The following is a 126863-nucleotide window of genomic DNA, read 5'->3' as shown; positions in this document are numbered from 1 at the left end:
GACCAAATATTACGATTGCACTCCAACCACTACACACGGTATCATAGGGGTTTTGGCAACTTCCAGGCTCTTTTCTCTGGAAGTATGGACTTGCTCCTGATGAAACTTGTACCATCGCATGGGGGGCGGTGAATACAAGTTTCTAACACAAAAAATCAAAGCGATTCGAGAGCACCACATGAGCTCTTCTATTCTAAAGGAGATCACATAAAGACGTTCATTCTATGGGGGACCAAACATGAGGTTTTTAAGCAATAGCAGACCTCACATGAGTAATTCAATTCTATAGGAGTCTTCACACAAGGTCTAAGAATTGATTCTTAGGATATATATATATATATATATATATATATATATATATATATATATATATATATATATATATATCTATAGGAGACCTCTTATGGGGTCTTCTTTTATATAGGAGACCTCAAATGAGGCCATCTTTTCTGTATGAGACCAATAGAGATACACACGAGGTCGTCTTTTCTATAGGAGATCTCACATGAGGTCTTCTATTCTGTAGGAGGCCTCTTATCGAGTCTTCTATCATATAAGAAACCTTACCTGAAGTCTTCTTTTCTACAGGAGGCCTCACATGAGGTCTTCTATTCTACAGGAGACCTCACATAAGGTCTTCTATTCTAAAGGAGGCCTCACATGAGGTCTTCTATTCTATAGGAGTCCCCTTATGGGGTCTTCTCTCATATACCAGACCTCACATGAGGCCATCTTTTCTATATGAGACCTATAGAGATGGGAAAAAGATACACACGACGTCGTCTTTTCTATAGGAGACCCGACATGAATTCTTCTATTCTAGGGGAAACCTCTTATGGGGTCTTCTATCATATAGTAGATCTCACATGAGGTCTTCTATTCTATAGGTGTCCCCTTATGGGGTCTTCTATCATATAGGAGACTTTACATGAAGTGTTCTTTTCTATAAAAGCCGTCTTATGGGGTCTTCTATCTTATAAGATACCTCACATGAGGTCATCTTTTCTATAGGGGACCTGTAGAGATAGGGGAGAAGATACACACGACGTTGTCTTTTCTATAGAAGACCTCACATGAGGTCTTTTATTCTATAGGAGTCCTCAAATGAGGTCTTCTATTCTATATGAGACCTCACATGAGGTCTTCTATTCTATAGGATACCTCCATGAGGTCTTCTATTCTATAGGACACCTCTTATGGGGTCTTCTATCATATACGAGACCACACATGAGGACGTCTTTTCTATAGGAGACCTCACATGAGGTCTTCTATTCTAGTGGAGACCTTTTATAGGGTCTTCTATCTTATAAGAGACCTCAAATGAGGTCATCTTTTCTATAGGAGACCTGTAGAGATATGGGAGAACATGGGAGGTCTTCTATTCTATAGCAGATATCTCATGATGTCTTCTATTCTATAGGATACCTCACATGAGGTCTTCTATTCTATAGGAGACCTCACATGAGGTCTTATATTCTCACATGAGGTTTTCTATTCTACAGGGGACCATCTTCTATTCTATAGCAGACATCTCATGATGTCTTCTATTCTATAGGAGGCCTCACATAAGGTCTTCTATTCTATAGGAGACCTCACATGAAGTCTTCTATTCTATAGCACACATATAGGAGACCTCAAAAGAGGTCTTCTATTCTATAGAAGACTTCACATGAGGTCTTCTATTCTATAGGAGACCTCACATGAGGTCATATTTTCTATAGGAGACCTGTAGAGATTGGGGAGACGATACACACGACGTCATCTTTTCTATAGAAGACCTCATATGAGACCTTCTATTCTATAGAAGACCTCATATGAAGTCATCTTTTCTATAGGAGACTTATTTAGATAAGGGAGAAGATACACACGAGGTCGTCTTTTCCATAGGTGACCTCTTGCGGTGTCTTCTATTCTATAGGAGACCTCTTATGGAGACCTAACATGAGGTCATATTTTCTATAGGAGAATAACATGAGGTCTTCTATTCTATAGGAGACGTATAGAGATAAGCGAGAAGATACACACGAGGTCGTCTTTTCTATAGGAGATCTCACATGAGGTAGTCTTTTCTATAGGAGACCTCACATGAGGTCTTCTATTCTACAGAAAACCTCTTACGGGGTCTTATATCTTATAGGAGACCTCACATGAGATCATGTTTTCTATAGGAGACCTATAGAGATAAGGGAGAAGATACACAAGAGGTCGTCTTTTCAATAGGAGACTTCACATGAGGTCTTCTATTCTATTGGAGACCTCATATAAGGTCTTCTATTTTACAGGAAACCACTTATGGGGTCTTTTATCATATAGGAGACCTCTTATGAGATCTTCTATTTTATAGGAGACCTCATATGAGGCCATATTTTCTATAGGAGACCTATAGAGATAGGGGGGAAGATACACACGAGGTCGTCTTTTCTATAGGAGACCTCACATTAGGTTTTCTATTCTATAAGAGACTTCACATGAAATCTTCTATTCTATTGGAGACATCATATTAGGTCTTCTTTTCCATAGGAGACCTCTTACGGTATCATCTATCATATAGTAGACCTATATAAAATAGAAGACCTCATTTGTTCTATTTTATAGGCTACCTTACATAAGGAATTTGATTCTGAAGGAGCCCTTATATGTGGTCTACTATTCTATAATGGAAGATCCAGGACCCAAATAGAATAAACCGCATTGATTCGCAAATTAAAAAAAATGAATTAAATTAATAAAATTTACATATGCATTTTTTATATCTATGTAGTTATTATATACTACTTCTATTCTATGTTAATATTTTTGTAATATGTTTTGTGTGCATTGTACTTAATCAATATACACAAATAATATATATATCCCATGTATGGTTCATATGATTTATATTTATTTATTATTTTAATTTATATTTGTTCTTTTTCTTCAACATTGTGGCCTTAAGTTATTATCATTGTTTTACTTTCAACTACTTTCCAATCGTTCTATTTCTCGTATTGATTGACATAACCAATTTAACTTGGTTCCAAACTATAACCATTTATGTCAACAATACACAGAAATAATCAATAATATTTCAATTTTAAAACTCACAATGTTGTTTCAATTCAAATGCTAGATTGCGGTTGTGGACAAATGCCGACCACAATAATACAAAATTATATATTATTAAAAATGTTATATATTTTGTTTATAATATTATAGGGGACATTGCATTTATTTACAGCATTTTTAGATCATTTCTGTTACCTCATTACTAAAAAAGTTTCATACATTATTTATTTACAAAAAGTAATTTAAAAGCAATATAATTAATTATTTTCATGGAAAAGATAAAAGTTAGAAAAAATCATTTTCAATGCATACCCAAATTTATTTACCATTGTTTATTTTGTTGTTTTAGTTTTTCTTCTTTTGCCATTGCATTCATATTTACAAAATTTGCAATTAAGCAAAATATAGCAATTACTATTCAAGTGTTAAAATGTGAAATGTATTCTCTGAAATTAATCGAAAAACCCCTTTTATCGAATTCCCATACAGCATCATTACCATGTGTTCATCATCATCAGCACAATACCATATTTCGATTAGTTCGGCATGCATGCATTTGGGGTTATAATATGTATGTGTGAGTTGGGGGCATGTATGTATGTGTTCGTCGTATAGCATTCAAATGTGGCATTTGCTGATGGCATTGATGTGCAAAGGCTTTGTAGTAATGATGCCATATTGTCGGAATTACCTTTACGGCTGGGTACTTACTATTTGAACTACATATGTATGTATAATTGTTGAATCTGGGCATGTATGGGTATGTGTAACCACGTTCACATAACAATTGCCAACTTGCTGTAGTATATAGACAATTCGTTACGCAATTCGTGGTTACAAAACTTTATAATTTATGAAGATGTTCAGGACAATTTACTAAAAGGTACAGTGGTTCATATGATATAAAATGTTTAGTAAAATATTTTTAAATTAAAATTAATTGTTTGACTCTACAAGCTGTGGTCTTACTTTATGTCCCAGCAAAAACTTTCATTAGAAAATTAAGCACTGTGGTTCAGCCCGTGGACAAAGATCGAAAAATTTGTGGCAACAAATTGCGATTGAAATAAATATTCCCTAAACACATTAAATTCTTAATAACTAGTATCCAATTTACCAACGGTCATATGCCAAGTTAAGCCAAAGAATTTGAAATTTGTTAAAAAAGTAAAATACATCCGCAAAGCATCCACAGTTTATGAGTGAAATTATAAAAAACAAGTAAAAAAGTATCAGTCGGCTTTGCCGACAGAAATATACCCTCAGCCTATATGAATCGAAACTTTCATCTACGTACAAAATTTTGTGGCTCGTTTTGGACATTTGAACCTGGCGATAAAAATGTGGATTAGGATTAAATTTCAAAATGTTGCAGAGGAGATACTTGAAGGAATGGACCGACATAGTCCATTATGGAAGTTAATTGGGGGGACATATCTTTTCGATTGATGTAGCGCCCACTAGTCACTTTAGTGTCTCATAGTATAACTTTTGGATCAGTATGCCAGGAAGCATGGACTTGTCCACGGAAAAAATAATCTCGCTGTAAAAAGGACCACAATGGACAGCATCGGTATATATTTTCCAAGGATCTTCGAACAGACCCTAAACTGCACTTAGACATATTATGATGGTAGACATATTACGATGTGTAAAGTATGGACCAAATCGGTCACTCCATTCAAGAGTTATCGGGCACACAATTTTTCCTAACATTTTTGAACTTTTGTGGGGAAGCTACCTAAAGGAGTGGACCGATATGGCATATCATCAAACATGAACTAAGTTTGCGCAAAATATTACGAACGCCACATTCTGGACCGAATCGGCATATCCGTTCGAGAGTTATCTTGCGCTCCAACCACTACACACGGTGTCATGGGGTTTTTTTTGCACCTTTCAGGCTATTTTCTCAGGAAGTATGGACTTGCCCCTAATGAAACTTGTACCGTCGTATGGGGAGAAGTGAATACAAGTTGCTACAGCAAAAATCGAAGTGATTCAAGAGCAGGTCCTAAACCCCACATTTCCCAAATTTTGTGTGGGAGGTACCCCAAGGAGTGGACCGATTGAGCCCATATTGGAACATATCTAAGTCTGGTAGAAATTTCACAATGTGCAAAGTATGAACCAAATCGGTTATTTTCTTTAAGAGTTATCGTGCGCACAAATTTTCCGAACATTTTCGAACTTTTGTGGGGGAGGTAGCGGAAGGAGTGGACCGATATAATCCATCTTCGAACTTAAACTAAGTTCGGAAAAAATATTACGAAAAAAATGCAATATTGCAACTAAATCGGTTGGAAAATTTGTCTAATATCGCCAAAATACGGAAAGTTGGGCGGTACATTTTTATGGGGGCTATACCTAAACGTGGACATATATTGAACATTTTTTATGAGGATGTATTGTGTTCACTCAAAACTCAAAATGCAAAATTTCAACCAAATCGGTTGGAAAATTTGTCTAAATTCGTCACAATTCCAAAAATTGGGCGGTACCTTTATATGGCGGCTACACCTAAATGTGGAAATACACCCACTTACATTTTTTTCTATTTCTTCGCCTCGTTATAAACCTGTTTTTGGCGCTCCTTTCCATACTAGTGGTACCACTGTGTGACGGGTTCATTTAGTACTTTTTGGAAGCCCTAATAATTACAAATGGAAGGAGCCTTTTTTGCTCTTCTTTATTATCCCATAATCTGAGAAATTGCAGCTTGAGGCATAAGACTTAGGGTGTTCCTTGATTGGAAGGATATGAATTAAATCAAGAGTTACAGAAAATCTTCTTAGAGGCAGGGAGTAATTGCCTGAATGCCAATGATCTTTGGATCGACGGAGAAAGTCGAACACGTTGTTGCTGAAAATTGTATTGCGTATCATGAGCTGTGCATTTAAACCACGGAAATTGCCAGAGTGGCACAGTGCTGGCTGAGTAGATATGCAGTTCCACATTTTGCAGCTTGGATTTCCAGCTGTCCTTATCTCCATCAATAGGCCACCCGACTTCATAACCTCTGAACGCCGTACTATCCATAGCCACGAAGAAGCCAATTCTTTGAATACACTTCTGAAGTGTAAATTCCCTCTTGTAAATGCCTGAAATAAGACGAAACTTCCCAGCATAGCGACGGACACACGCAGAGAAAAAATATTGTTGGAACAATCATATTCTAAGAGCAAAATTGTGTATTTTAAAATTCTTAAAACATGTATAGTTGGCGCAACAATATATTTAGTGTCATCATGTTTCCTAATAAAAAATATATGGTTGAAACAACAATATATATTTTCAGATTTTTAAAATACACTATTTTGCTCTTAGAATATGATTGTTCCAACAATATCTCTTCTCTGTGTGTGTAATCGAATGTGCATACTAACTCTAGTGCCTCAGAAAATATGTGTTTTACGTTGTTTGCGATCACTTCCAGCCCAGGAGAAACCACAACTGTTTACCATGTGTGACGTCGCAGATGTTATCTCAGGACCAAAAATCATCCAAAGTCATCCAATGGTAATGCTAAAGCAGCTTGATGAACCAGCAGTCGAGTTATCGTTAGACACCCTTATAGTTCCCGAAAACTGGAAAATGGACAGTGAATCTCATAATAGCCTATTTCTTATTTGCTAACACACAACAAAAATTTGGGAGAAATATGAGCCGAATAACCCATTCCTAAGTTATCGAAACAAGGTATATATAATAGTTCCACAAACATCCCAGATGGGACAAGGCAGACTTCTCTCATATCGATGTGTGCACCCCGATTCACATTATTTCAATGATATGGGACCTACTGTTTATCGCCGAGTCCGAACGGCGTGTCTAAGACACCACTTGGAAATGTCGCTCAGGAAATGTCGCCAACATTACTGAGGAGTATTTTGGCACCGTTTGATGTTGCCTGGCCGGAAATCGAACCCCCCACCTTCAGCGTACAAGGCGGGTGTGCATACCATTGCACCACGGTGGCACCCAAGGTATCTTATGTATTATCGGTAAGTTGAAAAATTATGGGTTATTCCTTAAGAAACAACCTCAGCATTTATTCTGAGGTTTTTCGGATTGATTGGACAAATATAGTCCATATTTGAACCTGATTTATATCTGGTAGATATATTAGGATGTGTAAAGTATGGACCAATTCGGCAACTCCCTTCAAGAGTTATCGTACGAAAAAATTTTCCGAACATTTTTGAACTTTTGTGAGGGAGGTACCTGCAGGAGTGGAGTGGGATATGTTTGAACAAAATATTACGAAGGCCAAATTTTGCACCGAATCGGTAGATCCGTTCGAGAATTATCTTCCGCTCCAACCACTTCACACGTTGTCATGGGGTTTTTTCCAACTTTCAGGCTATATTCTCAGGAAGTATGGACTTGCCCCTGATGAAACTTGTACCGTCGTAGGGGGGGCAGTGAATACAAGTTGCTACAACAACTATTAAAGCAATTCGAGAGTTGGACCTAAATTGAACTTTTCCGAAATTTTGTGTGGGAGGTACCCGAAGCGGTGGACCGGTTGGGTTCATATTGGAACATATCTAAGTCTGGTAGAAATTTCACGATGTTCAAAGTTAATTTCTTCAAGAGTTATCGTGCGATTTCCGAACATTTCCGACATACGAAATCCAAAATTCGGACCGAATCGGTTGATCCGTTCTAGGGTTATCGTGCGCTCCAGCCAGCCAGACGGACGGACATGGCTAAATCAACTCCAAATTGTCTGAAACGGATTTCGTCCAAACATACTTGGGGTCTAAAACCATTATTTCGATGAACACATTTTCCCAATGTAATTTCAAAATTTAAAAAAAGTGTTAAACGGACGAAGCTGGACGGGCATATTTGGACTAAAAAAGACACTCTCGGACATCATTCTGTGAAAACGGAGCTTTGTTTCAAGACGTTTTGCAAAAAATATGTATTTTCCAACATTGGGGAAATATTTTTCGTCTTTAGGAACACGCCACGCCCACACCTTCCAATATTTTGACCTAATTTTTTGCTTTCCTCAGTTTCAATATGTTTACTATCGGATCCCATATAGAAATTAACAATCGGTGGCTGCAATAAATTGGGGTTTTGGGCAGGAAAATAGATTTCTGAACTTCTGTGTGGTGCTGGTTTGGTTAAGAAGGTACACGGTGTGCCTTAACCAAATTTAAATGAAAGGTGCTTACACCTGGAAAGTTTTAACAGATTCTGAGACTACAATGCTAATACATGATAATTATCATGAAACAAAAAAAAAAAAAAAAATAAAATCACCGCAGGGATTTTCAAATAAATCGCGATTTAAATTCACATTTTTAGGGTTTCTTTAGGTTTTCACGATTTTGCTTGGAAACCGCGAGTCCTATGTAAATGGGTCTAAAGAAAATGTTGTAGCTGTGAAAATTCTCCACAAGATTGACCTCCCTGATATTTTCGTAGGTTTTACCGTTTTTAAAAAAATAGAAGTTCAAATTGAGACATTGCACTGACTGTATCGCCCCTTTATAAAACAATATCATGAAGGGTGCGCCTTAACCAACTTTTAATGAAAAACTCTTGAGTATTCTGTGCCCCGTCCACAAGAAGGGAGATAAGACTGTATGATCTAACTACAGGGGCATAAGTCTACTCCCTATTGCCTACAAGATCGTGTCATGGATATTGTGCGAACGACTAAAGCCTATGGTCAACGAGATATTTGGGCCATACCAATGCGGCTTTAGACCTGGCAAGTCCACCATTGACCAGATATTTACCCTGCGGCAAATCCTGAAGAAGACCCAAGAGATGCAGATCGACACCTACCATCTTTTTGTCGATTGTAAATCAGCCTTCGACAGCCCGCTGCGTTCAAAGGTATTCCAAGCCATGTCTGAATTTGGTATCCCCGCAAAGCTCATCCGGCTTTGCAAAATGACTTTAACTGACACGAGGTCATCAGTTAAAATTGGAAAGAATCTCTCCGAAGAGTTTGGTACCAAAAGAGGTTTCAGACAAGGAGACAGCCTTTCGTGTGATATCTTTAACATCCTGCTAGAAAAGGTTATACGAGAGGCAAACGTCAAAAGAAGTGGCACAATCTACACCAATAGTCACATGTTACTTGCTTACGCTGATGATATAGACATCATAGGCCGATCAGTAAAAGAAGTAACTGATACCTTTATGAAGGTCGAAGGAGAATCTGCTAAAGTGGGTCTGGCGGTAAACGGTGAGAAGACCAAGTTGATGGTGTCGACGCGCAATGCGTCCATTGAGCTAGGACCGACTGTGGAAGTTGGTTCCTATAATATTGAGGCAGTAAAAGACTTCGTCTACCTCAGCACCTCCGTAAACACAACAAACGACATCAGTTGTGAAATAAAAAGAAGAATCGTATTGGCAAACAGATGCTACTTTGGTTTAAGTAAGCAGTTTAAAAACAAAGCCACATCTCGTCAAACAAAAATAACGCTCTACAAAACACTGATACTACCCGTGCTGATGTATGGCCCGAAGCCTGGGCACTTGCGCAAGCAGACATGGCAGTGCTTGGTGTGTTTGAGAGAAAAATTCTTCGAAAGATCTACGGACCAATCTGCGTTGACGGTGAATATCGACGTCGCATGAACCACGAGCTGTATCTGCTGTACAACGACATCAATATTGTTAAACGTATCGAGATGCAGCGATTGTGTTGGCTAGGCCATATCATACGAATGAGCGATGATGACCCCGCTAAAAAGGTGTATAAACACGGATCGCTTGGCGGTGCACGCAAAATTGGCAGGCCAAGGAATAGATGGCGCAAACAAGTGGATGATGAGATGAAAAGGCGCGGTATTCCAGAAAGCGAAGCAACAAATAGAGAGAATTGGAGATCTTTTCTTAGTTCGGCCTATAGAACAAATGTTCTGTAATGAGCCAGTTAAGTAAGTAAGTAATGAAAAACGCTTTCACCGGGGACGTTTTTGTGAATTCTGAAACAGCAGAGTTCATAGATGAGAAAATCCCAAAACTAGAAAAAATTGCTGTAGGGATTTTTAAATAAATCGCGGTCAAAATTCACATTTTCCGATGTTTTTTATGTTTTCACGATTCTGCTTGGAAACCGCAAGTCCTATCGGAATGGGACTAAAGAAAATGTTGTAGCTTCGAAAATTCTCTACAAGACTGATTCTTAGGTTTTTTCGTAGGTTTTTCCATTTTTGAGATATAGAGGTTCAGTTCAAATTTTTAGGTTTTTATCTTAAGTCTTCAAGATTTTGCTTGAAAACCGCAAGTCATAATAAAATGAGACTAAAGACAATTTTGTAGCTGTGAAAATTCTCTACAAGATTGGCTGATTTATTTTTTCTTAGGTTGCACCATTTTTGAGATATATACGTTTAAGTTGGGAAATTGCAGTCATAACATTGTCAATCTTGTGGAGAATTTTTAAAGCTACAATATTTTCCTTAGGCCCATTCACATAGGACTCGCAGCTTCGAAACAAAATCGTGAAAACCTAAAGAACCCCCAAAAAAAATGTGAACTTAAATCGCGATTTATTTAAAAATCCCTCTGGCGATTTTTTTTTTTGTTTCTTGGTATTTCTCATCTATGAGCATTGTAGTTTCAGAATCTGCAAAAACTTCGCAGGTGTAAGCTTCTTCCATTTAAAATTAGTTAAGGCGCACAGTGAGTACATGGGTGCGTATACTAGCAATCTGAAATATTATCATTCTCGTAAAGTATACGCACCACATATTGTGCTAATACGTAAGGTATTGTATTTCTTTATTCAAATACTCAGCTATGATAACACGTGTCGCATGCGATTCGTATTTATAAATAATATTTTTTTTTATCAATTTAACCACTGTACCTTGGAATTGCCTGTAGAAATGTTTCCATCGGGAAATGAATGAACAAATTTGTGGGCTTAATTTTAACAACTACTGAACTACACATTTCACTACACTTTTAGGCTGAACGAATGCGTTATGGTGGTTTTGTGGTTTATTCATTTGAGGTGTCTTTGCGTTTGCGAGAGCAGTGCAGCAGTAAACACACACAAAAATGGTTGTTCTTCAAGCTGTTATGGAAATTTACTAACATGTGTATATGTGTGTGATGGTGAAAGGAATAGGTGGCAAAAAAGGAATTTTGATTGCATCTAACTACCATGATCTATGCTGGGTGGCATTAGAAAAGCGGAACAGATAGCTATAGAGTTATGTTACAGCATGCATTAGCTTTGATGTTGGTGGGAATTTTTTGTGTGTTTTTATTTTCTTAGGATGGGGTAGCGTTTCTTTTTTTTGTTTTTGTTTTGGTGTGTGATAGTTTATATATGTATGAGAAGTTTGAGGCTTACCTGCATTGAACCAGATATAGATACACGCTCGCTTAGTATCTCATGCAAATGCCGAGTTCCCATTGTGTTTCGTAGAGTAGTCTGTGCCAATAATCGTGTCGAGTGGTGAGCATTCTCCACGTTCGCTATAGAAACTGTCGCATTCGAAACGCGATAGTAAACCACTGCATCCACCGAGACCGTCACACTATCCTTAGTCAAAACCTACAATATTGCAGTGGAGTAACAACGAGAGGGTGGGTGTGGTGGTGGTGGGGGGTTTGTTTTGGTTGGTTGTGGAAGGCGAGTAAGGCGGTAAGATTGGAAGATATTTGTATTGTTTATTTGGTTAGTTGCCACTTTCAGTATGTACGTCGAGATAGTATGTATGTATATTTGTAGATATTTTTTGTTTTCATTTTCTTTTTTTTGCCTGCATATTTATGCTGCGAACAACTTTACAACTGAACTTCTTCTGCTTCTTCACATCATGTTTTCAAAAGATAGTTAGTTGTTGCTGTTGTTCTCTGGTTGCATACATAAACATACATACACAGACTCACACACACATACAGAAAAAATCTCAACAACCAAAAATATCAAAAAAAGAAAAGGAAAAAAATAACAGGTAAACATAAAAGTAAAGTAAAAATATTTTTGTTTATTTTCTGAGTATCCTGAGTGGGTAGTTAAAAGTTTCGTTTAACGTTTTGTATCGTCAAAAGTCCAGTCGTCATCTGTTCGCCTGATTGTTTACATGGGAATTTTGTTTTGCCATTTTCCCCATACGCACTCAGAGAGCGTTTTATGTTGCAGCACTTCAATGGGAAAAATAACTCTGAAATATGAAATTTAATTTATTTTTCATTTGTTTGGAAAATTGTTCACGGATGGTAGTTGGCTAGCAGCGGAAAGAGAAAAAAGGCTTTTATGTTTTCCCGTTTATTTTGTAAACCATACAAAGTGATTTTTTAGGAAAAAAATTTCTACAATAAAAAAAGCCCCTAGCCAACGTATGGAATGTGTGTTGTTAAAGTGAAACCATTTTAAAAAGTTGCATTGCTGGAAAAGCTGAAAGGTTTTGAATGTTCACTAATTGGGAAGAACTTAAGCATTCTTTGGTGATGTCAATGGTTACGATCAGTTACTTTCTTTATGTGCAATCTATTATATTGTAAATTGGAAGTACATACACATCCTCTTTAACAAAATAAGCGGCCTGGGATCAGCTAATATCACTTGATTTGGCGAAGGCATTCGATGCGGCCACATAGGGTGAATCAATAAGTTCTCCAAGACGAAGTGGAATCTCCGAAACTCTTCCACCTATCCCTCTATGGACTTCAGCAGCCACCGAGAAGGCATAATAATCTTGGTTCGATGTTGGCGTCTGTTCAAATTATGAATTATATATCCGTCAAACTAAGTGACTTCATCGCTAACCTTTTTAGTTTCATCCATTTAAGGAATCTGTAAATACACTATGCAACAAAATGGAGGTAAAAATCTGGAGAAGAGATAAGTCCTTTTGGGGATGGATGTCCTTGGTGAGTATATTAAGAACCCCGAAGGACAGATCCGCCGTGAGTCGAACTTTCGAGTTATGGCGTGATGAATATTTTGCTGGAGACCCTATAAGCCCTCAGGAATTAGCGTTATTTCTTTGTTAGTTGTTGCTTTAGCTTATTTTTGAGATTACATGTCTTCAGTCAAATCGACTGAGGATTATTTTCGTAGAGCACTTCGACCTTCTAACTCGCTTCCTTCAATGTCCTTTTCGTCCTTTATTTGAAGAGCCGCTATAAAAGTGCCAGAAGATGACGTTTTTTAGCTTCGAAATGTTCTGCAAAAATGTCGCTCAGAAAATTTTATGTACGGCTCTCATTGACAACTAATCGGTTTTGTCGCGTTTTCGTGGTCGTTTTGTGTATCCGAGTGCAATGGTATGCACGCCCGCCTTACACTTTGAAGGTCGTGGGTTTGATTCCACGGCCAAGCAACATCAAACAATTTTCAACGGTGGAAAAATACCCCTCAGTAATGTTGGCGACAATTCCTGAGTATTTCAGCCATGTAAAACTTCCCTACAAGTGGTGTCTTAAAACACCCCGTTCGGACTCGGCAATAAACAGTAGGTCCCGTATCATTGAGCTAATATGAACCGGGGTGCACTCATTGATATGAGAGAAGTCCCGCGTGGGATGTTTGTGGAACAATTATATTATTATATATTATATATATTTGTGCATCCGACCAGAAGTGACGTCACATTAAAGAGCTATTCAGATCATTCGAGATTGCCAAAACTATCTGTGGCTCCAGCACTTGGGGTGCAGAAAAATAAACCTTTTTGACCACAAACCCATAAGTCGGTCTGTGGTAAATGATGCACCACAGGTGGGATCTGTTAATGTTATCGAAAGTTAGTCGAAGAAAGTTCAAGCAAGACAAACGGCTGCTGCTGAGAACAGTAACAACATGTCTGCTCATGTCGTCAACTGATCATCTAAAAGAGAAGGTGGCAAAAATAATGCAGTCGATTCTTGGGCGTGACGTAGGGGATGGAAGATACCAAGCAACGGTCCTCACCGGTTTTAACATGGCAAAGCCCAGGATTTATCTTGGTCCCTCTTTCATCTCAAGTGGACACTGACCTCCCCGTGGTGTCACATGGGGAACTGCCTTTAACACCCGTTAAATGTAGTGAGCTAACATGTGCCGCGCGTTCACCCATAAGAACGTTAAAAACTTGGGTTTGGGCGTCGGGTTAGTAACCACCCCCCCCCCCCCCCCCCCTAGAAAAAACAGTCCACTATGAAAAAACGAAAGAAAAGAAAAACAAACCCCTCTAATGTTGACGAAACCCGCAAACGTTTTAAGGACCATGATCTGCGAATCTGCACCTGGAATGTTCGCACTCTTTATAGAGAAGGTGACACACTGTATTATAGCTACCATGACACAAAGCATGAGTTTGGTTACGGATTTGTAGTTAGTCGGAGACTAAAACATCTGGTATCCAGCTTCACTCCAATGAATGAAAGACTTGCTGCAATTCTTTATTTGCGCTCATGCTCCCGCTGAACAAAAGGACGCACAGACCAAAGATATATTTTACGAGCGTATAGAAGAAACATATGACCGTTGCCCTGCCCATGACATAAAAACCATTCTAGGCGATTTTAATGCCAAAATTGGAAAGGAGAATATTTTCGGCCTAACAGTCGGGAAATTCAGTCTCCACAGTGAAACATCTGACAATGGTATGAGGCTGATAGACTTCGCAGCGGCAAAAAACATGCTAGTCAGTAGCATCAGATTTCAAGATCTCGACATCCATAAGGGCACCTGGTTGTCTCCAGATCAAGGAACAAGTAATCAAATTGATCATGTTGTGATAGATGGAAGACATTCATCCAGCGTGTTGGATGTACGATCGTTCCGAGGCGCAAACATTGATTCGGACCACTACCTTGTTGCAGCAAAGGTACGCACCCGCTTCAACGTAGCAAACAAAGTACGAACAGACACAACACGAAAGTTAGACATCGGTAAGCTGCAATCACAACAGATAGCCACAGCATATTCCACTCAACTAGCCCAATTGCTTAATCAAAGCACTCCTCATCCCGATAACATATCAGCGCAATGGCAAAGTATTGCCCACTCCATGCAAACAGCCGCAAAATCCATACTTGGATACCAGAGACCTCCACCAAGGAATTCATGGTATGATCAGGAGTGTCGTGCTGCCACAGAAGAGAAAAATGCGGCATATAGGGCTACTTTACAATCCGTAGCAACGCGTAGCGCACGAGAGAGGTATCGGGAGAAAAGGAGAGAAGAGAAACGTCTTTTCCGCAGAAAAATGAGAGAGAGATGGAAAAGCGGGAGTGTGAAATAATGATATGTACAGGAGCCAGAATGAAGTCCGAAAATTCTACTAAAGAGTCAAGCATCAAACTGATGGCTTTGGTACAGGCACATCCTCCTGTAGATACCAGCAAGGTAATTTGGTAACTGATACAGATAGTGTACTCAGGATATGGAAAGAACATTTTTCAAAATTGTTGGTATCCAATAGCAGCGAAGGCGACGAAGATACCACAGTCCCAATCCCAGAAGATGGTATTGAATGTATACCGCCCAGCCAAGATGAGGTAAGGACAGCAATAAATCGGCTGAAGAATAATAAGGCAGCAGGAGCCGATGGCTTACCAGCCGAGCTGTTCAAAACCGGAGGCGACACGCTGATAAGGTGTATTCATCAGCTAGTTAGCACCATCTGGCAGGAAGAACAAGTACTCGACGATTGGAACCTGAGCATCCTGTGTCGCGTCCATAAGAAAGAAGATAAGACTTTATGCTCCAACTATAGGGGCATAAGTCTTCTCCCTATCGCCTACAAGATAGTGTCAGGGATATTGTGCGAACGACTAACGCCCATGGTCAACGAAATAATTGGACCATACCAATGCGGCTTAAGACCTGGCAAGTCCACCATGGACCAGATATTTACCCTGGGGCAAATCCTGGAGAAGACCCAAGAGATGCAGATCGACACCTACCACCTTTTTGCCGATTATAAAGCAGCCTTCGACAGCCCGCTGCGTTCAAAGGTATTCCAAGCCATGTCTGAATTTGGTATCCCCGCAAAGCTCATCCGGCTTTGCAAAATGACTTTAACTGACACGAGGTCCTCAGTTAAAATAGGAAAGAACCTCTCCGAAGAGTTTGGTACCAAAAAAGGTTTCAGACAAGGAGACAGCCTTTCGTGTGATCTCTTCAACATCCTGCTGGAAAAGGTTATACGAGAGGTAAACGTCAAAAGAAGTGGCACAATCTACACCAATAGTCACATGTTACTTGCTTATGCTGATGATATAGACATCATGGGCCGATCAGTAAAAGAAGTAACTGATACCTTTATAAAGGTCGAAGGAGAATCTGCTAAAGTGTGTCTGGCGGTAAACGGCCAGAAGACCAAGCTGATGGTGTCGACGCGCAATGCGTCCATTGAGATCGGACCAACTGTTGAAGATGGTTCCTATAATTTTGAGGTAGTAAAAGACTTCGTATACCTCTGCACTGCCGTAAACACTACAAACGACATCAGTTGTGAAATAAAAAGAAGAATTGTATTGGCCAACAGATGCTACTTTGATTTAAGTAAGCAGTTTAAAAACAAAGCCACATCTCGTCAAACAAAAATAACGCTCTACAAAACACTGATACTTCCCGTGCTGATGTCTGGCTCCGAAGCCTGGGTACTTGCGCAAGCAGACATGGCAGTGCTTGGTGTGTTTGAGAGAAAAATTCTTCGAAAGATCTATGGACCAATCTGCGTTGACCGTGAATATAAACGTCGTATAATCCACGAGCTGTATCTGCTATACAACGACATAAATATTGTTAAACGTATCGAGATGCAGCGATTGCGTTGGCTAGGCCATATCATAAGATTGAGCGATGATGAACCCGCTAAAAAGGTGTATAAATACGGACCGCTTGGCGGTGCACGCAGAATTGGCAGGCCAAGGAATAGATGACGCAAACAAGTAGATGATGGGATGAAAAGGCGCGGTATTCCAGAGTGCGAAGCAACAAATAGAGAGAAATGGAGATCTTTTCTTAGTTCGGCCTATGGAACAAATGTTCTGTAATGGGCCAGTTAAGTATGTAAGTAAGATTGTTGGGCGTTATCGATATGACTATCCAGGCAAGTAAGGCTAGGTCTTCATGACCCCAATGAAAGAGAGAGGTCCAGAGACTCAAGAGAAAACCTTTATATCCATAAGCTTGTACTGAAAGACTAACTGCTATTTATACAAATGCAGTAGGCATCATAAACTATAGTATGAATAATGAGAATCCATTGCATCTGATGTAATACAACAATAGTCTTATTAGCGAAATTACGTTCAGGATGGTCCAGCTGCCTCAATTCTATCTGGACTAGGGTGATGTAACAAGAACCCCTGCTACAACAATAATTATTGGCTTGAGAGTCCTCAAACTATTGTAAGTAATGCTCACAGGAATCTATTGTTTCTCTATAAAAAGGCGGGTAGGTATTTTAATATTTTGAACTTGCTATTTGTTAAGAGTAATCCTTATATAGGCTCAGGTGAGCCACTGTGGTGCTGTGGTAAGCACCGCCTTGCGCTCAAAAGGTCTGCGATTAAATCCCTAATAGGAAAATAAAAAATTTCGGCGATTTCAAAATACCCCTCAGTGTAGTGCTGGCTTACATTTCTGAGTATGTCCACCTCAAGTGGACATCGATCTCACCCGGTGAGCTGCCTTTAGCCCCCCGCTAAACCCTTCGCAAACGTTTTATGGATCATGAACTGCTTTTGTGCGCCTGGCATGATCGAACTCTTTATAGAGAAGGTGCAGTTTACACACAGGCAGATGAACATCCGAACTGCAAGGTAAATATTACTGCCCTATAGGAAATTGCATGGATTGGGAAAGGTGTCACAACAAAACTTAAGTGTGACGCACTATACGAATGTTATGGTTGCCATTATATAAAACACGTTTTGGCTCCTGATTTGTAGTTAGTCGGAGGTTAAAACATCTGGTCTCCAGTTTCACCTCGGTGGATGAAAGACATACTAAAATTTAGATAAAATCTACATGCTTTAACTCTCTTTCGCAAGAAAAAGAGAAGTCCGAAAATTCTACCAAGAGTGAAACATCAAACTGTTGGCTTTGGTACAAGCACATCCTCCTATAGAGACGAGCAAGATAATAAGATAGTGTGCTCGGATTATGGAAACAGCATTTTTTCAAACTTTTGGTATCCAATACGAACGGAGACGACGAGGTCACCACAGATCCAATTCCGTACTGCCAAGATGAGGTAAAGACATCAATAAAGCGACTGAAGACTGATTAAGCCCATGACTTACCAGATTAGCTGTTCATAACACGAGGCAACAGGCTGATTAGGCGTATACATTAGCTAGTTAGCACCATCTATCAGGAAGAACGTGTACCCGACGTTTGGAATGGGCTTTATCAGAATCTGCTAAAGTGGGAATTTATACCTTTCGTATCTGGAATTTTCGTAGGGAAGCCGCACTTTATGCACTAGATTAGGTACCTGCTAATTACAAGGCCAATATTACTGCCAACAGTAAAAGATGACAGGCTGCTCAAAACCTAAAGCAACAATCTGATAAAGTGACAACTTCTAAAAACTACTTTCTACGAACCTAGTTGAATGGAGAAGGGTATCGTTGTTCATTCTGTTCATTCACGATCCCTAGTTAGAAAGTATTATGGCTATAATTAACAAAAACTTTGACCACAGCACGTCAGTACATTTTTAGAACTTACTTACTTAGCTGGCCCATTACAGAACATTTGTTCCATAGACTTAACTAAGAAAAGATCTCCAAATCTCTTTTTTTTTCGCTTCGCTTTCTGGAATACCGCGCCTTTTCATTTCTTCATCCACTTGTATGCTCCATCGAAGCTTAGGCCTGCCGATTCTGCGTGCACCGCCATGTGGCATGTATTCTTCCCTCTTTCTTATGATATGGCCTAGCCAACGCAATCGTTGCATCTCGATACGTTTATCTATACTGATGTCGTTGTATAGCAGATACAGCTCGTGGTTCATACGACGTCGATATTCACCGTCAACGCAAATCGGCCCGTAGATCTTTCGAAAAATTTTCCTCTCAAACACACTAAGCACTGCCTTATCTGCTTGCGCCAGTACCCACGCTTCGGAGCCATACATTAGCACGGGTAGTATCAGCGTTTTGTAAAGCGTTGTTGTTGTTTGACGAGATGTGCCTTTGTTTTTAAATTGCTTACATAAGCCAAAGTAGCATTTGTTGGCCAATACAATTCTTCTTTTTATTTCACAACTGATGTCGTTTGTTGTGTTTACGGCGGTGCCGAGGTATACGAAGTCTTTTACTACCTCAAAATTATAGGAACCAACGCCAACAGTTGGCCCGATCTCTATGGACGCATTGCGCGTCGACACCATCAACTTGGTCTTTTCGCCATTTACCCCCAGACCCACTTTAGCAGATTCTCCTTCGACCTTTATAAAAGTATCGGTTACTCTTTTACTGATCGTCCCATGATGTCTATATCATCAGCATAAGCAAGTAACGTGTGGCTATTGGTGTAGATTGTGCCACTTTTTTTGACGTTTGCCTCTCGTATAACCTTTTCTAGCAGGATGTTGAAAAGGTCACAAGAAAAGCTGTATCCTTACCTGAACCTCTTTTGGTACAAAACTCTTCGGAGAGGTTCTTTCCTATTTTAACTGAAGATCATGTGTCAGTTAAAGTCATTTTACAAAGCCGAATGAGATTTGTGGGGATACCAAGTTCAGACATGGCTTGGAATACCTTTGAACGTAGCGGGCTGTCGAAGGCTGCTTTATAATCGACAAGAAGGTGGTAGGTGTCGATCTGCATCTCTTGGGTCTTCTCCAGGATTTGCCGAGGGTAAATATCTGGTCAATGGCGGACTTGCCAGGTCTAAAGCCGCGTTGGTATGGCGCAATTATTTCGTTGACCATGGGCTTTAGTCGTTCGCACAATATCCCTGACACTATCTTGTAGGCGATAGGGAGAAGACTTATGCCCCTATGGTTGGAGCATAAAGTCTTTTCTTCTTTCTTATGGACGCGACACAGGATGCTCAGGTTCCAATCGTCGGGTACGCATTCTTCCTGCCAGATGGAGCTAACTAGCTTATGCATACAGCTTATCAGCGTGTCGCCTCCGGTTTTAAACAACTCGGCTGGTAGGCCAGCAGCTCCTGCTTCCTTATTATTCTTCAGCCGGTTTATTGCTGTCTTTACCTCATCTTGGCCGGGTGGTAAACATTCAATACCATCTTCTGGGATTGGATCTGTGGTATCTTCGTCGACTTCGCTACTATTGGATACCAACAGTTTGGAAAAATGCTCTTTCCATATCCTGAGCAAACTATCAGCATCAATTACCAAATTACCTTGCTGGTCCCTACAGGAGGATGTGCCAGTTCCAAAGCAATCAGTTTGATGTTTCACTCTTTGGTAGCATTTTCGGACTTCATTCTGGCTCCTGTACATCTCGATTTTTTCACACTCCCGCTTTTCCATTTCTCAATTTTTCTTGCGGAAAAGACGTTTCTCTTCTCTCCTATTCTCCCGATATCTCTCTCGTGCGCTACGCGTTGCTACTGATTGTAAAGTAGCTCTATATGCCGTATTTTTCTCTTCGGTAGCAGCACGACACTCCTGGTTCCTTGGTGGAGGTCTCTGGTATCCAAGTACTGATTTTGCGGCTGTTTGCATGGAGTGGGCAATGTTTTGCCATTGTCCTGATATGTTATCGGGACGAGGAGTGCTTTGATTAAGCAGTTGGGCCAGTAGAGTGGAATATGCTGAAGCTATATGTTGTGATTGCAGCTTACCGATGTCCAACTTCCGTGTTGTATCTGTTCGCACTTTGTTTGCTACGTTTAATGTGGTACGTACCTTTGCTGCAACAAGGCAGTGGTCCGAGTCTATGTTTGCACCTCGGAACGATCGTACATCCAACATGCTTGATGCATGTCTTCCGTCTATCACAAGGTGATCAAGTTGATTTCTTGTTCTTTGATCTGGCGACAGCCAAGTGCCCTTATGAATATCGAGATGCTTAAATCTGGTACTGCTAACTACCATGCTTCTTGCAGCTGCAAAGTCTATCAGCCTCATACCATTATCAGATGTTTCACTGTGGAGACTGAATTTCCTGACTGTTGGGCCAAAGATATTCTCCACTCCAATTTTGGCATTAAAATCGCATAGTATAATTTTAATGTCATGGGCAGGGCAACGATTATAAGTTTCTTCTAAGCGCTCGTAAAATATATCTTCGGTCTGCTCGTCCTTGTTTTCAATGGGAGCATGAGCGCAAATAAAGCTGATGTTGAAGAATTTTGCTTTTAATCGAATTGCAGCGAGTCTTTCATTCACTGGGGTGAAGCTGGAGACCAGATGTTTTAACCTCCGACCAACTACAAATCCGCAACCAAACTCATGCTTTATGTCATGACAGCTATAATACAGTGCGTAGCCTTAGGTGTTGTTGTGACGCCTTTCCCGTTCCATCGTATTTCCCCTATGGCAGTAATGTCGGCCTTGTACTTTTTAAGTACATCTGCCACCTTCTCTAAAAACAGTGCCAACATTCCTGGTGCAGATTCGCGGGGTTCGTCAACTTTAGAGAGGTTTGTTTTTCTTTTCGTAGGCTGTTTTTTCTAGGGGAGGGTTACTAACCCGACGCCCAAGCCCAAGTTTTTAACGTTCTTATGGGTGAACGCGCGGCACGTGTTAGCTCACTACCTTTAACGGTTGTTAAAGGCAGTTCCCCAGGTGACACCACGGGGTGGTCAGTGTCCACTTGAGATGAAAGAGGGACCATGATAAATCCTGGTATCCTTGGTATCTTCCATCCCCTACGTCTGTTGTCACCGTTTCGAAATCTATCAGCCTCACATCAGTCATATATTTAATTGTGGATGCTGAATTTGTCGTCAATAATATTCTTCCTTTCAATTTGGCAATTAAATCGTCTAGAATAATCTTAATGTTGTGGGCAAGGTGGCACTGGTCGTATGTTTAACTAAGCGTTCGTGATATATATCTTTGGTGTTTCTTGTCTTTGGTTTGGGGCAGGGGACTGATGCGAAACGTAAACTGGGTTAAAAATATTCTCATTGGATGTGACATATAATATTTGCGTCGAAAACGTATTATACATAAGCCAGAAATATAGGTATTTGACAAAAGTAAAATGACAAGGCAAAGGTATTTCAACAATGTTGAAAGAGAGAAGCTTATCCTTTAGTATAATTTAGGAGAGTACTAGGAAAGTCTCTAAGAAGGTCCATGTTTATGGAGACCTGGATGTCATGGATAAATAGAACGCTGACAGGAAATTAACCCGACAGATATATACCTTCAGCCAATGTGAAGCGAAACTTTTACCTCCGGACAGATCGAATGTATTTAAGGTCTCTTCAGAATTTTGTGGTCCTTTTTGGACATTTGAACTTACCGACAACAATGTGAAATAGGAATTAAATGCACTAAGAAAAAATTTTAGGAGATCCAAAATTTTGACCAAATTGGTTGCCCCATTCAAGTGACATTTTTTAAATATTGGGGAGAAGTACCGAAAGTTGTGGACCGGTATTGCCCATGAAACTAAGTTTGGATATAATATGACGAAGACCAAATTGGTTGAACAGTTCGAGGAGTTATCGTGTTCTCCGACCGCCATAGGGTTTTTTACACTTTTCGGGCTGTTTTCCCAAGAAATATGGACATGCCCCTGAAAAAACTTTTACCGTCGTAATGTGGGTAGCGAATGCAAATCGCTTCAACAAAAATCGAAGTGATTCGAGAGCAGGTCTTAAAGTGAACTTATCCGAAATTTTGTGTGAGAGGTACCAGAAGGAGTAGACAAATATAGTCCATATTCGAACCTGATCTATATCTGGTAGATATATTAGGATGTGCAAAGTATGGATCACTCCCTTCAAGAGTTATCGTGCGCACAGTTTTTTCGAATATTTTTGAACTTTTGTGTGGGAGGTACCTGAAGGAGTGGACCGATATAGCCCATCTTCGATTTTAAACTACGTTTTGATAAAATATTACGAAGGCCAAATTTTGGACCGAATCGACAGATCCGTTCGAGAGTTATCTTGCGCTCCAACCACTACACAAGGTGTCATAGGGGCTTTTTGCACCTTTCCGGCCATTTTCTCAAGAAGTATGGACTTGCCCCTGATGAAACTTGTACCGTCGTATGGGGAAGTGAATACAAGCTGTTGCAACAAAAATCAAATCGATTCGGGAGCAGGTCCTAAGCTGAACTTATCCGAAATTTTGTGTGGGAAGTACCCGAAGGAGCGGGTCGATTGAGTCCATATTGGAACTTCATCTAAGTCTGGTAGAAATTTCACGATGTGCAAAGTATGGACCAAATCGGTTACTCACTTCAAGAGTTATCGTGCCCACAAATTTTCCGAACATTTTGGAACTTTTGTGGGGGAGGTACCGGAAGGTGTGGACCGATATAGCTCATCTTCGAACTTAAACTAAGTTTGGACAAAATAGTACGAAATCCAAAATTTGAACCGAATCGGTTCATCCGTTCGAGAGTTATCGTGCCACCAGCCAGACACACAGACGGACGGACACTGCTAAATCAACTCCAAATTGTCTGAAACACATTTCGTCCAAACATACTTGGGGTCTAAAACCAATATTTCGATGAGGCAAATTTTGCCCGTATGAACGTGTATATACCCTTTCTAGCCTAAAGGCTGAGGGTATAAAAAGGGAAAGATTGGACTTACGCTCAGTAGTAAATTTTTATATTTCCAGGCGAGTCTACTCGGTCGAACGGTTCTTCTATCCAAATTGGGTAATATGATTCTATAACATTATAACATTTGTTGTGATTAAGGCAAGTGGCCCACATACCGAGGGAGTAAAGTTTTCAATTAATCGAAAACAAATCGTTTGGGATAATTTCATGGGCTATTATGTCAATGGTTTCAAAGACACATCATTATCGGGGCAAGCGCCTCCAATTCTACCGGGAAAAACAAAGAATGTGTCGTTTCTGTCAGTGTTGATACATTAGAACCACTAAAAAATCCCGTCAATTGATCCTTCTAGTGTCACGATTCATTCGTACATCCTAATATTTTGTTTAGTTGACAAAATCTCTTGTCTTTGAAAATGCTGTGGAAATCACCAAAAAGTCCATATATTCATGATTCTAAATCTTTAGAATGTATCGTTATAAATTTGACATTTTTCTTACCCCATCCTCCACATTTTTGTATTGTTCCAAAAGCAAAGTTATTATGAAGCCAATCCAACCGCTGTTTAATACCTTCAAACTTGAATTTGTATGACAAAGAGCTTAAATACTATACTTCAATATAGATTTGCATAAATCTTGCATGGTTTCCTATGAAAAGTGGAGACTGGGGAGGCAAATATTATGTGACAAAATATATGCAACTGTCTTCTTCTTCTTGTAACAACATTGACTACAATGTGCTTATTGAGATTAACAATGAACAGAAAAATAAAACGCATGAATGTAAGTTGTTGTGAGGAGTTAGTATGGGGGGGAACAATGTTTCAAATACCGTGAATGACATATACAAAATAACATACAATTGCTAATATTTACACATAGACCCATGAATGAGCCAATGTTCACGTCACATTTCCCAGCATCTTTATTTTTCGTTGATAGTCATCATCATTGTTTTTGGTGTCGTCAGCTTAGTCATTGTCGTGTTTAGTGTCGTTTTAGTTTGTATTGTTTTGTTTTGTTGTAAACGTATTTTCTTAAGTTTCCTACTCAGACTTTGAGTGGTGGGAGTTACTTTTCCCCTAGAGAATTTATTGTTTTTGCTTTTGGCATACCTAAAGAAGTAGTCGAAGAAATGATTTGTTTTCTTTGTGTTTTGTATTTTTGGGTGATTTCGGCCAACTGCGCTATAGCGATACGTGGAGGTTGAAACTCAAGTGTTTTTCCAAGTTATAGTGCTTTGGTTGGTTTATCTTGGCTGTTACGTTTGTAAGCCACACAATAAGTCTTAAGTTTATGGGCTTACACTTACACAGCCAGGCAGGCAGCTAGCTAGTTTGTTTTTTTCGGTGATATGGTATCGTGTTAAATGTCATATCCTTAAGGAAGGTTTTTTGTTTGCTACTTTGTGCTTGTATGTGTCAACAACATAACACAGAATTTTTCCTAAGGGAGTTACGACAATGTGTACACCGTCCTAGTTTGGGTGTTAAGCATATGTTTTTTTGCAAACGCTTTTTTGCTAAAGTACATTGAAATTGAATATTCTTAAACTAAGCGGAAAAAAACAACATCAAAGAGAATTTGTAAGTACATTTTTTTGTTTTTGATTAAATAAAGTATACATGTAGTTTATATACGTGTCCTATAACTATATATTAGAGTGCTTACACATTGGGTTCTAAATACAACATCAATCTTTGGTGTTATCTATTTTTCTTTCTATAGTCTCCTTATTTATAAACTATTTTAAGGGTATCTGTGGGCCTGCTCGGTAACTTTTAACAACTACAAAAAAATTTATTTTTTTTAAATAAGCTATAAGTATAGTTGTTAAAAAGTTACAGAATAGGCCCCCTGATTCCAATGCCATTTAATACAAGGGCTGCACGAAAACTATCTGGTCTAGGCAATACCCCGTGTTGCCAGGCGCCAGTTGAACATTTTTGTGGACAGTTTGACAGTTTTTAGCCAATACGTACTCACGATAATTTGTCATACGACCTTGTGTTGTTTACAGTGAATTGAAAAAATCATTAAAAAAATTAAATGCAAATTTGCAATCTTGGATGTATAAATAGGGGCTCCAAATGGCGAAAATTGTCTAGCAACAACAACATCTAATATGCCTGAGGATGTTAGCCTAACCAGCTAACGAAACGATCGTCGCATAGCGGTTGATGTCTGTGTAGGACTTCGCTAGATATCAATTTTTCAATGTAATCTCCTTAGGTCATAAAGCTCGATTAATTAAATTAATTAAAATCACACAAATAATGGCCTTTGCCCCTAAAAAGGCAAAAACTTAAAAATAAAAAATGGAATTTACTTGTGACCAATTTCGTCCCATCATTTTTCACAACTTCCGACGTGGATAACCACGGCAAGAGTGCATCAATCAAATTAAATATTTGTATGTTGATAAAGGGTCATCCTATAGCACTATTGAAAAATGTTTTAATGAATTAAATCGTGACCGACACTATCCAAAAAACGAAGGTCGTGAAGCCTGTCGAAAATCGGCCGTTGTGCCAGAAAAAATTAAGCCGTGCGTGAAGGGATAATGCATGATCGCCATGTTATATACCCAGAGATAGAGGCATCCTTGGGCATTTTTTCCACCAACTAACATTTGATATTGCATGATCACCTGGCCGCAAAAATTTATTTTTCTCATTAGATTAAGCAAAATTGTGCATTGGTGCAAAGAAATTGTGAATAAAAACGATCGTAGTGCTTCAAACGACGTTTGTAAGATCGTCACGGATGACGAATCTTAGATCTATGTTTAGGAGCCCGAAGCAAGACAGCAGTCGAAATCGAGTCAAATCCAACGAATGTTGTTCATGTAGAAAGCACTTCAAAATTAATGGTCGCTTGTTTCTTCGGCAAAACTGACCGAGTGGCGACTATACGGCTTCAGAAATGTAGGGCGGTTATTTCTGAGTGGGACACTACATTTTTTTTGTCAGAAGTCTCCGTAGAAATTCGAAAAACGAACAAGAGAAGACGAATCATTCTGCACCTTGACAGTGCGAACTCTAACACATCGATTCAAACCAGCGCACAATGGTTCGAGAATCGATTTTCCTGAGCGGCAATTTTTAGGCAATTCCTTTTATATTTTTCATTTCCAAGCATTTCCTTAAAAGTTCTAGTCAACTAAAGTTGGAATTTCACTACAATGTAGTACCGGAGGAAAAGTAAAATAGCTCACTTCTTGTAAACGCTACGGTAATAAAAGACAACAATCCTATCATTCTAGCAAAAAGCTTTTCCTTTCTCCAGAAGTTTGTAAAAATTACGTATTTTCTAAAATTGCGAAATAATTGTCGCCTTTGGCGTGCTCCACACCTTCCATTATTTTGACCTATTTTTTTTTGGTTTTCTTAGTTTCAACATGTTTACTATCGAATCCCATATGGAAATTAACAAACTGCGACGACGACGGCTGCGTCGCAGGCACTCTCATAAAACACCAGGAGTTATGCCTTGCCAAACCTACTGAACAAACCACAGTAGATATGCGATTACAAATTCATAGTCCCTGGAGTATTAAGTTTAATATTGTTTTCCATACACCTCTCTATTTATTTATTTATTTATTTACTAATTTATTTATTTATTTATTAACTAATTTATTTATTTACTAATTTATTTATTTATTTATTTATTTATTTATTTATTTATTTATTTATTTATTTATTTATTTATTTATTTATTTATTTATTTATTTACTTATTTATTTATTTACTTATTTATTTATTTATTTATTTATTTATTTATTTATTTATTTATTTATTTATTTATTTATTTATTTATTTATTTATTTATTTATTTATTTATTTATTTATTTATTTATTTATTTATTTACTTATTTATTTATTTACTTATTTATTTATTTATTTATTTATTTATTTATTTATTTATTTATTTATTTATTTATTTATTTATTTATTTATTTATTTATTTATTTATTTATTTATTTATTTATTTATTTATTTATTTATTTATTTATTTATTTATTTATTTATTTATTTATTTATTTATTTATTTATTTATTTATTTATTTATTTATTTATTTATTTATTTATTTATTTATTTATTTATTTATTTATTTATTTATTTATTTTTTACTTAATTATTAATTAATTACCACTTGACTATTTCCAACCTTTGTTGTTTGCACGCACCCCAACTGTGTCATTTCAATACTCCCAACATATTAGTTTTGTTCCCTTACTTTTTTAATGGTAAAAGTTGTAAAAGAGAAAACTGTCAAAATTGCTCTCTAATGAACAGTTTTACTAGAAAAGTAAAGGAACGAAAAAGTGGTAGATCTGCTAGCAAAGTCAAAAAGAAACATACAAATTCAATTTTCTTCTTTTAGTTCACAGTTTTTTTGTTTGTTTTGTCAGCGTTCGACTTTTTTTCTGTTTTTGTTCATTTGTTTCTTCACTGTCAAGTAATCGTCAAAGAAATGTCGAAAAATCAGTTTTACCATTTCTTTCCTGAAGAAATTTGTGTGGTAGCCTGTGGTAGAAGAGAAAGGCATTTTTGCTTTCTCTCCTATCTCACTCTCTTAAAAATTGCTTTACTACTTTTTGGGTTTAAGGAATGCTTTGCAGGTTAAAAATGGTAAAAATGTTAACCTCAGGTAAGTAAGGGAACACAACTATTAAAAACTCTTTTTTAGGAATCTTATGCTTCAACTGTCAATTCCATTGCTGTCAATTCCATTGCTTAAACTGTCAATTCCATTGCTTAAACGTCAGATGAAATGCAATGGATTTCGGATGAGTTTTCATTTGACGTATACACAAAGGAATTGACAGTTGAAATCGAGTGGATTTCGTAAATGTAAACCAAGCATTATATTTTGCTGGATAATTCAAATGAGTTTTTTGAAGACTTAAATTTTTTCTTCAACTGAATATTTAACATTTAACACATATACCATTTTAACACATTATGGGCCCACATTAGGACTACCAACCAAAACAAAGGAATTGTTAACACTATAACTTCAAAACAAATGAGGCATCAAATGAGAGAAAGAAGAAAGTAGAAGGATAGTAGTGTAGAAGAAATAGCGGTAACAGTTTTTCACAGTTTTCCGAAATCAGCCATTTTCGTCGTAACGATGCGGGTCATTTATTTGCTTTTCAACGGATGAGGAGGTTATAAATAATGAGTGACCCATTTACACACACAGAAACGTTAATATTTAAATGTATGCATGTATATACTTGATACATTATAATGCAATTATTTATAAATAAGTATGTGTTTACACCATGTAGTTTTTTTTCTAACAAATCAAATATGTAGGTAGGTATGTACATAGAATACATATGTAATATTGACAAGTTAGTTTGATTGCTTGGTAGGTTGGTTATTTTTTGTTTTTTTTTTGTTTAATAGAAATCATCAACAGCATCATCATCTTCATCATCAATAGTTAACACAAATATATACGTATTAGTATTACAGATGTGAGAATATAGAATTGATTTGATTTTTTTGGTTTAGTTGATTGTGAACATGTTGTTGTAATTTTATACATATGCTAATACATGTGAAAATGTTTTGATTTTGTTTTCATTTGGTTTTTTTTGATACGAAGATTTTTGGGTTATTTTTTGTTGCTTTTTGATAAAAAAAATATGAGAATAAAACAGCCTAAACCACGCAAAACACAGACTGAAGAACTCGACATGTAATTCTTTAATAATAGGAAAAAAATTACATTATTTCAGTTTGCATGTAAATTTGTCATATTTTTCAATTGTTTATAATTATTTGATTATTGTGTAGATAGAATTTTGGAAATAATTAAATAATTTTAAGTGTAAAATTTTGTGTTTGCTTTTTTTATATAAAATTAGGAAAATATAGAAATATTCAAGGCCATTAAAGAGAAAAGGAAAACATTTAAATATAAGCGCAGCATCTAATTAAAGAGAATTGTAAGCAGTGTTAATTGTTTAAAAAAAATAAAATAATTTTAAATTTGTGTTTTAATTGGTGCATATAATTAGGTTTTGTTGTATTAGGAAAGTGTAGACTACATAGTATTTTTAATAGAACATATAAAGAAAATGTCTTAAAAAGAGAGACATAGTTTGGAAGTAGAATGTTGCAAGTTATAAAATTGTGTATTTAAGAAATTTTGTTAGTGTAATTGTTCGGTAGGTGAATTGCTAAAACATTATTTTCATTATAATGAGCACCCCTTAAAAATAAAGTTCTGGGTATGAGTCATTCCATGTAAACTAAAACTATATTTGTAACAAGAAAGCCTAATTATTTCATGTGTTATATCCTATAGAAAACTGACCACTGTACTATGGTCACAAATCCAATTTTTCAACCAGGGACGTAGTCGGAAATGCATCTCGACACTATCTCGACACCGCATACGTTATAGGTTAGACACTTCCTGCAATATCACCTCGGACAACTCCAAGTTTCACTCTACGGGTCTCGGACATCTTGATCCTAATTTCTACGCACGACAGGCGTCCAACCATATAATTTATTATCCAACGTTTCAAACTTGGCCGGAGTGTAATCTGCTCGATAAACTCAAACAGCGTGGAGTGCTTGACAGTCTCAAAGGGTTACTATCACTGTTCTATCGCACGGCTTACTTTGATTGAGTCCTCGACTAATATGTGTGGAGATGGCGTGCAGTGCAGTTGTTGTGCTGCTTGCGGATCCCATATTATTGATTGGCAATCAGACAGTTATTTCTGATGCTGGGGAGGACTAAAGCCTCAAGGGCATTTGCTACGGGCGACAAAAGCGAAATTGATCTGCACGATTCACCTTTGCTGCCATCCTTGCTAGGCTTCGGTAGCTGTATATTTTCCAGACTTCGGGAACGATGCGTGTGGCTAGCGACAGGTTGAGAACTTTATTGAGATACTTGACATTCGGCCGTCCAGCTGTTGCAGTTTAAGCACCGCCGCTACTCGCAACATAGCTTAATTCCTCCGCAACTGATTGATTGATTCATCTTACAAAAGGTTTGTCAGTTCCCATCACCAGTACAGATTTCGACATGGCTCTAACTGCAAATTACTATATCGTGAATTTTATTTTACGAACATTTTGGAAATGTACACTGTTTTGTTTTGTATGGATCTACAAATTGACTTGTAGAGCAGGGCTCTCTAGAGCGGGCAAGGAAACTTTTATAATACCAAAGATTGAAGTCCGACTCTATTTTTTGCTCAATGATTAGGACTTCCTAGCGTAATAAATCTTACATAGCTTTAATAAATCTTAGATTATTAAAGGAAAATATATGTACATGTGTATAAATAAAAACACAAAATTCATCTCTATTGGATCGATGGAATGGGTTCAAATGCTGATGAAAAATCGGATCTATCACGACTTCCTTTGAATTGGTTTAAATGCAGATGAAAAGATCGGATCTTTCACGACTTCCTTTGAATGGGTTCAAATGCTAATGAAAAGATCGGATCTTCCACGACTTCATTTGAACCAATGCAAAAGATCCAGTGAAATCATGGCATCTCATGGAACCACTTCCATAAAATTTTGCTGGGATATGGTGCCATTGGGGACTTTTTTTACAACTTTCGGGCTGTTTTCCCAAGAAATATGGATTTGCCAGTGAAAAAACTTTTACCGTCGTAATTCAGACAGCCATAGCAAGTTGCTTCAACAGAAATCAAAGTTAGTCAAGAGCAGATCTTAAAGTAAACTTATCCGAAATTTTGTGCGGGAGGTACCGGAAGGAGTGGACAAATATAGTCCATCTTAAAACCTGATCCATATCTGGTAGATATATTAGGATGTTTAAAGTATTGATCAAATTGGTCACTCCCATCAAGAGTTATCGTGCGCACAATTTTTCCGAACATTTTTGAGCTTTTGTGAGGGAGGTACCTGAAGGAAATTAAGTTTGCACAAAATATTACGAAGGCCACATTTTGGACCGAATCGGCAGATCCGTTCGAAAGTTATCTTGCGCTCCAACCACTACACACAGTGTCATAGGGTTTTTATAACTTTCAGGCTATTTTCTCAGGAAGTATGGACTTGCCCCTGAAGAAACATATAGCGTCGTATGGGGGGTAATGAATACTAGTTGGTACAACAAAAATCGAAGCGGTTCGAGAGAAGGTCCTAAACTGAACTTTTCCGAAATTTTGTGTGGGAGGTAACCGAAGTAGTGGACCGATTGAGTCCATATTGGAACCTCATCTAAGTCTGGTAGAAATTTCCCGATGTGCAAGTATGGATGAAATCGGTTACTTCCTTTGTAACGTGACAATACTATCACGTACATACATAGTACAACAACACAATACCGGCTACCACCCAATACACTGCATACATACTCTGCACTTCAGCCCAGTAAAGTATTCCATTTTTCATTTCAAAATTTCATAGAACAAGAATCCAGGTTCTGGAACAGTCATAATGTTTCGATTCCATGTAGCCATGAAAAGTAATGTCAAAAAAACTTATCAAAAAAACTTATCATGCCCAAACAGTAAGTTTCTCTATTTCAGGTCTCTATCTTTACACCTCTCTATGTGGTCAAACACCTCAGTCTAAGTATTCCAGTAATGCAAAATTTCTGTATGGTCTCCACAACATATGAAAAGATATGTAAAGAAATTTCCTTTATCTTTTCTGATCGATTTTTTAAACGGAAACAAACTTTGTCCACCGCGAAAAAACAAATAGAAATATTTTTACTGACGACCCATGGTACAATAATTAAGAGGTAGAATACAGTGCCGGCTGTTTTGATTCTCCTGTAATACTAGTGTTAAATTCCAAAAGACATTTCATGGTAGAATAATATAAGGTAACAGCAATACCCAGCTGACTGAGCTGGGCTGTAATGTTAGTGTCAAATTCCATACGACATTTCATGACAGAACTACCAGGTAGTGGTATCACGCCAGCTGATCGAATATGAAAAGTCAAATCCCTTTATAAAAAAATTATTTTTGTTGTAATTTCCCCAACAACATAAAGAAAGTTTTGACATAACATATTCAAAATTTTACGATGCCACTACCTGGGTAATTGTGCCATGCGACATTTTATATATTTACTTCTATGCTCGATGTATATTAGGGATATATATTTTTTCGGGGAAAAAATATCTTTCAGAAAAAAACAATTTCCCATAAAGGCTTTTTCATAACAATGATATGTAACATCCTTCAAGTCCGCTTATAGAGGCTGTACAAGATTTGTTAATATGTGTGGTATTTTGTTAAATTTAAAAAAAATAAAGCCCTAATAAACATGTGCTTTTTTAATTTAAAAAACACAAGTTTGAAAAACCTTCTCCTTTTTCAATGAATTTTTAGCGAACCAAAACATTTTTGCAACAATTCTACTTTCTGCGAGAAATTATCCATTTAGTGGAATGATATGGAAACATTCAAATTGAAAATGTGACAAGTTTGCATTTATGTTTTTCAAAATATTCAATCAAATGTGAAAGATATTAGTTTTTATAGACAATTCCTTGTTTTATTTACATATACTAGTGACGCTAACATTACAAACAAAAACAGATTTCTATGTGGTTCTTGTTGAGTTGTATTTGTTGTAGTATTTACTTTACCTTATTTGTTCTACCATGAAGACATTTTGTATTCTTTTTTCTATTTTTATGTACATTATGGATATATGTACATATATTTTTTGAGAGCAAAATATCGTTCAAAATAAAAATATTTTCCACGAATATCTCCGAAAACAAAACGGGAAGACCTCTCTTATATCAATTGAGGTTTCTTGGAGTCCGACCGAATTGCCTCACATATTATGACACCTCATATGGGGACGTTTCTTCAGAACAATTTCGTGAGGGACTATAGCTACCGCGAAGTTGAAAATATTTGTGTCATTTTTTTTGTTATATGCGCAACTTAAGAGCTTCTCTCTGTAATTTGTCTGACCATATATCAATCCATGTATATTGATCGATTTTGCTCTGGACTACATTTACATCGATGTTTATGTATGCAGCATTAATCAACATATTGTCAATTTAAGATAATGTTTGAAATAAGTGGTTCCATTCAGCACTGACAACACTTAAATTGTTTCGATGCGAAAACTTTTTTCGCGATGGAGAGAAGGTGGCAGAAAATGTGTGTTATATAGTAAATTTAATAAAAACAAGTAAAAAAGTATCAGTCGGCTTTGCCGACAGAGATATACCCTCAGCCTATGTGAATTGGAACTTTCATCTACGGACAGATCGAATGTATTTAGGGTCTTTTCAGAATTTTGTGGTACTTTTTGGACATATAAACTTGCCAACAAAAATGTGGATTAAGATCAAAGTGCAAACGTTTTGGGAAGGAGGGAATGGACCGACATAGAGCATTACGGAAGTACATCTATTTTGAGAATCATATCTTTTCGATAGATATCGCGCAAACTAGTCACTTCAGTGGGTTATCGTACACCTGTTGGACCAGTATGCCAAGAAGCATGGACTCGTCCACGGAAAACATTATATGGCTGCAAACAGGACCACAAAGAACATCATCGGTATAAATTTCCAAACGATCTCCGAACTGACCCTAAACTGCACTTGGACACAAATGTTGAACTTTTGTGGGGGAAGTATCCTAAGGAGAGGACCGATATGGGTCATTTTAGAAGTTAAAGTAAGTTTGGACAAAATATGACGAAGGCCAAAGTTTAGACCAAATCCGTTTATCAGTTCGAGAGTTATTGTGCTCTCCAGTTACTACATATCGTGCCATAGGGGTTTTTTACAACTTTCGGGCTGTTTTCCCAAGAAGAATGGACTTGCCACTGAAAAAACTTTTATCGTCGTTATTGAGACTGCGATTGCAAGTTGCTTCAACAGTAATCAAAGTTAGTCAAGAGCAGGTCTTAAAGTGAACTTATACGAAATTTTGTGTGGGAGGTACCCGAAGGAGTGGACAAATATAGTCCATCTTAAAACCTGATCCATATCTGGTAGATATATAAGGATGTGTAATGTATGGACGTAGGGGATGGATGATACCAAACAACGGTCCTGACCGGGTTTAACATGGCAAAGCCCAGGATTTACCTTGGTCCCTCTTTCATGTCAAGTGGACACTGACCTCTCCGTGGTGTCACCTGGGGAAATGCCTTTAACACCCGTTAAAGGTAGTGAGATAACATGTGCCGCGCGTTCTCCCATAAGAACGTTAAAAACTTGGGCTTGGGCGTCGGGCTAGTAACCCTCCCCTAGAAAAAACAGCATACTATGAAAAAACGAAAGAAAAGAAAAACAACCCCCTCTAAAGTTGACGAAACCCGCAAACGTTTTAAGGATCATGATCTGCGAATCTGCACCTGGAATGTTCGCACTCTCTATAGAGAAGGTGCAGTCTTTGCATTGGCAGACGTACTTGAAAAGTACAAGGCCGTTATTACTGCCATACAGTTAGTCGGAGACTAAAACATGTGGTATCCAGCTTCACTCCAGTGAATGAAAGACTTGCTGCAATTCGAATAAAAGCTAAATTCTTCTTTATTTGCGCTCATGCTCCCACTGAAGAAAAGGACGAACAGACCAAAGATATATTTTACGAACGCTTTGAAGAAACATATGACCGTTGCCCTGCCCATGACATTAAAATCATTCTAGGCGATTTTAATGCCAAAATTGGAAAGGAGAATATCTTTGGCCCAACAGTCGGGAAATTCAGCCTCCACAGTGAAACATCTGACAATGGTATGAGGCTGATAGACTTTGCAGCTGCAAAAAACATGGTAGTTAGCAGTACCAGATTTAATCATCTCGATATTCATAAGGACACCTGGCTATCTCCAGATCAGAAAACAAGAAATCAAATTGATTACGTTGTGATCGATGGAAGACATTCATCGAGCGTGTTGGATGTACGATCGTTCCGAGGCGCAAACATTGATTCGGACCACTACCTTGTTGCAGCAAAGGTACGCACCCGCTTAAACATAGCAAACAAAGTACGAACAGACACAACACGAAAGTTAGACATCGGTAAGCTGCAATCAAAACAGATAGCCACATCATATTCCACTCAACTAGCCCAATTGCTTAATAAAAGCACTCCTCATCCCGGTAACATATCAGCGCAATGGCAAAGCATTGCCCACTCCATGCAAACAGCCGCAAAATCCATACTTGGATACCAGAGATCTCCACCAAGGAATCCATGGTGTGATCAGGAGTGCCGAAGAGAAAAATGCGGCATATAGGGCTACTTTACAATCCGTAGCAACGCGTAGCGCACGAGAGAGATACAGGGAGAAAAGGAGAGAGGAGAAACGTCTTTTCCGCAAGAAAAAGAGAGATGGAAAAGCGGGAGTGTGAAAAACTCGAGATGTACAGGAAGTCCGAAAATTCTACCAAAGAGTCAAGCATCAAACTGATGGCTTTGGTACAGGCACATCCTCCTGTAAAGACCAGCAAGGTAATTTGGTAACTGATACAGATAGTGTACTCAGGATATGGAAAGAACATTTTTCAAAACTGTTGGTATCCAATAGCAGCGAAGACCACGAAGATACCACAGTCCCAATCCCAGAATGTATACCGCCCAGTCAAGACGAGGTAAGGACAGCAATAGATCGGCTGAATAATAATAAGGCAGCAGGAGCCGATGGCTTACCAGCCGAGCTGTTCAAAACCGGGGGCGACACGCTGATAAGGTGTATTCATCAGCTAGTTAGCACCATCTGGCAGGAAGAACGAGTACCCGACGATTGGAACCTGAGTATCCTGTGCCCCGTCCACAAGAAGGGAGATAAGACTGTATGCTCTAACTATAGGGGCATAAGTCTACTCCCTATTGCCTACAAGATCGTGTCAGGGATATTGTGCGAACGACTAAAGCCAATGGTCAACGAGATAATTGGACCATACCAGTGCGGCTTTAGACCTGGCAAGTCCACCATTGACCAGATATTTACCCTGCGGCAAATCCTGGAGAAGACCCAAGAGATGCAGATCGACACCTACCACCTCATTGTCGATTATAAAGCAGCCTTCGACAGCCCGCTGCGTTCAAAGGTATTCCAAGCCATGTCTGAATTTAGTATCCCCGCAAAGCTCATCCGGCTTTGCAAAATGACTTTAACTGACACGAGGTCTTCAGTTAGAATAGGAAAGAACCTCTCCGAAGAGTTTGGTACCAAAAGAGGTTTCAGAAAAGGAAACAGCCTTTCGTGTGATATCTTTAACATCCTGCTGGAAAAGGTTATACCAGAGGCAAACGTCAAAAGAAGTGGCACAATCTACACCAAAAGTCACATGTTACGTGCTTATGCTGATGATATAGTCATCATGGGCCGATTAGTAAAAGAAGTAACTGATACCTTTATAAAGGTCGAAGGAGAATCTGCTAAGGTGGGTCTGGCGGTAAACGGTGAGAAGACCAAGTTGATGGTGTCGACGCGCAATGCGTCCATTGAGATCGGACCAACTGTTGAAGTTGGTTCCTATAATTTTGAGGTAGTAAAAGACTTCGTATACCTCGGCACCTCCGTAAACACAACAAACGACATCAGTTGTGAAATAAAAAGAAGAATTGTATTGGCCAACAGATGCTACTTTGGTTTAAGTAAGCAGTTTAAAAACAAAGCCACATCTCGTCAAACAAAAATAACGCTCTACAAAACACTGATACTACCCGTGCTGATGTATGGCTCCGAAGCCTGGGTACTTGCGCAAGCAGACATGGCAGTGCTTGGTGTGTTTGAGAGAAAAATTCTTCGAAAGATCTACGGACCAATCTGCGTTGACGGTGAATATCGACGTCGCATGAACCACGAGCTGTATCTGCTATACAACGACATCAATATTGTTAAACGTATCGAGATGCAGCGATTGCGTTGGCTAGGCCATATCATAAGAATGAGCGATGATGAACCCGCTAAAAAGGCGTATGAATACATGCCACATGGCGGTGCACGCAGAATTGGCAGGCCAAGGAATAGATGGCGCAAACAAGTGGCTGATGGGATGAAAAGGCGCGGTATTCCAGAGTGCAAAGCAACAAATAGAAAGGAATGGAGATCTCTTCTTAGTTCGGCCTATAGAACAAATGTTCTGTAATGGGCCAGCTAAGTAAGTAAGTAGTATATACATAACTGGTTAGACCGGTTTCATCGTGGTGTTATGATTATCATGCCAAAACAGTATGTTTCTCTATTTCTAGTCTCTAACTTTACACCTCTCTAAGTGGTCAAACACCTCAGTCTAAATATACCAGTAATGCAAAATGTATGTATGGTCCCCACAACATTTGGACTTGGCGAAAGGAAGATAGCGCCTACTGCTTGATATGAAGAGAAATTTCTTTAATCTCTTCTGATCGATATTTTTAAACGGAAACAAACTTTGAAAATTTTGCATTTTTAGGCAAAGATAACACTGTGCCACAAATTGGAACTCAAGGTCTGTGCGGTGGAAAATTCCTTTTGGAGATTAAAGCCCTTAGTGAGTATATTAAGAACCCAAAAGGAAATTTTCCCCATAGGTCAAGTTTCTGAGATATCGCGCGATGAATTTTTTGAATTTTCGGCTATGATGCTTGAGAAAATAGCTTTATATCTCTGTTTGCCGTTATTGTAGCTTCGTTTTGAGATTACATGTCTTCAGTCAAATCGAATGGCGAATCTTTCTGTAGAACATTTCACTCTTCTAACTCAATTCCTTTCATGTCCTTTTCGTCCTTTCTTTCTTGAACCGTAGTAAAAGTACCACAAGATGAGATTTTACAGCTTCCAAATATTCCACAAAAATGTTGCTCAGAGAATTTTAGGTACGGTTCTCATTGACAACTAATCGAAATTGTCACGTTTTCATTGTCTTTTTTGACATTTACCCGGTTTTTGTTCAGAAAAAAACCTATGTTTTGTTTTCTGTATATTCATTATTTGTTATGTATTGGTAGGTAGACATACCCATTGGTTATCGCTTATATTGACATCTGGAATGTATCTGAAATATTTACCATATATAGCTCCCGATATGCAGAACACGTTAATGACAAATTTTCTTGGAAAATATATCCGGTTATCTAATATTTTGAACCGGATATAGCGATATAAAACCCGGATTTTGTACCGATTTTAAGTAACCGATTAAGCTTATATGTATACCATTAGAAAGCTAATAAAATTGTCAATCAGGGAAAATAAATTTTTTGACAGCATCTTACCTGAGTTCGGTGCTTAAACAGAAAACCCGTATTCTTGAACCGTTTTTAAGGAAAAATATCACTGCGCGTAAATATAAAGCTTGGTGGGTGAAATATTCTTTTTGCCGATGAAAGTGGATTAAGTTAATATTATGAACCCGGAAGGGCAGTTATGCCGTAGGTCAAACTTCTGAGTTATAGCGAAATGAAATTTATGTTACGGATTTAATGTCGTGCTCTTAAAGTTCATCAAGAATGTATGCATCACGCTATAACTCAGAAGTTTGACCTATGGCATAACTGTAATTCCGGGTTCATAATATTAACTTAATCGACTTTCATCGGCAAAAAGAATATTTCACCCACCAAGCTTTGATCTTCATATTTACGCGCAGTGATATTTTTCCTTAAAAACGGTTCAAGAATACGGGTTTTCTGTTTAAGCACCGAACTCAGGTAAGATGCTGTCAAAAAATTTATTTTCCCTGATTGACAATTTTATTAGCTTTCTAATGGTATACATATAAGCTTAATCGGTTACTTAAAATCGGTACAAAATCCGGGTTTTATATCGCTATATCCGGTTCAAAATATTAGATAACCGGATATATTTTCCAAGAAAATTTGTCATTAACGTGTTCTGCATATCGGGAGCTATATATGGTAAATATTTCAGATACATTCCAGATGTCAATATAAGCGATAACCAATGGGTATGTCTACCTACCAATACATAACAAATAATGAATATACAGAAAACAAAACATAGGTTTTTTTCTGAACAAAAACCGGGTAAATGTCAAAAAAGACAATGAAAACGTGACAATTTCGATTAGTTGTCAATGAGAACCGTACCTAAAATTCTCTGAGCAACATTTTTGTGGAATATTTGGAAGCTGTAAAATCTCATCTTGTGGTACTTTTACTACGGTTCAAGAAAGAAAGGACGAAAAGGACATGAAAGGAATTGAGTTAGAAGAATGAAATGTTCTACAGAAAGATTCGCCATTCGATTTGACTGAAGACATGTAATCTCAAAACGAAGCTACAATAACGGCAAACAGAGATATAAAGCTATTTTCTCAAGCATCATAGCCGAAAATTCAAAAAATTCATCGCGCGATATCTCAGAAACTTGACCTATGGGGAAAATTTCCTTTTGGGTTCTTAATATACTCACTAAGGGCTTTCATCTCCAAAAGGAATTTTCCACCGCACAGAAACCTTGTTGCACAGTGTAATTTTTAATATTAATTTCTTAATTTCTTTGTCATGAAAGCCATACAATGACTAAAAAAACATTCAGCACTGTAAAAAAACAAACTGCATTTGAAAGAGTAAAAGCGAAGCCATGTGGGACGGCTATATGTCTGAGGAGCCTTCTTTACCAAAGGCGAAACATGTCATGTCACATAGTGGTGGGTTCGAGTCATCGGCGAAATGATAAAGAAAATGTTTCATTTTCACATCGTTCCTTTCATATAAAAACATGTCAACAGCTGTTTTTTGGTTAACATAGAACCTTAATCAGAAATGGTATGAAAACGTAAAAAAGCTTTTTCATTTTAGATTTTCATGGAACGAGAATTGACACCTTGGTCTTTCTCTTAGACAATATATTTGGAGAACATATCCAGGTCTTCAGGGAGGACCACTAGGTCCAAGCCAATATAGATGGAGAACTTATCCAGGTCTATCTATGTTCAGGTCGATATAGATGAAGAACTTATCAAGGTCTCCCATGCAGCCCATATCCGGAGAATCTAACCAGGTCTCCCGTTAAAACTAAACCGGCAACGAGGAGCTGTTAGGTTAACTAAGCCAGGTCACCCCAAATGAGCTGCCGAAACTCGGCTGCTTCGTATACAATTTATACTTGTGTGCCTCTTGAAGAAATTCTTCCCAGACTCCTTGAAGTGTTTGCAAATCGTGGACCTCCTGACTTGTGCAATCCTTTCCCAACACTTTGCCGTGTCCGCAACTCTTGGATCATCTCCGTCGTATAAACGGGAGGCTGGACCTCGTCACCTTCGTATACTACTAGACAATTTATACCTCTTTGCCCCATTGAAGAAGATCCAACAATAAAAAACAAGTGCTGTAATAAAAACCAACACAAACCCTTGTTAACACACTCTCGGTCTTTCCACTTACAAATTTCAGTGGCAGACTCTGGACAGATTAACTGAGTTCTGAATCATAATGCGTCATTCGAACTTGGCGGACCTCCTATATTGTTGAGTTGAAATATAATTTGAGTTGCACACTTTGATGATTGATTCTTTTAAACAATATATTTTTATACCCTGCACCATAATATGGAGGGTATAATTAAATTTGTCATTCCGCTTGTAACACATATAAATATTGGAAACTATATATTCTTGATCAGCATAGAATTCTAAGTCGATATAACAATGTCCGTCAAAATACAGCCCAAAATTAGTAAGATAAATCGTTGTAATTTGGTATAGACGTTTCTACTACTCCTAGGATGTTTGGTATTGAAAAGGGACTATATCGGTGCACGTTTTGATATAGCCCCCATAGAACGGTACCTCCCGATTTTCGGTATTTTGAAGGTTATGACCCTAATATCCCATCGAAATGCCTGAAATATGGTATTTTGTATTCTTTGAGGGTATAACACTTTCCACCTGAAATTTGTCGGTATAAGTCTACGCCTTGATATAGCCCCCATAGAACAGTACCTCCAGATTTTCTGCATTTTGAAAATTGTGGCCTAAACTCCCCAATGAAATGGCTGAAACTTGGTATTTAGTCTTCGTTGGGGTACAACAATTTTCAACTGAAATTTGTGGGTATATTTTTTCGTATAGCTCCCATAGAACAATATCTCCCGATTTTCGGTATTTTTGCGGTTTTAGCCTCATTTGAAAATTGGTATTTGGTCTTCTTTGGGGGTATAACACTTTCCACCTGAAATTTGTCGATACAAGTATACGCCTTGATATAGCCCCCATAGAACAGTACCTTCCGATTTTCGCTATTTTGAATGTTACGGCTTCAATATCCCACCGAAATGCTTGAAATATGATATTTTGTCTTCTTTGGGGGTATAAAACTTTCCACCTGAATGTTGTTGGTGTAGGTCTACACCTTTATATAGCTCCTATTGAACTGTACCTTCCGATTTTTGGTATTTTTAAGGTTTTAGCCTCATTAACACACCGAAATAGCTGAAATTTGGTATTTAGCCTTCTTTGGGGGTGTAAAACTTTCCACCTGAAATTTGTCGGTATAGGTCAACGTTTTCATATAGCCCTCAAAGAACAGTACTTCCCGGTTTTCGGTATTTTGAAGGCTGGAATTTGGTATGTAGTGGTAATGGTTGAAAGTTGGTATTTAGTCATCGTTGGGGATATAAAACGTCTACGTCTTAATTTTGAAAATTTTGGCTCCAATATCCCACCGAATATTTTTAATTTGATATTTAGTCTTAGTCGAGTGCATACAACTTTCTACCTGAAATTTGTCGGTATAGGTTCACGCCCCCAATAAGAGGAAGATCTTAGTACTTTCATAAACGAAAGGAAACTAACACTGTGTGTAATTTTTTGAGTCAGTTTATTAACCATATTCTGACACCGCAGCGTGATAAAAGTCCAAAAATAAGAAAATACATGTCCCGGCGTTTTAAGACGAGAGCTAAAAATTTTCCTCTACGAGTAAACCCAAATTCTTAGCGGTTTAGAAGTTACGTTAGGTCAGGTCTTTGGAGGCCATAACCGCGAATGTTGAAGTGATGGGGACAACATTCGCGGTTATGGCCTCCAAAGACCTGACCTAACGTAACTTCTAAACCGCTAAGAATTTGGGTTTACTCGTAGAGGAAAAGTTTTAGCTCTCGCCTTAAAGAATAACAATTGTGAACACATAAAACCCATTCAACCTCACCTTCAAGGTCAAAATCGTCAAAGTCAAATTTCCCTTTTAATTTTTTCCCAGATTTTAGTCTGCAGATATCAAACCGATCAAAATTGAAACAAACAACCAACTAGAAAAATGTACTTTAGATCTTATTAAACAACTTTCTGGAACATACGATCTCTGTAGAAGCGATTCTTAATGGTAAAAATAGCAAATCAAATGCGATTTTTACCATCTTTTTTCGGTTCCTGCTTCATAGATACTAAACGGTTTAAAATTAAAGAAAACAATGGACCATATCTATGACCGTTTCTTAAATGTAAAAATAGACAAAAACTTTTGTAAATATTCGATGTTTATACTTTTTCTCCGATTCCGGTCCACAGATACAGAACCGCCCAATAATTAAGGATACACTCAAGTAAAAAAATGTACCCAAGATTTCACTAAACAACTTTCTAGAACATAAAAAGATTCGTGGCACACAATGTAATTGTTCCTATTCACTTTAATACAGTTCGTGGTGAGGAGTATAAAAAGTCCGGCCCGTTGTTTCCTGATCTGACCTTCGACAAAAGTTTGCCTAATTTGACATGGAATGACTCATAAACTATATTATATGCATTACAATTTTAAAAATTATTAAAAAATAAAAATAATTTAATAGAGAAAATAATTTTGGCATAGCATTAAAGTTTTTTATTGTGGTTTTATTTATTTTTGCTTCTATTTCGTATTTAATTTAAATTATTTGAATGTTTATTTTCAAAAAAATATTAAAAAGAATTTGTTGTGTTGTTATGCGGTTTAAGTGTTTTAGTGGTGGCAGTGGTAATAGTAATACATATACATTTACTAACACAAATAGAATTGCTAACGGGTGTTGGTGAGTTGAGGCTAAAATATGAAACATTTAACTTTATATTGTGGAAAAGAGAACAACCTGAGAGATTTTTCGTTCTACTTCAATGAAATGTTAGATAAATAAATGCAACAACATTTAAATGAAAACAGAAAAAATAAACGTTGATTTAACTGAGCTAGAATGAATGTCATCATGCATATACATATATACACACTCACATACATGTATAAATATTACAAGTTTCGAAGGCTAAAAGGTAGTTTTGTGCACACAAAAAGGATCATCGTTATAATTACAAGTATCCTATAGCAAGAAAAAAATTCTGTACCAGCCTAGGCTTTCTTTTTTTGCTTTAAAGGTATATATTTATATATAAAACAACGAACAGTTACTCGTTGGTTGTTTAAAACTACTAAACACAGCTACTGACGATTAAGATGTTGGTAATGATGATGATGTTGGCGGTGAGAGAACGATGATGAGTCTATGCCATGTGCCGCTACTTATACGTTGGAATGGAATGCTATGTAGGTCATAGTCTTTTCTGTCTGTTTATGTCAAAAGTTCGAAATGTTTGCAGTGTTTTGTGTTTTTTTCTGTCTTGTTTTGTTTCATTCGTTTTCCTTGTTGTTTCTGGCCTAAGGTCATAATGTTACTGTAGCTTGGCAGTTGGAATTGAAACAAAAAAAAACTTCAATAAGAATTTTAATCACCGAAGTGATTAGGAGAAAAAAAGACATTAGCGTATCTCATATTACCAGATTTGACGAGGGCAGCGGCCAACGTTGTAATACGCCGTAGACGATAAAGTTTTTGTTCCATGGAATTTGTGAGTTTTTTCTTGTGAAATGACATTTGGATTAGCAAGAAATTGCTTTTAAGACAATGAGAAGAATCAATTAACTCTCAGAATGTATTAAGGTTTAAATATATTAGAATATCAACTAAGTGTCCGCAACTTCATTTGTGGCAACTTACAAATAAATAGTAAAATTTTGCGAAACTTTTGTTGGGTGAAACATAAACAATATACCCTCAGAGATATACCCACAGTCTGTGTGGATTGAAATACATTTTTCCCAAAATAAACTTATGTATTTGGGGTGGTTTTCAAAATTTTGGGCGAATGAACCCGTAAAAATATGGATAGGATTAAAGCTCAAAAATTTGCGGGGATACCGATAGATAGGGAGTTACCGGAAGGGGTGTACCTATAAGCACCACCTTCGAATTTCATCTAATATTATAGACTTGTATAGACTTGCCCCTGAAAAAACTTTTACTGTCGTAATTGAGGCAGCGGATGCAAGTTGCTTCAATAAAAATCAAAGGGATTCGAGAGCAGGTCTTAAAGTGAATTTATCCAAAGTTTTGTGTGGGAGGAGGAGTGGACAAATATAGTCTATATTCGAACCTAATCTATATCTGGTATATATACCAGAATGAGTGGACCGATATGGCTTATCTCCGAATTTAAACTAAGTTTGCACAAAATATTACGAAGGCCACATGTTGGGCAGATCCGTTCTAGAGCTATCTTGCGCTCCAACCACTTCCCACGGTGTCACAGGGTTTTTTGCAACTTTCAAGCTATTTTCTCACGAGGTATGGACCTGCCGCTAATGATACTTGTTCCATCGTATGGGCGCAGTGAATACAAGTTGCTAAAACAACAAGTAAGAAAGTATCAGTCAGCTGAGACGACAGAGATATACCCTCAGCCTGTGCAAATTGACACACTTTTTTCACAAAAAATTTATGTATTTAGGGGGTTTGAAAATTTTGGTCGTATGAACCGACAATAATGTTGATTAGGATTAAAGTTCAAAAATTTTGCGGAAAAGTTACTTAAAGGAATGGACCGACATAGACAATGGGGGTGCCATAGGGAGTTTTTACACCCTACGGGCTGTATTCTCAAGAAGTATGGACTTGCCCCTGAAACAACTTTTACCATCGTGATTGAGGCAACGAATGTAAGTTGCTTCAACAAAAATCAAAGTGATTCAATAGCAGGACTTAAAGTGAACTTATCCAAAATCTTGTGTGGGAGGTACGGGATGGAGTGGACAAATATAGTCCATATTCGAACCTGATCTATATCTGGTAGACATTATGAGAATGTGTAAAGTATGGACCAAATCGGTCACTCCCATCAAGAGTTATCGTGCGCACAATTTTTCCGAATATTTTTGAACTTTTGTGGGGTAGGTACCTGAAAGAGTGGACCTATATGGCTTATCTACGAACTTAAACTAAGTTTGGAAACAATATTACGAAGGACAAATTTTGGCCGGAATCGGCATTCCCGTTCGAGAATTATCTTGGCTTCCACCCATAAACATGTTGTCATAGGGGTTTTTTTTTCAACTTTCAGGCTATTTTTTCAGGAAGTATGGACTTGCCCCTGAGGAAACTTGTACCTTCGTATAGGGGACAGTGAATACAAGGAGTTACAACAAAAATCAAAGCGATTCGAGAGCAGGTCCTAAACTGAACTTTTCCAAAATTTGGTCTGGGAGGTACTCGAAGGAGTTTACCGATTGAATCCATATTGGAACCTTATCTAAGTCTGGTAGAAATTTCACGATGTGCAAAGTATACATTAAATCGGTTACTTCCTTCAAAAGTTATCGAGCACTCAAATTTTCCGAACACTTTCGAATTTTTGTGGGGGAGGTACCGGAAGGAGTAAACCGATATAACCCATCTTCGAACTTAAACTAAGTTTAGACAAAATATTACGAAGGCCAAATTTTGGACCGAATCGGTTGATCCATTCGAGAGTTATCGTGCGCACAAATTTTCCGAACATTTTCGAACTTTTGTGGGGGAGGTAGGTACCAGAAAGAGTAAGCCGATACGACCCATCTTCGAACTTAAACTAAGTTTGCACAAAATATTACGATAGCCAAATTTTGGAGCAAATCGGTTGATCCGTTTGAGAGTTAATGTGCGCACCAGCCAGCCAGACAGACAGACGGACGGACATTGCTAAATCGACTCCGAATTGTCTGAAACACATTTCGTACAAACATACTTGAAGTCTAAAACCATTATTTCGATGAGGCACATTTTGCCCGTAAATATATACCCGAAGCCTCTGAGAATTAAAACCTTTCTTCTATTGACAATATCGAATTGAATACCGACTACGCAATCGAAATCCTTTTCCCCAATAATTATGTATTAGGGGGGTTAGTTAAGGCGCACCGTACATGACATTGTTTTATAAGGAGGCGATACAGTCACGGCATTGTCTCAATTTGAACTTCTATATCTCAAAAATGGTAAAATCTACTAAAATGTCATACAGGACAACTTTGTAGAGGATTTTCAGTGCTACAACATTTTCTCTAATCCCATTTAAATTGGTCTTACGGTTTCCAAGTAAAATCGTGAAAGCTTGAAAAAACCCCTAAAAATGTGAACTTTGATCGCGATTTATTAAAAAGGACTCCGGCGATTTTTTTTTTATTTTTCGCATCTATAAACATTGTAGTTTCAGAATCCGCAAAAACTTCCCAGGTTTAAGCACCTTCCATTTAAGGTTGGTTCAGGCGCACCGTGTGTTGCGGAGGAGGTACCTGAAGGAATGCATTGGGATAATCAATTTTGCAATTGGATCTTATTTTGGGAGTTATTTTTATCGATAGACAGCCCGCCCTCCAGTCAGAGGTTTTGAACCACTATGTCAAAAGGCATGGACTTGTCCACGACTTGTCGACTACAACAAGAACAGAACCACAAGAAGCAACATCGGCATACATTTTAAAGGATCTTCAAACAGACCCTACACTGAACATAAACAAAAATGTTGAATTTTTCTGAGGGAGGTACCTTAAGAAGCGGACCTATATATAATCGAACTTTATATACGATTCCCATAAACATTAACATGTGCAAAGTATGGACCAAATAGGTCTTAATCTTTTGTGGGGAGGTACCGGAAAGTGTGGGCCGATATTGCCCATCTTCAAACTTAAATTAAGGTTGGACAAAGTATTACGAAGGCGAAATTTTGGACTGAAAAGGTTGATCCATTCGATAGCTAACGTGCGCTCCAGCCACCACTCGTGGTGCCATAGGTGTTTTTTTCACCTTTCGGTCGTTTTCTGAGAAAGTATGGACTTGCCCCTAAAAAAACTTGTACCGTCTTATTGGGGGCAGCGGATACATGTTTTTACAACAAAAGTCAAAACGATTCGAGAGCAGGTCTTAAACTAAACTTTTCCTAAACTTTATGTTGGAGGTAACCTAAGGATTGGATCGATATAGTCCATATTCGCAGAGACATAGATCTTTCGAGAGTTATCGTTCACACCATTTTAGCAAACAGTTTTGAACTTTTGTGGGGTAGGTACCCGAAGCAGTGGACCGATATGACGCATCTTCGAACTTAAACTAAGGTTGGACAAAATATTACGAAGGTCAACGTTTGGACCGAATCGGCTGATCTCTTGGAGAGTTATCGTGTGCTCGTTAGTCTTAAGGGATTTGTGTACTAAAAGATTATAACGTTGTAATGAGAACCAGAAGAACTAATAAAAAAAAATATTTAAAATGGACCCATATTCATATTCGATCTGGATATAAGTATATGATGAATATAATGAAAAGGGTGGACCACTCTCGATGGTGATCATGCTCAGCATTTATTTTATTTGATGGTTCCAGCGTTTTTTTTTTTGAGCTTTTAAAACGGTCCTCAAAAATTCCTTAATTCAAGATTTTTTTCAGTGGGCCATATTGTCCATCTCCGAACTTGAGTTTGGAATAAATATGACCATAAAAAAAGATTAAATTAAATCGAGTTCTCAATTCATGAGTTACCGCAGCAACAATAATTTTATTTGGTTATTCTGGGCTTTTTATAGCTTTTGTACTACTATCTTAGGTAATCAGGTCACATGGACTAACGATCCTCTAAACAGTCTATGTACTCCAATAAATCGCAAATTGTTGAAATTTAGTGGACGAGATTTTGAGATATGTGTGTGTCCATCTGTCCATTATAAGTTGTAATCAAACTCCAGGCCGCAATTTTGGACCGATCGTCACGAAATTGTGCATGGAGATCGGGTTTAAACCACCGTTGCCAAATCTTCAATGGTGGAAAACTACCCCTCAGTAACGTTGTCGTCATTTTCTGAGTATTTCAGTCATGAAAAACTTCTCTACAAGTGGTGTCTTAGGGCACGCCGTTCGGACTCGGCGGTAAATTGTTGTATGTATATATCCCAGTGGGTGCCCTCACCTTTATGTAAAACTTCTTTACAAGTGGTGTCTTAGGGCACGTCGTTCGGAAATATGAATCCAGGTGCACTCATTGATATGAGAGAAGTCTACTTTGTCCTTTATGGGATGTTTGTGGAACAATTATTATACCCTCAGCCTTTAGGCTAGAAAGGGTATATACACTTTCATACGGGCAAAATGTGCTTCATCGAAATAATGGTTTTAGACCCCAAGTATGTTTGGACCAAATGTGTTTCAGACAATTTGGAGTCGATTGAGCAATGTCCGTACGTCTGTCTGTCTGGCTGGCTGGAGCGCACGATAACTCTCGAACGGATCAATCGATTCGGTCCAAAATTTGGCTTTCGTAATATTTTGTCCAAACTTAGTTTAAGTTTGAAGATGGGTTATATCGATCCACTCCTTCCGGTACCTCCCCCACGAAAGATCGAAAATGTTCGGAAAATATGTGTGCACCATAACTCTTGAATGGAGTAACGGATTTGAACAATACTTTGCATATCGTGAAATATCTACCAGACTTAGATGAGGTTCCAATATGGACTCGATCGGTTCACTCCTTCGGGTACCTCCCACACAAAATTTCAGATAAGTTTAGTTTAGGACCTGCTCTCGAATCACGTTGATTTTTGTTTTAGCAACTTGTATTAACTGCCCCTCATACGACGGTACAATTTTCATCAAGGGCAAGCCCATACTTCCTGAGAAAATAGCCTGAAAGTTGCATAAATCCCCTATTACACCGTGTGAGGCGATTGGAGCGAAAGATAACTCTCGAACGGATCTGCCGATTGGGTCCAAAATTTGGCCTTAGTAATATTTTGTCCAAACATAGTGTAAGTTTGAAGACAAGCCATATCGGTCCACCTCTTCAGGTACCTCCCCCACAAAATTTTAAAAATGTTCGGGAAAATTGTTCGTACGGTAACTTTTGAAGGGAATGGCCGAATTGGTCCATACTTTACACATCCTAATATATCTACCAGATATAGATCAGGTTCAAATATGGACTATATTTGTCCACTTCATCCAGTACCTCCCAAACAAAATTTCGGATAAGTTCATTTTAAGACCTGCTATCGAATCACTTTGATTTTTGTTGAAGCAGCTTGTATTCGCTGCCTCAATTACGATTGTAAAAGTTTATTCAGGGGCAAATCCACACTTCTCAAGCAAACACCCCGAAGGGTGTAAAAACCACCTATGGCCCAATATTTTTAAACCCCTCTAAATACATACGTTTTTTGGGAAAAAATTGTTTCAAAATACACTGGCTGAGGGTATATATCCGTCGGCCAAGCCGACGGATACTTTTTTACTTGTTATATTATTATTTAAGCTTGATGTGATGTGATCACATGGTCGGCCCCGTCCGGCTATAGCCTTTGCTTACTTGTTTTGTTTTGCCTTATTAGGACAAACGTCATTTTTAGATTGATATTTGAAATAATTCTCTTTTCCTAAGACCTAAGAGGTACATTGAAAAATTAGGATCTATGTTATACGTTTCGAGCAAATGGTTTACTCCCTCGAACTCGAACCACTCGCACTTTTATGGTGGTGGTACCAAAAGATTTGAATCAATATGGCCCTGATATAATTTTTGATAAAATATTAAGTGGTACAAATTTTGAACCATTTCGGATGATGTGCTGAAAAGATGTCGTGAGACCCTGCGTGACGGACTGTCTGTTTCAGACAATTTGGTGTAGATTTAGCTATGTCCGTCCGTCTGGCTGGCTGGCTGGTTGGAACACAGGACAACTCTCAAACGCATCAACTAGCTAAAGCGCTAATAGTTCAGTCAAAATAGACATTGAAATAGCAAAAATTCCCACAAAACTGAATTTTGGAGGAGAACTAGGGTTTCCAATTAGAAGCAATATCCTAAAAGTACCCATCGATCCCAAGTGTGCAAAAACAATTATTCGAGGACAAAGGTCAAAATTTAGGGATTTTTTAGGTTTTCGAATTTTGAAAACTCTGGGTCTAATTAAAAAGTGACTCGAGCAAATATTGTAGACAGACAAAAGGGAAATACGCACATATTCAGGTGAACCGACTGAAATAACCGGAGTACCTAAAGGCTGAGGGTATAGTAATCCCTTAAATTAGGATGTGTAATGCCTTGCACGGTGACAGCCCACCTAAGCGACATCTAGATCAGAACAAAAACAAAAAATCTCAATGACGACCTAACACAAGGTTTAGTCCTACTCCTTATATACTGAATACTCACTCTAGATTCTATTTATCCATTACCTTCAACACGAAACTCAGTTGAAGGAATCAAAACGAACTTTAATATCAACCTTCCCTAAAACAATGTAAGATTTTCACCATCAATTTATTCATTCATTCCATCAATCCTTTAACAATTTCCATTTCCTTAATGTCCTCCCTTTTTACACATTTAAAAACACTTTTTTAAATTTTGTTTATTCACATTTACAAAATGACAAAATGTGTTGTAAACAACTCGTTACGGAAATTTATTACAATCAATTTTCCGGAACAAAGAACTTTACTAGAGTTCAAACGAAAAAAGTTATGGGAAATGATATCACAATCGAAAACAATCTGTTACGAAACCGAAATAAACTAATTTTACAAAAAACCTGTGGGTTGATAAAAAATCCTGAAATTCTTTACATATCTTTCTTCATATGTGTGTTTGTTCAGGAAGAAATTTATGACTTTTCAATGTGTATCGAGTAAAAACATTAATTTGCTTTCCACCAGCGCGTATGACTGTTATAACATATTGTAGTCGGCCAAATAAAGCAGTCATACGCCACCTGGTAAGATAAGAGTCTCATATTTTTTTATTCATTATTTATGTTCCGTTTTACGGAACGTTGCTCAGTGGGAAAAAATACTGATCTAGAGTGCAGAAAATCAGAAAATGGACTTGAAAGAAGACATGAAACAATAGTACAGTATTAAACAATAGTACACAATAAATGTGGTCTGTAGAGTGATTCTGTGAAAATTCGCCTTTGGTCCCATACAAATTTGTATAGGGCCAAAGCCGAATTTAAAAGAAATCGCTCTACAGACCACATTTATTGCCCAATCGATGAAACAGTTTACCAGTTCTTTGTAGTGGCTAAACAAGTAATCCTACAAAAAATTTTCAAAATCGGGTCAGATTTTAATTTTAGCTATATTTAGGGCCCATGGAATCTCTGAGGCCCCAGTGGCACGTGTTAACATATTCCGATTGAGCTCAAACTTTGAAAATCTTAGTTTTTAACAAAACTAATCATTTTGGGAGGGTGCCGCATAAAAAAATCCGACATCGATTTTTTAGTATATCTATAACATAAACAATATAAGTTACAGCCGACAAATTTCTAACATTAACCCACCCCAACCCAATCCTGGCATAGGCGCCCCACCCCCAACATATTTCATAATACGAATAATTTTGGTATTTATAATTATTTTTTGAATACAAATTATTTGGATTTCTATTCTTTAGATGTTGTCTGTTAACGGTACACGGTGCTCTTGAAACAGTTTTAAATGGAGGGTGCTTACACCTTGGAAGTTTTTGCGGATTCTGAAACTACAATGTTCATAGATGAGAAAAATCAAAAAACAAAAAAAAAAAAAATCGCCGGAGCGAAATTTATGTCTAAGTGCAGTTTAAGGTCTGTTCGATGATCCTTGGAAAAAGTATACCGATGCTGTTCGTTGTGGTCCCGTTTACAGCGACATTATGTTTTCCGTGGACAAGTCCATGCTTCCTGGTATACTGATCAAAATGTTATAGTATGACCCACTAAAGTGACTAGTAGGCGCTATACAAATCGAAAATATATGACCCCTAAAATAAAATAAATTTCCATGATGGACTATGTCGTTCCATTCCTTCAAGTACCTCCTTCGCAACATTTTGAACTTTAAACCTGATCCACATTTTTGTCGGCAAGTTCAAATGTCCAAAAATAGCCACAGAATTCTGTACGTAGATGAAAGTTTCGATTCATATAGACTATCTTGGTCGGCAAAGCCGACTGATTCTTTTGTTCTTGTTTGATTGGCAAGTCCATAATTCTTGAAAAATTACCTGAAAGCTGTAAAAACACCTACGGCCAGCAAGTGTAGTGGCTGGTGCACCCGACAACACTCGAACCGAATACCGCGTTCGCCCACACTTTGCATATTGTAATATTTCATCGATTATTATATAAAATTCGAAGATGGTGCTTATAGGTCCACGTCTTCTGGGACCTCTCCTACAAAAGTTCGAAAATATTCGCTAAAATGGTACGTGCGATATCTCAAAATGCAATAAATTTGGTACAAACTTTGGATCTCGAAATATTGTGCTCAAACTTAGTTTAAGTGCGGTTATGGGTATACTCAAAGATTCTTTGGAAATTTTTACCGAAGTAGGAGTACTTTCGGCCCTGTTTTTCATGGGAGAGTCAATGTTTCCTGATAAAATGGTCTAAAGGTCTAAACTATATGGTGACTGGTGGGCGCGATATATATCGAGAGGAGTGACTCCATCCCTTTAGGTAACTCCCACGCAAAACTTTTGAGCTTTAATCTAAATCCATATTTATACCCTCAGAATTTATGCTAACGAGGGTATATACACTTTCATACGGGCAAAATGTGCCTCATCGAAATAATGGTTTTAGACCCTATCTATGTTTGGACGAAATGTGTTTCAGACAATTTGGAGTCGATTGAGCAATGTCCGTCTGTCTGGCTGGCTGGAGCGCACGATAACTCTCGAAGGGATCAACCGATTCGATCCCAAATTTGGCTTTCGTAATATTTTGTCCAAACTTAGTTTAAGTTCGAAGATGGGCTATATCGGTCCACTCCTTCCGGTACCTCCCCCATAAAATTTCGAAAATATTCGGAAAATTTGTGTGCACGATAACTCTTGAAGGAAGTAACCGATTTGATCCATACTTTGCACATCGTGAAATTTCTACTAAACTTAGATGAGGTTCCAAAATGGACTCAATCGGTCCACTCCTTCGGGTACCTCCCACACAAAATGTCGGATAAGTTTAGATTAGGACCTGCTTTCGAATTGCTTTGATTTTTGTTGCAACAACTCGTATTCATTGCCCCCCATACGACGGTACAAGTTTCATCAGGGGCAATTCCATACTTCCTGAGAAAATAGCCTGAAAGATGCAAAAAGCCCCTATAACACCATGTGTGGTGGATGGAGCGCAAGATAACTCTCGAACGGAACTGCCGATTCGATCCAAAATTTGGCCTTCTTAATATTTTGTCCAAACATAGTTTATATTCGGAGATAAGCCATATGGGTCCACCCTTTCAGGTACCTCCCCCACAAAAGTTCAAAAATGTTCGGAAAAATTGTGTGCACGATAACTCTTGAAGGGAATGACCAATGTAGTCCATACTTTGCACATTCTAATATAACTACCAGATATAGATCAGGTTCGAATATGGACTATATTTGTCTACTCCTCCTGGTACCTCTCACACAAAATTTCGGATAAGTTCACTTTAAAACCTGCTCTCGAATCGCTCTGATTTTTGTTGAAGCGATTGCATTCGCTACCTCCATTATGACGGTAAAAGTTTTTTCATGGGCAAATCCATATTTCTTAGGAAAACAGCCCGAAAGGTGTAAAAAATCCCTATGTCACCATGTGTCGCTGTCGGAGAGTTCACCCGATTTGGTCCAATATTTGGTCTTCGTCTTATTATATCCAAACTTAGTTTCATGGGGCAATACCGGTCCACAACTTCCGATACTTCTACCCAATATTTAAAAAATGTCACTAAAATGCTAGGACGATATCACTTGAATGGAGCAACCAATTTAGTCTAAACTTTGGATCTCCTAATATTTTGTCAAAATTTAGTTTAACTTCTAAAATGGTCCATTTCGGTCATCCATAAGGGTACCTTCCCCACAAAGGTTCAAGGTTTAATTTGGCCCAAACATTGGATCTCCTAATATTTTGTCTAAATTAATTCAACTTCTAAACTGGCCCGTATCGGTCCTCTTCTTAGGGTACCCCCCACAAAATTTAACATTTCTGTCTATAATGGACCAAGCCCGTCCATTCCTTTAAGTACCTCCCACGCAACTTTTTTGAACTTTAATCCTAATCCACATTTTTGTCGTCCAACTCACAAGGGCCACAAAATTCTGAAATATATATTCGTTCTGTCTGTAGATGAAATTTTAAATTCACATATGCTGAGGGTATATATCTGTCTGCAAAGCCGACTGATACTTTTGACTTGTTATCTATTACTTTTAACTTTATTATAAAAGATGATTTGGGTATGATTGGAAAGTTTTCACATCTTGTGTGTTCCTAGAAATTTAGTCTATTTGTACTATATAATGAGCTGGGCGTAAAAAATAACATCCTGCAACTATTGGATGTTATTGTTTTACGGCCGTTATGCAGTACAAATCTTCAATAATTAACATCTTTCAATAGAAACTAAATGTCATATTAATCCTCCTGCATATATCCTTGTCATCAATTGACATGCAAATTGTTAATCAGTTCAGCTGTGATGATCCTATTTTATGTCAACTACCAAACTTTGTTATTCTGTCATTTGAAAATGTCAATGATGTCTGTGATTGTACAGGGTGTAGTATAACAGTTTAGATGTCAAAAAGAAAGAAAGACATGAATAAATGTAAACAATGGTGAACTGGTTGCGAAGATATACACAAAGACATGCAAAATGAAAGGATGATGGTAAACACATGAGTGTGCGAGTGTGTGTGTGTATAAAGAACCTATATCAAAAATACATACATGTGGATGGATGTATGTGTATGTATGTGAAAGTGGATGAACTACTCTACTCTCAGGTGCAAATATAAATATAAGTGAGTTAAATAAGGCAGTTACACTATGAACAACAAACATACATATCTAGGCAAAGATACAAAGAGTGCATGAGCACACAAACACAAACGTAACAATGTTGTGTGTACTTAGATATGTTTGAGTGTTAAAACATCAAGTCAAATGTTGAAAAATAGGTTTCAGTAAAGAGTAGTGTCGTTTGTTGGTTTCTTTTTTCTTCTTTATTTGTGAGGAGTTCACGTTTGTAGTGAAGTTGGGTTTGTACGAGTGAATGTGTTGCCTTTGTAGAGAATTTTCTTCATCATTCCGGTTTTAAAGAACATAGAGGAGAACCATGAAAATTGAAATATGCCGTAGGAAAAAAATTACAAATAACTAGGAATTATAAAGAAGAAGAATATTTATAAAAAACGAAAACTAAATATTGAAACCATAAAGGAAATTTAGAAGAAATATTCAGAAAAGAAAAAAAGAGGTGTGTAAACATTTCAATATTTACAGACCAAGGGCGAGGGAGGAAAATCTTAAAGATCAAAAACATTAGAATGAAAAGAAAAAAATAATAATAAAATACACAGAAGAAGAGGAATAACTTCAAACGCATTCACATGCGAAGAAGAGGAAATGTGTTAATCTAAGACAGAGATAGAGAGTGGCAAAGAGTTAGGGTAGGGTTAGAAGGTAGCTCAGAAAGTTTGTTTTTGACACACACACCTACACAAGCATACATACATATATTGTCATAGAATATGTACGCATGGATGTGTGTGCATGTGTCAGCTATTGCTTTTATTTTTCTTATTCAAAAGCCAAAAAAAAAAATAGAAAGAAAAAAACGGAAAATCAAACAAAACAAAAAACATAATTGAGAACATCAAGCTCACACAGAAACGCACACACACACAGTTATGTACACAGAACACAAAACAAATTTTACCTCTTGTGGTGGTACATCATAAGTACGTGTACGTAAGTCCACACGAGCGTATGAATCAATGCACGGCAGAATGAAGAATATACCTAAAGTGTCATCGTTGGCATCATCACCATCATCATTAGTTTTGTTGTTGTTGTCGGTGTTTGTTGGTTGGTTGGTTGGTGATGTTTACGTTTGTCATTTTTTTGTTGGTTTGTTATGTGATTTTAGATTTTATACAGGTGAGACAGAGCATGTGTGTTTGTTTGTGTGTTTGATGTCATTGTTGTCGTTGTTGTTATTATTAACAAAGTGTTGGTGAAAAATTAGTTAGTGTGTTTGTCAAAAAATAGAAATAGTTTAAAGAAGGAAGGAAGTATTCAATACAATGTTAATTACAAGTGATATTGTCTGAGAGAGCAGATGTTATTATCTATAGGTGGGGGTCTTTAGCTAGACACTGTAGTACTTACCCGGTCCTTTGGCACCACCTTGCATTAAACGACCCAGTCGAAAAATAACAGCTCTTTCATATTCTTGCACCACCTGTGAAACATAAAAGAAAATACGCAGGGAAGTAATTATTGAAATCGTCGATTTATTAATAAACACAAAAAGGGATGAGGCTGGGTTTGCGCCCGAGCTTTTTTCAGATCAAATTTCATTTGAGAAAAGATATACATATTTTATTAAATTATGTGGAAAATTATATGATTGAAAACAAGTGAAGCAGAAAGTCTATGACTGTATGAAAACTATAACAGGAGTGGTGAACAGAGAAGCTCCCATATCGCTCATTTACTCAAAGAGTGCCATATCTATGGGGTGGCGTAGAGGATGAAAGATACAAAGGAACGGCCCTGATCGGACATTGACCTCCCCGTTGTGTCACCTGGGGAGCTGCCTTTAACACCCGTTATAGGTAGCGAGCTAAAATTTGGATTTGGGCGTTGGGGTAGTAACCCTCCCCTAGAAAAAGCAGCCTACTATGAAAAAACGAAAGAAAAGTAAAACAAACCCCTCAAAAGTTTACGAACCCCGCAAACGTTTTAACGACCATGATATGCGAATCTGCATCTGGAATGTTCGCACTCTTTATAGAGAAGGTGCAGTATACGCATTGGTAGATATACTTGAAAAGAACAAGGCCGACATAACTGCCATACAGGAAATACAATGGATTGGTAAAGGCGTCTCCGATAGGCAGAGCTCCGATATGCTCGTTTTTAATCGCGATTGAAAAGTACTCGCGAGTGGGAGTACTCGAAGAGTGCGAGTAAAAAGTCCGATTTGCTTGTTTTTACTCGCGAGTGAAAAATACCTGCGAGTGGGAGTACTAGAAGAGTACGAGTTTTACAAGAACTTTACTCTCCACTCTTTTGTTTTATTTGGGAGCACTCGCGAGTACGCTTGGGTTTTATTTGGGAGCACTCGCGAGTACGCTTGGGTTTAAAAATAAGAGTGCAAGTGAAAATACTCGAAATAGAGTACGAGTTTACTCGAAGAGTAAAATCGAGTAAAAAAATATTTTTTTGCGAACAGGTTCTGATGTTCCTGTGGACTGAAGGTGGGTGGTCGGAGTCCAGAGGATGTTGTTCCGAAGTTCGGAAGAGGATGGTCGGAGGTCCAGAGGAGGTTGTTCCGAAGTTCGGAGGAGGGTGGTCGGAGGTCCAGAAGAGGTTGTTCTGAAGTTCGGAGGAGGGTGGTCGGAGGTCCAGAGGAGGTTTTTCCGAAGTTCGGAGCTGGTTGGTCGGAGGTCCAGAGGAGGTTGTTTCGAAGATCAGAAGTGGGTGGTCGGAGGTTGTTCGGAACTCCGAACTCCTTCCTCTGAACCTCCGACCACCATCATTCGAACTTCGGAACAACCTTCTCTGGACATCCGACAAACCACCTCTGAACTTCGGAACAACCTCTTCTGGACCTCTGAAATTCCGAACAACCTAATTCGAACATCCTGACAACCTCATACGAACCTCCGAACACACAAACGGCCAAAAAATAAATTTTTCCTACTCGATTTTACTTTTTTTTACTCGATTTTATTCTTCGAGTAAACTTGTACTCTACTTCGAGCATTTTCACTCCCACTAGTTTTTTCTTGCAAAACTCGTACTCTACAAGTACTCGTACTCGCAAACAGTTTTCACTAGCGAGTAAAAACGAGCAAGTCTGAAATATGCTTCGCGAGTCACGAGTACAAATAGAGTATACCCGATTTATTTTTTCCACTCGCGCGAATACTCCCGTTCGAACTCGCTCGAATTTTACTCGCGAGTAGAATTCGAGCGAGTATTTCGGAGCTCTGCCTAAAGGTGACGCACTGTACTATAGCTGTCATGACACAAAGCATGAGTTTGGTTGCGAAGTTGGGTGTAGTTGTTCGGAGGTTAAAACATCTGGTCTCCAGCTTCACCCTAGTGAATGAAGGACTCGCTACAACTCGATTAAAAGCAAAATTCTTCAACATCAGCTTTATTTGCGCTCATGCTTACACTGAAGACAAGGACAAACAGACCAAAGATACATTCTACAAGCGCTTAGAAGACATAAAAATTGCGCTGCCCATGACATAAAAATTATTCTGGGCGATTTTAATGCCAAAATTGGAAAGGAGCATATCTTTGGCCCAACAGTCGGGAAATTCCGTCTCCACAGCGAAACATCTGACAATGGCATGTGGCTGATAGTAGATGGTAGTTAACAGTACCAGATTTAAGCATCTCGATATTCATAAGGGTACCTGGGTGACTCCAGATCAAAGAACAAGTAATCAAATAGATCATGTTGTGATAGATGGGAGACATTCATAGAGCGTGTTGGATGTACGGTCGTTCCGAGGAGCAAACATAGATTCGGACCACTACCTTTTTGCAGCAAAGATACGTACATATCTAAACGTTGCAAATAAAGCACGAACTTGTATCTGTTCGCGGAAGTTGGACATTGGTAGGCTGCAAACACTACAGATAGCCACAGCAAATTCCACTCAACTAAGCCAATTGCTTAATGAAAGCACTCCTCGCCAAGATAATCAGCACAATGGCAAAATATTGCCCACTCCATGCAAACAGCCGCAAAATCCATACTTGGATAACAGAGAGATCCACCAAGGAATCCATGGTATGATCAGCAGTGTCGTGCTGCTACCGAAGAGAAAAATGCGGCATATAGAGCCACTCTGCAACCAGTAGCAACGCGTAGCGCACGAGATAGGTATCGGGAGAAAAGGAGAAATGTCTTTTCCGTAGGAAAAAAGAGAATTGGAAAGGCGGGAATGTGAAAAAAATCGAGATGTGCAGGAGCCAGAATGAAGTCCGAAAATTCTACCAAAGAGAGAAACATCAATTTGATGGCTTTGGTAAAGGCGCATGCTCCTGTAGAGAGAGATCAGCAATGTTATCTGGTAACTGATACAGATAGTGTGCTAAGGATATGAAAAGAACATTTTTCGAAACTGTTGGTATCCGAAAGTAGCGAAGACGGCGAAGATACCACAATCCCAGAAGATGGTATTGAATTTATACCGCCCAGCCAAGATGAGACAGCTATGAACCGGCTGAAGAATCATAAGGCAGCAGAAGCCTATGGCTTACCAGCCGAGATGTTCAAAATCGGAGGCGACACGCTGATAAGGTGTATTCATCAGCTAGTTAGCACTATCTGGCAGTAAGAACGAGTACCCGACGATTGGAACCTTAGCATCCTGTGCCTTGTCCACAAGAAATGAGATAAGACTGTATGCTCTAACTATAGGGGCATAAGTCTTCTCCCTATTGCCTACAAGATAGTGTCAGGGATAATGTGCGAACGACTAAAGCCTATGGTCTATGGAATAATTGGGCCATACAAATGCGGCTTTAGAACTGGCAAATCCACCATTGACCAGATATTTACCCTGCGGCAAATCCTGGAGAAGACCCAAGAGATGCAGATCGACACCTACCACCTTTTTGTCGATTATAAAGTAGCTTTCGACAGCCACCTACGTTCAAAGGTATTCCAAGCCATGTCTGATTTTAGACAAAATATAAAATTACTACTTGGTCAGTCTTTTCAAAGAGCTAGACAGATATCAGTGCTAAATTTTTGTGCTAAATCAAGCATGATTTGAAGTATTTTAGTACTCCATAAACTCAAAAAACTTTTCTTATTTGATTTATGCCAAACTCATAAGCTGTAACTCATTGAGTTTAACTAATAAGCTGTAACTCGTTGAGTTTTAGAGATATATAGAATAAAAAAAGAAAAAAAAATCTTAAATAAATGCAAAAATTTTTTTTAATACTTACTTTAAAGCAGACAAATAAACTAAAAGGTAGTGTTAAAATCACCAGTGCTACCGACAGGACTATTAATAATGTGCCACATGTTGAAGATTTATCTCCGATATCCTCTTCCGCTGCAATGAGAGAAAAAAGAGAAAAAAAAACACAAAAAAACAACAGATAAACGGCAATGTATTAGTAAGATAATATACTTTAAGCGGATTACACTGTGCGACAACCAAAAAAATGACAAGGAAAACTGAGTAGATTATGAAAGTAGAGCTAAAAATATGAGACACGTGTATCGGCGTTTTTAATGTTTACATCGGAAAAGAACCATAGTAGGCAGGGTAAGTTCCGCCCGTTTCTAGTTTTCTTTGCATTTTAGGTATATAGTGTCTTTGGCAACTTTACTGAGAATGATATGGGGAATATTTTTTAAAATTGTAACCATCATGCCGTTCATCAAAAGCATCTTTTTGGTCCTTTTTTCGAAAATCTTTCAAAAACTCCTTTTAAATGTGATCACATCGAATTCAAATATCCTACAAAATTATTCGCAATAAAATTGTACTATAGGTCTTAGAACACACCAAATCTGTTTATCTTATCTAATTGCTAGGAATCTCTAAAAATGAAAAACACGTTTTAGGGCTAAAGTCGGACTTTATCTGAGTTTATTTAAAGCTGTCTCACAAAACAATTTTAGAGAGATGATGTCAAAGACAAAAATGTTCTTCATTAAATTTCACTATGGGTCACCAAAGAACTGAAATGTCTATTTACATTATATATCATGAAAATATCAGTATCAATTTTGCTGAAAAACATGAAAATATTTCCCAATTTCTTTGATGAAATTTGTTTCCTTCTTTTTTTCCAGTTGATACCTGAAAGTAATATAAAACTTGGTTATAAGTGAAAACTGTCAAAAGAAGAAAAATTCTACACAAAATTTCCTTATAAGTTTCGGGATAAACCGTACATCTAGGTACACTAGTTTCTTATGAAAATTTGATTTCAAATTTATATATTTTAGGATGAAATTATTTGTTTTAATTTCGGACTGTCAATTTTACATAATTCCATACTGAATCAAAATCTGGCAAAATCCTTCACTTTTTGGGGATACTGTCAGTAAAAGAAATGTTCCAAATCAATTTTCACTATGAGCCTCAGAATAAAAGAAATCTGTATATAACATTCTTATCAGCCTTTATTTTAGAAATAGGCTTTAGGGCCATATTTTAAAATTTTTATCCAGACTTTCGTTGTGATTGGCCACTATAAATATCTTATTGATGGTTTTGGTTATGAATTCATACAGAAGATATTGTGTGCTTCATTTAAACAACTTTTGAAATGTTTGTGATGAATACACATATATTAGAAAAATATAGAAAACCCAGATCGGACTTTGTAAAATTGTGTATTTTTAACTTAATTTACGTAGTTAGGAAAGGTCTACGGCTATGGTCCAGTGAAAATATGATTAGATAAGATTTACAGATTTGGTGTGTTCTGAGACCTTTAATCAAATTTTATAACGAATAATTTTGTAGAATATTTGAATTAGATATGATCACATTTTAAAGGAGTTTTTTTGAAAGATTTTCGAAAGAAGGACCAAAAAGACCCTTTTGATGAACCGCATGAGGGTTAACATTTTTAACAAAAATATTTCCCATATCCTCCTCAGTAAAGTTGCCAAAGACACTATATACCTAAAATGCAAGGATTCCAAGATATCTTAACTCGAATATTTCGAAAAAAAAAACTAGAAATGGACGGAACTTTCCCCTCCTACTTTGGTTACTTTCCGATGTAGACTTTAAAATCGCCGATACACGTCTACGTCATCTACTCGATTTTCCCATAATTTTGAAAAAATAAAAATTTTGTTGCACAGTGTTATTGGATATTGCAACAGAGCAAAGAGCAAAACAAAAAATGAAAAGAAAACAAATCAAAGAAGGAAAAATAAAAGTTTCATTTCATCGACAGTTATGAATCATAACGTGAGCTTTAATAACTGTTATTGTCCACTTATTATTCATCCTGAACAAAATCGTATTACAGAAGATAAATGAATTCTTTCATTGATATTTATGGTGGCATATCATTTCTACTTTTGCTACTCCTCTGCAGGTAGTTCCTCTTCCTGCTAAATTTATACGACTTAAGTAGATAGATGGAAGAATGATGAATGAATATTCATTCGGTTTTAGATTTATGGTCGAATAGATAACAGTTTTGCAGTTTTAAAAAAAAGTAGTTGTAGTACATCAAATCGACCTATACATTGTTAGTTAGCTGGTAGGGAAGAAAATGCATGCACATATTAATCACTTACAGTGACTGTGTACGGTATAAATGGTTACACGTCTCTCGCGTCTTCCATCAACATCTGCAAGTAGACACAAACACACAAACAAACAGAAACATACAAGACGTATGATAAATTTGTTAGTCACACTCGGCAGGAGTTGGGGGATGGTATGACATTCATACATACATATTTGTGTCTTTATGTTTGTTTGTATGCATATGGAAGTGCATGCAGTTTGTTGGTATGTATGTGTGTGTGGATTCTTCTGTTTGTTGTTAAGCAAATATGTCGGTGTAAGTTGATAACTGCCAGAACGCTCAAAAATGCATGACAACACTTATAAAAACACAAACGCACACATACTTAAATGAGAAATGTCATACTCTGCGTTCTTCCGTTGTTTTTGTTTTTGTAACAGGAAGCGCGTTTTCCATGAAATATGAAACGAGCATTCTCGAACAAAATTTAAAAATTTCGTAACAATAAAAAGTCACTTGAAAACACTTAACTTAATTGCTTAACTATGTAACTGCTTACATGCATACATATGTACATCTATGTACAGTGTTACTTAGATAAACCCTAGTACGTTGCATGTATTCAGTATTGCGCAGAAAAGGTACGAATCAAAGACTTTAAAATATGTAATGTAATTTTAAACATGTAAAAAAGAGTAAAGTGCGGCCTTGCCGAATATTTCATACCCTCCCCCAATTGAATATTTTTTAGTTTTGTTTCCAGCCCACAATTTTAGGTGGAAATATTTTGTGACCACACATAGTCATATGCCAAAATATCGCCAGAAAATGTATCAAAAGAATGTCATCAATCGGGCGAGTTACTTAAATGGGGACTTAATCAAAGTGTGAACAAATTTTGACATTTGTTCGTGGAGAAGTTTTGCGATCACTGGGAACCTCAAATGTCAAATTACAGATAGTTCGGTCAATAAATGTAGCTAAATTCTTCAAAACACATAAAATGGGGAGGTACCATCATATGGGGCTATATCAAAACATGGACCTATGTTGAAATATTTTTTGTGGACCCGTTTTGTGAACACTGGGAACATTGATTGTTAAATTTCAAACGATTCGGTCAAAAGACCTAAAATCAGGGGCACCCCCTGATAGGCGCTGTTGCAACACATGGACTAACATACATACATATGTTGACAATTATTGGTGGAGAAGTTTTGACACCACTGGGAACCTGAAATATCAAATAACAGGTAGTTTGGTCAAAAAGTAGCTACAATTCTCAAATAACCTATAATCGTGAGGTACCTTTATATGAGGACTACACCAAAACATGGTCCTGCATTGACAATTTTCAGTCGAGAGAGATGTTATGGCCGCAAGAAACCTCAAGTGACAAATTACTGCTTGTTCGGTTAAAAATTGTATCTTAAATCTTCAAAATAACAAAAATCGGAAGGTACCGTTATATTGGTGCAATACCAAAACATATGTTGGTAATTTTTAGCTGAGGAGTTTTGTTACCACTGGGAACCTCAAATGGCAAATTACTGCTAGTTCGGAAAGAATGTAGCTAAAATTCGCAAAGTACCGAAAATCGGCAGGTACCGTTATATGAGGGCTATATCAAATCATGGAACTATGTTGACAGTTTTTAGTGGACATGTTTGTGGCCACTGGGAACCTAAAATGTGAAATTACAAGTAGTTCGGTCCATAAGTGTAGCTAAAACCCGCAAAATACCGAAAATCGGAAGGGACCGTTATATGAGGGCTACACCAAAACGTGGACCTATGTTCACAGTTTTTGGTGGAGATGTTTTGTTAAATTGCAGGTAATTCGTTCCCAAAATCCGCAAAATACCTAAAATAGGGATGTATCGTTATATGGGGGCTATACCAAGATGTGTTGTGACCACTGGGGATCTCAAATGTGAAATTACAGGTACATAGTTCGGTACATAGAGAAAGATGAACAGACCAAGAATAAATTCTAATAGCCCCTGGATAGAGCATATAACCGTTGCCCTGTTCTATGAGATTTTAATGATAAAATTGGGAAGGAAAATACTTTTTGCCTACACTGTCGGTATGTTCAGTCTTCATGACAAAGAAAATGAGGGCGATCGATTTCACCGGCAGAGACATGATAGTGAGCAGCACTAGGTTCCAACACCTCTACATACCAGGCCAGATCGATCATGTTTTAATAGACGGAAGACTCTCTTCCAGTGTATTAGATGTCAGATCGTTTCTAAGAGCGAATATCAATTCGGACGATGTCCTTGTAGCAGCCAAGGTATGTACACGTCTTAATGCTGCGACAAATGTGCGGAAACCTACTCTGTCCACATGCTGGAAGACTACACTCCTTGTCTCCATAATGTGCAAGCGTAGTTGCAAAAAATATCCCTCTTTCTTTAAACTGCCGCAAAATCTTTACGTGGATACCAAAAACCACCAACTAAAAATTCATGGTACGAATAGAAGAACAGAGCATGGTAGGGAATAGAAGATCAGAGCAACCCTGCAGTCATTAGCAAGACGAATCGCCAGGAAAAACATCGGGAGAAGGGAAGCGTATTTTCCGGAGAAAAAAGAAAGAGCAACAAAAACGTAAGTGTCAGAAAGTCGAGATGTTAACGAGCCAGAATATGGTAGGACAGTTTTAGCAGAGTGTAAAACACCAGACATGGTAGTGAGGAGCTCTAGCTTCCAAAAGCTCGACATAAACAAGGTCACTTGGATGACCCCAGGTGGGAAAAACCAGAAACCAAATCGATCATGTTGTAATAGATGGAAGATACTCTTCCAGTGTGTTAGATGTCAGATCAATTCCAAGAGCGATTATCGACTCAGACCATTTCCTTGTAGCAGCCAAGGTCTGAACTCGTCTTAATGCTGCGGCAAAAGTGCGCAAGCCAGGACGGAAGCCTACTCTAAATGAGTGTTTGCCACCCAGGCAACGTGAGGTCAAGACAGCAATTAATCGGCTGAAGAACAACAAGACAGAAGGAGCTGATGTCCTGTCTGCCGAACTGTGCAAGACCGTTGGCGACACAGTGATAAGGGGTATACCTCACTTGATTAGCAAAATTTAGATAATGAGAGCATATATATTAATTGGAACCTCAGTCTGATATGTCCCGTGCACAAGATAGCATGCAAGGTGGTTTGTGCCAACTACATAAGTCTCCTACCCATAGCACATAAAGTGCTGTCGGGCGTATTGCGTCGACGGCTAAAACCTATGGTCAATGGAATAATCGGGTCATACCAATACGGGTTTAATAACACTGTGCAATGCTGGAAATGCAAACAACTTCTAATGCGCATTTTCTGAAAGTACATATTAAGACTACAAAAACCTTAATTGGGTTTTGTGTTGTTAGATCGGATTTAGATTTTATGGCCTCATCTAAACCGACCTAAAATGAGCCTTTTTTCAAGTGATCGGACCTTTATCTCCGAAACTAATAAGAAGTTTGCTTTGCAGTCTTCAGCAATATTGTAGCCCTAAACTAGAAAAATCTGCATCTGGCGTATCAAACTCGTTAAAATATAGAAAAGTTTACATAATTTCTGGAATTAAGGTCAGTAGCAACTACGCTGTTGTGGGTTGAACCAAGTAACCATTATAAAAATTTTCCAAATAATGTGACCATCAATTCTTCAGAACATTCTGAAACTCTAAAATGGTTATTTCATGTTGTTTAAGGGGTATTTTATAAAATAGCTTCTACAAAACATATTTCAAACAATGTTTACACAGGCAGTTTATTCTCATGTTGGGGATTTCAATAAATTGTTGGAATATTTACCAAATTGTTGTTGAAAAAATTGCTAGGAACAAGGCGATAGAGTCATTTTACAACATTACAATGGTTTGAAGAGTTGTGCATTACATTCCAGCGAATATTTTTCCAAAAGGTAATATTAAGAAAAATTCAACAGTTTGGGAGATACGCTGCGAAATATACACAAATTATAGAATTTTTAGATATATTATAAAATTTGAGGCAATAAATGCAGCTTTTAGAGTTCACTATTCCTCCAAATATTTTCTTCTTGCTCTTATCTACAAGTTTGCTGCAGAAGTCAAAACAAGATTCATGATGGTTTGAGAGATACAGCCCCGATTTGTTATAAAAATTCGATATTTAACCATGTTTAGATGAGGCCATAAAATCCGAACCCGATCTAAGGAAAGAAAACCCAAATATGGTTTTTGCCTCTTGGTCCTCTACTTTCATAAAATTCTGGACAGAAGTTGTTTGCACGAGATTGGCTCAAAAATGTTGCACAGTGTAATTGTTCCACAAACATACCAGTCCGGACAAGGGAGACTTATCTCATATCAATGAGTGCACCCCGATTAATATTAGCTCAATGATATGTGACCTACTGTTTATCGACGAGTCCGAACGGCGTGTTTTAAGACACTACTTTTAGAAAAGTTTTACATGGCTAAGATACTCAATAAATGTCGCCAACATTACTGAGGGGTATTTTTGCCACCGTTGAAAATTTGATGTTGCCTGGCCGGGAAACCCACGACCTTCAGCGTGCAAGGCGGGTGTGCATTCCATTGCACCACGGTGGCACCCATACGGGTTTAGACCTGGAAAATTTTCTATAGATAAAATCTTCACCTTATGACAAACTCAAGAGAAGACCCAATGAAAACACATACATTCTTACCATTTATTCGTCGACTCTAAAGCCACCCAATAAGCCCACTAAGATATGCCTGAGTTTGGCATTTCTCTAAAATTAAAGATTATGCAGAAAAACATTAACTGACACGAATTTAGCAGTTAAAATAAAAAAGAATCTGGCTCTGGATCTATTTCCAATTCTAGGAAATTGGCTGTTTCGATGTGTTGTAGCCACAAAGCTACTACAGATAGCTGAGTAGGTTTGGCAGGGCAGTTGAAAAGGTACAGTGTGTTGTGCAAACGTTTTAAGGACCATGATCTGCGAATCTGCACCTGGAATGTGCGCACTCTCTATAGAGAAGGTGCAATTTACGCATTGGCAGATGTACTTGAAAGGTACAAGGCCGACATTACTGCCATACAGGAAATACGATGGAACGGGAAAGGCGTCACAACAACACCTAAAGGTGACCCACTGTATTATAGCTGCCATGACACAAAGCATGAGTTTGGTTGCGGATTTGTAGTTGATCGGAGGTTAAAACATCTGGTCTCCAGCTTCACCCCAGTGAATGAAAGGCTCGCTGCAATTCGATTAAAAGCCAAACTCTTCAACATCAGCTTTATTTGCGCTCATGCTCCCACTGAAGACAAGGACGAACAGACCAAAGATATATTTTACGAGCGCTTAGAAGAAACTTATGACCCATGACATTAAAATTATACTAGGCGAATTTAGGCGAGGTGCAAACATAGACTCGGACCACTACCTTGTTGCAGCAAAGGTACGTACCAAATTAAATGTAGCAAACAAAGTGCGAACAGACACAACATGGAATTTGGACATCGGTAAGCTGCAATCACAAAAAATAGCCACATCATATTCCACTCAACTGACCCAACTGCTTAATCAAAGCACTCCTCGTCCCGATAACATATCAGGACAATGGCAAAACATTGCTCACTCCATGCAAACAGCGGCAAAATCAGAACTTGGATACCAGAGACCTCCTCCAAGGAATCCATGGTATGACCAGGAGTATCGTGCTGCTACCTAAGAGAAAAATGCGGCATATAGGGCTACATTACAATCAGTAGCAACGCGTAGCCTATGAGAGAGGTATCGGGAGAAAAGGAGAGAGGAGAAACGTCTTTTCCGCAGAAAAAAGAGAGAGATGGAAAAGGGAGTGTGCACAAATCGAGATGTACAGGAGACAGAATGAAGTCCGAAAATTCTACCAAACAGTGAAAGATCAAACAGATGGCTTTGGAACTGGCACATCCTCCTGTAGAGACCAGCAAGGTAATCTGGTAACTGATACAGATAGTGTGCTAAGGATATGGAAAGAGCATTTTTCCAAACTGTTGGTATCCAATAGTAGCGAAGTCGACGAAGATACCACAGATCCAATCGCAGAAGATGTTATTGAATGTATACCACCCGGCCAAGATGAGGTAAAGACAGCAATAAACCGGCTGAAGAATAATAAGGCAGCAGGAGCTGATGGCCTACCAGCCAAGCTGTTTAAAGCCGGAGGCGACACGCTGATAAGGTATGCATCAGCTAGTTAGCTCCATCTGGAATACGTACCCGACGATAAGACTTTATGCTCCAACTATACGGGCATAAGTCTTCTCCCTATCGCCTACAAGATAGTGTCAGGGATATTGTGCGAAGGACTAAAGCCCATGGTCAACGAAATAATTGGACCATAACAATGCGTCTTTAGACCAGGCAAATCCACCATTGACCAGATATTTAAGATAAAGAGGTTGCAGGCAAGGAGACAGCCTTTCGTGCGACTTATTCAATATTTCGTTGGAAAAGGTTATGCGAGATGCGAAGGTCAAAAGAAGTGGCACAATCTACAATAATAGCCACATATTACTTGCTTATGCTGATGATATGGGCATCATAGGACGATCAGTAAAAGAAGTAACCGATACCTTTATGAAGGTCTAAGGGCAATCTGCTAAAGTGGGTCTGGCGGTAAACGACGAGAAGACCATGTTGATGGTGTCGACGCGCAATGCTACCATTGAGATCGGACTAACTGTTGACGTTGGTTCCTATAATTTTGAGGTAGTAAATGACTTCGTATACCTCGGCACCGCCATAAACACAACAAACGACATCAGTTGTGTATTGAATTTTGTTGGCCAACAGATGCTACCTTGGCTTAAGTAAGCACTTCAAAAACAAAGCCACAACTCGTCAAATAAAAATAACGCTTTACGAAACACCGATACTACCCGTACTGATGTATGGCTCCGAAGCCTGGGTACTTGCGCAGGCAGATATGGCAGTACTTGGCGTGTTTGAGAGAAAAATTCTTCGAAAGATCTACGGACAAATCTGCGTTGACGGTGAATATCGACGTCGTATGAACCACGAGCTGTATCTGCTGTACAACGACATCAATATTGTTAAACGTATCGAGATGCAGCGATTGCGTTGGCTAGGCCATATAATAAGAATGAGCGATGATGAACCCTCTAAAAAGGTGTATAAAATCGAGCTACATGGCAGTGCACGCAGAATGATGTTCCACTGATTTTACCAATTTTATGTGCCCAATATCATTTTCAGTTTATTGCGTATAATATACAATATTAATTACATTTAATATTCAGAAAACAAGAGTTTAGAAATATAAAATTTCTGTTCTACCAATTTAACTATGTAACTATGGAAGTAGGACTATGTACTCATCAGTTTAATTAATTTTATGAATTCTGGTTGAGCTGTTACTTTCCTTCTAGAATATTTTTAATAGGGAATCAAGAATTATAATGAGACTTCATAACACCCATGTAGGAAATGTCAATAGTGAATCTATACTAGAGATGGGCGCGTGCCTAAAAATTAGGCACGAACATGCACGAACACGGACCAAAATTTTTATGCACTTTCACGCACAAACACGGCGTTTTTCGAGAAGGCACGAACACGCAAACTCACGCACGAAATTAAAGAAAAGATATATCGATATAGTTGTACATTTATTTGTTCAAAAAATTCATATGTTCTAAAATATACGTATTGCAAAATTACGTAATTAAGTTAGAGCTCAAAAGTCTAGTTCGTCTTTCGTTGAAAATATTTCCAGATGTGGAAAAAAATCTCTCGCTCGTTGCTGAGCTGACGGGTATAGCCAAAATTTTCCAGGCTAATTGTTTTAAATATTTTAGGTTCGACTGTTTCCAAAAGTTTAAAACATCAGTCTGGCTAGATACGGCATCCGCTAAATATGTATCAATTTCTGTATCAATTGGAGACTTTTCAATTTTTCGTCTTTTTGCCAAATTTTGATCCAAAAACTCTGAAAATTCGTGTAAATGCGGCATTGTAATTTCCTCCTCATCATTAGAACTCTCTATGTTCTCACCTTGTATATTACGTCATTTCTTTTATATTCTAATAAGAAATGCATCTCCTTAAACGGCGGAAATAAGAACGTCCCTATAAGATGTGTCATTGTTGGCACAAAGCGTTTAAGCAATGATTGTTTAGTTTTAGCTTTCAAATCTTTCATGAATTGAGAGTCAATGGTATCAATTGAGCAAACTTTCAATAGCTTTTCAGACCAAAGGGTAAAAATGTGCATAGTAGGGTATTTTTCCGAGCTTAATTTTTCGGAACACTCTTTGAAAATTTTGAGAAAAGGCAAAAGAGGTACTAACAATGAAAACTTTAAGTCAGATATACGATTCCCAATTAGGGAAGAGGGTGTTTTACAATAACATCATCCATAACTAAGTTCAAATTGTGGCAAGCGCAAGATATACGTTTAAATCTTTTAAGAGCCGAAATAACGAATGAAATTTTTTGGCCCTCGATATCAGCCATGTGAATATATACTAAGAATATTTTGGTCGGTTTTACATTCTTGTTTGATTTTGTGTTTAGTATGGTCTCTTGCACGACTTCTAAAGGAAGCCCAAAAAATTAGCACGATCGTAACACATAGTGCAGGTCGTGTTTAGTCGTATCGTGCAAAATCGTGTCGAACAAAAAAACACGATCACGCACGGCCAAAAATTTATTCCGGCACGACACGCCCAAACACGGCGATTTTCGGGAAGGCACGAACACGCACTACTCACGGCACGACACGCGCCCACCTCTAATCTATACCGACAAATTGTAGACAACTCATGTAATTTCCAATAGACATTTTGTATGAACGTGTCATTCGAAAGTCACTAGTGACTTTGGAACTAGTACATCAGTAGTAAGTCAGTAGCTGCTGAGGGAGCATGTGTTGACATTAGATGTAGTAAGTCAGTATAGACATTATTGGTTGTCAGTCAATATAGACATAGGATATAGTAAGTCAGTAGTTCATCAAGGGTCATATGGAGACATTGGTACCAGAGCGTCACTATTAGATTTTTTTGTCTATTTGAAATTTTTTATAGTACATTTAGAAATTCAGTGAATTTCTTTAATCCGAATGTACTATAAGATAATGAACTTAGTTCAAACACCAAACTTTTGCTTAAATTGTAAATTTTATTAAATAAAGTAAACACGGTGCTCTTGAACGATTTTTCTGGGAATCCGCAAGGCATATCAAATGGAACTGAAGAAAAAGTTGTAGCAGTGAAAATTCTCTACAAGATTGTCCTTTATGATATTTTCGTAGATTTTACCATTTTTGAGACATACAAGTTCAAATTGGTACAATTCACTGACATGTATTATAAAATAATGTCATGACTACAATTTCCCAACTTAAACTTATATATCATAAAAGTGGCACAACCTTTATAGAGTTACAAAAGCCAATCTTATTGAGGATTTTTTACAGCTATATGATTTTTCTACTCCCATTTGATAAGACTTACCGTTTCAAATCGTGAAAACCTAACAAAATAACCTAAAAATGTGACATGAACTTCTATATCTCAAAAATAGTAAAACCTAGGAACAAATCGTAACGGTCAGTCCTAGAGAATTTTTACAGCTATAACATTTTCTTTAGTCCCATTTCGATAGGACATGCAGTTTCCAAGCAAAATCGCGAAAACCTAAAATAAAGCTGAAAATGTGAGGTTTGACCGCGATTTATTTATGAACATTGTAGTTTCAGAATCCACAAAAACGTCCCAAGTATAAGATCCTTGCATTTAAAGTTGGTTTAAGAGCACCGTGTAAAATAAAAGTAAAGATCGTTGACAAAGTCACCATAATTGTAGACAAAGTGGTGACATGTCGACACTTGTAACATGTCGACACTAGACCCCAGGCTTCCTACAGGGACTATGAATATGTTAATATTAAAATTCATACACTAACACATACATACATGTGTGTCGTTTGGAAAGAAATTGAAAATGCATGAACACGTAATATAACCTACGTAGCTGTAGGAATTAATGAGTTCCTTAAATATGCAAGAATTTTATTTAAAACTAGAAAAGTCTCCCCTTGTAAATTTGTTTATGTTCGTGGGAATAACATCTAACAACTACCCTTTGCTTCTTTGTCGAAAACATCAAATTAATAAATAGGTTGTTATAAATGACAAACTGTTTATTTGAGCTACTGTAATATTTATGTCCTTGTCCTTAGCAAATTATATCTTTGGACACTAACAAGGTGGAGTTCGTGGAGTTTTAGTGGCCATATTAATGCATTCCTATGCCATGCCTGGGCTTTATGATTTTGCAACTTGATAAGCTTAACCCTGTCGATTGCAGTATATTTCTATGAAGATAGTATTGCATTTTTTATAGGCGCTAAATACTTATCCTGCCGAACAAGATGCCCCAGGCACTTCATCGTTTAATCCTATACTGTACCACCAGATCAGATAAGCTGAACTGTTTTGTCTTCAGTCAAAATATATCTCCACAATCCATTAGTTTCTCCATGCACGCAAATATAAAATTGTACCACACCTAATAAATTTTACCAGTAATCAATTTACCAAAGTCAATTTTGTATGACCACATTTAAAGCAATTTAAATGTAACATCTTTATTATCGCTTCTTTGAACATTGAATTCATATTGAACAAATATTAATTCGATATTGAATTCTGGGAAAATTCTGGGATGACCATTTGGAAATGGGAAATGTGCCCATTAGGGTGGGGCGATTTGTATGGAAGGAAAACAATCATACTGGGAGCTTCGCATTTCCGATTGGGATTGTACTGAGCAAAAAAGTCCACTAGACCATATGTCTACGGAGAAAATCGAACTTTCCGATGAAGCGGAGTGTATTTACAATTTTAGCGAATATTTTCGAACTTTTGCGGGGAGGTACCGGAAGGAGTGGACCTATTAGCACTGCCTTCGAATTTCATCTAATATTCCAAGAAATATTACGATAAGCAATCTGTGGACCAACGCAGTATTCGGTTCGAGAGTGGTCTTGAACACCAGCCACTACATACATATGCTGGCAGTAGGGGTTTTTATACCCTCAGCATTTATGCTAACGAGGGCATACACATACACTTTCATACGAGCAAAATGTGCCTCATCGAAATAATGGTTTGGGACCCCAACTATGTTTGGACGAAATGTGTTTCAGACAATTTTTTAGTCGATTTAGCAATGTCCGTCCTTCTGGCTGGCTGGTGCGCACGATAACTCTCGAACGGATGAACCGATTTGGTCCAAAATTTGACTTTCGCAATATTTTGTCCAAACTTGGCTTAAGTTTGAAGATGTGTTATATCGGTCCACTCCTTCCGGTACATCTCCCACAAAAGTTCGAAAATGTTCGGAAAATTTGTGCGCACGATAACCCTTGATCGAAGTAACCGATTTGGTCCATGCTTTGCACATCGTGAAATTTCTACCAGATTTACATGAGGTTCCAATATTGACTCAATCGGACCATTCTTTCGGGTACCTCCCACACAAAATTTCGGAAAAGTTCTGTTTAGGACCTGTATAATATATAACGGTATAAGCTTTATCAGGAGCAAGTCCATACTTCCTGAGAAAATAGCCTGAAAGGTACAAAAAGCCCTATGATATCGTGTGTAATGGTTGGAGCGCACGATAACTCTCGAACTGATGAACCGATTTGTTCGAAAAATTCGAAGATGGGTTATATCGGTCTACTCCTTCAGGTACCTCCCCCACAAAAGTTCAAAAATGTTCGGAAAAATTGTGAACACGATAACTCTTGATGGGGGTGAACGCTTTGGTTCATACTTTACACATCCTAAAATATCTACCAGATATAGATCAGGTTCGAATATGGACTATATTTGTCCACTCCTTTGGGTACCTCCAACACAAAATTTTGGATAAATTCACTTTAAGACCTGCTCTCGAATCTCTTTGATTCTTGTTGAAGCAACTTGCATTCGCTGCCTCAATTACGGCAGTAAAAGCTTTTTAAGGGGCAAGTACATACTTCTTGAGAAAACAGCCCGAAAGTTGTAAAACAACCCCTATGGTACTATAGGTAGTGGGAGGAGAGCTCGAACCAAATGCACTTTGGATATTATAATATTTCTTCGAATATAAGATGAAATTCGAAGGTGGTTCTTATAGGTCCACTCCTTCTGGTTTCTCCCCCACAAAAGTTCGAAAATATTCGCTAAAATGGTACGCGCGATTTCTTATAGACGTAGCAACCGATTTGGTCCAAACTTTGGATCTCTAACTATTGTCGAAACTTAGTTTATGTTCAAATTTGGGCCCTATCTGTCCAATCCTTGTGTACCACCAACACAAAGGATCGAGGATCCTTTGGACATTTTTACCTGTTTACAGCGATATTATGTTTTGCGTAGGGTAGTGGATAAAAAAGCTCTACCTCTCGATATCCCCGCAATTTTTTGAGCTTAAATCCTATGCATACTTTTGTCGGTTCATACGCCCAAAAGTTTGAAAACCCCTCTAATAAATAAGTTTTTTGGAAAAATGTATTTCAATCCATACATGCTGAGGTTATATCTCTGTCGGCTTGTTTTTACAGCTTTCGGGTCTTTCCACCCAAAAAACTTGTACCATCGTAAAAGGGGCCTTGAGCGCAACCTGTTGCACGAAATATAAAAACAATTCGAAAGGAGGTCCTAAACTGCACTTTTGAGTGGGAGGTATCGGAAGGAGTTTACATATATAGTCCATAATTTAAACTGATCTATGTCTCGTAGAAATATCACGATGTGCAAAGTATGAACCCAAATTGGTTATTGCCTTCGAGAGTTATCGTGCGCACCATTTTACCGAAAAGTTTGAACTTTTGGGGGGAGGTACCCAATGGAGTGGACCGCAAATATTGCCACTTTTTTGGACAAAATTGGTTTATCCGTTCGAGAGTTGTATTGTGTGCTTCATTCGCTACACATAGCATTTATGCTAACGGGGGTATATACACTTTCATATGGACAAAATGTGCCTCATCGAAATAATGGTTTTAGACCCCAAGTATGTTTGGACTAAATTCATTTCAGATTTGTGCAATTCAATATTTCTACCGGGCCAGCTGATCTGTTTCCATAAGTCAAAAGCCTTATATGTAAATAAATATGAAATTGTACCACCCCTAATAATCTGTAGATGTTTACCTTGACGGCCTACAAAATCAATTTTGTGTGGCCAAATACTAAGCAATTTAAAATTAGACTAATTATTATCGCTTCCTTGAACATTGAATTTATATTCAATAAACATTAATTAGATATTGAATTCTAGGAAATTGATGACCATTTGAAAAATGGACATCAAATGTCATAAAATATACACATTCATCCATACATATGCACAGTGAGACAAATAAATGTTTTCAAACGATGCAATATTATAAAACAGAATCTCCCTTAAAATCAATGATAGCTTTGTTCCTTTACTTTTTTAATAGTAAAAGTAGCAAAAGAGAAAACTGCCAAAATTGTTCTCACGTCAAAAGTTTTACACAAAAGTAAAGGAACGGAAAAATAGTAGATCTTTCAGCGATGTCAAAAAAACAAACATGGCTGCTTAAAAAAATAACAACAAACAAAATAAATGTCACTGTTTTTTATATTTTATTTCGTTGGTTTAAAATTTGTATTATTTATACTTATTTTATTTCATTTCTTTTTATTTTGCTTTGACAATGAGCGTTGTGTTCTTTTTTCTTTTGTCTTAATTGTCAAATAAATTTCAAATTAGCAGTTTGACAGATTTTCCAGTTTTTATACCACGAAATTTGTCGAGCAGAAAGTGAGTAGTGAAAGAGAAAGGCATTTTGGCATGCTCTCTCTTAAATTTTGTTTCAAGTTTTACTACTTTTTGGGGTTAAGAAACGCTTTCCAAGTTAAAAATAGTAAAAGTAGTAAAGCTTTAAGAAACTTTAACGTAAAGGAACAAAGCTGATATAACACAAATAAAACTTAATTATTTATGTTATTGTATATTAAACTGTATCTTAAAATTTTTACAATGTTTTTACTTTTATATAAATAAAACTCATTTAAAATAATGTTATGTGTTTTGGTTTTACAAACATTTAGTAGGCTGACTGTATGTCTGTGTGAGTGTGCCTATGTGACATTATGACCACTTTGTTGTGGTGTTGGAAAATGTTTTTAATTAAAAAGAAACACAAAAACCACACAAAACTAACAAAAACACACAGCGAAAATGTAAAATACACACACACACACACGGTGGCTCACACAAACAGTTGAGCAAATATTTTGCCATTAAACAAACGAGCAACCATACAATACCACAAAACAAACGATGTAATGACAATAAAGATGGGCGACACGAGGAGGAATAGGGGACAAAACCAAAAAACTAAATAAACACCGTGCAAAAAAAAGGAGGCCAAAATAACAAAGGCCAACGCACACACATCCACAGAGAGCGAGGCACAGGGAACGGAATGGCTTACTTGGTGTATTTATGGGCACAATTGTAGCTCTTCTTTGATCCACAATGGACAGTGGTTTCATTGCGGACGTTGTAGACATCATTGTCATCGATGTTTGCATCTTGTGGCCTAAACAGGATCAATAGACCGTAAAACAAAGCAACACTCTATGTAGAAGAAGATGATGATGATGGTGATTGGAGAACAGTGGTAGTGTAAATGATGTTTTGTGTCAAGACCCAAATCTCCTGCAGTTTTGAGATGGCAAAGACCGCTAAATCACTTGAATCAATGGGAAATAATGGCAGTGGTCTTTAGTTTTCTTTTTTTAATTTTTCATGGCGTTTTTGTTTTCTTCTACTTTGTCTATGTTGTTTGTATTGGTTTTGTGTTTTGTTTAACGATTATCACTTCTTGTTGTTTATTTGTTTGCACACTTGTCTCGGTTTTCGTTTTCTTTTTTGGTTCACTGGCCTAGCAAATTTTTAGAAAGGATTTTTTTAATTTTTATTGTTGTTGCCACTATTCTGCTGTTATCTTTGTTTTGTTTAATTTTAAATTGCCCATCGGGGAGCGAACACCATGACCCCCAACAACTATGCACATGGGGTTGAGTTTGGCATTGTGATTTGTATTGTATTCGAGTGAATATTAATGAGTTCTATATACATATATATTTTTTTGGAAATTGGAATTTTAAATTCATTTATTCAATGACCTTTAAATATGAAATTTATTAACAACCCAGCAAAAATACTCATTAAAAATTGGCCTACTTTCTCATTATTTTAACACGGGCATGTCATAGGGTGTAAGTACTTATTTTTGGCACTTTAAAGTAAATAAATAAGTACTTAAATAAGGAGTTACGACTTGAAGTAACCAGGGAGTAACTACTTACTTATCTACTTTTTAGTGACCAAAAAATAAGTACTTACTCCCTATGACATGCCCGTGTTAAAATAATAAGAAAGAAGGCCAATTTGTAATGAGTATTTTTGCTGGGAATGTTTTTTTCTGGTTCTTATAATTTATTTCGTAATGTAAGGTTCTTTATACATGGGTGGGTTACTAACTTGACACTTCAGTACAAGGATTTATTGTTCTTCACGGTGCTCTGGAACCAACTTTAAATGGAAGGTGCTTACACCTGGGAAGTGTTTGCGAATTCTGAAACTACAATATCCATGGATGAGAAAAATCAAAAAACAAAAAAAAAATCGCCCGATCGCTTTTTAAATAAATCGCGATCAAAGTTCACATTTTTAGGCGGATTTTTAGGTTTTTGAGATTTTGCTGGGAAACCGCAAGCCGTATCGAAATGAAATTAGAGAAAATATTGTAGCTGTGAAAATTCTCTACAAAATTGACCTTTATGATATTTTAGTAGATTTTTCCATTTTTGAGATATAGAAGTTTAAATGGGAACACAACACTGACTGTATCTTAAAAAATAATGCCATGACTACAATTTCCCAACTTAAGGTTATATATCATACAACCTAGGAAGAAATTACGAAAGCCATTGTTGTAGAGAATTTTCTCATCTATAAGATTTTTTCTAGCCCCATTTCGATAAGACTTACCATTTTCAAGCAAATCGTGAAAACCTATGAAAATATCATTGAGGTTAATCTTGTGAGAATTTTTCGCGATTTATTTAAAAATCCCTCCAGCGATTTTTTATTGTTTTCTGATTATTCTCATCTACATTGTATTTTCAGAATCCGCAAAAACTTCCCAGGTGTAAGTGGTTTTTATTTTAAGTTAGTTAAGGCGCACCGTAAAAACATTATGAGGAGGCGATACAGTCTTTGCATTGTCCCAATTTAAACTTCTGTGTCTCAAAAATGGTAAAACCTACGAAAATATCATGATGGTCAATTTTGTAGAGCATTTTCACAGCTACAATATTTCCTCTAATTCCATTTCGAAAGGACTTGCGGTTTTCCCCGGTGATTTTTTTGTTTTTGATTTTTCTCATCTACATTGTATTTTCAGAATCCGCAAACACTTCCCAGGTGTAAGCACCTTCCATTTAAAGTTGGTTCAAGAGCACCGTGTCTTATGTTTGACCAGTTTGCGAGGAACATGCTTGCTGACTAATGATAAAGTTATTTCATAACTGACACTACAAAGAGATCAGTGTCCACTTGAGTTGAAAACATGTTAAAAAGTATCTGCCGGCTTTTTCGACAGAGATATACCCCCAGTCTGTGTAAATTTAAACTTTCATCTCTTGACAAAAGCGAATCGAATACCGGCTACGCATGGGACAAATTTTTACCAATGAAAGTGCATGTATCCTCTTGCACTATGTGAAGAATTTTTGGTAAAACGAGTAAAAAAGTATCAGTCGGCTTTGGCGACAGAGATATACCCTCAGCCTGTGCAAATTAAAACCCTTTTTTCACAAAAAAATTATGTATTTAGGGGGTTTCAGAATTTTGGTTGTATGCACCGACAAAAATTTTGATTACGATTAAAGTTCAAACATTTTGCGGAAAAGGTACTTAAAGGAATGGACCGACATAGACCATGGGGGTGCCATAGGGGGTTTTTACACCCTTCGGGCTGTTTTCTCAAGAAGTATGGACTTGCCCCTGAAACAACTTTTACCATCGTAATTGAGGCAGCGAACAACAATAAAAATCAAAGTGATTCAATAGCAGGTCTTAAACTGAACTTATCCAAAATTTTGTGTGGGAGGTACGGTATGGAATGGACAAATATAGTCCATATTCGAACCTGATCTATATCTGGTAGATATTATGAGAATGTGTAAAGTATGGACCAAATCGGTCGCTCCCATCAAGAGTTATCGTGCGCAACAATTTTTCCGAATATTTTTGAACTTTTGTGGGGTACCTGAAGGAGTGGACCGATATGGCTTATCTACGAACTTAAAGTAAGTTTGGAAACAATATTACGAAGGCCAAATGTTGGCCGGAATCGGCATTTCCGTTCGAGAATTATCTTGCGCTTCCACCCATAAACATTGTGTCATAGGGTTTGTTTTTCAACGTTCAGGCTATTTTTTCAGGAAGTGTGGACTTGCCCCTGAGGAAACTTGTACCTTCGTATAGGGGACAGTGAAAACAATATGTTACAACAAAAACCAAGGCGATTCGAGAGCAGGTCCTAAACTGAACTTTTCCGAAATTTTGTGTGGGAGGTACTCGAAGGAGTTTACCGATTGAGTCCATATTGGAACCTCATCTAAGTTTGGTAGAAATTTCATAATGTGCAAAGTATGGACTAAATCGGTTACTCCCTTCAAGAGTTATCGTACTCACAAATTTTCCGAACATTTTCGAACTTTTGTGGGGGAGGTACCGGAAGGAGTGGACCGATATTAATCCATCTTTAAACTTGAACTAAGTTTGGACAAAATATTACGAAAGCCAAATTTTGGACCGAATCGGCAGATCCGTTCGAGAGTTATCTTGCGCTCCAACCACTACACACGGTGTCATAGGGTTTTTTGTAACTTTCAGGCTATTTTCTCAGGAAGTATGGACTTGCCCTAATGAAACTTACAGCGTCGTATAGAGGACAGCGAATACAACTTGCGTAAACAAAAATCAAAGAGATTCGATACCAGGTCCTAAACCGAATTTTTCCGAAATTTTGTGTGGGAAGTACATGAAGGAGTGGACCGATTGAGTCCATATTGGAACCTTATCTAAGTTTGCTAGAAATTACATGATGTGCAAAGTATGGACCAAATCGGTTATTCCCTACAAGAGTTATCGTGCGCACAAGTTTTGCGACAATTTTTGAACATTTGTGGGGGAGGTACCTGAAGGAGTGAACCTATATGGCCCATCTTCGAACTTAAATCGAATCTGGACAAAATATTTCGATACCCAAAATTTGAACCGAATCGATTGATCCGTTCGTGCGCACCAGCCAGCCAGACAGACGGACAGACAGACAGACAGACAGACGGACGGACATTGCTAGATCTACTCAAAATTGTCTGAAACGGATATCGTACAAACATACTTGGGGTCTAAAACCATTGTTTCGATGAGGCACATTTTTGGTCGTATCAAAGTGTAAATACCCTCTTTAGCCTAAAGGCTGAGGGTATACAGATTTACCTTCCTTTAGAAATGGTTACGCCGAATTATACATATTTGGTTGAATAAAAGTCTTTAAAAATGTGTGATACAGAGGCAGTATAGTTTGAAATTGTAAGAGCTTAGGAGTGATGTAGATTTCTAGTCCTCTTAGGAATAACAAGTAAAAAAGGATCGGTCGGCTTTGCTGACAGAGATATGCCCTCAGCCTATGTAAATTAAATTCTTTTTGTCCCCAAAAAAAAGAACTTATGTATTTAGGGGGTTTTCAAAATTTGGGCGTATGCACCTGCAAACGTATGGATAGGATTAAAGCTCAAAAATTTGCGGGGATATCGATAGATAGAGCTTTTTATCACACTAGCCTACGAAAAACATAATATCGCTGGTAAACAGGACCATTAGGAAAACCTTCGGTAAAAATGTCCAAAGGATGCTCGAACCACACAAAAACGTTGAACATTTGTGTGGGTGGTACCACAAGGATTGGACAGATATGGCCCAAATTTGAACATAAAATAAGTTTCGACAATATTTAGAGATCCAAAGTTTTGATCAAATCGGTTTCTACGCCTATGAGAAATCGTGTGTACCATTTTAGAGAAAATTTTCGAACTTCTGTGGGCGAGGTACCGGAATTTCATCTAATATTCAAAGAAATATGCATTACAATGTCCAAATTGTGGACGAACGCAGTATTCCGATCGAGCCCTCCAGACACTACATATGGTGCCATAGGAGTTTTTTCAACTTTCGGGCTTCAATAAAAATCAAAGTGATTCGAGAACAGGTCTTAAAGTGAATTTATCCAAAATTTTTGTGTGGGAGGTACCCGAAGGAGTGGGCCATATTCGTCCATATTCGAACCTGATCTATATCTGGTAGATATAGTAGGATGTGTAAAGTATGGTCCTAATCTGTCACTACCATCAAGAGTTATCGCGCGCACAATTTTTCCGAACATTTTTGAGCTTTTGTGGGGGAGGTACCTGAAGGATTGGACCGATATGGCTTATCTTCGAACTTAAAAAGCTTGCAGAAAACATTACGAAGGCCGCATTTTGGACCGAATCTGCAGATCTGTTCAAGAGTTATATTGCGCTCCAACCACTACACACGGTGTCATAGGGTTTCTTTTTGTACCTTTCAGGCTACTCTCTTAGGAAGTATGGACTTACCGCTGATGAAACTTATACCGTTATATGAGCGGCAGTGAACGCAAGTTGCTACAACAAACAAACTAATTTTTTTCTCCAAGATTCCATATTGGAATCTCATCTGTCTGGTAAAAATTTTACGATGTGCAAAGTATAGACCAAATCCGTTCCTCCCTCAAGAGTTATCGGGCGCACAAATTTTCCGAACATTTTGGAACTTTGTGGGGAAGGTACCTGTAGGAGTGGACCGATATGGCTCATCTTCGAACTTAAACTAAGTTTGGACAAAATAGTACGAAGGCCAAATTTTGGACCAAATCGGTTCATCCGTTCGCGAGTTACCGTGCACACCAGCCAGACAGACAGACGGACATTGCTAATTCGACTCCAAATTGTCTGAAAAGGATTTCGCCCAAACATACTTGGGGTCTTAAACCATTATTTCGATGAGGCAAATTTTGCCCGTATGAAAGTGTATATGAGTGAATATCAAAAAAATTTAGTTTCCATGAAGCCAAGGTTTGCACTATTATAATACGCGAACTATTGCAATTTACCAGTAACTATGACCATGGCTAGATCAATTGAAGTGTTTTTTGAAAAAATCTCAAAAATTTGGCAAAATAACTTAATTTGCGTGGAAGTTATGACCGCGTAAATGAATAAAAATAGGAAAAAAAAACGTTGAAGCTAACGAGTTTTTACGATACTATTTGATTGCTTATTAAACCGTTCAAATGACGGACATATGTTCAAAGTAAAAGTAGAAGAATACAAAATGAAGATTACACTTCTAATGTATCACTTTTCGAAATTTCCACTGCTTCCACCTTTTATGGATGCTGACATTTTGAAGTCGGATTTTAGGTGTTTTTCGTATTTTTAATTTTACTGGAACGCGCATTCGAGTATTTCAAAAAACATTTAATAGGAATAAAATACTCGCAATTACGCATAATTTGATATGTATATTGGGTATGTATGTAGCCCACACAGCAGCAGAGTAATCTGCCAAAGGCCAAAATTTAGTGCGATATTTTTTCTAAAAAACATATTTTTGGGTACAGTATTTACAATATCCTTTTGAGTGTGCTGGTACCCCGCGATATTTTAGTTTCCATTTTAGTTTCCATCCCCTAGAACGGCGAAAACAGCAACTGCAAAAACCGAAAAATGTGCGAAATATGTTTTTAGTCGCATTTTCTGTGGATCGTTTTCTTGTCATTAAAAAACTGACACATAGTGGCATGGGAGCTGTATCCGATTTATCCCAAAAATAGTGTGTGATGCTACATCCACGGTTCTTGATGGATTTGATCGAAATAGGATTAGATCGATGTATTTTTCCACGGTTGGTAGTGAAATCGGACGCGCATAAAAAGTGTATACACTTTGTGCAAATTGTAAGAGCTATACAGATTGTTGCACACTAAACTGCAGACGACGCTACATCTTAGCGGTCAAAGTAAATCCTGGCAAATGCGAACAAATTAAAAGAGAAGCCGTATTGATAAACCGAATGCGTATCAAGCGATTTTGAGGATTTCGCGATTTACACGCATTTCAAATGATACAGTTTTATTTGAAGATTATACCGCATTCAATGGAACCCGACATTTATTTGAACGTTACCCAAATCTTTCGCTAGATGTTAGCGCGTACTCGAGAAGTGATTAGAATAAAAAACGTGATTTTTTGCGTGAAATTTAACTGAAATAGAAGAATAACTCCGACCTAATTTTCTTATATTTTCTTCAACTAATTCACAAAAAAATTTGAAAAATATTTTCTCTTACAAAAATTTTATAACTTCTCTCAATATATATTTTTGCTAAAATGTGCAAACCGCTAAACAGATTTCTATATTTTTGGTTCCCTTTGAATCGTCGCGATGTTTAGATTACGTACATATTAAAATATTTTTCCGATGCATAAACAGCTTAAATTTTAATAAAACAAGTTGCAAGCAAGCTTGTTTTTTAATTCTTTCTTAATTTCCGCGAAAATTTACAACTTGTCACTAATGTTATGGGACCTCAGTAATCATATAGTACGTAGGAAGCCCTTAATTAACAATGTTTCTCAATATAATGAGTAGCGTTGTTTTAAGATTTATTTCTTATTTTCAGAATTAAACCCGCCATAACTTTTGCGCGCAACAACCAAAATTAGTATCTCGAACAGATTTGAGAATCGAAATTTTTTCCCAATCTATGTACCAAAAATCTTTCATGTAGCTTAAAATTTTTTTTATGGAAAACTAAAAAATTTTGATATTTCCTCATATACCCTCGTTAGCATAAATGCTGAGGCTTTAAAAAATACTATGAAATAAAAAAAATCAAAAAATTATTTCTTGCTACACGTATGAATTACGTTTTAAAATAATTTGTATTCCATTTAAATATTGAAAACGGCCATGCACAAACCACGTTCAATTGATATGATATGTGGGATAAAGTTATGTATGATATAAAATGATATACGTATATGTAATTATATGGCTTTAAAATTGCTGATAAACAAAAGCTTATGTCATCTTGTTTATGTCGTGTGGCTTTAAAGCTTCTCTTGATTCATACACGTGCATAAAGTGTCTCCAATACTAATAAACTCATGTATGAAAACATTAATTTTTTGTGTGAGCTTTTTTTTATCGAATCACCTTATAATTAAGATTTTATGTTGTTATTATTTAAGATTTTATCTAATCTTAGGTAAAAACTCATCAAACTATGATACAGGGATACGAAGTTTTAACAAAGTCATAACCCTAATGCACACTTTGACATAATCAAAAATGTGTGTCATCGTAATAGTGATTTGTGATATCAAGTATGCTGTTCTTGCGGCTCCTTTACAACAGTACAATTTTTTTGAGGGCAATTCTATACAAAATTTGGGAAATGTGCAGTTTGAGAGCTCGTCGCGGATCTATTTGAATTTTTCTGCAGAAGGTTGTTTTCACGGTTCCTATTACAATGGTAAAATTTTTTTTTTGGAGTAAGTCCATATTTTCTGTGATAATAGCCAAAGGCTATAAAAACCACAGCAGCTAGAATGGCTAGTGTATAAGATTACTATTAAACTTTTTCAAAAATTTCCTCCAAACTAGTTTAACGTAATTTAATATTTAAGTTAGGCACTTGGGATATCTCTTAGAGTTGGGTAATTTAGTTCCTAATTCATTATCCTAGTTCCAAAACGTATGAGTAACGGCATCAAAACTAACTTCTGAAACTACGTATACGACTGGAACGACGCAAATTTAGTGGAACTTTAAGGAATTTTGAAAGTACATAAAATTAATTAAATTTTGATTGAATTCGGTATCTAAGTATACCACTGCAAATGGTCCATACTCAGTTTGGCGATTTACTCAGGGAAAATACTTAAAAATGCACTTAAAATTTGCACCTTTATTTCAAATTTTTTCTAAGAAAGAGATTTTCGATTTATTAAATACAATGGAGTGGCGCAGAGAAATGGTAAGTTAGCACGCCGTGATTTATTATTCTTAATATTTTACAAAACAATTGTGATATTTTACTCTTAAAAAAATGCAAAAAACTCTTATTGTTTTTATGCAATTTTAATCGGAAAAAAGTGTTTTTTTTATACCCTATACCACAATGTGGAAAAGGGTATTATAAGTTTGTTTTGGTAAAAATTCATGTAACACCGCGAAATATTCGTCGGAGACCCCCAATGTGGTATACCAATCTTCATATCTCGACGAGATAAAGCGATTTTGAGATGTGTGTCTGTCCGTCCGTCCGTCTGTCCATTATAAATTGTAAACACTCTCCAGGCAGCAATTATGGACCGATCGTCACGAAATTTTGTATGGAGATCAGGTTCAGATCAGAATAGATCCCTATTCTTATTGGTGATGATCGTGAAATATTTAGCGGGTGAAATGGACCAAAAACATAATATTTATCCAATTTTCTAGCGGCTCTGTAGGTCTCAATAATAGTCCGATCAACGCGTAATTTAAAATAAGGTAAGAGTATATCACAAAGGAGAAGCTTGCAATTTGAGATGGCGATCGGATGATATTTAGAGGGTTAAATGGACCATAACTTTTGTGTGAAAATTGTGAAAATTTTTAATATACAGCTTATATCTTAATTCCTGGAAGTGACATTCCGGACAAGTGAGATATACTTGAAAGTGGAACGCTTGACCTTTCAATTGATGCCAATTATGTTGGTGTGCATGATCAGATAACAGAGTTACAACCTAATATATTCCGTTATTTGTTTGTAGTGTAATAATAAACTCGCTAGAAGTCCCAATTATACATCAATAGTCACGAAATTTTGCACCGGGTAAGAGTATAGGTCGACAAAAATGCCTACAATTTTGAATGATGATCTGATATTCTTTAGCGGGTGAAATGGATTATTACTTTTGTATGAAAAGTATAAAAATTTTATTTTTGGTCGATATTTTAATTCCTTGAGGACATACATATATATTTCGCAAAGTAGCCTACATATGGAAAAAAAACTACTGACCTTTCCTCTGATGTAAATTGCAATAAAGTGTTTGCTAGGTAACGGGCCTACTGCCTTATATATAATGGGTTCTGTGTAGAGAACCACATTTTTATCCCACGCTACTTATTGTCTCTCCAAGAGTTTATGTAACACCACGAAATATTCGTCCTAGACCCCTCATTTGGTATGCCATAATTCATATCTCGACGAGATAAAGCAATTTAGCGACGTGTGTCCGTCCATTAAAAATTGCAAACAAGCTTAAGGCCGCAATTATGGACCGATTGTAACGAATTTTTTAAGGAGGTTGGGTTCGGGCTAGAATATAAATGTTTAGTTTTTGGTGATGATCGTGAAATATTAAGGGGATGAAATGGACCAAAAACAAAATTGTAACCAATTTTGTAGCGGCTCTGTAGCTCCAAATAATAACCCGCAAAATTTTAAACAAAGTTTGAGTTTATGATGAAGAAGAAGCGTACAAACCAACGTGAAGGTCTGATAGTACTTAGCGGGTTAAATGGAGTGAAACTTTTGTGTGATATTGGTAACAATTTCAATAACGTAGCGGTTAAACAACGGAGGTACATAGTAGTACTACATAAGTGGGTTTCATTACATTTTAGTTTGTGTGAACTAAATTTTCCTTTCCTGCTACAAAAATGTCTTTGTCATGGTAACTAACTTTTTGGTTTTGGTCATAAGTATTATACATTACATGTCTGATATTTGATAATTAAATTTTCACAATCATTAAAAAGAAGTTCCGTGGAGAGCGATTGTCCTGGGATAGTGGTATAGGGTATCCCATGGTCGGCTTCGTCCGACTATAGACTTTTCTTACTTGTTAGTTTTTAAAATAATTTTTTTATTTTCCGTGGACATTTCAAAAGTGAGTCCCGTACATTCCCATGTTAATGTATATGATCTGAATGATTGGGGTCTCCTGTGTTCGCAAAGCAATAAAACCGCTGCGGAAACGTGCGATCTTCAGAGATATTCAAGTTTTTTTTAAAGTGACTTCGGAATTTCATTTAATTGCATTTTCTAAAAGTGGAAGGTAAACGCGGCACTAAAAGCCATTATTGACTGTGTTTTAAAAAAATTGGCTCACTAATTCTACCAAATAATGATTTCTGTGATTTAAAAAATCCTCTCGCAGTCCATCATAATATTTTTGACCTGAAAATGTTTTTGATTTATATATAGTGCAACATTTTTAGATGCTGTGGAGCAAGTACCAATAAAAATTAAAATTGAAATAGAGATTGTAATGCAGTGCCAACCTAAACTTAATCTAAGACATTATTAATAAGATTAATGGTACAGGCCTGCTAAATAGACCAATAAACATTCTAGATACAAATGAAAACAAAAAAATTGTTGACATGTTACTCTTTAATGGATGTGTAGGGTTGTGGGGCTTCACCCAAAAGTGGATCTATGTTGCCAGTTTTTTATTCGCAAACTTCTCAAAATGTACATTTATTATTATTATTATTATTATTTGCAAACTTTATTAATAATCAACAAGCCAATATAGGCCAAAAATGATTACAGAGTAGCAATATATGACACGATTTACAATTCATAAGTAAACTCATTTTCTTAAAAAACTTAACTCTTTAAATACTAAAATCTTAATGGCGTTAACAATCGCAGATAAAGTTAAACTAGCATAGACAACCAAATTTATCCTGTCTTTGCGAAATTATACTGATATCTATTGTAGGTATTCAATAACCATTTTCTAAAATGCAGCCAAAGAATAAGAAAATCTCCTTTCATTATACGGTATAAAATTATTCCACAAACGACAAACACGGACTATGCATTAAAATCGGTTGCAATTTTTGTCTTTAAACTTTTAAATTCCTAATATGAGGAAACTCGTCATATGGGGGCTATACCAAGAACATCGGCCGGTATCGTACAATGGGGGCTATACCAAAACGCGAACCTATATTGAAAATATTTTGTACATAAGTTTTCTATCTATATTGAAAAATGAATTGAAAACGTAAAAGCTGCAGCCGCCGTTACATGAGCGCTACAGGAAACCGCGGGTCTAAGTGGCCCAATTTCAGCCCCACACTATTCATTAACACTGTGCGACTGCAAACAAAAATTGAATGAAAAAACTGAGCAGATTACGAAAGTAGGGCTAAAAATATGAGACACGTGTATCGGCGTTTTTCACCTTGACATCGGAAAGTAACCAAAGTAGGCGGGGCAAGTTCCGCCCATTTCTTGTTTTTTCGAAATATTCGATTTAATATATCTTGAAATCCGTGCATTTTAGACATATAGTGTCTTTGGCAACTTTAAAGACAAGAGTATGGGGAATACTTGTGTTTAAAATTCTAACCCTCATGCTGTTCACTAAAAGGGTCTTTTCGGTCCTTTTTTCGAAAATCGTTCAAAATCTCCTTTAATATGTGATCGTATCAAATCCAAATATTCTACAAAATTGTTCACCATAAAATTTTACTTAGGTCTCAGAATACACCAAATCTCTAAATCTATTCTAATCGCCAGGAATCTCTAAAAAGGAAACACGTTTTAGGGTTAAAGTCGGACTTCATCTGAGTTTATTCAAAATTGTCCAACAAAACATAATTTTAGAGCAGTGATGGCCAAAAACACACATTTGCAGATTATAACTTGCGCTAGTGTGAGTGGAAACGTAAACAATGCATTAACCGAACGAATGTGTTTGCAGTGTACGTGTGTGTCGTATACCCGCGGGCATAGGAAAGTTGTTGTTGGTGGCCATCACTGTTTTAGAGGGATGTCGTCAAAGACAAACATATTCTTCGTCAAATTTCACCCTAGGTCACCAAAGAAATTAAGTCTTAATTTACATTACGTATCATGAAAATATCAGTATCAATTTTGCTGAAAAACGCGAAGATAATTACCAATTTTTTTGAAGAAAAAATTGTTCTTCTTTTTTCAAGTTGATACATGAAAGTAATATGAAAGTTATATAGGTGAAAAGTGTCAAAAGAAGAAAAAATGTACACAAAATTTCACTATGAGTTTCAGAATTAAACATTTATCTACGTATATTATTTTCTTAAAAAATTAGGTTAAAATTTTATATATTTTAGGATGAAATTATTTCTTTTAATTTTGTTCTGTTAATTTTACTTAATTTTTTAAAAAAATATTATACGTAGATATATGTTTTATTCTGAAACTCATAGGGAAATTTTGTGTACATTTTTTCTTCTTTCATTTTACTTTCATATATCAAATTGAAAAAAGAAAAAAAAAAATTCTTCAAAAAAATTGGTAAATATTTTCATGTTTTTTCAGCAAAACTTAATACTGATATTTTCATGACAGGTAATGTAATTAGAGACTTCATTTCTTTTGTGACCTACAGTGAAATTTAACGAAGAATATTTTTGTCTTTGACGTCATCCCTCTAAAATTATGTCTTGTTGGACAATTTTGAATAAACTCAGATGAAGTCCGACTTTAACCCTAAAAGTGTTTTTCCTTTTTAGAGATTCACTGATTTTGTGTATTCTGAGACCTACATGAAAATTTTATGATGAACAATTTTGTAGAATATTTTGATTTGATACGATCACATATTAAAGGAGATTTTGAACGATTTTCGAAAAAAGGACCGAAAAGACCCTTTTAATGAGAGTTAACATTTTAAACACGAGTATTCCCCATACTCTTTTCTTTAAAGTTCCCAAAGACATTATATGGCTAAAATGCACGGATTCCAAGATATCTTAAATTGAATATTTCGGAAAAAAAAGAAATGGGCTGAACTTGCCCCGCCTACTTCGGTTACTTTCCGATGTCAAGGTGAAAAAAGCCGATACACATATCTCATATTTTTAGCCCTGCTTTCATAATATGCTCAGGTTTTCCCATCATATAAAAACTAATTGTATTTTGTTGCACGCCCGTTCCTTTTAAAGTTGTAATATAAGAAACATTTTTGCAAAACTTTAGGAATCTACACCCGTTCCTTTTAAAGCTGTTAGTAAATTCCGCTAAAGTGCTCTTATTTCGCACTGTGCAACGTAGTGAACTAGATAGTTCCATCTAGTCCAATTGGCACAACTCTAATATCTGTGTTTATAAAATTGTTCGCCTAAAATTGTGGACAGAAAAGAAAACTAATTACTCTATTTAAGTTCAGAATATTTTATTGCGGAGGGTATAACAAGTTTGGCCGGGTCGATTTTTTATTTGTTTAAATTAGGGATTTGTTCATAGTACAAATTTGTCCACCTGTCATGTTAGTTGTCTATGACTGTGCATGTGCTGTTTCCGTTACGATTAAGTATTTTCTCATGCTTGACATTTGACTTAACTGTATCATTTTATTTCAAAATTATGATTTAAAAGCGACAAAAAGTAACTAAGATCATAATTATTTGATGTTTTGTTTTCAATTTTTTTGTGTAAATACAATAAAAGTTTTTGTATCTACTTTATATTTCGCACGTTTTTCTTATCTCATTAAAAATTGCATTTTTTACAACTCAACCCAATGTGCAATAAAGTCAGCATGGTATTTTCGTTTTTGTGTCACTTGATTTGAGAGCTGTCCTCTGGTCCCCAAGCTCGTTAGGCGGTCTATTTGGTGTCATTGAATTGTGAGAATAATTGACGGATTTTGTGGCACATAAATTAAACATTTAAATTTGGCACATTGTTTGTTGGTAGATGTGAATTTCATTGTGTGTGTGTTGTTGTGGTGATTTACATAAATGTGAATGACAAATAATTGAAGCCTTTTAGTTTCAGGCTATACTTTTGCAACAATGCCAAAAAATTGGCCACAAAATCAACTGCATTTGTTTGTGAGAGCGCGCTGTTCAATTCGCAAACAAATCTTATTCGACTTCCGTTTCCTTTGTGGTTAGTTTCGTTTTGTTTTGATTTGTTCTGCCAGTGAGCAATGTGTTCAAGTGTGCGTGTATTGTTATTTCGATTTGTGAGAAATACGTGCTTGCGATTTGAGTATACGACGGTCGGTCGATACCACTTATCCGTTTTATCCGCCGTACAACGTGTCTCTTTGAAACGCAACCGTTCGACGACCGCTTTTAAAAAAGAATACCTTTAGTCTGGATGCAGTCGTGTTTGGAACTGCTTGACTAGTCCACCGCAACTGTTGACTGAGTCACATTGACGAGACCCATGCTAAACATTCACATGGCATCGACATCTCGCTTCACAAAAAAAACGGGCAAGGAGAATGCAGAGGTTCAAACTTTTTCTCAATGAAGTTAATTGAGTTGCTTTATTGTCGGAAATTTTATGAGCACAACCATGTTGTTGTATTTGAGTTTCTATGCATTACTCTATTTGCATTCACATTTAAACACACACACAAACACACACTCCCATAGACAAGCAGTATGAGTCAATGTTGTTGGTAACCTTCTTTTCGGAGTAAATCTCTTTTTTGTGCAAAATCAGTGTCTCTGCAGTCTCTTTTGCAGATTTCCTATTCATTTCACCTAATAAGAGTATTTCCGTTAGATGTTCTCTGTTACTCTCTTTTTAGTTTGGTTGATTGGGGTTTTGGAAGGTACACACACATCTCCGTTATTACTCTTTACTCCATTCAATGGATTTCATGGTTATTTGAACAGAAACTCTTTTAACGGTTTTGGGTAGATTTGGTGAAAATCTGCAATGCAAAGCTTTTCTATGACATGTTTGAGGACCTTTTAGCAAAAGCTCAAATAGTTTCAACAGTTGTGTGCCCTGAAATGTGTATGGATATGTTTGTGTGTGTGTTTAAACACGTGTAGTGTTCGCCGATTTCCATGATTTCCACATCCATAAACACCTGGGTATATGAACGCAGTACAGGTTAAAAGAAGTAATTAAGTTAGGTAATGCCTACCAATTAACCCATAATGACTAGTTTTCATTAATTAATTATAAAGGTGCCAAATTATGTTGTAATTTGATTAGAGGACGAAATTGGGCACGTTTTCCACGTCTAATATTTGCCCAGCATCAAAGTTAATGAGGCAATATCATTTCATTAATTTTTTATGAAAGTTTGTGTGAGGCAAAGTAATTAAAAAAAAAACAAACTGCCAACAGTGAATCGGCCCGATGACCACAAGGTTGATGATTCCCTTAGAGTAAACTTGAAACTTTTGATGTTTGAGGTGGAGCTGAAACTTTTAATGAGAGAAAAAAAAGCTGGAGATCAACAAGTAAGAAAGGGATATACAGTCTAACTTCTATGTTGGGGAACTAGGAATTTCTACGTTATAGAACGTTAATAAGAAACTTTTTGGTATGATAATTTCGATTCGAACATGATAAAAAATATTTAAAACAAGTATCGGGTGATCCAACAAGATGTACTTTTTTCAACAGCCTTTTTTTGACAGATCACGCGTGAGTCGTGTCACGTGTTCATGTTCTTTTTGCTTAGTACTCTTTGACAGTTTATCATGGAAAAACTTACACCTCTACAACATTTACAAATCGTTCAACTTTATTACGAAAATTCGCGTTATGTGGGGAGTGTGTTTTGAGCCTAATTTTGATGAGGCACTTTTCTGGCTTTACATACCTATAAAGCCAGAAATGTGCCTCATCACTGAACAAAATTAGGCTCGAAACACAATCCCAATATAACGCAATTTTCGTAAAAAAGTTGAACGATTTGTAGAAGCAAAATCGCCACATTTGGGTAGAAGAGCAATTTAAAGAGATTTAAGAGCTGCCGCTTCATCAAGAAAAAAATAACGGTTTGTGGGTCGGTGGAATCGTAGGACCCTATTTCTTCAAAATGATGCCGGTTTGGACTTCATCGTCATTGGCGACCGTAATTGCGCCGGGTTAACTGCCATACAGGAATTACGATACCTAAAGGTGACGCACTGACACAATGCATGAGTTTGGCTGCGGATTTGTAGTTCACTCCAGTGAATGAAAGACTTGCTACAATACGGATAAAAGCTTTATTTGCGCTCATGCTTCACTGAAGACAAGGACGAACAGACCAAAGATATATTTTACGAGCACTTAGAAGAAACATATGACCGTTGCCCTGCCCATGACATTAAAATTATTCTAGGTGATTTTAATGCCAAAATTGGAAAGAAGAATATCTTTGGCCCAACAGTCTGGAATTTCAGTCTCCACAGTGAAACATCTGACAATGGTATGAGGCTGATAGACTTTGCAGCTGCAAAAAACATGGTAGTTAGCAGTACCAGATTTAATCATCTCGATATTCATAAGGGCACCTGGCTGTCTCCATATCAGAAAACATGAAATCAAATTGATCATGTTGTGATTGATAGACGACATTCATCGAGCGTGTTGGATGTACGATCGTTCCGAGGGGCAAACATTGATTCGGACCACTACCTTGTTGCAGCAAAGGTACTTACCCGTCTAAACGTTGCAAATAAAGCACGAACAGATACAACGCGGAAGCTGAACATCGATAGGCTGCAAACACAACAGATAGCCACAGCATATTCCACTCAACTAGCCCAATTGCTTAATGCGAGCACTCCTTGTCCCGATAACATAACAACACAATGGCAAAATATTGCCCACTCCATGCAAACAGCCGCAAAATACATACTTGGATTCAAAAGACCTTCACAAAGGAATTCATGGTATGACCAGGAGTGTCGTGCTGCTACCAAAGAAAAAAAATGCGGCATATAGAGCTACTTTACAATCAGTAGCAACACGTAGCGCACGAGAGAGATATCGGGAGAAAAGGAGAGATGAGAAACGTCTTTTCCCCAAGAAAAAGAGAGAAATGGAAAAGCGAGAGTGTGAAAAAATCGAGATGTACAGGAGCCAGAGTGAAGTCGGAAAGTTCTACCAAAGAGTGAAACATCAAACTGATGGCTTTGGTACAGCCACATTCTCCTGTAGAGCCCAGCAAGGTAATTTGGTAATTGATGCTGATAGTTTGATCAGGATATGGAAAGAGCATTTTTCCAAACTGTTGGTGTCCAATAGTAGCGAAGACGACGAAGATACCACATATCCAATCCCAGAAGATGGTTTTGAATGTCTACCGCCCAGCCAAGATGAGGTAATGTCAGCAATAAACCGGCTAAAGAATAATAAGGCAGCAGGAGCAGTTGGCAGGAAGAACATGTACGATTGGAACCTGAGTATCCTGTGTCCTGTCCACAAGAAAGGAAACAAGACTGTATGCTTTAACTATAGAGGCATAAGTCTTCTTTTTATTGCCTATAAGATAGTGTCAGGGATAATGTGCGAACGACTAAAGCCTATGGTCATTGAAATAATTGGACCATAACAATGCGTCTTTAGACCAGGCAAATCCACCATTGACCAGATATTTACCCTGCGGCAAATCCTGGAGAAGACCCAAGAGATGCAGATCGACACCTACCACTTTTTAATCCATGATAAGGCAGCCTTCGACAGCCTCTACGCCCAAAGGTATTCCAAGCCATGTAAGAATTTGGTATCCCCGCAAAGCTCATTCGGCTTTGTAAGATGACTTAACTTATACTAGGTCTTCAGCTAAAATAGGAAAGAAACTCTCCTAACAATTCAGTACCAAAAGAGGTTTCAGAGAAGTAGACAGCCTTTCGTGTGACCTGTTCAACACCTTGCTGGAAAAGGTTATACGAGATGCAAATGTCAAAAGAAATGGCACAATATACAGCAACATCCATATGATACTTGCTTATGCTGATTACATTGACATTATGGGACGATAAGTAAGGGAAGTAAGGGATATCTTTAAGAAGGTCTAAGGAGAATCAGCAAAAGTGGGCCTGGCAGTAAACGGCGAAAAGACAAAGTTGATGGTGTCCACGCGCAATGCGTCCATAGAGCTAGGGCCAACAGTGGAAGTTAGTTCCTACAATTTTGAGGTAGTAAAGGACTTCGTCTACCTCGGCACCGCCATAAACACAACAAACAACATCAGTTGTGAAATAAGGAGAAGAATTGTGTTGGTCAACAGATGCAACGTTGGCTTAAGTAAGCAGTTTAAACATAAGGCCACATCTCGTCAAACAAAAACAACGCTTTACAAAACAATGATACTACCTGTGCTAATGTATGGTTCCGAAGCCTGGATACTTGCGCAAGCAGATAATTAGTGCTTGGAGTGGTTGAGAGAACAGTTCTTCGAAAGATCTACGGGCCAATCTTCGTTGATGGTGAATATCGACGTCGTATGAACCACGAGCTGTATCTGCTATACAACGACATCAGTATAGATCATAAAAATGAGCGATGATGAACCAGCTAAATATATACATATAACGCCTTGCTCGTCGTCTTTTGATTACGAGCTGCCTCTATACTGGGCATAGGCTGTCTATAAATTGTCTCCATCTCTGCCGGTTTGTAGCTACTTCACTCAGTTTTACAATGTTATTATAGGATCTTCCAAGACTGTGTGACATTTTCTGATATCGTTGACCTTCTCGATGTGGTTTTCGGTCTACCCCTTTTTCGGCTTCCTTGAGGGTTGTAGACTAATGCACGGTTGCATACTTCTTCTGGTGTTTTTCGCAGTGTGTGGCCAATCCAGCCAAATTTTCTTCTACGGATTTCGATATTTATGTCAACCATATTTGCTTTCCTACACAGATGTTCGTTAGATATTCTGTTTGGCCAAAAAATACGTGAAATTCTACGTATGCACCTGTTTAGGGTATTGGGGTAGGAAGCGATTATATAGCCTCTCCTACGCAACTGTCAACCTTCACCTGCACGTGGTATACCCTGCTTTTAACAGAGAAGGCAATGCCGACCGATCATGAGCGGCATAACTCTAACCAGCGTGACAGAGGAAATGATGTAACAATCGGCCAACCTGTTGGCGAAGATGGCAGCCCCATCAAGCAGGTTAGGAAGCGATGGGTTGATTCCCCGTTGTATCTGAAACAATCATCAATTCCCAGAATGTCTATAAATGAAAATTGATCCCGAATACCGATGACGACTCTATGCATTGATAAAGGACTACGATTTGGAACATGGAACGAACCAACTAAAAAGGCGTTTAAATACGGCCCACATGACGGTACACGTTAAACTGGCAGTCCAAGGCTTCGATGAAGCGAACAAGTGGAAAAATAGATGGAAAGACGCGGTATTCCAAAAAGCGAAGCAACAAACCGAGAGAATTGGAGATTTTTTCTTATTTCGGCTTATGGAACAAATGTTCTGTAATGGGCCAGCTAAGTAAGTAATCTCGGCGACATTTGGTTTTAACAAAACGGCGTCACTTCCCACAAATCGCATTAATCAATGAATTTATTCAACAGAACACTTCGGTGAGCACGTTTTGGACCAGTCAATTGAACACCAATATTTCCTCATATCACTCCGTTAGACTTTTTCCTGTGAAAATATGTAAAGTCAAAATTGTATGCTGATAAAGCCGCTTCGATCGGTCTTGGAGGAAAACATGAGACGTGCCATTCGCCAGTTACCAGTCGAAAGACTTGAGCCAGTATTTGTTATACATAATCTGCAAGAAATAAATGATAATAAACATTCCCCATTCAATTTGATTTTTCTGTTTTTTTTTCCTTTAAAAAAAGTAGGAACTTCTAAATGGATCACCCCTTATAAGTCGGCTTTGCCGATTCTTAATGTTCCAGGCCAGATTTGATTTCCTGACCAGACAACATTTTAAAATGACAAAATTAATGTAAACGACAATTTGAACTAAGAATAGTTCTTAAAAAATATGTAATAATAAAAAAAATAAAAAAGTATCAGTCGACTTTGCCGACAGTGATTTTAACTTAAAGGAAAAAAATCGATGTCGGATTTTTTAGGCAGCACCTCAATAAAGTGTTTAAGTTTGTTAGATTTTAAGATTGCCAAAGTTTGAGCACAATCGGAATATGTTAACACGTGCCACTCGGACCTAGACGTTTCTATAGTAATTTGTATGGGACCAAAGGCGAATTTTCACGAAATCTTTCTACAGACCATATTTATCGTCCAAGCGATGAAAAAATTTTATTTGTTGTATCTAAAAAACTAATCCTACAAAAAATTGTGAAAATCGGCTCGGATTTTAAGATTCGTTATATATAGGGCCATGGAAACTTCGAGGCCCAGTGGCACGTGTTAACATATTCCGATTGTGCTTAAACTTTGGCAATCGTAAAATTTAATAAAACTAAATACCTTAGGGGGGTGCCGCCTAAAAAAAATCGATATCCACTCTAATGCTCAGCCTGTGTGAATCGAAACACTTATGTATTTAGGGGGTTTTCAGAATTTTAGGCATATGAACTTGCCGACAAAAATATGGATTTGAATTAAAGCCCAATAGTTTTGTGGGGGAGGTACATAAAGTCTATTTTGAAAGTGGGTCTTATTTTGCGAGACATTCCCCCCGATAGATATCACGCCTACAAGTCATTTCAATTGGTCACCATATAATTATGAACTTTGGGCCATTATATCAGGAAACATGGACTTTCCCATATTATCGCTGTAAACAGGGACACTAGGGGTACCATCAGTAAAAATTTCCTCAGGACCCTCAAACAAACCCTTAACCGCACTTAAACAAAACTGCTGGACATTTGAGTGGGTGGTGCCGCAAGCAGTGGACCGTGAGGGGCCCACTTTTGAACATAAACTCAGTTGGAACACAATATTTCGAAATCCAAAGTTTGGACCAAATCGATTTGCTCCGTTTATAAGATATCGTGCGTACCGTTTTAGGAAATATTCTTGAACTTTTGAGGGGAAGGTACCGGAAGAAGTGGACCTATAAGCACCACCTTCGAATTTTATCTAATATCCGAAGAAATATTACGAAATGCAAAGTGTGGACCAACGCAGTACACTGCGCAGCTGTAGGAGTTTTTACAGCTTTCGGGTAACTTTCTCAAGAAGTATGGAATTGCCCCTAAAAAACTTGTAGTCATAATAGGGGAATCGAGTGCAACCTGTTGCAAGAAAAAGCAAGACGATTCGAGAGGATGTCCTAAAGTACACGTTTCCGAAATTTTGTGTGGCAATTACACGATGGAGCTTACACATATTGTCCATATCGAGCCCTTCCCGCGAAAAAGATGTAACCGACATTTTTTTGATTTTCTTTTTTTTACGAAAATTGATAAAGAATATTCCAACACACCATCTCCCAAATTTTTAGAACTCTACCATGTACCATTACGAAATTAGAGCAAAAACAATTTTGATGTAAGCGCCCTTTTCGTTTTGTTTACATTTTTAGTTGACAGCGAATTGTCGCTTACTTCAAAATTGCACATTAACATATTCGACTATATTACAAGAAATACGCTTTAATCTTATAATTTTTCAAACAAAAACTTTGTTTTTAAATTGTATATGTGAATTACTCTAAAAATGTTTTGTTTCAAATAATTTATTTTAATGTAACCGCCACTTCTTAACTTACTAGTCTGCTAGCGTGACAGCGAAAAAGATATAGCGACACAAATTACCGTTATATTGAAGATATTCCACAAATTATTTATTTGTTTAGTAAATAGGATTTAGTAACGGAACTATACCAAAATTTAATCAAAAATCTTGTTCAGATCAAAAGTTATTCAATAAAAACCGTCTCCTGTAAACTTTGCTTTTTGTCGCTTACACCTTTTTCGCGGGAAGGGCTCGATATTATAACCTGAGCTATGGCTCGTAGAAATATCGCCATGTGCAAAGTATGGACTAAATCGGTTACTGCCTTCGAGAGTTATCGTGCGCACCATTTTAGCGATAAGTTTTGAACTTTTGTGGGGGAGATATCCAGGATGCCAAATGCCAAATTTCAGCCTTTTCCTTGGGATATTGAGGCCACAACCTTCAAAATACTGAAAATATAGAGTTACTGTTCTATGGGGGCTATATGAAGGCGTGGTCCGATATAGCCCATTTTCAATACCAAACAGTATTAGTAATAGAAACTTCTATACCAAATTATAAAGCTCTATCTTCAAAATTACGACCTGTATCTTGATTTCAACAGATGGAGGGACAGACGGACGGGCTTAGAATTTTACGCTGATCAAGAAGATATATACTTTATAGGGTATCCGACGAATATTTCGATGTGGTGCAAATAGAATAACAAAGTTAATTATCTTCGGCCTGAACTAATGTTAAATGAAAGGTGTTTACAGCCGGGAAGTTTTTGCAGATTCTGAAACTACAATGTTCATAGATTATAAAATTTTTTATGATGTTTGCGTTTTACGATTTTTGAGATATAGAAGTTCAAATTGGGAAAATGTTTTAAAACAATGTCATGCACGCTGCTTCTGAACTAACTTTAAATAAAAACCGCTTACACATGGGAAGTTTTTACGGATTTTGAAACAGCAATGTTTATAGAAGAGAAAAATCTAAAAAAAGAAAAAATCGCTGGAGGGATTTTTAAATAAATAGCGTTCAAAGTTCATAAATGGGTTTCAAAAAAACGTTGTAGCAGTAAATATTCTTTACAACGTTTTACTGGGGCCTCAAAATTTCCCTCGTAATTTATGCTAACGAGGGTATATGGTAAATTTCAAATTTCCTTTACAATTACATAGAAAAAAATTAAAAACTTTTTTGGCGAGCACATCCGCCATTTTTGGTTCATGGGTTACGAAAAAAATCGTGGTTTCAAATCTGTTCGCGTTCACAAAATTAGATGCTGCACTCAAAAGTTATATGCGGTTTTACTCTCTTGTAAAGAAAAAATATTTAAAAATTCCTATTGTGTTGTAATAAGAACATGTGTATATGAATCGTTAGCAGCATTTGATATCTATCCGTTTATAACTTGCATATTACAGCAACAACAAAGAACGGAAACTTATTGTTAGAAATTATTTCAAAAATATATTTTTGGTTAAATACAAAAAAATTGAAAAATAAATGTTCTATTATTTCGCTAAATTTCGATCCAATGCCTGAAGTATTTTGCTTAAACTTCTACGAGAAAAGTACTTAGTCATCGTGAAAGTATATTTGCTTTCTGTGATAAGCAATAGAAATAAGAAGTAGAGAGTAATATTGAAATTACAATCAATGAAAAAACATAGAAGTTAAAAACCGTATAATTCGCGAATTGGTTTAAATCGGTTGAGGTGCATGTGGTTTTCGGATACTGGGAGTCCATGTCTATCAATATGCATGGATTTTCCCATGTTTCATTCAGCGGCCAAAGTGTGCCATCAGTTGCATCTTACTATACAAAAAACATTCAAATAGGCAAAAATTACGCGATGTGCATATGATTATAAGGTGCATCCGATTTCAATGGCCACCTATTAAAAATACGTCAATATAAATTATTTTAGACAGATTCGTCAAGAACTGCGGATGTGCCACCGAATTCTATTTTGGGATAAATGTGGATATTACTCCTGAATCTTTGTAACTTGTGACACACCTTTTTGGCAAATATTATAATCGCGTATAAAGGATTACATTTAAGCAAAAATAATCAAAGAAAATTGCGGTTCAATTCGCGGAATTGTCAAAATATATTTTTGCAGATTTTCCTATTTTCAAGGTATCTATATCCGGCGTTTTAGTGGATGGATTCGACCGCGGAAGAGCTCATCAGATCCGGCACGTAAAAAAAACTAAAATCACGCGGGGTTCAGGGGTACCTGTACGACAGTTGTAAATTTTAAAGCCAAAAAATAGGTTTTTTCAAAAAATTTACGCACCAAATTTTCGCCTTAGGACTAGGAAGCTGTACGGAGCACACTCATGAGATATACATCGAACGACGTGGAATCGCGAGTTCTACAATCCTATAAACTAGTTTGGATTTTTTTCTAGTTGCACCCTCTAATTATAAGAAAAATTTGAAAAACACTAAAATCAAAACTTCAAAATGTCAGCATCGATTTTAGGGGGATGCAGTGTATATATCCAGAAGTCATACACTAGAACCATGTTGCCCAAGGGGTATTGTTTAGTTCTTTCTTTGAGCAAAGGTTCGAATTTTGCGTGGTTTGGCCAGAAATCAAAAAAGAGCACAAAAAACATGTTTACTTCAACACATTTTTCCCATTTTTTATATTACCACCAACGCAGCTTCCACGAAAATTATTTGTTATGGTCCATATTATGAGATCGTGGCTCAAACTCTTCTATTAATATAAATATATTCATATTTTATAAAATATATTAACAGTTCGCGACTTATTAAATGGTGAACCTCAACTTCAACGATTGAAAAACTTTTTTGAATATTACCATATACACTTTCATACGGGCAAAATGTGCTTCATCGAAATAATGGTTTTAGACCCCAAGTATGTTTGGGCGAAATCCGTTTCAGACAATTTGGAGTTGATTTAGCCATGTCCGTCTGTCTGTCTGCCTGGCTGGCTGGAGCGCACGATTCGGTCCAAAATTTGGCTTTCGTAATATTTTGTCCAAACTTAGTTTAATTTCGACGATAGGCTATATCGTGGAATGGACCTTCCGGTACCCACCCCCACCACAAAAGTTCGAAAATGTTCGGGGCATTTGTGCGCACCATAACTCTTGCAGGGAGGAACTGATTTGATCTAAACTTTGAACATCGTGAAATTTCTAGCACACTTAGATGAGGTTCCAATATGGACCCAATCGGTCCACTCCTTCAAGTACCTCCCACACAAAATTTCGGATAAGTTCAGATTAGAACCTGCTCTCGATTCGCTTTGATTTTTGTTGCAACAATTTGTATTCACTGCTTCCCATACGACGGTACAAGATTCATCAGGGGCAAGTTCATACTTCCTGAGAAAATAGCCTGAAAGGTACAAAAAAACCCCTATGACACCGTGTGTAGTGGTTGGAGCGCAAGACAACTCTCGAACGGATCTGCAGATTCAGTCCAAAATGTGGCCTTCTTAATATTTTGTGCAAACTTAGTTTAAGTTCGAATATAAGCCATATCGGTCCACTCCTTCAGGTACCTCGCCCACAAAAGTTCAAACATGTTCGGAAAAAAATGTGCGCACGATAACTCTTAATGGGAGTGACCGAATTGGTCCATACTTTGCACATCCTGAGATATCTACCAGATATAGATCAGGTTCGAAGATGGACTATATTTGTCCACTCCTCCGGGTACCTCCCACACAAAATTTTGGATAAGTTCACTTTAAAACCTGCTTCCGAATCGCTTTGATTTTTGTTGAAGCAACTTGCATTCGCTGCATCAATTACGACGGTAAAAGCTTTTTTAGGCGCAAGTCCATACTTCTTGAGAAAACAGCTCGAAAGGTGTAAAAACCCCTATGGCACCATATGTAGTGCCAGGAGAACCCGATAACTCTCGATTTGTTCCAAAATTTGGCCTTCGTCATATTTTATACCAATACCGATCCACAGTTTTTAAAAATTTTAAATAAATTATAAATTGCATTATTTTCTTATACATTTGAAATAAAGATTGTATTGCAAAAAAAAATCACTTAAACTTTAAAAAGGATATATAGTCCGGTCAAAATAGACATGCGTATAAGGGGGAAATAGCAAAAATTCCCACAAAGCTGAATTTTGGTGGAGAGCTAGGGTTGGCCAATAGAAGCAAAGTCCTAAAAGTCCCCATCGATCCCATGTGTGCAAAAAAAGTTATTCGGGGTCAAAGGTCAAATTTTGTGGACTTTTTTTGGTTTTTTGGTCATAACTCAGAAACTATATGTTTTTTCATTTCGATGCCAAGAAGAGATTTGTAGACTACTAAATTTTCTATGAAAATGATCTTTGAACCAATGACCTAGAACCTACGGTTCTTGAGATATGAGTCACGCAATATAGAAACTTTAAGTAATTTTACGGCACCTGTGTGTTGGTTGACCTGTCGCGATTATTTTACACTTATTTCGAAAACGGTAGAACCTACCAAAAAGTGTTTGAAGAAAAAGTTTTTTATTACAATATTTCCTATAAGTTTGCTCCTCACGATGTCCGCATATGAGTCACCGTTCCAAAGATACAAGCCAATCAATACACAATATGCACACATTACTACGGCACCTAAGAGGAAATTGACATGAGACAGTTGTTTTTCATTTGCTTCGAAAACGCTTGGTTCGATTAAAGTGACTAAAGAAAAAGTTGTAGAATAGAAAATTCTCTACAATTATGGTCTTTACAGGTTCTACATAAAATCTATTATTCTTGAGATACGAGTCAATCAAATCATTATATGCACACATTTCCACAACACCTGTGAGGTAGTGCACTCGGCGCGTTTTTTTAATGTTGTTTCCTCTATAGGCCTACTCCACTATCTTTTGTGACAATTTTAAAGTTTACTATATATATTTTAGTTCTAATCATATCCTTCTACGATAAACTCTTCTTCTATTTCTTCTTCCTCTTGGAGGTTTATAACACTGTGCAACAAAATGGAGGTGAACATCTGGGGAAGAGATAATACCTTTTAGTGATGAAAGCCCTTGGCGAGTATATTAAGAACCCCGAAGGACAGATCCGCCGTGAGTCGAACTTCCGCGTTATGGCGTGATGAAGTTTTTGCTAGAGACCCTGTAAGGCATCAGGAATTAGCGTTATATCTTTGTTCACTGTTGCTTTAGCTTATTTTTGAGATGACATGTCTGCAGTCAAATCCAATGGGGATTATTTTCGTAAAGCACTTCGACCTTCTAACTCGCTTCCTTCAATGTCCTTTTCGTTCTTTATTGTAAGAGCCGCTATAAAAGTACCACAAGATGACGTTTTTCAGCTTCGAAATATTCTGCAAAAATGTCGCTCAGAAAATTTTAGGTATGGCTCTCATTGACAACTCGCATTGCGATTTATGTCCACTAGGTGGAGACCGACATAGCTCCCAAAAAATTTGAGAGTTATGTCCGTTGGGAGTTATGTCACGGCACCAAAACTAAACACTTTAGGGGGGTGCCGCATAAAAAATCCGACATTAATTTTTTAAAACCACCCTATTGTATACTTATTATACTTAGGGCCATTATTATATGTGTTCTTTTACTATTGGATGGATTTTAAAACGCAAAATAAACCAATTTGGAGGAATTAAAAATATAATTTTAACGTTGAAAGGTAATGCCAAGAAGGTCCTCCATGAAATTTAATGATCACTTTTAACTTTAAGTTAACCGGAATGCTATAAATCTGTTCGGTAAATCCAAACTATAACAAAAGAAGACTTATAATAATGGGGGTTAAGGTGAGTATTTTTGTAAGCTACGTCAAATATAACAAGTAAAAAAGTATCAGTCGGCTTTGCCAACAGAGATATACCCTCAGCCTGTGTGAATTGAAACGTTCATCTATTGACAATATCGAATCTACGGATTTTGTAGCCCTTTTTGAAAATTGCCGACAAAAAATATATTTGGTTTGAAGCTCAAATGTGTTGCGGAGGATGTACTTGGAGGAATGGACCCATATAGTCCATTTTGGAAGTGGATCTTATGTTGGGATTCATTCCTTTTGATAGATTTTGTGCCCACCAGTCATTTCAGTTAGTCACAGTATAACTTAGAGGTTTTGGGCCACGATGACAGGAAGCATGGACTTGCCCATGAAATCATAAAATCGCTTAAACAGGACCAAAAAATAGCTTCGGTATAATTTTCTACATTTGGACAAAATATTAATAGATCAAGGGTTTGACGGTTGCTCCGTTCAGCAGATATAGCGCGTACTTTTTTAGTGAAATTTTTTAACATGGATGGAGGTACCGCAAGGTACGCACCGACAGTACCAATCTTCAAACATAAACTAAGTTTAGACTAAATACTAGCTGACCCGGTCCGCGTTGCTGGCCCTGTTGTTTGGGTTCTCCGTGTAAACTTTAGTTATCTATCCAGTATTGATACAGCCATAATTAGGCATCCCTATAGAAACTTCATAATATAAATCAATGTTTTGACATAAATTCCATGTAATGGTATCCCCCAAATTTAAGATATAAAATCTCTTTTATTATGCCCTTCACCATAAATCGACAGTTTAAAGCACTTTGTGACCGACATATAATGGTCGGTGCACGTCAATTAACATTGCTATATATTGGATTGTTGGTCTCGGTTGGGGTCGTAATTATTACTGCAGAGAATTGTCAGTATAGGTCCACGTTTTGATATAGCTCTCACAGAACGGTACCGGCTGATTTTCGCTATTTTTGAGGATTTAACATCATTATCACACCGATATGGCTGAAATCTGGTTTTAATATATTTTAAAGAGGAGAGCATAAATATTCGGATCGACCAAAAGACACGCCTTTTCATTTGCGCTCGGTATGTAACAGTTATAGGTTCACGTTTTGATATAGCTCCCATAAAACAGTATCTCCCGATTTTCGATAGTTCAGAGATATAGCTACTATTGGGGGTCGTAAACAGTCTTGCAGAGAATTTTCAGTATACGTCCTCGTTTTGATATAGCTCCCATAGAACGGTGGCGCCTGATTTTCGTTATTTTTGGTGGATTTAACCTCATTCAGCCGGATCGAACGTAACGCCTTTTTTCTTCGCGCTCTATATGCAATAGTGGTAAAATACCCCTCAGCGAAATGTATGTTCCTTCGGGATATGTATGGCAACATTTATATAATTCATAAAAAAATTACTTCTATAAATTACTTGTATTTAAAAAAATTATATTTATCTAGTTATTCCAAGGATTGAAATCAATGCTTATGAAGTTTCACTTCCCACATTTTGAGATTTTATCCGTAATTATAATATTCTCAAAAATCGAACACGATCGCGGTATTCTGATTCCAATGAGGATACTGTATTGTATATCAATAACTTTGTCTGATTTCCAATCGATCTTTCTGGAATTTCGATCTAGTGACATCTCAAGTTATCGGGATTTTACTGTATTCCAAAATGTGGAGTTTATCGCGCTATCCCACTTATTGTTTAGTGTTCAGCGTTTATAGCGTTTTATAGGCACGCTTACAAAATTATGTATATTATATGATATAATAAATGTTTGCATATTTTTTTATTCCCGCGATAATTCACTTTTTGCGATATTTCATTTCCGCGAAGACCATTCAGGGTCAAGACAGTAATTACAGTAGTATTGCAAACAATCTGTAAACAATACGTTCAAAAATGTCAGGTACTTCAGATTTAAAAAAAAAATTTGAAGGAGAACCTCCGGTCACTACACTTAGCCGTATTAAAATAGCTCACGACCGCGATATCCCACTTGTTCAAGCTAGTGTTTATATCATTTTTGTGTCACGCTTACTAAAATCTATACTTATAAAAGAGTTGAGTAATGATGACTCACTGACTGACTGACTGATTCATAATCAACGCCCAGGCTAAACGGCTGGAGCTAGAATCTTGAAATTTTGGGTGAGTGTCACTCTTGGTCTGAAGGTGTCGGATAAGGCTGGGTTTTTGGAAATTCGAACTAGAACGGTACGAAAAGTACTAAAAGGTACTAAATATGGTACCCTTAGTATTAGGCAAACGCGAAGAGCTAGAATTCTGAAATTTGGAATGAGGTTCACTGATGGAGAGTTAAAAAGGTGTACCAAAGGGTTTTTGGAAATTCGAGCTATAAGTGTACGAAAAGTACTAAAAATTACTAAATTTAGTACCATTTGGTATTACTGAACGGATAGAGCTAAAATCTTGAAATTTGGAATGAAAATCAAGGTTTAGAAGATTAGTTGATATAGGGAGGTGGTTTTGAAAATGTGTACTCATGTGTACGAATAGTACTAAACGGTACTAAATTTGGTACAATTTGAATTTGGGCGAACCGATAAAATTGGAATTCTGAAATTTGGAATTACTATTACTGTTGGAGTGTAGGTTTGAGATATGGAGGTAGTTTTCGAAATTTGTACATATGGGTACGAAAGGTACTAAATAGTACCAAATAAGGTACAATTTGTATTTGGGGGAAGGGATGGAGCTGGAATCCTGAAATTTAAAATTAGGATTAATGTCGGAGTGTAGGATAGAGGTATTTTGGAAATTCGTACTTTTGGGTACGAAAAGTACTAAATGGTACCAAATTTGGTACAATATGAATTTAAGTGATCGGATAGAGCTGGAATAGTGAAATTTGGAATTACGATTACTATTGGTGTGTGGGAGTGGGATACATTTCGAAAATCGTACTTATGGCAACGAAAAGTACTATATTCGTACTTGTTGTTACAAAAAGTACTGAGTGGTACTAAATTTAGTACAATTTGGATTTTGGTGAACGGACATAGCAGGAATTCTAAAATTTTGAATTAAGATTACTATTGTAGTGTAGGATTGAGGTAGTTTTGGAAATTTTTGGTTGTGGGTACGAAAAGTACTAAATGGTACCAAATCTTGTACATCTTGGATTTGAGTGATCGGATAGAGCAGGAATAGTGAAATTTGAAATTATGATTACTATTGGAGTGTGGGATTGGGATACTTTTGAAAATACGTACCTATGCCTACGAAAAGTACTAAATGGTACCAAATTTGGTACAATTTGAATTTGGGTGATCGAATACATTTTGAATCCTCAAATTCGAAATTAAGATTACTGTTGGAGTGTTGGAGAGATGTAGGTTTGGAAATTCGGACCTATGGGAACAAAAAGTACTAAATGGTACTAAATTTGGTACAATCTGGATTACGGTGATCGGACGCAGCTGTAATCCTGAAATTTGGAATTAAGTTTACTGTTGGCGTGTAGGGTTGAGGTAGTTGTGGAAATTCGTACTCATGGGTAGGAATAGTACTAAATAGTACCAAATTTGGTACAATTGGGTTTGGGTGAACGGATATAGCTGGAATCCCGAGTTTTGGAATAAGGAGTACTGTTGTAGTGAAGGATTGATAAAGTTTTGGAAATTTTTAGTTATGGGTAGGAAAAGTGCTAAATGGTACTAAATTTGGTACAATTTGGATTTCAGTGATAGGATACATTTGGAATCGTGAAATTCGGTATTAAAATTGATGTTGGAGTGTTGATAGATGTAGGTTTAAAAATTCGTACTTTGGATACGAATAGTACTAAATGGTACCAAAATTGGATTTGAGAGATCGGATGTATCTGGAATCCTGAAATTCGGAATTAAGCTTATTGTTTGAACATAGCACTGAGGTAGTTTTGAATATTTGTACTTATGGGTACGAAAAGTACGAAATGGTACCAAATCTGGTACAATTTGGATTTGGATGAAGGGATATAGCTGGAATCCCGAGATTCGGAATAAGGATTACCGTTGGTGTATAGGATTGATAAATTTGTGAAATTTTTAGTTATGTGTACGAAAAGTACTAAATGGTACCAAATTTGGTACAATTTGGATTTCAATGAAACTATACATTTGGAATCGTTAAATTCGGAATTAAAATTGATTTTGGAGTGTTGATAGAGGTAGGTTTAGAAATTCGTACTTTGTATACGAATAGTGCCAAATGGTACCAAATTTGGGATTTGAGTGATCGGATATATCTGGAATCCTGAAATTCGGAATTGAGCTTATTGTTTGAACTTAGCACTGACGTAGTTTTGAAAATTTGTACTTATGGGTACGAAAAGTACTAAATTTGGTACAATTTGGATTTCGGTGATCTGATGCAGCTGCAATCCTCAAATTTGAAATTAAAATACCTGTTTACGTGTAGGATTGAGGTAGTTTTGGAAATTATTAGTTATGGGTGCGAAAAGTACTAAATAGTACCAAATTTGGTAAAATTTGGATTTGAGCGAACGGCTAGAGCTGCAATCTTGAAATTTGGAATTGAGATTACTGTTGGATTTTTTTTGGAAATTCGTACTTATGTTTACAAAAGGCACTAAATTTGGTACAATTAGGATTTGGTAGTCTTAGGGATACGAAGATGGTTCAATGTATGGTACAATTTTGTATTGGACTAACGAATTGACCTGGATTCGTGAGATTTACAATTAATATTACTGTTGTTATTTGGTAATAACGTCAGATTTAGGAAATATGTACCACAAATATACGAATTGTACAGGATTTGGTACAATTTGTTATTGTGTAAAGGGAATTTTGAAATATTAGGAGGAGATTCGTATTGTTACGAATGTAACTGATAGGTTTAAGTTAATTTAGTTTAATTTCCGTTAATTTAAAAATTTGAATTGTAACGTAAAGTTTTTTATTACGCAGTTACATTATTTAAGCAACAACAACTACCATGTAGAATTCTCTTCATCGTTCTAGTCCTTACTTTACCTTTTATTAATGTGCTTTTGTTTGTTTTTGCCATAATCATGTAATTATCGTTTAGTTCCCACTTCTTGTATTTCGTGTATTTGTTTGTTGTTGTAATTACGTCATTACTGTGCTTGTCCACTTGTATGTATGTGAGTATGGTTGTTCGCTTAGTGCGAATGTGCGTCTGTGTGTTCGCTGCACAGATTCGAGGTGTTGCCAGATTTTCTAGATAATTCTAGACCAAGGAGATTTTGGGTATAAATAGCGATAGGAACGGCAACATGGAGTTAGTTGTGTTTTAAGCGTTGAACTGAACAGATCGGTTAAAGAAGTGCTGCGTGCTAACTAGATACAAGCTGTGTGCTTAGTAATTAAAGTCGGTTCCGAATAAGTGTAATAAAGTAAATAAAGCATTGTAGAAACGTAATCTAAAACGAACCCTGTTTTATTTGGTACAAATCGTACTGGGGAATAAAACAACGTCTACACGGAGATTAGTTAAATCTAATTCCGTAACAGTATTTATCTGTAAAGTACTAAATAGTACTATAAATGGTTTTGGGGGAAAAGAGAGAGCTGGAAATGATAATCGCGGTTGATGGGTTAACCCGTTTTGGCGCTGAGCAACCCAATTAAAATATCTCAACAATTATGGCTGGCTCTTGATGTGTACGTACGAATAATACTTACATGAAAATAAATATCAATTAAAATAGGTATTAGTACAACCATTTTTCCATGTTCACCGTTCTATATTATATATTTTTTATTTGTTTGGTATATCCTTTCCGCATACGAAGAAGGGGGTACTTTGCTAGTTATGTATATTAATTGAAATAATATATTTTTGAAAACTTTGTGATGACCGCGATCATTCAGGGGAAACAATCTGTAAACAATACGTTCAAAAATATCAAAGATTTCAGATTTTTTTAAAAACATTGTGGGGGAGGACCACTGGTCGCTACTATTAGCCGTATAAAAACAGTTTTTGAAATTTTTGTGATGACCGCGATATTTCACTTCCGCGACGACCATTCAGGGTCAAGACTGTAATTACCATAGCATTGCAAACAATTCGTAAGCAATATATTAAAAAGTATCTTGAATTTCGCGGTTTTCTTAAAAAAATTGTGGGGAGGACCACCGGTCACTACACTTAGCGAGATAAAAAAATAGATTACGACCTTTTCTCAGACCTAAAAACTCCACATACAAAATTTCATAAGATTTCCCAATCGATTTTTCGGAATTTCTATATAGTGACATTTCAAGTTATCGGGATTTTACCGTACTCCAAAATATGGCGTTGACCGCGTTATCCCACATATTGAAGAAAGTGTTATAGCGGTTTTGTAGTCACGCTTACTAAAATTAGGTATATTATCTGAAATAATACATTTTTGAATAATTTGGGATGACCGCGAAATAACACTTCCGCGACGACCATTCAAAAAAATATATAGCCTATTTTCACCGCCGGTGTTCCCAGTATATTATCTGAAATTTTCAAGAAAATCTATTCAGCCGTTTTTCATTCTATTCGGAACATACAAACAAACAAACATACTAACATACACACATTGCCTTTTATATATTAGATTAGGAAGCCCAAATTTTAGACGGAATCCATAGGGATTTTTACAGCTTTCGGGCTATTTTCCCAGGAAGTATGGAATTGCCCCTGAAAAACTTGAACCGTCGTATGGGGGGCAGCGAATACAAGTTCTTACAACAAAGATAAAAGCGATTCAAAAGCAGGCCTTAAAATGCATTTTTCTGAAATTTTGTGTGGGAGGTACCTGAAGGAGTGGACCGATATGGCCCATTTTCGAACTTAAACTTAGTTTGGGCAAAATATTACGAATGCCAAATTTTAGACCCAATCGGCAGATCCGCTCGAGAGTTATCTTGCGCTCCAACCACTACACACGGTGTCATATGAGGTTTTTTTGCAAATTTCAGGCTATTTTCTCAGGAAGTATGGACTTGCCCCTGATGAAACTTGAACCGTCGTATAGGGAGCAGTGAATGCAAGTTGCTACAACAAAAATCAAAACGATTCGGGAGCAGGTCCTAAACTGCACTTTTTCGAAATTTTGTGTGAGAGGTACCCGAAGGAGTAGACCGATTGAGTCCATATTGGAACCTCATCTATGCCTGGTAGAAATTTCACGATGTGCAAAGTATGGACGAAATCGGTTGCTCCATTATCGTGCGCACAAATTTCCCGAACATTTTCGAACTTTTGTGGGGGAGGTACCTGAAGAAGTGGACCGATATGGTCCATCTTCGAACTTCAACTAAGTTTGGACAAAATATTTCGAAAGCCAAATTTTGGAACAAATCGGCTCATCCGTTCGAGAGTTATCGTGCGCACCAGCCAGACAGACAGACGGACAGACAGCCGGACGGGCATTGCTAAATCGACTCCCAATTGCCTGCAACGGATTTCGTCCAAACATACTTGGGGTCTAAAACCGCTATTTCGATGAGGCACATTTTGCCCGTATGAAAGTGTATATAGCCTCGTTAGCATAAATGCTGGGGGTATAAAAATGTACTAATAAGATATTTTATATATAAATTTCTATCTTTAGATGTACTCTTTATGTCTCATTAAAACTGGAATTAACTCTGTTCTGCTTCACCTATATTTTTCCATTACAAGTCTAGCGCTATAAGAAAAGGCTTAATTCTATACGGAAGCCTTGTCTGTTTGTTAACATCATGATTGTGTTTTAATGTTTTACGGATTTAAATTTCCTCAAAATTGCTTTTTAAGTAGACAATGGTTGTGTTTTGTTTGGGGCGCAATGGAAGCAAAGTGAATTCAAATAAGAAACACTAAAAATACATTTATATAAATACGAATTTTCCATGGAAGAATAAAAAGGAATGTCTGCAACATTATCGTATAATGTCCCAAAGAACAGACGCAAACACACACACACTCCCACATCTCCATGCACATTATTTCTTTTTCTTTAACTTGTGACTGTGGGATGCTTAATACAAAACATATGCGAAACTTCTTTGTTACCAACTTTATTATAAAAAAAATTATAATTTCAAAGAGTTTTGAAGCCATATGCACGTATGTATGTATGCATGTATAAGCGTAGCATACAAGCACTCTAGGTTGTCACAAACAATCCAACTGGCAACAGTTCTTCCATGTTCAAGTACATAAGTGCACATTAGTACCATATAAGGACATCAGTGACAAGGTGTGTGTGTGGGTACGTCAGTATGTACGTTTTGTTTGTGGTGTGGTTATTTATGCCGAGAGAAAGTCTTGTTTGAGTTATACCAAAAGCAGAGAATTCTTTCTAGGCAATTCAAGTGAATGGCAAAATGATGAGGAAATTATTTCATTTAAAGAAATTTATTATTAGCTTTATACAGGTGTGTTGGGGGTAGGTGCGAGTGTGTGGTTGCTTTGTGGTTTTCAGGCGGAGAGAAGTGAATTCAGAATAAAAGCAATTAGCATTTCCTGAATGTTGTAAAAGGGGTTTATAAGATAATATTTTAATTTTGACACAAATATAAAATGTATAAAGGCGGCAAAGGAGAATAGGTTAACGAGAGAAGGATGGACGAGGAAAGTTTACATCGCGTGAAGAGTTTCAAGTCAAATTTGTTGTAGTATTTCAAAATCAAATATTGAATAATATAATGTGTTTCACGTGCTACTTAACACCAAAGGTCATGAGTTCGAACTTTCAACATGTCAAGATCTATTTTTTATCAGCACATTACTGGTTTGTATTTCTTAAGTATTTCAGTCCTGTAGAACATTACAATGGCGTGTTCTGTTCGACATGTGAGGGAAATAAACCTCCCACATGCTTATTATATCCTCCCCATTACGAGTAGTGGTGTAGGTTATAATAGTTTTCAGCATGCATTTCTATGCTTTGTGAGAGTAGATACCATAAACAGAGCAACTAAATATTTCACTGACGCATTACATCGTTGAGGAAAAGGATGAAAAGTATTGGCGACGGCTTAGTATTTTTATTGGGATTTCTAAAAGAATTATTCCCATACCCAGGTCAATAAGTTATATTTATAGCCTCAGCAATTAAGCTAAAGAGGGTATACATATATACACTTTAATACGGGCAAAATGTGCCTCATCGAAATAACGGTTTTACACCCCAAATATATTTGGACGAAATCCGTTTCAGATAATTTGGAGTCGAGTCGAGTTGTTGCCCATCTTCGAACTAAAACTATGTTTGAACAAAATATGACGATGGCCAAATTTGGGACCAAATTCAAATCCATCTTTCGGGCTGTTTCCTCAAGAAGTATGAACTTGCCCTTAAAAAATGTTACCGCCGTAATTGAGGCAGCGAATGCAAATTACTTCAACACAAATCAAAGTGATTCGAGAGCAGTTCTTAGAGTGAACTTATCCGAAAATTTGTGTGGGAAGGACCCGAAGGAATGATCAAATATAGTCCATATTCAAACCTGATCTATATCTGGAAGATATATTAGAATGTGTAAAGTATGGGCCTTATCGGTCAATCCCTTCAAGAGTTATCGTGGGCACAATTTTTTACCGGAAGGATATGGTTTATCTTCGAACTTAAAGTAAGTTTGAAGAAAATATTACGGAGGACAAATTTTGGACTGAATCGGCATATCCGTTGGAGAGTTATCTTGGATCCAACTACTACACATGGTGTCATAGGAATTTTTTGCACCTTTCAGGCTATTTTCGCAGGAAGTATGGACTTGCCCCAGATAAAACTTGTACCCTCGCACAGTGCGAAATATGGGCACTTTAGTGGAACTTTACTCATAACTTTTTATGTGAAGAACGTAGGTTACTAAAATTTTCCAAAAATGTTTCTTATAGTTGAGGGTCGTAAGTGGATAAATATGGGCCACATAGACCTGCGGTTTCCTATAGCCCCCACATATCAGTGGTGACCGTTTTTACGTATTGGGTTCATTTTTCTACCGATTTTGCTGCAAATTGCTATATTGGGGTTTCAGTGGATGTATAACATATGTACAAAATATTGATAATATCTGTTCGCGTATTGCACTATGCAACACTGAAAATGCAAACAACTTCCAGTATGGATTTTTTGAAAGTAAGTAAGAAAGTTGTCCAGTTCGGATTTTATGGCCTCATCTAAAACGGTGTAGTTTTACACTTACATGTTTGCATTTATCAGGCCCTTATCTCAGAAACGAATAGGAATTTGGCGTTGCCGTCTTTAGCAATATTGTAGCCCTAAACTAGTAGAACGTATCTGTTGAACAGACCAAAATCGATAAAAATATAGAAAATTTTACATAATTTTTGAATTCTGGTCGGTATCAGCTAAACTATTAGGAGTTGAACCAAGTAGCCTTTTGCAAAAATCATCAAAATAATGTCCTCAGCAATTCTTCAGAACATTCTGAAACTCTAAAATGCTTATTTCATGTTGTTTCAGCGGTAATTGGTATCATATCTTTTACAACACTTTATTCAAACAGAGTTCACACCAACAGATTATTCTTGCATCTCGGATTTCACTACATTAGTGATATATTTAGTAAATCGTCGTTAAAAAATATAGTGAAAACAAAGTGAAAGAGGCATTTTACAACAATAGCATGCTCTAAAGAGTTGTGTATTACATTCCAGCGAAACATTATGAAAAAATTAACAGTTTTAAATATATGGTACGAAATGGACAATAAATGTAGTTTTTCGAGTTAATTGTTTCTCGAAATATTTTATTTTTGTCCTTATCTACAATTTTGCCTCAGAGGTCAGAAGAAGATTCGCATTGGTTTCAGAAATATAGCCCCAAATTTCTTTAAAATCTCAATATTTAACCATGTTTAGATGGGGCCATAAAATCCGAGCTGGATCTGACACAAAAAAACCCAGCTGGGTTTTTTGTCGTTTGGGTCTGTACTTTCAAAAAATCCTCAGATCGAATTGTTTGCACAAGATTGCCTTAAAAATGTTGCACAGTGTTGGTATAGCCCCCATTGAGCGCTACCGGCCAATATAACGTATTTTCAAGATTCCAAGCACATTTACCAATCTAATTGTTTGCATTTTGGCATTTAATGTTATCCGTAGGTAGAAAACCATTTTGCGAAATATTAGCAACGTATTTTCTCGTTTTGCTATAGCCCCAATATGAGGGGGGCACCCCATTTTGGATATTTAAATGGTGTTAGGTAATTATTGCCAACCGAGTTTGGTTTACTTTAAAAGTTGTCTTCATTGAATAGAAAATATTATAAAGGATATGTTTATCTTATTACACGGTCCTGCAAATGAGTATATCACCTAAAAGCATCTGGAGCAACTATGCTTTATTTTAGGTACTTAACGATGTCCTGAGAAAACTGCTCAAATTTGACCATTTTTTCTATAAAATGTGAATGAAATTCGCAAAAATAGTCATAAAACTATTAAAAGCAACATTTCTTAGTTTTGGTGAACCCATTTTGGGATAAACAAAACCAACATTGACGTCTAATGCCGGTTCTTCTATCAAATTTTCAAAAATATATATAGGTATATAAATATTCCAATGACTTTCTGAAAAAGTCGCATATCTCGCAAACCTGCGCGAACCTGCAGCTAACTTTTGGTTTGTCTATAGAAAAATATCCTTCATCTGAGAAAATGAGCGATTTATACTGCAATTCACCACAATACTATTAAAAACTTATAAAAAACAAGTAAGAAAAGTCTATAGTCGGACGGAGCCGACCATGGGATACCCTATACTACTACCCTGCGAGTTAGCTTTCAGCAAATCAAAGTTTCTTTTGGACAAATAAGCTTATTGTAAGAAATAAATTTTTGGAGTATGCAACCTTATTACATTAAGTTTAAATAACAATATAATAATTGTTCCACAAACATCACAGAAGGGACAGGGCGTGTACCACGATTCATATTACAGCAATAGTATGGGGCCTACTGTTTATCGCCGAGTCCGAAAAGCATGTCTTAAAACACCACCTGTAGAGAAGTTGTACATGGTTGAAATACTCAGAAAATGTCGCCAACTTTACTGTGGGGTATTTTGCCAACGTTGGAAATTTGATGTTTGCTGGCCGGGAATCGAACGCCCCACCTTCAGCGTGCAAGGTGGGTGTGCAAACAATTGTACTATGGTGGCACCAATAAGTAATTTTAGAACGGACATTTAGTCTGGACCTAATTTTTTGCATATTTTGACATATTTGCTAAACCATATGCAAGACTTTGTGCCCTAAATATACCATCGAATTGGCTGAAAGTTTGTATTAGGTATTCGTTCATCACAATTTTCGACCTGAAATTTATCGGTATAGGTCCAGGTCTTCATATAGCTCCCATAGAACCGTACCTCCCGATACCCGGTATTTTGAAGGTTGTGGCCTCAATATCAAACTGAAGTGGCTGACATTTTGTATTCAGTCTTCGTTGGAGGTAAAAAAACTTTCCACCTGAAATTTGTCGTTATATGTCCACGTCTTCATATAGCTCCCATAACCAGAACCTACCGATTTTCTGTACTTTGAAGGTTATGGTCTCAATATCCCTCCGAATTGTCTAAAATTTGGTATTAAGTCTTCATTGGGGGTATTAAACTTTCCATATGAAATTTGTCGCTATAGGTCTAGGCGTTCATATAGCTCCCATACAACGAAAGCTCCCCATTTTCGATATTTTGAAGATTGTGGCTCTGGTTACAGATTTCTCTATTTTATTGACTTGTCTGAAGTGAATTTCAAACAGAAAAATGTACACATAAACATTTTAGAAGATATTATTGAAATATATGTAGCATACGAAAATATGTGAAATACAGAAATTTTCCATATGCAAAAATAATATTTGCATATGCATAATTTATACATTTCGCATATTTTTGCATATGTGCTATATTTCGATTGGAATTTAATTAAAAGCCAAAAATATGCAAATTTTACAAAAATAGGTGTTGCATAAAATTCCGCTGTCTACATATCATTGAGCTGATATTAATCGGGGTGCTCTCATTGATATGAGAGAATGCTCCCTTTTTTTGCGAAAACCCGAACTCTTTAAGTGTCTAGCATTCTCAAATAAATGAGAATCACACTCACTTTTCGGCTTTCCCAAAAAAACATCAGAACAAAAATATTTGTAAACAACTATCAGCACCTATCAACTAAGAACAGATCGAGTTCTGTAAGTTGAAAAGAACATCACCACAGTTGCCTGTGAGTACATGGACTGAGAAAAAATTCCCATTCTCAAATCGGTTCGGGATACTTATTTCGGTTATAGCGCGCAATAGTTAATTCTGTCAATTGTGTCAATCTTTAAAAGACGCTACTCATTATATTGAGAAACACTGTTAATTAATGACTTACTACGTACTATATGATTACTGAGGTCACAGTCTTTAGTAAAAAAGTTGCCCCTACTGGGATGTTTGTGGAACAATTATATACAGTAAATTTTAAGAAATATTCTTAAATTTGAAAATTGGCGTTGTCTAGCAATTTCTGTTGCATCTTTAAATTTTGGACAATTGGACAGGTAATATGAAAGGGTTCCACGCTATTTGTAAGGACTGGCAATTTGCCTGTCGTGATAGAGACAATTTGTAGCATGGGGGGAAGATGTGGTTCTCTTCACAAAACTCATTATATCTTAGGTAGTAGATCCGTTACCAAGCACACATATTATTGCAATTTTCATCAGAGGAAAGATCGGTAGTTAATTTTTCATATATATGCGACTTTGCCGGTATATGGCCTCCAGAGATTAAAATATGGACCAAAAATAAAATGTTTTATTTAGTATACAAAAGTAATGGTCCATTGCACCCGCTAAATGATATCAGATCATCATCAAAAATTGTAGGCATCTTCTTTGACCAAAACCACTACCTCGTGCAAAATTTCGTGACTATTGATCTATAATTGCGACCTCTAGTATGCTTTTGATTACATTACAAGCAAAACACTCGATATATTAGGCTGTAACTCTGTTATCTGACCACATAAATCAACATAATTGGCATTAATTGAAAGGGCAAGAGTTGTCCTTCCAAATATTATTTATGTGGGCGGAATGTGTGGTCCAGGAATAAAGATATTACCGGTATATTAGAAATTTTCACAATTTTCACACAAAAGTTGTGGTCCATTTAACCCTCTAAACATCATCCGATCACCATCTCAAATTGCAAGCTTCTTCTTTGTCATATAATCTTACATTATTTAAAATTTCGAGGCGATCGGACTATAATTGCGACATACAGAGCCGCTACAAAATCGGATAAAAATTTTGTTTTTGGTCCATTTCACCCGCTTAATATTTCTCGATCATCACCAATAAGAATAGGGATCTATTCTGATCTGAACCCGACCTCCATGCAAAATTTCGTGACGATCGGTCCATAATTGCGGCCTGGAGCGTGTTTACAATTTATAATGGACAGACGGACGGACGGACGGACGGATGGACGGACAGACACACATCTCAAAATCGCTTTATCTCGTCGAGATATGAAGATTGGTATACCACATTGGGGGTCTCCGACGAATATTTCGCGGTGTTACATGAATTTTTACCAAAACAAACTTATAATACCCTTTTCCACATTGTGGTATAGGGTATAAAAAGTATCAGTCGGAAAATGTGAAACAATTTTATCAAAAAAAAAATTATTTACGGGGTTTTAAAAATTTTGGGCGTTTGAATCCACAACAATGTTGATTAGGATTAAAGATCAAAAGTTTTGCGGAGGAGATACTAAAAGGAATGGATCGACATTGACCATTATGGAAGTGGATCTCCAGCCACTACATATGCTGCCTATGGGGTTTTTACACCCTTCGGGCTGTTTGCTCAAGAAGTATGGACTTGTCCCAGAAAAAAAACTTTTACCATCGTAATTGAGGCAGCGAATTATGTCGCTTCAACAAAAATCAAAGTGATTCGATATCAGATCTTAAAGTGAACTTATTCGAAATTTTGTGTGGGAGGTACCGGATGGAGTGGACAAATATAGTCCATATTTGAACCTGATCTATATCTGTAAGATATATTAAGATTTGTAAAGTATGGACCAAATCGGCCACTCCCTTCAAGAGTTACCGTACGAACAATTTTTCCGAACATTTTTGAACTTTCGTGGGGGAGGTACCTGAAGGAGTGGACCGATATGGCTTATCTTCGAACTTAAACTATGTTTGGACAAAATATTACTAACGCCAAATGTCGGAAAGAATCGGCAGATCCGTTCTAGAGTTATCTTGCTCTTCAATCACCTCACGCTATTCATGCTATATTCTCAGGAAGTATGGACTTGCCCCTAGTGAAACTTATAACGTCAAAAAACAAAAATTAAAGCGATTCGAGAGATGGCCCTAAATTGAACTTTTCCGAAATTTTGTGTGGGAGGTACCCGAAGGAGTGGACCGATTGAGTCCATATTGAAACCTTATCTAAGTCTGGTACATATGTCAGATGTGCAAAGTATGGATCAAATCTGTTACTCCCTTCAAGAGTTATCGTGCGCACAAATTTTCCGAACATTTTCGAACTTTTGTGTGGGAGGTACCGGAAGGAGTAGACCGATATAGCCCATCTTCGAACTTAAACTAAGTTTGGTCAAAATATTACGAAAGCCAAAATTTGAACCGAATCGGTTCATCCGTTCGAGAGTTATCGTGCGCTCCAGCCAGACAGACGGACATGGCTACAGCAACTCCAAGTTGTCTGAAACGGATTTCGTCCAAACCGTTGTTTCGATGAGGCACATTTTGCCCGTATGAAAGTGTATACACCCTCGTTAGCATGAATGCTGAGGGTATAAAAATAAATAAAAAATTTGTTTCGGGACGAAATGGGTTAATAAGGTCGAAATAAAATAATCGTTTTATGTTGGAAAGACAAATAGAAATAGGCAAATTAAAACGCGTTCTTCTCGAAACTTGATTTTTGTTAAATGTGTTACTATTTGAGTAAATGAGCGAAATGTTCTGTAGAAGGCCACCTAAGTTAGTTATACCTAAGTAAATGGTGGTTGCCCCCGTGTTTGAATTTAACCTGTTCGATTAACGAAAGTTGTTCATAGCTTGTCGGTTTTGCTTGAGTATCTTTGTGTTCATGTCGTCTGCTCCGTCGGAAAAGGTCGTAAGTCCCTCTCAATAAATTTCTCAGGAGGAAGAAAAAACATTCCAGCGCTTTCTGTATTAAAGATTTTATTATGGTGGTAAAGGCAGTATTCTTCGTTTATTTACTATGCTTCAATACCTGTACTTTGTTTGATAAAGTTCCGTCGCTTTTGGGAGATAATTGGATGTCTTTGGACTTACGACCTTTTCCTTGTACAGAATTGTATTTTTGTTGGGACTTACGACCTTTTCCTACAATTTACGGACGTTTTTAAAATAAAGTATTTATACTTTACAAAACAATGTCGAAAGGGTATTATAAGTTTGGTGTGTCCAATATTCGTGTAACATCGCGAAGTATTCGTCGTAGACCCCCTCCCCTTGCCATTTTTTCATATCTTGACGAGATAAAGCTATCTAGCTATGTGTGTCCGTCCATCCATTAAAAATGGTAATAAAACTCCAGGCCTCAATTTTGAACCGATCGTCACGAAATTTTGTGGAGAGGTCGGGTTCCGACCAGAAGTGACCCCATTAGATGTTGGTTATGATCGAAAGGTGTGAAATGGACCAAACACACATTTTTTACCCGACTTTGTAGCTGTAGATCGCAGTATTATTCCGATCGGAGCGAAATTTTAAAAATGATTTGAGTTTAAGACTAAGAATAAGCTTGCAATATAACATGGTGATGAGATAATTATTAGCGGGTTTAATGGAGCAAAACTTTTGGGTGAAATCTTATATATAAAAGACAATGTGTGTTGGTCTTATTGGAAAGCAAGTGTTTAGATTAGAAGGCAACATATCGATAGCTATAGTTCCATCAGGTATATAAGATACATTTTAAGGAGGTGGACACAGTCGGCATGCCTCAAGTCATCAGTTATTTGGCGGTATGTTAAAATTGCATATCGACACCAACATTTCTGATGATTTTTATACCCTCCACCATAATATGGAGGGTATAATTAAATTTGTCATTCAGTTTGTAACATAAGTATATATTCAGCGGAGACCCTATAAATTATTGATTGATCAGAGTAAAATTCTAAGTCGGTATAAACATGACCAATTTTAAAAATAGATCTTCGTGATTTGGTATAGAATTTTCTATTACTTCTAGGATGTTTGGTATTGACGACCTCATATAGCCCTCATAGAACGGTACCTCCCGATTTCCGGTATTTTGAAGGTGTGGCCTCAATATTCATCAGAAATGGCTGAAATTTGGTATATATTCCTCGTTTGGGGTTTTTTTGTTTTTGTCTGCAAACCATGTAGAATCTTCAGAATCACCGTGAAAACCATAGGAAACTAGACCCATGGCACCATCGCCTAATTCCATTCCAGATTTATACTGCTCTTTGTTAGCAAAAACCATGATGTCTTCTTAGTTTAATAACATTTCACTCAATTATTATTTTAGAATCATTTAATAATATAAACATTGCACTTACCCGTCCGTTAGAAGGTATTACTTTATTCAATTCAGAATACAAACTAATCTCGTTATGTGAATAAATTTCCCTAGAGAAACCGCAAATTACCAGTTAATAAAGTTAAGTAATATATACGACAGCAGAACAGTAAAAATCTTGTTTTTTTTTACAATATTTCAATATATGAGGTATTTAAACACTTTGTAACGTGACCGTTTCATACAATCCCTACGTTTCTTTAGCATTAATATGCATCCCACCTCATGATTTTTATAATACCTTCAGTATCAAACTTATAATTTTACCCCATACACAATATTGTCTAATCATCGTATAGCATATGTGAGGTTCAATGCAGTCAACGACGACATCGTTCAATAATAATTCTCATTAACTTCGTGTGATTACCCGAATATGTATTCTGGTTTTATTCACCGAGGTCGTCGATGACCAGCCGAACAAAGTACGAATAGACGTGTGGCTCGTCCGCAGTCTACCATACTAGTTAGCCACAATTCGATCCAGCTCTTAGCAAGCTCTCAGCGCTTAGCACGCTCCCAGCTCTTAGCAAGCTCCCAGCTCATAGCAAGCTCTCAGCGCTTAGCACGCTCCCAGCTCTTAGCAAGCTCTCAGCGCTTAGCACGCTCCCAGCTCTTAGCAAGCTCACAGTTCTTAGCAAGCTCCCAGCTCTTAGTAAGCTCACAGCTCTTAGCAAGCTCCCAGCTCATAGCAAGCTCTCGGCGCTTAGCACGCTCCTAGCAAGCTCACAGCTCTTAGCAAGCTCCCAGCTCATAGCAAGCTCCATGCTCTTAGCCAGCTCCCTTTAACCGATCTCTTCTCCACAGCAACCCGAGCCGAGTCACACACCCGACGACTGCCGACAGCAACCCGAATACGACAGAGCCGAGCCACATACCCGAGGATTGCCAACGAGCCGACTGCAACCCGTATACCGCTGAGCCGAGTCACATACCCAACGAGCCGACTGCAACCCGAACACCACAGCCTACAACTGCCGAGCCGAAAGCCACCCGGTTGCCCCGGGCCGAGAGTAGTGTGGAGCCGAGCCATAACAGGCGATTGCAGAACCTACAACTACCGCAACACAGACGAACCCTACTATTTACTGATACCACATCCATTTTCCTCACATATATTATACGTTTAACAAACACCAAGAGTGTGAAATAAAGATTAAAGTCGTAAACACTCGTGTTTTACTTGAGGTTTGTATGTCCTTAGGTCGACCCTGGCAGCGACTGAGCTTACCTCAGCCCTAAAGAAAACCACTCGTTATAACTTACAGCATCCCAATTTGAATCAATGAAAAGGCCAGAAGTCCATCTTTCATAATCAGTTCGCTTATAGGGGAAAATAGATTTCAAATGTAAATTTTCGTTGCAATATAGAAATGATCAAATTTTCGTTCAAAAGTTTGGTGCAAAGGCTCCGCCAAATATCATCCAAAGGTGTAGGCTAGTTCTTTACATTGCACCCGAACCATGGATGTCGTTAAACTTTATATCTAAACTACATTAGCTGTAGTATTCTTTTAAAGTATACATTTTCCTGTGGACTTACGACCCTTTCGTACTCAAATTTGTACGTTTTGTGGACTTACGACTTTTTCCGACAAGGGCAAAACATGTAGAAAAACGCAACATACTACCATTTTCTTTGTATCATACGACGTGTTTTGACGTGTACTATCATCCTGTAACAAAAACGCGATTTCCAAAAAAGTGGACTTACGACCTTTTCCGACGGAGCAGACGATGTAAATTCTAAAAAAATAATTTAGGGTCAACACGGAAACTGTGGTTGGCTTACATTTTAAAAAAATATATAAACAAAGTTTTTTGTTTTATAAAAGTTGAACCCAATTGAAATATTTTAAAATTCATCATATATAAGGGGCATCCAAAGAGCTTAATATACCTTCCACCACATGCCTATATGTATGTGTGTATCCATGTAAATATTTGCATATTTTTAAACTACGTAAATTTTATTAACTATCCGCATTTACACATGTATGTGTGTGCTTCAAGGTATACTCTACCACCTTGAAGCACACACATACATGCAACAACATATTATACAGTATGTATTGATGACTTTATTGGATTTACCTTGTGTATACATAGTTGATACTGAAACCGTGGTATCCGGCCGTTTTGATGCTGTTTCACGTTGACTGTTGCTGCTACTGTTGCCTGTTGGCAGAGGAATGAGATGATGTTGTTGCTGATACTTTGTACCATAACCCCCAACTCCCCTTATGCCTCCGCCGCCTGTGCGATGGTAATGTTGGTGATGGGTGGATGCTGCTGTTATTGTGGCAATGGCAGCAGTATGGCCCACTTGCGGTGGTGCCATACTTGTTGTTTGCCACAAGCTGTCGCTTAGTTCCGATATGTTGATGAAAAGTTTTGGACGAGTTTAAAGTGAAAAATTAAAAACCCACAAATGCACTTAGGTTGCAAATGTGTATCGATACACACACATACACACGTGACGATCTTTATGCAGGCTTACTACGTTACGTTAAATTTAAGCAAAGTTCTTTGATGACATTCCTTTGTGATATTTTGGTACTTTACTTTTGTTGTTTGTTGTTGCTGCTGTTGGTGGTGGTGGTGATGCAGTTGGTGTTACTGTTTTAAGTGTGCATAGTTTCAGATAGCTTTTGACGTTGACTTACTGTCTGTCCTGTACGTCCATTCGTTCGTTCGTCTGTCCGTCCGTCCGCCTGTTCATCCAGCTGTCTCTTGTGGTAATGAAGAGTTGTTGATGTTTAGTGCAGTCAGTTTTCAGTTAGTGGTGTTGACGTTGGCTTTCCATGCCTGATATGTGACATTTGGATTTGTGTCTTTTAACACACATACACATACATTCGTATGTATGTGTGGCTGCATGTTTGTGTAGTACGACGAGTATATGCACAAATGTGTGTACTAGCGTTATGGCTTTATGACCTTTTTTCTCAAAAATGATTTCCAGTAGCGGGAATGAATGAACTTTTGCCATTAATACCTAAAATAATTTTCATTCCATTTATGTATTAAGAAAAGTTCCGCACAAACCACTTTCAAATTATATATTTGTAAAAAAATATTATCAAACGAATTTATGATCACATCCTGAAGTTGCAATTCAAGAAATTGTGAAATATTGATAATAAATAAATAAAATATTTCTAAAGTTGACCTCGAGCTTGAATCAATCAAACATTTCAGTAACAACATAAAGGTCGAATATATCAAATTCTTTAAACGGATAAAAAATATCCAAAAATTAGTTCCTCTTGCACGAACGAACGACCTTTTATCTATTAATCACTAAAATGACTTTTATTGCAATTATTGATAAAGGTCACGCAGAAATCTCTTTTAATTGTTACGATATATGGAATAAAGCCATATATGACATAAAATATATATATGTAATGATATGATGATAAAATTAGTAAGAAACAAGCGGTTATGTCCTGTGACCCTTAAGCATGTTTTCAGCGAAATTTCTGCTCACAGTGACTTCAACAAATTGATCAAAGTTATGAAAAATAAAACCGTTAAAAGCTTTTTATGCGGAAGCTTTTTTATCGAATCACCTT

General features: G+C 37.1%; 1 protein-coding gene across 3 annotated transcripts; it reads right to left on the bottom strand.

The window, feature by feature from the left end:
- Positions 1–10232: 10232 nt before the first annotated feature.
- Positions 10233–125826, bottom strand: LOC141402440 (band 7 protein AGAP004871-like). 3 transcript variants are annotated; one of them, XM_073983724.1, is made up of 6 exons: positions 77780–78254; positions 63313–63366; positions 60984–61093; positions 57168–57240; positions 56716–56798; positions 11321–11590 (listed from the first exon to the last, which is right to left on the bottom strand). In XM_073983724.1, exons 1-6 carry the CDS (start codon positions 77877–77879, stop codon positions 11357–11359), a joined length of 654 nt encoding a protein of 217 aa, XP_073839825.1. In that variant the 5' UTR covers positions 77880–78254; the 3' UTR covers positions 11321–11356. The 3 variants fall into 3 exon arrangements, with proteins under 3 accessions (XP_073839824.1, XP_073839825.1, XP_073839826.1); XM_073983723.1 differs by lacking the exons at positions 63313–63366; positions 77780–78254 and adding an exon at positions 125380–125826 and having other exon boundaries at positions 10233–11590; XM_073983725.1 differs by lacking the exon at positions 63313–63366.
- Between the last annotated feature and the right edge of the window lie 1037 nt (positions 125827–126863).

This window comes from Musca autumnalis, unplaced genomic scaffold (genome assembly GCF_047663935.1).
Source record: "Musca autumnalis isolate F117 unplaced genomic scaffold, ASM4766393v1 scaffold_4, whole genome shotgun sequence".
Classification (NCBI taxonomy): Eukaryota; Metazoa; Arthropoda; class Insecta; order Diptera; family Muscidae; genus Musca; species Musca autumnalis.
This window is presented reverse-complemented; position numbering and strand designations above follow the sequence as displayed.

What these genes read in the sequence shown, in the direction of transcription:
- LOC141402440 (XM_073983723.1), bottom strand. Translation starts at nt 125,626, where the DNA reads ATGGCACCACCGCAAGTGGGCCATACTGCTGCCATTGCCACAATAACA. An exon ending in ATCAACTATGTATACACAAG is followed by an intron (nt 61,094 to 125,379) that starts GTAAATCCAATA and finishes CTCTCATTGCAG; the next exon opens with CGGAAGAGGATATCGGAGAT. An exon ending in GTTTATTTGTCTGCTTTAAA is followed by an intron (nt 57,241 to 60,983) that starts GTAAGTATTAAA and finishes TATGTTTCACAG; the next exon opens with GTGGTGCAAGAATATGAAAG.